This window comes from Bemisia tabaci, chromosome 2, assembly GCF_918797505.1.
Source record: "Bemisia tabaci chromosome 2, PGI_BMITA_v3".
Taxonomy (NCBI): Eukaryota; Metazoa; Arthropoda; class Insecta; order Hemiptera; family Aleyrodidae; genus Bemisia; species Bemisia tabaci.
In genome coordinates, this window is record NC_092794.1 from 7961618 (window position 1) to 8063385 (window position 101768).

The following is a 101768-nucleotide window of genomic DNA, read 5'->3' on the forward strand; positions in this document are numbered from 1 at the left end:
GACCTGTACAGCTCCGACGTACGAGTATTACGATTTTTTAAACATTATGGCAACGTGCGAACGGCTATGGATTAATGAAAACGCGAATTTAAGTTCAAGAGTAAGTAGCAATGAGTAAGATTTCTTTTTCTTGCTAGTTGTTCACCGAAAAAATAGGGATGTAACGTATATCAGGAGTTAGGATTCAATGAGTGTCAAATCTTTATGATTAATTTTGGTTATTAAAATATTCAGTGATTTATAATCCTGCAATGAATGTAGGTTTAGCTTTAAAAGTAAAAAATAGAACGCTTAATACCTAAAAAAAGTCCAATTCGTCAAAGAGTTTTTTTTCTTTTGACTAAAAACAAACTTTTTCTCGTTTGTAGAAGCGTAACTTGACTCTTTCTCTTCTGTACAAAAGCAATTAACTTTGACATGTTTTCCACGTCTTCGTTGACCCAAAATGTGACGAAAGTCTCTAATTTTCCTACTAGAAGGACATTTTGCATAGTAAACTGAGTATAGTAAACCCCAGATGACTTTTGATTTAAGTATATTAGAAATAAAGGCTACAATACCCAAATACCACAAAATACCCAATGCGCTGCAGTATCAGTTAACGCAATGATAACAAAGCTAACCATTACAAGAATATCGTTGGAAATATTTTTCTCTCTCTCATTTTTTTAAGACAGACTTATTTTCAATACCCTCCTTTCTTTACCCCAAAATATAAATAGTTACAAAAACCGGATACACATTTTAAATGTCAATTTTCCAAAACACATATGGAAAATATCGAGAATAATTAAACAAATTTGATATCATTTTGTTATTTTTACTCCCCCCTTGAAATGTCGATTCAAGAGAGACAATGGAAGATGAAGACGATGGAGGAATACGCCCTATGATTTTAATGTGTGTACTGCGCTAAAACCGCAACTGGCCTGCTTCCACGGCGACTTATAACGCGTATTATCCAGGTAAGTCATTTAATCAATTAAATGATCTCGAGCGGTTTCTGTCGTGGCGCTGACCACCAATTTATATCCCAATTACGGTCGAGAAGTACAGGCCCTCAAGGATACTCAATACACAATGTAGCTGTCACTCATTTCAATATGAATTTATTGAGATGCACAGCTTGTAGCAACCAATATCTTGCTGTGATTAGCAACAGTCGCGAGGCGTGAATCATCGATTATCGATGTTCCCCCATTTGAAGCTATGGTAAAGAATCGATTATTAAGGTGTTCGTTGCGAACACCCTGTTTATCGATCCTTTTCCATAGGTTTAAATGGCAGATTAATCGATATATCGCAAAGCACGCTACGCCACTGATTAGCAAGAACCGCGCATAGACGCTGTTAGTGATAACGGTACTGTAAGGATTCTTCGCTCTTCGTTTCGAGTTGGATCCAAACAATGACAATGACATAATCTTTTCCAATGATATCAATTAATATGAATCGATATACATACAAATTTTCCGTGGCGTAACTATAATGCACGAGGAAAAATCTATGGCTTATAAACCAATTAGTGGCTCATATGGAACACTGAATCGGTTTCTGTTATACGGGCGTAAGTCCAAAAATTTCAAAATCGTTTTTTTTGCATTTTCAGCCTCCTTTAGGGTACATACACATTTTCTGAAAAGATGGCGGAAGTCCTATGTATAGAAGCCTGTGGAATAGGGGGGGGGGGGCGGAATTTCCAATTTCTTGCATAAGGGCAGATGTCCAGGACTCCTGCCCTTTTACCAGAAATATATTTGGCAGCAAAAATAAATGCGCCATTAAAATGGTTGGACTTGTGACTCTTTCCAAGAAAAAGTGAAAGAGCAGCACCGGCGCGGTGTTGAAAACTGGCAACATGAGTTCAGTAAACAAAACAGTCATCAATCTCCACCAAAGACATAAAGACGGAGCACTAAAAGCAAAAAGTGAAGCTTCTAGAGCTTCTTTTCAATCACCTCTACTATTGGCTAGAGGATTGGCGGCGAAATCGGGACAAGTTTGAATTCAAATGTAGGGCGGGAACTAATAAATAAAATTGCGGAAACAAAGTATTTTAGGCTGATTTTTGCCCAAATTCAGGTACACACTCATATTTTTTTAACTTTAGGTTAGTTTCAGTCCGTCGTCGACCGATTAATTTCATTTGGGAGTAACGTTGATCTAGAACTGTAACGGCCTGTTTGAACCTGCAGAACCACCATGAGCAGAAGAAAAAGTAACTTTATCTGAGATTACTGCCTGTTACCGAGCAAAAGTAGGTGTATTATATTAGGACGCAGACCGAACTTTCTTAGTATATTCGTTTTAGGAATTTAAAATACGTTTCAAAGAAGAAATGTGCAAAAATCAAGAGGACAAGTTCAAATCAAATTTCCGTTTGCCGCCATGGATTCCCGCGCTCATTTACACACTCACACAAGCGCGCAGCGCCGAACCTAGCTTCACTTTTTCCCCGTGCTTTTAGATACGAGTAAAGTCCCTTTATACCCAGAGTTAAGACAACTCGATTATCAGCTGACTGGCAGCCGGCCTTGGCTGGCCATGGAGGCCGAAACGAGTGCACCCAAACGAACGATATTGAGGGATAAGGATCAGGAATCCTGCGATGTCTGTCACACAAAAACAACAACATCAACAAATTGATCAATTAAAACGAAAATTAGATTGGTTTGTGAATAATTTCTTAATCTATTTTCATTTTAGACCGATGGAAATAAAAATTTACTCTTGATAAACCACAATCAGGTAATATTTTCATTATTCTTGTTCACATTCGAGGTACCGCCATCTTGGTGCACTCGTTTCGGCCTCCATGAGCGAGAACCAATCAGAATTGGATTTTTTTTTAGGCCACTTTCAGCCCAACCAAAAGTGAGTTGTCTTAACTCTGGGTATAAAGGGACTCTAGATACGAGCGCTCCGTCTTTATGTCTTTGATCTCCACGCAAAACATCAACATAACCTAAAATCAGCGCGAAGTTTATCTTCTGTTATTTCGTGTTAACTTCTCGTTTTTTCAAATTGTTTGTGGAAAGCAATAAAAATGAGTGATACGGATATAAGTCTTCCTCCTACACCTGTAAAGAAGAACAATCCTGAGAAGTACAAAAGAAATATTGTGAAAAAAGCAAGATTGGAAGGCACAGCACACGTGAATGCGAAGGGCAAATTGAAATTGATAACAAAAATACATGATTGAAATTTGAAAACTTGGTTTCAACACTTTTTTAAATGAAAATATCCCATGTCACCTTCATTAATTTTGGAAAAATAGGAGTAATTCTAGAAAATTTAGGCCTTTAAATAAATTTAAAAACATATAATAACTCCCTATGCTATATAAAAGAAAAAAACCATGTGCTACATTTTTCAAACTTACTTTAATATTAGTTTTTTGGCTTGAAACTGTCTCAGTCATCCTTCGTTTTCTGGTATAAGGGCGTAAGTCCGAAACTTAAAATTAGCCTAAAAGGGTACTAACATTTTTCTGAGCCAAAAAAACATTTCAGAACTTTTAAACGGGTGTTTATACAACCTTTGAACCCTTTTTTGAAATTTAGTGGTGTCCTGCATAACGAGAAAATCAGTTTTTTGCCTCTCCTGAAAAATTTGGATTTGTGGACTTACGCCCGTTTAACAGAAACCGATTCTACTAATAGTAGTGAAAGCAACATACACATAATAATAGTACATTTATACTTTAGTTATGGTATATACCATACTATGGTAAGAGCTACCCCAGTATGGTTCACAGACTGATAATCATTAGTTCATATACAACTATTAATGGTGTTCCATATGAAACAATAATTGGTTTGTAAGCCATAACTTTTTCTCAGTGAAAGTGTCTACGTATTATAGGGCTTGCATCAGTGGCAATTTTGAAAGTTGGCAACACTGTTTTTCCTCCATTTTAATTCGTGAAAAATATCGATTTTAGGTGAGGTGGAAAAGATTCAGCCCGAAAACATCCACAAACTACCGCTTTCTCAGTGTTATAGTAAAAATCCTAAATGTTGACCTCTTTTTTTTCTATCCTATCGTTAAAGTCTCTGAGGATATATTTGAGTTGAGCGATAGCTACCAGCAAAAAACTTTTTTAATGGCGCTAAGTGGCGCAATCTGGATAGGAGGCCTGCAGTGAAGGTAGGAAACAAAATGAAACCCAAATTAGTTTCAGTTGACGACTCACATGTTGATTTTGCATTTGTTTGCGAGTAGGTACTTTGAATGAACATAAATTTCACTAATTTTAATGCCGACAATGAGCTTTAATCTCTCATTTACGATTCGATTTTGGTACATTTTGATTTGTCCAGCATATTATGAACACATTTTGATGTAGGAAAATATACTATAATGCCTCCAGTCGCGAGGCGTGAATGATCGATTATCGCTTCCCCACTTGAAGCCTTGATAAAGAATCGATTATTAAGGTGTTCGTTACGAACACCCTGTTTACTGTTTTCCCTCTATTTAAATCCATTTAAAATATCGATGTTAGGTGAGGCAAGCTGCCTCACCAAGAGATTTTTTATGCATTTAATTGGAGGATAAACAGTGTTGCCAACTTTTAAGAATTGCCACTGCTCAAAGTTGTCTTTTAGTTGTTCTGTTTTTATACATGGTGCGTTAAAATAAAACTCTGCGTAAGCGAGAACGGTAAAGTAAATGAAAAAACCTATCGAGAGGGTTCTGCAATTTGAAGATTTTCCCAAGTTGCGACATGTACGAGAATTCTTCCATTCTAACGCATGTGAGAGAATCGATATCTATCGAAACTGGTTGCCGCGCCTAGAATCGATTCTTTTTAATGGATTTAAATGGAAGAGAAAGAATGTCGCCAATTTACGAGGATCGCCACTGGTTCCGAGATAAGCAGAGCTTGCTACTCGTAGATAGTTAGGACGTATTTCTGCCAAACGGAACTATGTGCATTAAGACATCAGCCCTGAGACCCATAAGAATACATGCATAACAGGGCTCATGTCGTAATGTATATAGTTCCGTTTGGCAGAAATACGTCCATCAGCCAGATTGGCTAAAAACAACGGCTCACTCAGCGGGAGTTCAGTAACAACGCTTCGCTGGGTCAAATCTGCCGTGCTTTCCAAATAACTTCTTTTTTGTTATTTGCAGTGGCGTGGCGTGCTTTGCGATATATCGATCGATCTGCCGTATAAACCTATGGAAAAGAATCGATAAATAGGGTGTTCGTAACGAACACCTTAATAATCGATTATTTACCATAGCTTCAATTGGGGAAAATATCGATAATCGATTGTTCACGCCACGCCACTGGTTATTTGAGTTATGCGTTTTTTGCTCAGCACGACAAAAATACTGAGAGGAGGTAAGTGGCTTCTAATAAAGAGTGCCGCCACCGCGTGTTATATGGGTGCGCAGAAACATGTTAGGACTGGAGGTTGAAGCTACTAAAATGTGAAAAAATGTCATACAAACATTCGAAAGTTGCTAAACCTCTGCGGAAAAAAATTAACAATCTTGAAAAAGTTATGGTTGTTTTTCTTTGAAAAAGAGACATTACATTAAATTGCACATGCAAATATGTAGGATGCACAGAAATTGTCCGGATGATTATGTTTTTATCAGCAGAAATTTAGCAACGTCCAAATTACACCACGGTGTTCCTCATGAGCTCAGCATAATAGATGCTACGAGATACCAAACCTGTGTCACAGATAAACAGTATACAGTGGCAATCAATTTTATAACTTCATTTCAAAAATTTTATTGGCAGATTTTCCAAGAAGTATTTCTAAGCGTTATCCAAATTTTTTCGGGAACCACATAAGTATTTTTAATGATGACTTTGAACGTTTCGAAGAAAGGAGGCCGCAACAAAAATCTGGACTGCGTCAATTGTTTAAATGTCATTGTAATTGCCGCTCATCTTCTTTTTCAGCGCCAAAATCAGAGCAGGCGGATCCAGCAATTTGGCAACCCCTGGATTTTCCCAATTTAATCCTATGTTAAATAATCGATTCTTGTCGGAGCACTTAGCTCCTACAAGAACCGATACATTTCCATAGATTTAAATTGGGAAAAAGCAATGTTGCCTATTTGCTGAATCCGCCAATGGCCAACATCTGATTTTTAGCTGCAATTTTCGTAATGCGGATACTGCAGTTTGAAATTAATAAGCCACTGGCGGCGATTTTTCTTATATAAGAAACGACTCATACTTACGCAGAATTTCACTGCCTTAACCCAATTAACAGGCTTGGAGGACAGGCCGCATAAGTGCAGTTTTTGCTATTCCGAAAATACGTGTTTAAAATTCCAAAATTATATTGAGCCTTATGACGGAAAGGAAGTTTAAACTCACTTCTTGATGCTTTAAAGTTGGATTTTAGTTGTGAATTTATCACTGAATATACTTTCAAACTAGTTTTAGTTGAGTTCATGAATATCTCAATTTTTTCAAAAAGTGCAGTTACGCGTCTTCTCCTCGAAGCCCCTCAATTATGTTATTGATTTAGCGATATGGGATCCCTCCACACTGGAAAAAAAATACATTGGATCTAGAGCCTAGACTCTTGAAAACATTGACAAGAAAAAGGAATCTTGATTCAATCAGATTTAGGCTTAAATCAAAGGAAATTCGCTCAAATTAAGAGGCTTGGTTCTTGATTTAAGCTTAAATCTAATTGAATCAAGAGTGTTTTTTCTTGTCAATGTTTTCAAGAGTCTGGACTGTAGATCCAATGTGTTTTTTTCCAATGTTTCTGCGTGTCCAATAAACTGACACACACAATCGGCCCGCAGACCTGATCTTGGCCTCCCTTCCAGAAACGTCTCTGATCTCATCTTGTAAACGGTGACTTATTCTCCTCTGCTAATCCTAACTTCCCGGAAATGTCTCAACTGGGATCCACTTGTGGCGGCAAGAAGATCAACAGTGCGCAGGATAAGGAGACTCGAGTCCGGCTGCAGACCGGAGACTTCGCGACTGTCGAAAGTTCTATTTGCAGATCTGCACGTTTGGTTGTCTCTTCGGCCAGTGCAGAGAATCACACAGGAAATGATGCACAGAGGTGTATATACTTGCGGAAACCACGTATCTCCATGTCTGTGTTACTGTGTTTCAAAATTTCCTCTTCTGGTCTATTATTTCGAAGGGAAACGAGACAAATTTTTTGCTCAAACTGCCGATTATTTTCCCTTATACAAACCGGAGAGAAACATCTGAAAGTCTTTCAATATTTATCGACGGAGTAAGTCTTCAACCACGCATCCATTTGCTGTGTTTGAAAATATCCGCCACTATTTTATCGATTTAAAGCAGAACGAATCGACATCATTCCTTGAAGTTTTTGCAGAATTTTCTTCGCATAGAGAGGAATAATCACGGCTGTTTTTAGGAATTGCCGTTGAGAAGTCTTCCGTTTAAAAAAGAAAGTATGACAGGAAGTCTGCGATGTCGCAAACCGAGTAAGGTATGTGATTGCCGACTTTCGATATGTTGCCTTCAATTATGGTAAGAACTGGAACAGAAGGTCATGAATGATGACACGCAGTCCTACAGCATCCCTACAGTTTTGTAGGCACTAGTATGCGTTTCACGCCGGCTGAACGACTGCACTGCGTTTGGCGCAATGCGAGAAGTATTCATGCAGTCTTGTAGGCGCTGATATGGGCTGTACGCCGACCGCGCTGTTTGGCGCAATGCGCGAAGTATTCCTAAAGTCTTGCAGGCGCTAAAATACGTTTAACGCCGGCCGCACTGTGTTTGGCGCGATTATTCGAACTCGTGATAGAACAATCGCGGCATCGAATAATAGAGTTTAAAAGGCCTATTGCCGTTGAATAGTTTTCCATTTAAAAAAATGAAGTATGGCAGGAAGTCTGCGACGTTGCAAACCGAGATACGTGATTGCGGACTTACACCGTCGATTTACCAAGTAGATTAGTTTTTCAGCTAAAATATGAATCATGGTGAAGAAGTCTGCGACGCACAGTGGATTGAATCAGTGGGAGAGAGCGGACAAAATTGGGAGACTTAAAAGGCTTATAACCCGTTTATACAAAATGTTGAGGTTTCAAAAGTGGCTCCGCTGGTTTCCTCGTGAAAAAATCGTTTGAGGCACCCCTTATAATTTAAATGCGGCGAATTAAACATCAAAATTTGCAGTTTTCGTTAAAAATGTCTTGTCCGACCTCTCTGATTGACTCGGTCCACTCTGTGACGCCTCAGTCTCAATCCAAGGTAATTTTCACGTTTGGGCCATCAGTGAGCATAACTCTACCATCCTAAGTTGTCATTTCTATGGTGAAAGAGCTTGCGCGGTGCCTTTCTTGCGATCAGATATTGAATTTATGTCACAGAATCTGATGATCTATTGCAATAAAAATTAATGGAAAGATGCAGAAGCTTTCATATCACAAAAGGCACTTAAATATATTATCTAAAGTAATTATCTAAATTAACTACATGAAGGGATAGAAGATCCGTATAAATAGATAGATGCAGCAAACGGGGCCAACGGAGCAACGGGGCCGTTCTTAAATTACTTCACGCTGAAATTCGGAATTTCAGGCCTTCATTCTGATCACGAATCAACGGAGGCCTTAAACTCTCCTACCATTAATAATAAGGCTCTATCTTAGCTCAAATGGACGTATTTCTGCCAAATGGAACTATGTGCATTAATACATGAGCCGTGAGGCCCATAAGAATACATGCGTAACAGGGTTCACGTCATAATGCACATAGTTTCGTTTGGCAGAAATACGTCCAAATAAGCAGAACTTTTCCCGGAAATTTCAAAATTCCTGAGATTGTCAGCTATTTCTGGACCTCGGGGTTTTTTGTCAGTTTGATCGTTATCGGGTCCATTTTTTTTTTTTTTTTTTTTTTTTAATCAAATTTATCCAAGCGTATTTTGGAATTTTTCCCCGGAACTTTTGAAAAAATCAGAATTTGTCTCAGAACCTAGGGTACTCGGAATAATGTCGGAAACCTCGGAATCTTTGATAAAATAAAATGGTAGCACTACAAAAGTCTGTAACAGACCCAAAGCCGTAAAAAAATGCTCCACGGGAGCGTTCTAGAATCGCTCGGACATACGATCGCGCATCTCGAGCCAAATTGCACGTGCGATTTCAAAGCTTTTTCCATCAGGTGGAAACGTTACTTTTGAGGAAAACGACGAAGGTGCAGGCGCAGGCGTCGCGACGCGACGCACGGTGGATCGAATCAATTAGAGAGGTCGGACATAAAATTTTTCGGACAAAAACTGCGAATTTGGATGTTCGTTTCGTCTTAATTTAAGGTTCAAGGGGTGCAACTGGAAGAAAATTTCACGAGGAAACCAATGGAACCACTTTTCGAACCTCAAAATCGTGTATAAACGGAGTTAGAAGCTTTTAAATACTCCAAATTCTGCCCGACCTCTCCTATCGACTCGATCCACTGTGCGGCGCCAAGGCTCGGCGAGAAATCCCGCATGGCTCTAATGTCCTCTAATAACAAAGTCCGCTCGGCGCATCAGTAACACGTTTTTAAAATGAAGCCTTCGCAGGAGCGCCCATTATTAGGAAATGAACTCATCAGTAAAATCAAGATGTTAAGCATCGTCCTGCTGCACCCGGCGAGAACCGCGCACCTCTCGCCGGCTAACCCTATGCAGATGCGCTGTTTTTGCTCTGAACGCCAGCGTGGAAGTGTTAACTGCACCGCTCCCGGCGTACTCTGATTTATCTGCCGTTTCAAGGATATGCTCGCCCGAGATTACACCGTGGCTCTGACGTGACAGTGAGATGATTCTCTTAGGTGTCGTTAGATTGTTTTCCTGAAAAGGAGGGGCAGCGAGAGAGCTACCATAGCACCGGGTAGTTCATGTTAGTTCTGCTGGCTGAATATTGAAATTAAGAGACGAAATTATATCAGTGGCGTGGCGTGAATTGCGATATATCGATTGTTATGCCATTTAAATCTATGTTAAAGAATCGATTATTAAGGTGTTCGCTGCAGACACCCTGTTTATCGATCCTTTTCCATAGGTTTAAAAGGCATAACGATCGATATATCGCAAAGCACGCCACGCCACCGATCTATATAGATAAATAGCAATATAGACGGTGGCGACATTGCAACAAAACTATGGTGTCTAGTTTTTTAAACACCGGGAAAAACTGGGATTCATCAGGGAATGAAAATTTACCGGGAAATCAGGGAAAAACCAGGGAATCTGTTCCAGAAACCGGGAAAAATGTAGAAGCTTCCATTGACCAGATAATATCAACACGAGGAACATTTCTTGAATTAAAATTTTGAACGTTCGCCAAAGAAATGGCTGTAAGATTAATTAAAATCGATATTCATATCTGGAACTCTGGAAAACTATATTCTTTTCCCCAAGAAAATCCCGGGAAAGCGGGAGAAAACTTCCGTTTCCCACCAGGGAATAAGCTCCTGAAAATCAGGGAAAATCAGGGAATGAGCTTTGCCAAGAAAACTAGACACCATGAACAAAACCTTTAGGAGGGGGGAGGGGCATCTACCTTTTTTCTACTTGTGAGTATAACATAATACCAAAAACCTCTAATACTCCGATCAAAATGTCTTTCTCTTACGCTTGCGCGACAACGGGAGCTTATCTCGCGCTATGATTCAAACCTTTGGATGAAAGATTTTAAAAAATTAAGTTTTTGGCACGTTTGATCCATTTTCAATAATTATGATCTAGGCACTCTGAAACGCAAGGGGAGCTGTCTCCCCTCTTCCCCAAATGACACCGGTAAAAATGGAACCCTATTGGTGGAAGCGGGTGGTTTAAATGAGCAAACGAGGTGAGTAAGATAAGTAAACAAGGTGTATGACAACCACAACCTTTAACCAATAGGATCGCCCCATTTTCCTTTTGTCTTCTTTGTTTATCAATTTCAATGATGTAGGATAAAATTCATGCTTTTGGTGATGATTTTTGACCTGTTCATCGATTCACATGTAAAATTCGACTAAAAATTGAATCATTTTTGATCGGAAATAAATTAAATTAAAAATATCGATGAAGAAAACCTGAGACCTATATGATGGCCGAGATCCGAGAAAAAAAGACCCCGAAAAAAAAAATAATATTATTTTTAAATTTTCAATTTAATTTCCGACTGAAAATGACTCAGTTTTGAGTCGGAACGTCTCGAGTTTATTATTAGTGTATTTCAGCCTTGTTTCCCGTTTTTCCCGCTGGTTCTTCTTCATTCTTTAAATTTCCCTTTCTTTTATGAGCGATACCTTATTTCGGTGACCGAACTAACTTCTACACGTGTTTCTACAATTCGCAAGATTAGTAAGCACGCCTCTATTGCATAAAACCCCTCAAGTGTCACCCATTCCAATTAATTCGAGTTCCAGCGAGAGGTTCTGGCTCGGCTCCTCTACGTGAGCGAACAAGTTGCGCAGCAGTATGTCATCCTATCAACCTCTTCCTCCACCTCTACTCCACGGCTCATTAATGTTCTATGTCTTCTTGCCTACTAAGAATGTCGCCAAATTTCCGTTAGCCCACGCGCCAAAAGTTCATATCATTATAGCGTAGGGTTACTCACAATTTTTTGAAGATAAAAAGTGGCATATGCGCAGCACAGTACGAGGACTTAATTAAATATGGCCACTCCATCATAGACTCAACGAAGACATTATTTGTGCGGGGTAAAAGCCACGCAATAAATAACAAGGACAGTGCAAATTTTGATTCAAATCCTGATGTAAAATAAGGGAACCCTCCTAGCCTGGCCGCTACGCAGTCCAACCCTTAATGAAAGTTTCTTACGGAGGGACCCCCGCCAATAAGAAAGCTTGTTTACAATTCATAAAGAACGCGGCAGGCTCAATTAGAGACCATCACATCTAGAAAATAATGAGGAAAAAATGTTCGATAGCTCTCTGAATGTATCTTTGGCAAAAAATCCATATTTTGTGCCAGAAATTTTGAAGTAAAATCATGTACCAAAGAAGAAGAAATACTATTTTGGGAGAGACAACTGGCTTGCATTAAGTGCAAAGGAATCAAAGCATATCGGATGTTGCCAAATTTCATGGTATGATTAATTTTCTTACAGGAGAATAGTTGTGCGGATTCTCTTGAATACTCTAGGGGATTCGCTGTGACGCACAAAAAATATCCCCCGAAAAGTTGAAAATAGTCCATACCATCGTTCTCCCGCCGAAAATAAGTCCAGTAAAAGTTATCCTGTCAAGCGTGCGACGACTTCCGTCGGTCCTGCAAGCGATGAGATCCCTTCAGATCTTCCCCGTGCTATCCAGCGTTTATTGCTTCATCATGCAGGAATAACTTTTCAGGAAGATGACAAAATTCATTTCAATAGAAATTTTTGAAAATTCAAAATTATTGATACGACGGGCTTTCTTAACTCGAACAAATGGCAACTCGGGCTTTTTCAATTCGAACAAATGAAATCGTAAACATCAATAATATCCTATTTCAGAGTAACGTGTCGAAAAAGGTACAGACTCCTCCTCCCGTGAGGCGAAGACCGATCCAGCAATTTGGCAACACCAGATCAACTCCATTTAAACCTATGTTAAGTTAAATAATCGATTCTTGTCGGAGCACCTGGCCGCACCGTGTTGTACGCGCAATGCTTGAAGTATTCCCACAGTCTTGTAGGTGCTAATATGCGCTTCTTACTACCTGACTATCTGCTCTGCGTTAGACGCAATGCGAGAAGTATTAATGATGTCTTGTGGGCGCTAACATCCGTTTGGGAGTTGCCAAATTGGTTCTTAAGTGGCCGAATTGGTTCTCATTTCCGATGACGGTCATTTCCGTATTGGTTCCCACTTCCGAAGATCGTATGGGTTCCCGTCATCCCGTCAATGTTGTGAAAATGAACATAAGAGTAATCCAAGAAGGAATTTAAAAAAATTTAGCAAGCATCTAAAATCAATTTTTTTTAGAAAACCTAAACGATCGTGATTTTGAATATATTCCTTGACCGCAGTTCCCTCAACCACACGCCTTGCGCAGTCGCCGCTTCTTGCAAAAAACCAACTCACTCGAAGGAGCCAATTCGGACTTGTAAAATTTTGAATCGGGAACCAGTGCGAACCAGGTTTTTGTTTCATCCGGAAACCAGTTCGACTAAGGGTAACAGCCACGGGAACCAATTCGGGTTCACCCATGCGTTTTACGCCGACAACACTGTTTAGCGCAATGCGTGAGGTATTCTCACAGACTTGCAGGCGCTAATATCCGTTTATCCGTGGGTAGGCTTGCCGTTACTCAGTGTTGTCTTTACGATAAGCTATAGGCGGATGCAGAAAGTTTTTCCTATTTTTCAAATTGGCCTTCCCCTTTTAAAGACCCCCAGAAATATTCCTCAGAAATTTCTTGAAGATATTTTTGTACAGCTCTGAAAATAAAAATTGCCGTTACTTCGCGAAAGACACGAGATTTTCACCGCGACTAATTATTAATTAAATATTAATTAAAACGCGAATTTGCCAGCTTTCCATTCTTTAAACACCGTTTTCGGGGCCTTTCTATTTTCGCACGCGATCAATCGCGACCCGTCTGGTCACGTGGTCGAGAAGTTTTTCCGCCCCTGAAAGCTGGATATATTTTTTCTTCCAAGCACTCTAGGGAAGTTGATCGATTTACGTTGAAAGAAAGAATGTTACATGAAAATCTCATTAGTTCAAGTTTGGTGGTAAATAATTGCGCGGAAGTTTCTCCCTCACTGTTTCTGTCATTGCTCCCATCAAGTGATAAAATGTAAGTTCACGGGAAAGAAGTTTTATTAGAGAGTAAATAGTGCATTGTAACGTTTGAAACCCATGCCTTGGTTTCAGTTTTGTACAGGTAGAGGGCCCCCTTCCAGCCTAGACCGCAGCTTGGACCCGCCTTTTTGTCCTCATTAAAAATGAGGATCTTTGATAAGTTGCTGCTTCATCGTTGTTGTTTGGATAAATTGTATCCACGAACAGCCACGCGTAATCTGCCGAGTTGCCACTTGTGCAAGTTAACCGTGAATTCATATTTTCCGCTGTGCGTTACTAGAGAGTCCCTGTATCGTTCAGAGTCAAGGCATGTAGAATCTGATGGCCTGGTCAACATGCAGGGTGTTAATGAGCCAGACTTCAGGGGTCGATGTTTTGGGTCAAAATAAGACTTTCTTGCCCTAAGAGATTTCTTCTGAAAATTCTCTTTATCGACGCTAGTTTCGTAAAGCGGCAAATTTTTTATTTAAAAAGGTAAGCAGTGTGTTTTACCGTCTAACTATGAAATTGTAGGCATTTGAAACCACACAAAATGAAAAGTACCCCTAAAGTTACCTCTAGAAGGCAATTTTTATTGGCATTTGACGTTTGGTGACTGAGTTATGGGCAAATTCAGGGCGTGAATCCTCAATTTTGATGGTCTGTACCGTCGAAAAAAGAAGAAAAAAATTTATAGGACAAAAAAAATCTTATGTTGACCCAAAAAATTGATCCCTGCTGTCTGGCGCATTAATCCTGGGACAACTTGTATTTGAGACTCCCATCGTGGTGTTAAAATTAAACGATGCAAAATATTACAATTTTCGATAAACGTAGCATTTATCCACTTGAGTAGACGTTTTGCGTCACATCACTGCTGCGACACTGCGACAGTATAGCATCTTCAGTACGGTCAAAAGTTCGCCTCCTATTTCACATATGTTCACGTACTTGACGTCCTCAGCGCAATCAAATTTTTGCCTTCACGGTGCATACATAGGCAATTTCTCGACATAGAAGCACGTCGATTTGTATCTTGTTTCGAAGTATTTTTTCCCATAATTCTCTTAATCTTTGATCTTCATTGCCATGTCTCCTTGCTCTTTAACTTTAAAGTACGGTTCTATTATCTCACAACACGACGGAGCAAAACTTAAAATGCCGTTATTGGAAATCTCATAGCTTAAATACTAGATGGACCCCTAGACAAAGTGCTACTTTAAGCCATATGTTATTTCGACCGCGTTTCGCAGGAAGGAACCAAGCCATATCAACGATTGCCAAATTTAACGGGGCATTTTAATTTCTTACAAGAGAGCCTTCTGTGCGGGTTCCTTTGAAAATTTTAAGGAATTTGCTTCGTGCTATGCAGAAAATTCACTGATATTTGTACGAAAATCCGCACAACCGCTTTCATGTAAAGAAATAAATTGCGTGATTGCATCTGGCAATATCTGACGTGGCTTGGTTCCTTTCTGCTTAATGCAATCCACTTGGGCTCAACTTAAATTTCACGTAGAGCACGATTCGCGCTATGAAAACAAATCTTTTTGAATTTTTTGGTGGACGGAAACTACTAAATATACTTACAATGCCATAAAAGACTCTAAATTTTTAAAAATGTCCGTGCGGAACCCTGAGTCTGAGTCCTCCGTAGGTTTGTTTTTAAACTCGGGGTGTCCCTCAAACCTCCCCTCAAGGGGCGGCGAAACTGGTCTTGCACCCGGCTAGGAAATTCATAAATCCGTCACTCATACATTATACGTCCATTCCATTACTTCGCCGTCTGGTTAATACAACAGGAATGTTTTCCTGGTAGGAAGTGGATGGCGTGGCACGCGCGGCGCGCGGTCATTATGACCCTAAATATTCTGAAATACGGTTTGTATGCGCGGCGAGGGTGAGTGGTCGGGTGAACAGACGAAGCACTCGTCGTCGTACGTACATATGAGGCTCTGTATGAGAGGGGGTGAAGGGGGAAGGGGGCATAGTAGAAGAGAGCAATGCAATTGCTGATGTCTATTCGATCTAGCGCCAACGTATAACGTAACGTAGCCCGAAAGTGATGTGTACTGTGCCGACTACGCTTTTCACCATCTCGATGAAGGAAAATGCTTTATGAATGTTTGGATAGTGTCAAATTTTTTCTAAAAAAATTTACAGTACTTTTTGGTATCTATACGACACGTAACCGCCAATGTGGGACCAGATCCCTTCGAGAATCGAGCACCTTGACATTTCTGTCTCGATCCCATGTCTCCACCTTCTCGTTGGGCACCCTTCGCGACTGCTCCCACGATGGACCCAATCTAGATCCTTCCTCGGAAAACTGTCTCCCACCATTCTCTGAATATGACCATACGTAGTTATGCCATTTCCCGGAATCAATTCCAAATCTCGAAACTTTTTCCGGAATCTTCGAAGTTCCTGGTTCGGAATTTTTACGGAAGTTCGGGGTTTTTCGTCAGTTTGACTGATTTTTGTATCCAATTTGACGATCTCCGGAACTGAATCCGGGCGTATTTCGACAATTTCCCCCCGAACTTTTGAAAAAAATCGGACTTTTTCTCGGAACTTTAAGAAATCGGAAATAATTCCGGGCACCCCGGGATCTTTGGTGAAATAAAACGACAGCACTGACCACAGCACATAAGGTGTTTGGAAGTTGTGTAAGTTGCAAAAAGATCCCCGCTGTTTAACGACGTCCGCATGATTCAACTTCGCGCTCAGCTCCAGCGCCGCCGCTTCGGAACCCGCTGTTAATTATCGAAGGTGGCGGTCGGATCGGTGTGAACAGGAGGAAGGGAAGGCCGGCAAGAAAATTTTGATTTGCAAGTTTGCAAATTATTGGGCGCGAGGCGTCATCTAGATGTGGGAAGAGGGAATTCCCAGGACATTGGGCATGGAGCGTTCGGTTGGCGGCGCCTGACCTTGGCTTATATTCAAATCGAGCGACCTCGCGGACCTTGTCTCCAGAGTCGCACGCTAGCGCGAAGACGAGGTCAGTGCGGCGGCCCGCGGTTCGGCCACTGTGCGTGGTGTTTATGTCGACCGGCCATTGACCGCGCTGCGTTGGGCGTTGGGTCCCGCGTAGTCCCGTAACAGTGGGTCGATTTTTGAAAGTTTATAGCAGCACGATAAGACAGCGAAATGCGATATATTGAGTGGTTAACATAGGGTATTATCTGGACGGTCGCCTAAGAGACGGACACAAAGCTGGCTCTCTTATCCTTCGGGCTGATTGTCGAAATTGAGAGATAAAGCTATAGACAAAGGAGACATATCGACGGTGAAACTACCAAACCACGTATCTCGTTTGCGGTGTTTAAAAATCTACGCTCACATTTTATTTTTTTGAAGTAGACCAAATCAATATCATTCCTTGAAATTTTCACGGAATTTTCTCCGCACAAAGAGGAAAAATCACAGAAATTTTCAAGACTGGATGTTAAGTAGTTTTTCATTTAAAAAATAAAGTATGACAGGAAGTCTGCGACGTCGCAAACCGAGATACGTGGTTTGGTAGTTTCACCGTCGATATGGAGTATGAAGCTATCCTATTTGTTGAAATGAGTGGTTCTTATAGACTAAGGGGGTAAATGATGGACTTACTATCAGGTCCCTCTTGGGTTGCCATTAGTCAGTCTATTACCTACGTCCTTTGTCTATTGCAACCACCCGCTTTCACCTATAGGATCCCACCATATCATTTTGGTCTTATTTGTCTATCTCTTTGTCTATCAATTTCAACAATCAGCCCGCTGCGGATGATTGAAGATTTTATTGCTGTTTTTATTGATTTGACGAGTCCTTTATTTTTGATGAATTATAGATTTTTAATATTTGTATAATTTATTGTGCTCGGTACTAGATGGCTTGACAAACAGGGCTATGCCCTAGTCGTTCGTGGAAAAAAAGAAGAAGATAGGATATATGCTTTCATGCTGAGGAGAATCATCGTATGAACCTTCAGACGTTGCAAAATTTCCTTTGGTGAATCGTGAATTTTCGGGGAAATTTGTTAATATTTTTCTTCCAATTTTTCCAATAATTTTTTTCGCAATTTCACCTAAAGTTCCTGAAAATTTTAAAGAAAAATATTCCTAGCTTTCCTCAAAAATAAAAATTTTACCGGAGGAAATTTGGCAACTCTCGAATATTCATACGGCGTTCTTTGACACGACGGTGTGGCTTGTCTTATCGTATCGACATAGATTCAATAATCGGGCCGCGCAGTTCGAGTTCAGAGCGCTTAATGGCGCTGCCCATGCAGGCCGATCAAAATCTGCGAAAGGCCGAAGGAACCGACCCACGTTACCTTAATCTTGCGTTAGAGGATTAGAATACAGAATAGAATCCGAAATACGAAATCCGATCTATTGAACTGTGCAGTAAGATGATTATTGAAATTGATAGACAAAGCAATTGACGAAGAAGACAGAAGAAATATGGAGCGATCCTGTTGGTGGGAGCGGATGGTAATGGGCAAAGGTGGTAAGTATTAGACTAACTAACGGCAATCCAAAGAAGACCCTGTAGTTTGTTCATCATTTTCCCGGTTAGTCTAGGACAACCACCCAGTTCAACCCATAGGATTACTCCATTTTCCCCTCGTCTTCTTTGTCTATCACTATGTCTATATCGATTTCTAAAATCAGCCCACACAGATGGACTCTCATTGCAAGTTGTAATATTTAACCTACTATTGAGTTGGGCACAATTCAATTGGTAACTCTACTGTAAATTGTTCACGCGGAGCCCTAACAAAACACGGTTCTTCTGCAGATCAGTTATAATTTTATTATTCCTCTTAAAGTTCCTTATTTTGGAAAGATTTAAGTAGCCATTATTTTTTTGCGAATAAAAAATTTGGTGCGTTCATTCGGAATGGTTCATGGTTGTTTGCTCATCGCTCAACTGAGAATTTTCTCATTTTATGCTCGGTGACTTTAACGAAAGGATAGAAAAAACAAGGTCAAAATTTAGGATGTTCATTTAACACCGGGAAAGCAGTAGTTTGTAGAAATAACTGTCCTATCTTTCGAGGTAAACCTTTTGTACCCGAGGTAAACTAATGTTGTTTTACGTTAAAACAATTTTGAAACTAGAAATAACTGTTCTGTCTCGCCTACTCACATTATTACTTGGAGAGGTAACATAGGAATATTATATTAAACTTTGGTCGCGCAGGCCCCTTTTATTGGCAGGCCGCACCTGTAGTTAGTGACCGAAGTCTAGGCTAAAGATCGAAAAACAAGGGTCGATATCAAACATGTCTGTTCCTAAAGTATCGAAGTAACTGAATCCTCCGTTCGTGGAACGCAACTTTCGATTCACAGAATAGAAATTCAGTCCTACCAACCGAAGAGGATGGTTCTTTCGACCAAGGGTCCAGCTCTCTGAACTCCTGCACAAAACTGAAGTTGTGCGTAATGCAGTCCATCGCGCATTATTTCCGGAGCGCATCCACCGACGCCTATATCCAACATTGCCAAACTGTACAGTAAAAAATACATACTTAACATTGATTTATATGAGGAAACAATGCTGATATTCCGCACAATCTGCCGGCTGTGTCTACATTGACAAAGCCGGCAACCAAGATAATACAGTCGATGGAAATCTCGTCAGCGGACTTTTGCAAACAATTGCCGCTTTAAGTGAGCAAATTAAAACGATGACAGAGCGAATGAGCGGGCTGGGAGCAGAACTTACCTCGATGACTAACTCCGGCCCGTGTTAAATCGCAAATGGTCTTACTTCTGTCATCAATTTGGTGGCATAGAAATCTGGAGGCCTGACTAGGGACGGATAGATTGAGTTCCGCTTTACTATGAAGGATTGTCCCCACCAGCACCGGCACTACTGATGTCACAGAGCCTGGACGAGATTGATGCATTGAATTGGTTTTAATTTGAACGTTTGATGGAAGGTGCAGTTGATTCTGCTGCGGTGAGTAATATCGCAATAGCAACCCTAGTAGCGATGGCCTTCGAAACATTCTTCAGCAACTCTTAAGAAAACAGTTAAAATTATCGTATTAGGAAACCCTTTTTGGCTATTTTATAAGTCAAATTTAAGAAAAATATGGAAAAAAGTTTTTAACAAACTATTAAAATATCATTGTGGTTTTTTAAAATAAATTTCAAACATTCTAGGTGTTGACAAACTATAATTGATATTGTAAGAGTTTTTTTAAACAATTTTTTACTGAAATTTTACCGCTCGTAAATTTTACTTTAAAAAAATAGCAAAAAAGGGTTTTCAAATACAAATGTTTCACAGTTTTTTTTTAAAGAGTTGTCTTTTTAAATAGTAGAAAAGAGAATTCTAGATTTTCTTAAAAGTTGTTTAAAAGTCGTTGCTACTAAAGAAAGATACTAAGATGTAAAAAATTAAAGAAAATAAACATAAAAGATTCAAGAAAAATGGAGCCATCCTATTGGTTGAAACGGGTGGTTGTATAGACTACAGGGGTAAATGCAGGGATGATCATAAGGTCCCTCGAGGGTTGCCGTTAGAGGAACTCTAATACTTGCCTTTCTTTGTCCATTGCAATAATCAGCCCGATGCCACTAGAAAGAATTTTTCTGCAAAAAAAATATGAAAATAAAAAAATTCCAATTTGGCTGAGTTGATTCGTTCTCAAGCGCAACAATATAATTACGCTTTCCTCAAATTTCGCCCCCGTCTTCAAAGTCTGTTTCTAATCAGCGGAATGAGCACGGATTAAAACTGTGTGGACAGTGACAGTGACAGATCTATTGACAGGAGATCAGCAAATACTGCTCAGAAGCCTGTCTATCATTGGGGTCTTAAATCGCGGTCCGGTGGGTAGAGTGTGGATGGAGGAAGAAACCTCGACATCATTTACGACCCTGGGCTCCTGGCATTGATCCGATCAGATATTTTTGGCCGAACTAAGATGTATGAAGAAATAAATACTTAAATGCAGGGCCCACCGATAAATAATTTACGCTAATTTTATGGTTTTTGACACTCGCCTACTCGTATCCCCTGTACCACTTGGTTGAACGACTATTAAAATTATTTAATTTTAAATAAAATTCAAGGTCCAAAAGCATCACGTCATGATTACCAAATTTTTCCTGAAAGTAAAAGATTATTTCTAAAACTTTTAATTGTTTCTCATTGGAATTTGCATACCCGTTAACAGAGGTGGTGATAAACTGGTCATTGAGGGGGCTTACTCCTAAAAACCAGACTTTTTCACTTTTCTGCACCTTTGGCTGACTTTTATCGGACCGCACATAAAAGTTTTTAAGCAAAAAAATTGTTTTTGCAGCGGGAGTTTCAAAAAACCATGTCTCTATCAAAGTATTTTATAAAATTAAACGTTGCTCTTCAAAACCCACCTTGTGTTTAGATTCACCCGTTCTTGCTTAATAACGACGATACTCCCTCCTGTTTAGGTAAACCTCACCGCTAGTTGGACCGTTTAAGCAGAAAGGAACCGAGGCACATCAGCTATTGCCAACTTTAATGCGGCAATTTAATTTTTTACGTAAAAACAATTTTGCGGATTTTTGCGAAAATTTCAGTGACTTTTCATCATAATACGGAGCAAATTCCTTAAAATTTTTAAAAAGTCCGCATCAACGTCCTTTGTTAAAAACTAAACTGCCAAGCTAAATTTAGCAATTTTTGATGTGGTTTGTTTCCTTTCTGCTAAACGTGGTCCATTTCATCATACTTTTGTCTGGGAAAGCCGCTCGAGATCCAAACGATTTTGGGAAGTTAGCTATGGTGGCTAAACTCTGCAGCAGGCCGATTATTGAAATTATAGACAAAGCTATAGACAAAGAAGGCAAATGATATGGAGGGATCCCATTGGTGGAAACGGGTGGTTGCAATTGACAAACGAGGTAGGTTATAGACTAACGAACAGCAACCCACGAGAGACCCGATAGTTAGTCCATCATTTTCTCCCTTAGTTTATAGGAACCACCCATTTCAACCAATAGGATCCCTCCATACTCCCTATGTCTTCTTTGTCTATAATTTCAATAATCAGTCCACAGAACGCTTTAGAATGATGTAAAAAATGATGCGCCGGGCTGATTCGGGCGCGGGTGGTGCGGTCTTGACCTTCCAGGTTCCCTGATGACCGGAAAAATAGAGGGATCGAGCGGCGGGCCTGCGCCCCTTGCGCCCTTTAGAAGATATGTTATCCCATTCGTCCTGCAGGAAGATGCTTGGTTTTTGGTTTTTCCGGGCGATTTTTTTTCGGTCAGTTGATGACTCAGCTGCCCAAGGTGTATGTCGTCATGGAAATCGCCGCGGGTGAGGGATTTACGGCGGAAGCGCAAAGTGCATCGTCGCACCGGCCGCGCGCCGCTTCGCGTGTAGGTTCCAGTGACGCCGTGTAACCGTATGTGAGCTAAGCATAGAGTACATAGGGTCGTAATGCAAGTGGGGGAGCTGGCGCCACTTTTAAGCATTTTCCAGGTTCCGAATTCCGAGATTCCTGTGCGGCGCCGGGTCCCTTTTTCGATACATAATCGATTGTTTGCGATACACAGGGACCCGGCCATATTCCACACAGCAAATTTGGGTCGAATATGTATCGAAAAAGTGACCCCGCACACCGGGCTCGGAACTCGTCGAGCAGAACATGGCGCCAGCTCTCCCACTTACATTACGACTCTATGTACTCTATAGAGCTAAGCCCGTGTCCAGCTCACATACAATGGCTTCTATCAATGACGTCATTCTTATATCGGATTGAACTGAACAGATGAAAGAGATACGTTGCGGTAGGTATTTCAGAATAATGGACCACTAGACAAGGTTTGACCCAGAAATGAACGTAACTTGTCTTCTCTTCAAAATTTTACCTAAAATACTATGCACGCAAAGAGAAGTTTTTTCGTTGCGCGATAGTTTTTTAGGTAAAATTTTGACCAAGGTACAATGAGAACGGTAATATCTTAACTAAAATGTTGAATTCAGTATTTTTCGTTGAGCCAATCGTGTTCTACGTGAAAATCCGGTGGAGAATCATGTATCAGAGTGCTTAAATTCGTACCTTGTTTAATGGTCCATTCTAAAAAAAAACGAACATAAATAATTTTCCTAGCTTTTCTCGGAAGAAATATTTTATCGGGAGAAACGAGGCAACGTTGGAATGCTCACGGCGTGCAAACATAACATGGGCTTTTTAAGCCCCATTACTCGATTATATTCCAACGCGAGTTCGAATAATCGCGCCAAACACAGTGCGGCCGGCGGCGGCGCGGCGCGGCGTTAAACAGATATTAGCGCCTGCAAGACTGCAGGAATACTTCACGCATTACGCTAAACAGTGCGGTCAGCATTAAACGCATGTTAGCGGCTACAAGACAGCATTAATACTTCTCGCATTGCGCCTAACGTAGAGCAGTTGGTCAGGTGGTATGAAGCGCAGGTTAGCGCCTACAAGATTGTGAGAATACTTCAAGCATTGCGCCTAAAACACAGCTCGCGCCCTTCCATCGTAGTAATGGACCACTAGACGAGGTACGAATTTCAGCATTCTGATACTTGTTTCTTAACCAAAATTTTACGTAGAACACGATGCGCACAACAAAAAATACTGCAATTAACTCCTTACGAAGATATTTAAAGATTCTTGATGCGTGAATTCAAACCACCCGCTCATGAAAACTTAATGCTCTACGTGATTCACATCGCGCGCCGAACGTTATCATGACAGTCCCTGCGATATAAAAATCTGGCAACCTCAATCTTGACGCTTTGGCTCAGTTATAGCAAATTGCTAATAGTTTGAACAATATATGTTGGAAAATGAACATTACTCGATTGAGAAGCTTGAAGGAACCGTTGTAGTGCGCGATTCGACTCGCATAGAGCTTTGAGTTTCTTGTGAGCGGGCAGTTCAAATTCCTCGTAACCAATGTGAAATAAAAACGTTAATTTCTTCGTTAGGAATTGGTTTCAGTAATTTTCGTTGCGCTAATCGTGTTCTACGTGAAATTCTGGTTAAGGATCATGTATTAGATTGCTTAAATTCGTACCTTGTCTAGTGGTCAATTTCTCAGTGTCAGATCTATCACCAGCGATGCGGTGGACACAATATCCAACCAATGTACAACGCGAGCCTGCAATCCTCAAAGGATCGTGGAGACTTTCCTACCTTCTGTTAAAGTTCCCATCATTAAATATCCCTCATTGCAATTCATCTACTGAGACGAATCAAACATCAATTGCCAGTTTTAGCTGCAAATATCGTGTCCGAATTCGTCCGTTTGAACGTTCTACTGTGCGTTGCTGTCCCTCAATATTGATGTTTTCGGTCTTGAAGAATCCGTGTGTGAAGCGCGGGCGTTCGGCAAGGCAAAGTTAATGAGAAAAAAACTGATCAAACTAAAGTATCGCGTCGAAATTTTCTTCTATTTATTTGAAACCATTTACGAAAATTCGCGGAAACCCTTTGGAAAAACTGTGTGTAGCTATTTGAAAACATTGAGTAAAAATACAGAAGTGGTGCAAAACGTTGCAATCAGATGAATACGCTTTCTGTTGCATGCACTGAATGCACCCGTTTTTGAATCCACTTATTCCTTAAATAACTTAAGCATAATTGTTCTAAAATTTAAATTCACAACCGCTTTTGAGTAAGTTGCGATCTTGTAAACGGTGACTCTTTCAGTTTCGCTTCAGAATACGATGACCGAACCAAGGGACTTAAAATACACAATCTGATCCAGCCGCCTGCGCTCTCTTCTTTCAAATAAAACGTAGAGCCCAAAAACAATCTTATTATTTTTTCAAAATAATATTCCTCGGCATTTTTCGAATATGCGGCTCGATTTAAAAACCAAAATTATGAATTTTTTGGTCAACATCATTCTACAAGGCCACTCACAATGGATACAGAAGAGCGCCTTCAAATCAATCCGTAAACTTAATGCAAAATTTTGATACCACTATTCGTGCGTCACGGCAGTCATTTTGCATACCCGGTCATTTAAAGGCGAATCACTGACTTCAAGCAACGGGGTACGATTTACAGCAATGTAATTCGATATCGATGTCCTCATCCAAAAGGCCCGACTCCCCGGGGGCCGCCCTCCTGGCCCCTAAGGAGCCAAAGCCCGGGGCCGCCCACCTGGCCCCCAAGGAGCCAAAGCCGGGGGCCGCCCATCTGGCACCTAAGAAGCCAAAGGCGGTGGTCGCCCCCCTTGCCCCTAAGGAGCCAAAAGCGGGGTTCACTCCCCTGGCACCTAAGGAGTCAAAGCCGGGGGCCGCCCACCTGGCCCCTAGGGAGCCAAAGCCGGGGGCCACCCACCTGGCACATAAGGAGCCAAAGGCCCCCCTGGCTCCTAAGAAGCCAAAGCCGGGGGGCCGTCCACCTTGGCAACTAAGGAGCCAAAGCCGGAGGCTCTTCTTCTTCGCACGGAGAGGAAAAATCACGGCAGTTTTTCAGAAGTGCCGTTAAGTAGTTTTTTATTTAAAAAATCAATTATGGCAGAAATTCTACAACATCGCAAACCGAGATGCGTTGATCGCGGACTTACACCGTCGATTTGAGGCTTTCATTTGCGAAACAAATCATTCATCCTAATTTTCCTGAAAACTGCATAGGTACGCTCGAAACAAATTTTAATATTTGACGAATACCACCGTACAGAGGTTTGTGCGGGATTTTTCAGGAGATCGTAGTGTTATCTCCTGTCTTAAACACAGTAGTGGTACAATAGCTTTTTTTCGTCAGGCTTATAATCTTTCATTGCTATTTACATCTCGAGTTAAAAAATATAAAAGTTAGTAAATTAAACCGAGAATATACCAGAAAAAGTAAGGAGATTTGAGGTAAATGATAGAGCATGACTAATAAACGGTGCGCAATGAACTATCAAATAATGCGAGCGACGATACCTCAGGACTGATTTTCACAGTTCCTCTGATAAAAATCTACCGTTATTTAAAATTGGCTTTGAACAAGGTCGGTATGGATCCATTTGTTTGAATATGAACGAAAATATGTAAAAACACACACATGCATGACCCTCCGCACTCAAATAACGGTCTATGATAACAGCCAAATAACAGTTATTTCTATGATCTCTCACACACCCAGGAAACTTGTCTTCCGCATGAAGCATAAAACAGAAGGTACACTCTATGAATTCTTTGAAAGCAAAGAAATGCATCGGTACTTACCATGATTTTAAGGTACTAAACTTTCAGTCTACGAAGAAACTTGACATTTCGTCGGAATTTAACATTTTGTTACAAAAATACATTACAAACAGTTCAACCGTCGCGGCCCGATTCATGACATGCAATTATTCAATAACATTCACTCTTTCATATGAGTAGTTGCCGTCTCTTATGATTTTGTTTGGTTCCGTCTTATTGACCTGTCGCTTCGTTGCGCGAAAATATGAATTGTTGCATCACACAAGATTGAAGGCTGTGCGAGCACGACAACTTTTCGATAAAGCGAGGTGACTTTCATCGTCGATATTAATTACTAAATCGAGAGGAATTTTGATGAATACTACGGTAAATAATTGAATTTCCTGTTGATATTCCTGGAATCCTGTTTGAAACAAACTGGAAGTCTATTGCGGAACTATTCAATGAATTTTCCTTTTCATTCAAATACATATCGTGCCTCTTTACCTTATCTACAGATGTCCATTGCCAAAGGTCATCAAAAAACGAACCATCCAGGAAATCATGTCCAAGTGTCAAGACCTACTCGATGTGGACTTTTGCCGGATCAGTTTATTCAAAATTAGCCAGATCTGGCCTTTACTGAACTCTGATGTGCGTGCATCTTTTTTAAACCAATTCAATAATTTCGTCCAGCAAATTCTCTTACATGATGAAAGGAATAATGGTAGAATATCTTCTAGTGCTGTTTGTTCTGTATGGCAACATCGCCAAGACACGATTCCATCGTATTGGATCATCCGGATACATTTCCTCTCCACTGCGAATCGTGTTCCCTTTTATTTACTTCCACGCGCCACCTTGATGGCGTATCATTACATAAATGTATGGATTCTTGCATCGCACAGGATTGAAGGCTGTCGAAGAACAATACGATTTACTCAGCTAAAGCCTGAGGCGCTGCAACGTTTTTTAATTAGCAGCGTTCATGGCACCACAAAACGATTTTTTTTGTAAGCAAACAAAATATGCTTATGCAGATGAAGCCTCAGATTGTGGAAATAATCTTAGTGCAACCAATCAGGCATTACACAAGCTAATTTTATAGTTTTTTGAGTCCTCACAAAACATCCTTAAATCTTTGACTAAGCGATGAATTTTGGAACCACGAATGACGGCTAAGTGTACTGAATGATACGGAGAAGAATCAAGTTGCATTTGGGGGAGGAAGGAGTAGGCGAGGGTATATTAGTTTCACTATTCGAGCATTTTCTCCTGTCTAAAATTCAAAGTTGGAAAACTGTAAAAAACGTTTTAAATGAATATAATGATTGATTTGTGTGCAATTTTATCTTCAACATGTCTTATGGGCGAATAAAATTTTAAATTTATTTTCGGTTCATCTTGTCGCGAACCGGTTGGTACCTACCAGTTAAACTTTGTGTAAATGGGTAAATACATTCAGATCAGTTTCTTAACTTTCTCAAGCTAATCAGCTTCGATTGGAAAACTGCAGGAGTGGGTTTCCCGATATTTGACGGTTTTGAGTTACCCGCATAAATAAGTTGTAAGAGATGCCTTTTTTCTCACATCAAAATATTCTACTCGAAAAAAATTCAGAGTTACCTGAAATGTGATTTTAATTGCCGCGTAAGTCGGCGCTGATTCCCAAAATGCTGACCTCTATGTGATTCTATTTGACTACATAGATAATCAGTGCTCAAAGCGAGATTAAACACAGTGATATGTGTCATTGTGGCACGGAAAAAAATGGATCGCTGAATCAACAATGAAATTGTTAAAAAAATACGTCCGACTTGTTTTAAATGTAAATTTTACAATAAAGGAGATCTAATTTAAAGACAGGTGTGGTTAAATTAACTCCATGAATTCACCGGGGAAAATTCTCGAAAGGGCTAAGAAAATCACACACGTAAGTTTATACTTCAAAAAAGCATAGCGTGACATAAAATTTTCAATTTGCAGCGTCTCAGATCGAGAGTCATAGTTTGGTACAACTTTAACATCAATATGTTTTTGAAGTGAATTAAACCGCCTATCAATGTACTCCAATTTGGTCATGAGTAGTTTTATTTGTATTTCTTAAAAATTAGCGAAAGTGCATCGTATTGCTGTGGATGTGACCAGATATGACCAGATATATTGAACCTTCAATGCTCCTCAAGTTTCGACTTTCCTCCTAAAAAAACATGAATATTCGTGAATGCTTTCGAATTACATATATAAAGCCTGAAAAGATATGTACATCGACTATAAAACAAAAACGATGACGTCATCTGATAGATGAATAAATGATGATAAATGATACTGATAGCGATAGTGATCATGATGAATAATGATAGAGAAATGATAGAATTATGGATGCAATAATGCATAGTTACGGAAAAATATACAGACCACCTTTTTTAGTCCGGTAGAGAAATTTTGGATCACATATCGTCTCTCCTTGGAAAATCTCCTTTTCTATGACAATGGAGCAAGGCCTTTAAAGCAATCGTATGCACGCACAATCGTGGCAAAAAGTGCGCAAGTTTTTGTGTGATAATGTGGATCATAGAAAAATGTGTGGGTTCAAGAATTGGTTAATTTAGTGCTGTGACGCCCCCTGGTGAATGTATTTTTTTCAAGAGTTGTTTATCTACGTATTTACCGAAAGTCTGAGGTAGTCAATCATCTCGGTTTGCTAACTCCATGACACTTTTATCCGCCTCGACTCAATAATTAATTCGTCGCTCGGCTGACATAAGGGCGTAACTACACATTGAGATGAGCCCGGAATAGTATTATATTGTATAGACAATGGGGTTCATTGCTGATTGTAGTTGTGCCTCTATGTCAGGCAGGCGACGAACTGCTCCTTATATCCCAGCTCGAATAGTTTTTTCCGCTAATTTGATGTGACTCGATTAATTTTTTCTGTCTCATTTTCATTCATTCAGCATTCAGACATACTCTTTCATTCATAAGACTGCTGAGATCTGCTAGAGAGTTTAGTGTCTACATTCGAAAACCGTTTTCACCCTATTACATTATGATATTTTTCGTATTCAGCCGAATAAACTCTCATCATTAATTCGCTCAGTAATTCGTTCGGTTGATTAGATGTTGTAGAGATTATTCACCACCGAGCAAAAGCTGCAGATAGGATCGGGATTGTGTTAAGGGTTAAATCTCTTGATTTACCAAAAAATATATTGTCATAGATGCTGGTAAAGGCAACGACACCGTGAGAGTTCTCGGTTATATCGGATTGGATCTAACAATAAAGATGTCTTAACAATCATGGTGCGACTTAACGTATCTCCGAAATTAAATCAACAGATTAGGTATTTTTACTAAAGCAACTTTTTTTCGTCAAAAATGGGTTAAAATATACACATACACTCCCCTTCATTGCCTTTTATACCTCACAATGTCATCTTTTATTACGTCTAGACTTTTTTTTTGTATATTTAAAATCAACAGAAATTACAAAATATTTCATAATTTAAGAGCCGAAGAAATGACACTTTCGTTGGCACCAGCACCAACAAATCAAAGGGGATGCTTTCTGAGTAAACAGCTGAGCAAATGAAAGCACACAATAATGAACTTGATCCTGGCGATAACCTGTTCAATCAACATTTAATGGCGTTACCTGAAAATCCTGGCACTTGGTGACACCAAGTGCCAGTGCAAATTTCTACAATATCACACACCAAGTTGGTGTGTGATATTGTAGAAATTGTGGAAAATAAACAAGCGGGCCCAGTTTCCCAGCGTCAAAGTACGGGCCCTAATCTCGTTCAGTATTCGCTAAAGAAGATGATGATTTTCTCTGCTACTCGAGTCACTCAAAAGTATTTTTAAATTATTTGTGTTTTGAAGAACTGTCGAGTCTTAGCTCAGTGGAAAAAGATGAAGAAGGACGGAAAGTAGTATTGTATTTTCTCTATTCATGTATTTTATTTTTCTCTATTATTGTATCAAAACTGCTGGCTTTTATTTTTTAAAAAATGAGAAAAAAAGGAAAAAATTACAAAACAAAAGTGTGTTTATGTTTAGATATTCTGTCTTCCCATTTACGGGAAACAACGCTAGATTTTTAAGACACCTTGATGCGACTATTCGTACTTATTGGCAGTGCGTGTTGCATTGAGAATAATTGAAGGAGTTTTAATTTTTCTCATGACCTCAGCAGTTAGTGCAATAGTTCTTACTGTGCTCTGCAACCTATTTTTCTGAAGAGATGGAAGGATTAGTGCAAAAAAGAATTCGATTTGTGGAACTTCCTGTCAAATCTTACTTTGGAGAAGAGAAAATTGTCAGGTGTCATTTGTGAAATTTTGCGTGATTTTCTAGTGGACTTTTTCAAATATTCCCCCAAATATGTTCTGCGAACAGATCGATTGAACTTTTATTTTGATCGAGAATGGCAATTGGTAATCTCAAAAATAATATTAAACACGATTTGAAAAATCACCAATTTTCAGGAAAATTTGTGAATATTTTTCTTCCAATTACTCAGATGATGTTGTATGTAATTTGACCTAAAATATCTGAAAATTTCAAGGGGGAATATTGATAAACTTCCCTCAAAAATGAACATTGCAACGGAGGAAATGTGGCAATTTCCGCATTTTCATACAGCGTTCTTCGCAGCACGGTAGAGCCAGTATATCAATTTGTATGAAATGATCAAACGGATCTCCTTCTTTAGGACAAAAGACGCGCCAATCCAGAAGAATGAGTATTTGTTTTCTTATTTTTCCGCCTGACAATAAAATTTATAAATTGTTCACGATTTTTTCCACGAAAGTTTAAGGTGCCTGGGAGCAATGGTCCTGCTTTACGCCGGCACGCGACGCGATACAATAAAGACGCAGCTTCTAACCGTCAACAGCATGACGCTGCTGCCACATTCCCTCTCTCTAGTGCATTCACTGTATAGCTCTCTCGAGAAGACAATTAAAGCTTGCATTTGGACAACGGGTCTCATCGAACCCCCTAATTTTAGTTGCAAGGAAGAATTTGCTTCCGATTGGCTAACTTTTCTCATCATATTTCGGGTACTAGCATCACTCGGGTACTAGCATCACTCGGGCACCAAACACTTTTAGCATTGAAACAAACATTATCAAAGTATTTTCAAGCATTACGAAATGAGGTAAGATTTCGGAGTTGTCTCCCCAAGACAAATTGCCTTCATTTCAGCTCAGAGCCCCTGAAGAACACAGAACTCCCTGACGGGTTGTGGGAGGACCGAGTACTGTGGTGATTAGGCGTCGCAGAGCGTCAGAGCGACTATTATGTATTTATGTTACAGGTCATATAATTAAGGTTCATCCTTAGAGACGGCATATTTCCCTCTACAAAATATACTGCTTCCCCAGTGTCAAACGAACGTTCTAAATTTTGAACTCATTTTTTTCTATCCAATCGTTAAAGTCTCTGAAGATATAATGAGGCAACTTTCAGTCGAGCGATGAACGTAATGCAAACAACCATTATAAACCCTATTATAAACACCCCCATTATAAACCCTATACACGTAGTCCCCTTTTAATAATCAGTCAAAAGGCGCTCTCCCAAAAAGTTACTATTCTTTTCTTTTCGTCTCTCTTCAGGATGCCTTCGTAATTGTGCACCGAAAAAAATACTCCGGCCGCGGATGTCGTACTAACGGGTAATATAGACACACCGTCCGCGCTCCGGGCTCAGAGGCCGAGAGCTCCGGGTGTGGCAGCCGGAGCAGTCATAGGTACGGCTCCAGCACCCGGAACTATCAGCCTCTGAGCCCGGAACGGACGGTACGTCTATATGTATAGTCCGTAACTTTTTTCCATTGTGCGATATGACGGAGGGTGGATACTGCGGAGCGGGACAAAGCGACAACTGCGGATGCTGGTATTGACCGTGGCCATGACCGTGGTCATCGTCGTGCTCAGCTCGCGCGCCTTTTTGAATACGCAACCGGCAGGAACTGGGGGCATCCATCGCATCGGCGGCGTCGCGGCGCGGCGGCGGTGAATCAACTGCGAATCGCTCACTGTTTACTCCTTGCTCGCTCCTCGCTACCGCATACATGCTGCCGCCCCGCCCGCGCCGCGACGCGACGCGACGGTCTGCCGAGCATGCGAAACCCGACAATAAAAAGCACCTGGCTCGCATCTTCGTCTGCATCTGTGACGATTTATATCCCCCCCCCCCCCTGTTACATGTTAAAAATGCTTGCGAGCGACCGTATTCAAAATTCCATGCTGTCCCATCGAGCGATGTTCGAGGGATTGCATAATTTCGGACCAAGAAGTGGCAAAGAGAGGGATCTCTAAGGTTTTAATCCCTTGCAGCTGATTATTTAAATTGATGGACAAAGCTATTGACAAAGAACATGAGGGGAAAATGAAGCGATCCTATTGGTGAAAGCGAAGACGGGTGTTGCAATGAACAAAGTAGGTAATAGCGCTAACGGCAACCCTAGAGAGATATCATAGTTGGTCCAGCTTTCTCCCCTCAGTCTGTTACAATCACACGTTTCCACCAATAGGGTAGCTTAATTTTCCTTCAGTCTACTTCTAGTCACTGTGTCTATCAATTTCAATAGTCAAGGGCTCTTCTTGAAAGTTTTACCCTTTAACCCTCTTATTGAAAACTTGTCTTTGTGAATAATTATTTTGGGAGCACCAACAAAAAAAAAAACAGTTCTTCCGCAGTTGGGTCCTAATTATTTCTCTAATACTTTCTTATGTTGCGAAGAACCAAGCAACTATTGTCTTGTTGCCAATAAACATTTGAGTGGACTCACTTGAAACATGTTCGATTCCAATGGTTGTTTGCATTACGCTCATCGCTCAACTGAAAGTTTTCTCATCACATCTTCGGAGACTTTAACGATAGTATAGGAAAAAATGAGGTCAAAATTCAGGATGTATATTTGACATTGGGAAAGCTGTACTTTGCAGAGTAAATTGTTCGGCCCGTGCCATAATATAGAAATTCAATAGGTTGTGCGTAAAAGTGCAGGAAAAGATTGAACACACTATAGATTGTATTCGATAGTAGTTCAATGTATCGATGTATTCGCTGTACTCAAAACAAAAGAGGATAACCCCGAACAAAAATTTCGTGATTCTTTGGGAAAAGCTGAAAATGAAAAAATTCCTAAAAATTTCATTTCTCCGTGCCATTATATACTCATAAGAATCAAAAATATATATCACAAGAAACCCGTTTCCTCAGATTACTCAATGGACTTGAGGCTATGTTTATATGTTGAACCAATCGATATCGATAAAATTTCACCTGTTTGATGTATCGGACACGATCCATTGCTAATTGAATGTCATTTTGTTTTAAATAAACCATCACTTCTGACTCATCCATAAAAACACATATCTACACAGGTAAACTAATGGCACCTATGTATATTATTTCTAAAATAAACCAGAAATAAGTTCTTCCTTCTTGTAAAATGGAGTCTAATTGCAAGTCGGGGAAAAAGTGTCAGAAATGCCACCTTGGCTGTTTCTTGGAATGCAGTTGGAAGTTAACGCAAATCTTGCTCCTTTGACGTAAGGGCGCGGTTTATCTTAATTTCCATGTGAGTCTTGTTTTCCGTATACCTCTATGATTCCCGGGGCTCATGTGAAAATAGATGTATGCCCTTTTATTAGAGAAGCGACGAAATAATTGTTTCCCAAACGCAGGAACGTAATATCATTCAAAGGTTGCAACATTGACAAAAAATTCAAATTTTTATAAGAATACTGCCGTGCTATGGAAAAACGCCGCTGAACCTTCTGGCGTTGCCAAATTTTCTTTGATAAAACACGAATTTCCTGGTAAAATTATGAATATTTTCCTTCCAATTTTTCAGGTAATTTTGTTCGCAATTTTACCTCAAGTTCCTTAAAATTTCAAGGAAAAACATACATACCTTTCCTCAAAAATAAACATTTTATCGAAGGAAATATGACAACTCTCGAATGTTCATACGGCGTTCTTCCTTAGCACGGCAGAATAAGACTGTACGATTTCTGTTCAAATGCCGATAATTTTGGCGCTTTATGGCGCACCATAAAAAAATAAAATAAAATAAATCTTCGTTAAAGTACACTTTGCGAGAGGAAATTTTGCAACGTGGAAAAGGTGGTTATGTTCTTTTATTCGGAAAAAGACGAATTTTTACATTGGTTTTGTTCTTATTGCAAAAAACTGCTGCGGACGGTTTTTAATTGCACTCCTTATCCCTAAGGTCTCAAACAGTTTAAGTGTGACCGACATGGTAATTATTTTCAGTGTGCAATGATTTGCCTCCTCGGGCAATTTATGGTCGTGCTTTCAAATAGAGTCCAGGTATTATCAGGAAGCGCGTTGACATGAGTTAAAAACTGCGAGACTTTTCCGCGCAGTTGCCATTTGGTCTTGACAAGGAAAATTGATGCTCCTTGTGAGCAAAGCTACGGAAAGCCATTCCTTAGTGTGCTGGAAGTGGCAACTGCCTGGTTGTGCCGCCGTTTCAAATACGAAGCAATGAAGGAGCGTCTATCCATCAGCTACTCGGAACTTAACTTAGGCTCGAGCTGATTCTTGGGTGATGTATAGCTAGTTTGAAAATTCAACTGACCACGTTGTTTGCAATAATTAAACGTTCGTTTGGACAAAAATGATGAAGCACAGACATGAGAAGTAGGCACAATGATTCGTGATTTATTGAATGCAAAAATTTCAAGATTAAGTCAAAAGAGGACCTTAATGAGACGTAAATAATATTTTTTTACCTAAAATTCTTGCAAAAATCACACTAGGAACTTATTTTGAATGAACCAGAAATTAGACACCCTCAGATTTGCAACCTCCCGCCAGTTCGGGAAAGGGAGCATTTTCTCAGGGAGGAATCATCCGAGAGAGACAGGTTCGCATGAGTTGAATAAAATTCTACACTGAGAAAAATTTTAACATAGAAGTTGGTTAATACGGAAAGTAAAACACAAAATAACCTCAGCCTTCGGTTGACAATTCCAAAAGAAAATGTCAGCCAGTTTTCAATGAAAAACGAGTGGTTAATACGAACTTCGCGATCGGTGGAATGTATTTTCCCTGTCTCTTCATTGTATTCTGCTCTAACTTCACCACAAACGGTACCAAAATCAACACAAAACTTGTGTTCGTTTGTGCTTCACTTCCTATATTAACCAATAGTAACACGAGAACACAACTATTTTTATGAGCGTAAAGCCGTTAAGAATAATTTGCAATTAAGAACTATCATTTCTGGCTCGCTTTAGAAACAACGTATGTGCCATTAATTTCCCAATGCCGGTAAGTGCTTTTATGAATGAGCCAGAATTAGAGGTGCTCTCTTGCAAAATGAAGTCAGATATGCTTAACTCCTTTGAATGAAAGAAAATTAAAGTTAACACATTTTTTAGCTTCGAGTTTTACAGGTGCAGTATGAGAATGAGTCTGATATTATAGTCAAACAAGATTCTTTTGATCGATCCTTCCCCCCCCCCCCCCAACTCCCCCAAAAAAGGTAAAGCTGTGTTTTCCTTCGAGACCGACCGTTGTTCCGACGTAGGAAAGGTTCTCTGTCAAGGTTACGCACACTGGATGAGTATTTAACCATGAACCGGGCAGCAGGTTTTTCAGTGGCTCTTCTGTTCTTCAATTTGATCAGTAGTTCTCCTGTTTTTTATTAGATTGTTGTTTGTGAGTATATTGCCCAATATCATTTATCTTTACAATGGCATGCACACAGAACCTAGCTCTTATACTCTCAACTAACAACACTGGAAAAAAAACACATTGTATCTTGAGTCCAGACTCTTGAAAACATTGACAAGAAAAAATACCATTGATTCAATCGGATTTTTGCTTGAATCAAAACGAAATCCGCTTAAATTAAGAGGTTTGGTTCTTGATTTAAGCAAGATTCTGATTGAATCAAGATTACTTTTTCTAGTCGATGTTTTTAAGAGTCTGGACTCCAGATCCAATTTTTTCTTTTTTCCAGTGAATGGTAATAAACTGATTACAAGACCTCCGTCAGTCACTTTCCCGCGATTTTTCTTTTTTCCAGTGAATAGTAATAAACTGATTACAAGACCTCCGTCAGTCACTTTCCCGCGATCAGCGTCGTGGCATGCTTTGCGATATATCGATTGATCTGCCGTTTAAACCTATGGGAAAGGATCGATAAACAGGGTGCTCGCTTCGAACACCTTGATAATCGATTCTTCATCATAGCTTCAAATGGGGAAATATCGATAATCGATCATTCACGCGTTGGCACTGCCCGCCATGGTAAAGATTGTGGAAAATTGATTTTTCCTAACCGTCCCGGGCTCCTCCTTTTTTATGATACGTCCCGGTAAATTTCGATTACCACCATTGGCTAGAGGTATTTTTTCATGCAACTTCAGTTGCTCTTTAACGTTGAACTTTATCGAAACAGAGGGGAATTACAAGTCCGGTTTTGTTTAACAACCGTTTGTCCAGCATTTGTGCAAAACGCGCTACGAAGCAGTTGTAGCATTACCGAAATTTCAAGTTTTCCAGCTGAAATCTTTTTTCCTTTGGGCACAAGGAGGGACATATTTTTGGAGTTAGCCATGTATTTTTTGAACAATGTACAAAAGTAGCGGACATCTCTCAATACAGCATTTACAATGCCGCATGGTTCTAGTTATTTAACACCAGAAACTTTTTTTCGTGTATATCCAGGTATTCCATTCCCTGGGCTTTTTCGCAGTAAGCGGAGTTTTATTTTTTTTTTTCTGGTTAGCCCCTTTTCGGAACCAAGAATTTAAATATATCTAGACACAATATTTGTTTTAAAAAAATGTTATAGTATTTTCCTTTGCAATTTTCAAACGCTGAGTAGGAGTAGTAAGATATCTGACGGAAGTCGTAGAGACATTTGCTCGCTTCTGATTGGTGCTGGATGGCATAATTTGGTTCGGCGCGAAACCGGGGCGTTTTAAATTTGCGGAAAAGCTGCGCTTTTTGAACTGTGCATTTCTCGATTTCTGAGTTACTTTGTCGAGTTTTAATAAGCGCATCTTGTTTTTCGCGTCTTATATCTTCAGAAAAAGTGTTCGCACATCAAAATTCGTTCACGGTTTCGTGACCCATCGTTGCGGGTTCCATACGGTGGCAAGTCATATTTCCTAAAATATTGTTTCCCACTACAAGTTTTCCTAATACTTTTTTCCTACTTGTTTTTTGTCCCATCCTAGTTAGTCCTACTAGTGAGCTGTCCTACTGGCTTTTTTCCTAGGGCCGTTTGTCCTAAATTCGGTTTAAAAAAACAACATAGGCACCTCACAAGTTAAAGTTGTGGCCGCATACCCACAAGTAGTGGAGTATCCTCTTCCTTGTATTGAGGGTATAGAAGGCTCAGACTGTGTTGTCTCCTGTTCACGCGCTTTTATTTGGCTCGCTAAGGAAATTTTACACTCTCCGAAACATTTCCCTCTGCTCTACTCATGTTCCCGTCTCAATTATTATTGAATTATGGGGACAAACACCCTTAGGAAAAAAGCCACTGGGACGTCTCACTCGTAGGACTTACTGTAATGGGACTAAAAATGAGTGGGAAAAAAGTATTAGGAAAACTTGATGTAGGAAAAAAAAAATTAAGAAAAACGACCTAGCACTGTTGCATACCGATGGTGAAACTGCCGAAACGCGCATATCAGTTTGCGGCGTTGCAGACTTCCTGTCATATTTTATTTTTCACATGAAAAACGACTAAATGTCATTTCTTGAGAACTTTGGTGATTTTTCATCTTATGTGAAGAGTATTCAGTGAAAATTTCAAGCCACGACGTTGGTTCGGTCTTATTTTAAAAAATAAAGTAGGAGATTTTTAAATACCGCAACTGATCGTGAGGTACGTATTTTTGCAGTTTCACCATCGATACGCATCCTCTGATAAATCGTCGAAATTCAATGGAACACTGAAAATAATTATGTTAACATTTATAATTAGTCTACTTGATTAAATACACAGTGATACTATTCGGTGAAAATAACCAGAATTATAGTAGTATTCACCAGAACTCTGGTGATTCTCACCATAATATGGTAAATGCAACCATTGAGTCTGGTGTTTATTACCATACTCTTATCACTGTGTCAGACTATGGTAAAATCTACCATATTTTTTTCAGTGATATTGAAATTTCGCTTTTCAGCAAAATGAAATATTATTTTGCATCCCTGGCGCCTCTTCAGCGCAGCAGTATAAAAAAGGATATCTAATCAAATGGGGATGTTGATGTATGAGACGTTGAGTTCTTTGCACGCCAAGAGATCCCGGGGCAAAGGCCGGTCACGCGTGTCCCACAGCCTGGCCCGCGTTCTTCGCTCTTCCGTGTTACGGAGAAGAGACGTAAGTGGAGTCCGGGATGAGCCTCGAGACGCATTGCAGCGTATGCTAACCAAGTCTCATACAGAGATGCACTTACGGGTTTTTTCCGTAACACGATAGCGCTGCTCGTCATCTTCAGGTGGCGTCACCATGCGCTGGCGAGCCTTTTCCGCGATGTGTCCTCGTCATTTCGAATTGTTATTAGCTTCCAGCGAGTCATACTTTGATGGCTGCATGAATCACTGTTAGTCACATCACAAGCATGTAATGAATATGAACCCAGTCGATGCGCGTTGAAAATCGATGTATCGATGGCGAAAGCACGAAAGTACGTACCTCGAGCACGGTGTTACAAAATCCCAACTGAGGGGCTTGGAGGACAAGGCGCATGAGTGCAGTTTGTGAAAAAATTGAGATATTAATGATTTAAAGTAAAACTAGCCGTAATGCATATCCTGTGAAAAATTTGCTCCCGAATTCAGATTTTTAAGTATCAAAAAGTCAGTTCTGACTTGCTCTCCGCCATGAGGATCCACGTAATTTCGAAACTTCAAACACGTATTTCTTGAAGTAACAAAAACTGCACGTATGCGCCTTGTCTTCCAAATCCCTCCATTCCTACGTCCTTTTTTCTTTTCTTTTCCAATGAAAAAGGCTTGAAATTTTAAACAAATTAAAAAAATTTTAAAAACCGAAAATCTAAAAAAAATAAGGATTCCTGAAAAGACTAAGAAAAATCAAATTGATGGCCAAAGTGCGAGATTTATGTGCCTCCGTTTGCAACGTTGCATTTAACATTTCGACGGTGAAAGTCGGCAATCACATAACTCGGTTTGCGACGTCGCAGACCTACTGTCATACTTTATTTTTTAAATGGAAAACTACTCAACGGCAATTCTTTAAAACTGCCTTGATTTTTCTTCTCTGTGCGAAGGAAATTCTGCAAAAACTTCAAGGAATCATGTGAATTTGTTCTCTTTTAAAAAAATAACATAGAGGCGGAGATTTTCAGACATCGCAAACGAGTTATGTGTTTGCCGACTTACACCGTCGATTTGAACTCTACTTGGCTCCATAAATATCTACAACAAAACAAACAAGTTCTAACACTTAATTTTAATTTCTACAGCTGCCTTATTGTCATGTGCGCTGTTTGAATGGGTCCTTTACTCTCAAATCATTTTAGGATACTATTTCATGGAAAGCCCATAAAGATTAAAAATCTAAGTTTGAATTTTGGAAAAAGGATAAAAGCATCATCAGTTAAACTTGATAGTCCCTTGTCGAATTTTCGGATATTCTTTGCAGATTACGTACTTAGCTCCTGCAAATTCAATGACATTATAAGAAACTATTTCAGCATAATGAAGTATCACAGTGAACATAGTGAAGTATCCGTGAACATTTTGTAACCCTGTTCACACTGGTCACGAGAACATGATGTTCGTTATAACCTCCGCTGGGAACATAAACAACCAGGTTGACTCATTTCAGTCTTCACAGCCCCTGACAGTCAGTGACCTCGAATGCGTTGACGTTTATTAGATTGCCTACCGAGCTAGGCGAATCAAGGCCCCTCTGCTCGAGGTTCAGTCAGATCGGTATCGCGACGTGTCTCTGAGCTCTTGCAAGCAAGAGATACAGCTAACTGAATACACGTTCAGTTAGTAAGTTCGCTCGAAAATCACGTTAGGCACATCAAAAAAATCTGAAATCCACTCCTTAGCCTGCAATCTACGCAGTTTATAACACGCTTTTTCAAATTGATCGTGTATGCTTGCAGTTTTCTCGGTAACCGGCTGTCAGGATAGAGACCTTACTTACCTAAATAAATAAATAAACAATCTCGCGAACTATAATAAACTCTCCTTGCGTAATACTTAAATCGATTTAAAGCTATTTTTTGCAAAAAAAAGAGAGAGAAAAGGAAACAAACGCTTGAAATCTATGGGAATCGTACAGTAGACAAAAGTTAGTGAAGTCGTTGGTTCACTCAGGTTAGTTTCTTTTACTCCTCCGCCCGTACAAACTTGATTGGCGGTGACTGAGAAAAACTGCCCGCAAACGCGGGAAACTTGGAAAAGCGTGTCATAAAATACGTAGATGGCGCTCTAAGGAGTGAATTTTAGACTTTTTTGATCGTGTCTAACCTGATTTTTGTGCGAATTCACCCGTAAAGTGTATAATTGGGCGTATTTCTATCAAACGAAACCATGTGCATTAAGACATGAGCCCTGAGACCCATAAGAATATGTTGTGCATAACAGGACTCACGTCATAAGGCACATAGTTCCGTTTGATAGAAATACGTTCAATTATTTGGCTGTGCCCTTACGTGCAACAGACCCTTTTTGGCCTAACTGTACGTCAAATCAGATTACTGACAATTTTTGGCCGCGAAACTCCCAGCCAAATTCAATTGACCCCTTGACCCTCCTGAGTGTCGCGCTAATATCACAGCAGGTCTCTCTGCTTTTCGTTTTGTCGTCCGATCAGTCCTGCCTACTACAGTTTTCACATTGAGCGTGGTCAACATTCAAAACGTGTTCGAAACATACTCACTCATAATTAACATTTAAATATGAATGCAGTCTACATGAAATATCACTTGGTATGTCTTTACAAAAAATCCCGAAGTTGCTGGTGCTAAAATATTGAGGAGAACGACCTCTGCCTCGCTTAGACCACGTTGCGGTTATTGTCCTGCCTTTCAAACCAACGCGACCCAACGATTGAAACGTGTCGTTTTTTTCTTTTTCTCTTTCTTTTTTTTACAAAGAAAGCTCCCCCTCCTTCCATATTCCTCCAGCCGTAAAGCCGATGATAATTCCCTAAATGATTTTCCCCAATGGAGGGGATGGTTGATCAAATCGAATTTTATTTCGAGAGGCGAGCTTCCTCACTGTTTCCAGTCACTTGATTCTGTCACTGGGAGTCAAAAAATTGAAAAAAATGGGTGAAGTTATATTTACGGACGGCCCCTTGGTGCATACTTCAGTACATAACGGGTTATCCTGTAAATGGAAGAGTGAATTTTTAGAGCAGGTTTCTAAAATTATAGCTATAATCTCATGATGTGAGTGGTTGTCTAAGCATGCCTGATTTAATTAATTTCCCGAGCCTCATAGATGAACTTCCCACTAAAGTGCATTAGTGAGTTGTATGGCGTAATGTGTCCTTAAATGGAGCCCATCCTTAGATCAGGAACACAAATTGTTGATCAAAAATCTAACTGACAACTAGTTCAACTTGACTTGGATCGAATTCTACCTGGAGGAACCATCCCACATTGAATCAGCTCTAAATTATATAAGGTCAAAGTTAAAAGCACTGCGTCTCAACGCTTTTCAGAAGGTCAGCTTTTCGTCCTAGTCAAATAAATGCACTCAGGTACAACTTTTGGCGGGAAAAATTCTTTAGGTATTTCAGAAGAGTAACTCTGCAGACATGAATATGCTTTTCGGTAAATTCCTTCTGATTAAAACCTAAATGAAAGTCACAAACACGAATCAAACCCATTTTTTTTCCTTTCTTGTTGGAATATCGCACCAAACCGTCTCGTTTCTTCTCCCTTCTTTTTCTGGAGAAATCTGTGTGTAACGCTATTGCCTTTATGACACTTTTTAAAAGCTCATGAATACGGAATACAGGTACACCATCAAACGTAGTGAAAATTGTGGAAATGTTCCAGTTATTAGACGAGAATCCAGAGGCTGAAGATGAACAATCCTTTTCGCATGGCAAAGAAAACAATATAAAGAAAAAAATCCCCAAAAAGTTGAATGAGGAGGAGTTTTGTGGGATTCTTTGCAGTGCGTATCACCATGTACAATCTTAGCAGTACCTGATGACGCTTCAGATGTTTTGAATTCCATCGCTCCACTTGTTACTTCTTCGTTTTTAAACTTCTCTTCGTTGGAACGTAACTCTACTCCAAGGTTACAAAATTGACTCAAACAATTCAGTTTCTCACAAAAACACGACTATGCACCTCAAGTCCAAAATTTTGCTGACATTAGCGTATAATCCGAAGAAAAATCGGAGGAAATTTTCGTCAGAAACTCCCAATAGTTGTCCGGTATAAGTAAAATTTGCGGATGAAAATTTTGCATCGTTGAAATTCAGTTACGTTCTTTCGTCTAGGAAATGACGTTTTGTGGAGTCTTGGGTCTTGGGTGGCCGTGACCGCGACCTGCAGCGCCTGCAGCGGCGACATCGACGATGCACGAGCGGTGAGAACCGCCCCGCTCCGCAAGAAGCGCGTAAGTCCCATGGAAACCCCGCGAAGATAGGTGGTTTTTACTCGGCACCAGCGACACGCACCTCCGCGTTCGCTTAGACGTGACACTGCGCTCAAAGCGGCCTTCGAATTCTGTTAGCCATTCAAAATATCTCACTTAGGGCGATGGAGTGTCCAAACAAGGCAGAACTAATCTCTGTCAAAATAAGTTCGGATGCCCGGTTCCCTGACAGCGAACAGCATAATTGCACGCTTTTACACGGCCGAGAATCGCTGGAACCCACATCGCGACAATTCAGTTCCCACTTGCGCCGAGGAATTTTGATCTACCCGTAAGATCCTTCGGGAGGGAAAAATGCATCCAAGGGAGTCCTCTCAACCCTTATATTAGTTGAAAATTTGATTGCTTGACAGGTAGGAGTCTCGGCGTAGCAAATTTTAAATGTTTTATCGGCACATGAACACTTTCACTTATCGAATTTTGAAGTTGTATTGTGTGACGAGGCTAAAATTCGGTGTTCACCAAGGGAACATGTATTGCGGTTTGACTAAGCAAACAAAATTGCCTTTGTATATATCAGTAAGTGCACTTGAAAGCAAGTTATTATCAATCGCCCCATTGGGCTACGTGATTCAATGGATGCCGAATCACCTCAACCATTTGTATAAATCGATTATTTAGAGTCAAATACGTCTAAATTTGAGGGTTTTCGCGTGCAGTATACTGCAGCACATGAGGAGCAAAAAATATAAAAGGAAAAATTAAAGTGCTTTGGAAATCATTAAATTGACACGGAAGCACCTTAATATTTACGAAACACACTTTATATTTTTCTTCAATTTATATTTTACTTTCTCCATCAATTTAAATGAGAATAATCCATGCAGAAAGTGCAAAAATTTGAAAATCATGAGTTGAAGAACGCTGACTCCACAAGCTTAAATATTAGAGCCTAACACAGAGCGGAGCCAGCGCGATTCGTGCACTGGCGCCTGCAAACCTAACGGGGATACTTCACGCATTGCGCAATGCGTGAAGTATCCCTGTTAGGTTTGAAGGCGCCAATACGCTAGTCGCACTCGCCAGCCGCGGCGCTTCAAGCAGCTATTTCACAACAGAGGCGTTGCACAGTATCATACATAATTGAGGCGCTCCAACATATTAAGAATGACAGGCCTCCTTTAAGATTATGAAGCTCCTCGCAAAAAAAAATTTTTTTGGAGGTGCCGGTTTCTTTTTTATCCATTAAATTTTGCGCTAGGGAAAAGGGGTTGTAAGTTTTTTTTTTTTTTTTTTTTTTTTTTTTTTTTTTTTTTTTTGATCTAGTTATCCACATTGCGATGTTCCATTCAGCTGTGGGCCCAAATGAACCTTCGGAGAAGCTAATTGGAGTCCTGTTAAACTCTATTTCAAGTCATTATTCAGTCAAAATCGGCCAAATATGGGTTTGAAACAGTAATGATCAAACCACGTATCTGGCACTTTAGTGTTGGCCCTTCTAGGAACAAGTAGTTTGGTTTTTTGGCCATTTCTCGTGACACACGGAAATATCATTCGAAATGATGTTAAAGTCTTAAAAAGTATCTTATTCTTGCTATATTCGATAGTGATGGCCCCCCTACCTTCTAAGATGAGGAATGCGGACAATTTTCTTGCTTCTCTAAAAAATCGGATTTTCCGAGTTAAGTTTCTGCAGACATTCACCGTCGATGTATGCAGAAGTGGATCTAGCAATTTGGCAACACCAGATTTCCTCCTTTTAAACCTAGGTCATATAATCGATTCTTGTCGGAGCAACTGGCCCCTCTAAGAATCGATCCATTCCCGTAGGTTTAAATGGAGAAATAACAATGTTGCCAATTTGCTGAAACAATGGATGTATGCACTAATGCCGTAACAAGACGCACATCTGTAATTTTGTAACGGTACAGTCAATAGTAATACTTATCTGAAATAAATAGTCCACTCTCGATATTAGGTCAAAGAGGAGCATAGAGGATAGGATATGAGACGGGAAATCCGGTCGTCCTATCTATCTCTGATGGCATGAGAACCAGTTGCGAGGCATGAATGATCGATAATCGATATTTCTCCACTTGAAACTACGGTAAAATATCGAATATTAAGGTGATTTTTGGAAACACCCTGTTTATCGATCCTTTTCCATAAATTTAAATGGCAGATCAATCGATAATTCGCCAAGCTCGCCACTGATGAGAACTCGCGCTGAATCAAAAAGATCCAACTATCATTCGTCAGGTACCTCTGATTCTAGAAGGGGTCTGCCGCGAAGAAAAAAAAAATAGGTGGTGATACTACGAAATCACTTTTTCTGGTTTGCGATGTTGCATATTGTCTGCATCCATTCACACCACTGTCTGATAATGTATTGTACTTTTTTAAGCGATACTTACCTACCAGATTATATTTAATGCAGGAAATCTGTGTGATTTTTCATTGCCCTCTTAAGAATATCCTCTGAAAGTTGTGTGTTAAATTTTAAGGTTGCATGATATTGTCATCAAAAATAAAGTTAAAATATTATGATGACAACGCAGTCAACTGTCTACATACGTGTTATTTGTAATTCACTCACCGTCGGGTTCGTTGGGAAAATAATTTTTAACATTATTAAATTTTCTATGGATCCGTTATACACTTGTGGCAGAACCGTGTTTTCACGGTTGCAGATCATGAAGTAGAAACAATAAGAAGTCTAACTTAAGTCTAAATACCAATTTTTTCATTGTTTGTTAAAAACATTGAAGAAATTTTCTCCTCACAGAAATTACATATATTCTCAAAAATTCAAATAACTTGTACTTCTCAATGATGAAAAAAGGAAAAAGAAAAGCAGATAAAACCTTCTTAATTGCGGTACTTCTATACTAATATCCTCTCTTACTTTGTTTGTTTTCCTTTATAATTATAAAAAATGAATCAAAACAAATGTTTTTTTCAAAATATCAATATTATACTCACACGGAGAGAGAAAACCACGTAAATTTTGGCGAAATAAGGATGCTCACTTTCTTATTTACATTCTTTCTATCTTGATAAAGCGATGACAGGGATTTGCAGTACAGGATCCAGATGAGAGTGTGATGTGATCTCACCATCGGCTGTTGAAACCGTATTTAACCGCAACCTTCATCTCAATTCCTCTATTACTCCCAAAACTTCTTTCGAAACTGTGCTGTATGCTGCCGTGCTAAGGAAGAACGCCGTATGAACCTTCAGGCGTTGCCAAATTTCCTCTGATAAAATACAAATTTATTGGGGAAATTTTAAATATTTTTCTTCCCATTTTTCAGACTATTGTGTTCGCGATTTAATCTAAAACGTCCTAAAATTTCGAGGGAAAATATGCTTAAATTTCGTCAAAAATACATGTTTTATCCGGGGAAAGTTGACAACTCTCGAATGTTCATACGGCGTTCTTCCTTAGCAAGGCAGTATTATGCCCTCTGCCAGATTTCTTAGGGCGTGGGGGAGCACTGAAGAGTTTTTGGAGGTCTTCGCAGGGAGGGGGGTTAGGAGGCCCGCTAGCTTGCCCCTCAACAATATTCAGAGACAAGGCGACAATCAGACAAATGGACGTATTTATGCTAAAAGGAACTATATCCTACGCAACTCCTATGCACATAGTTCCTTTTAGCTTAAATACGTCCAAATGACCCGCTCAATCGGCGGTCTGAGATTCTTAATGTTGCGATGCCCCTGGACAAGAGCACATTCGCGTTTCGCGGCGACTACTCCTTCCAAAACGGGATAATTTCTTCTCATCTCTCGAGTGATGTGTAATTCTACCGTGCTGAAGACAAACGCCGTGTAAACATTCTTACGTTGCAAAATTTCTTCCGGTGAAACGGGAATTTCTCGGAAATATTATTCATTGCCCCCTTGAATTTTTCAAAGGAGTTTCCTCGGAATTTAATCTTGCGAATTTCTGAAAAGAGCTGCTGCGAACAGGGTTTCAGCCGACTGATTCGGCTGTGTGGCGCTAGGATTGTGCGATAATTCCATTGAGCAAATCATAAATGCCTACGATACACTCCAGAACTCACAATTTGCACATAGTTCGTGTCACACTTTTTAAAATATATTTATTATTTATTTATTTCAAATCAAATTTTTAAATTCGTGGGAATTTTTCATCACGGTCATCAATCTTTCTCACGTGTGATTTTGATTGTTTTGAAGCATTGTTTTTGCTTCTGTGTTCTGAACTAGGGGGTATGCCCTCTGATCGCTGCACGATCCAGCCCCCCGGGAGCGCTTCGAACCTCAGGCGTTATGCGTTACGCGTCACTCTTATGATTTCATACCATAAAAATAGTGTGATATACCAAAAACATTATTTTAAAAGCTTAAAACCGTACATTCGAAAAACTGGTAACAGTAATCGAGATTTTTTGTTCGTTCGAGTTGAGTCCTCCTAAATCTCTCTTTGGGCTAACCTGATTGCCGCCGACTCAGAAATGGACGTATTTATGCTAAAAGGAACTATGTGGAAGTGGAAAGTTGGGGTGTGCTCGTGGTGAGCTGGATAAGAAACAATGTAAAAGTGGATGTAGTTCCTTTTGAGAAAATGAAAAAGCGGATTTGACATTGAATCAAAGGAACTGAGCGCTAACTGGTGAGCCATGGGCATGTGGCAAGAGCGTTTTGGACAGGGCTCATGAGTTAAAGAGTCCCGCCAACGTTCTCCCCGTCGTGTCCAGTCTCGTTAGTTGCCGCTGACGTCACTGGCGCTTTTACATTCCCATTCATTCTTATGGCCCTCAACTAACGAGCACACCCCCATCTTCCGCTTGCACATAGTTCCATTTAGCATAAATACATCCAAATAAGCGCTCTCTTCGGCGGTAAATTTAAAAATCACGATCCCAACGGAGCGCACTGTGTGTTATGGCGTGTGTTTTAAACATTTTCAATGTATTCAGCGTGATATTTAAACGATATCAGCCATTTAAAGTCAACTCACTTGGCTGTGCGTCTTTTCGGGAACGAACCCACCTCGGAGGTACCTTTTTTAAAAAAGTCAGTATTTCATTCGATGAAATGTGGCAACATTGGGATGCTCATACGGCGTTTTTCCCGACGACGGCAACGTATTTTCACGTCGATCAGCTTACGCGCGGACCGCAACGGAGACAAAGTAAGATCTAGCGAGTGAGCAGCACTCAGAATTTCACTCTGCGTCTGCGGTCGCGTCCGGGCCTAATGCCCCTTCGCCACCCCCCCCCCCCCCCGAGCTAACATTGCCCCCTCCCCCGTTCGGAGCCCACCCCCCTCTCAGTTCCTCGATGCTCTCGCTGGTCTCAATGACCGAAAGCACTCAAGCAACACAAGAAGCTAGTGGAGAGAGAGAAAAATCCATCGCGCTGAGTTTGAGTTTCACGGAAACTGGCGCGAGACGACAAAATGAGTGTCCACGGCCGTAGCTCTGGGTGTTTACAGACGACGAGGTAAGCTCTAGTTCATATTCGATCCATGGCACTTGACATTCCACTAATTTTCGCGCCAGTGCGGTGGCGGGTTCAAGAGGGTACGTGCCCCCGTAATAAAAATAGGTGAAGGGAAGCAGATAAGAGGGATGGAGGGTAGCATAGTGAGAAGGAGGAAAAAGCCAGTACCTAATTTAACTAATTAGGATGGTGATTATTTTGTTCTCTCTATTTTTTTTTAAACTTTTGTGCGTGTCAGTGTGTGTGAGGGCGAAGGTGTGTGTGTAGGGGGGGGGGGGATTAAAGGCGTAGGGTTCTGTTTCACAGGAAGCAAGGTAAGCTACGTACTCAACTACTCAATTCATGACACTTATGGAATTGCATTGATTTTCTCGCCGATATGATGGCGGGCACGAGAAAGCGGGCTCTCCTCTTCTAAGAGAGAAAAAAAAATAAGAAAAGAAAAGCGGAAAGAGAGAAAGGGGACGGAAAGTGGCATACTGCGGAGAAGGAAAAACGGGTGAAAATTTTCAAAAAAATCATTCCTTAAGTAAAAAACACTAAAAATGTGGCTCGAACTGTAAGTAACAATGTTGTAGAATAGGTAGTGATGATTTGGAATTTTTAGCCTTGCTTTCTCCTCAAAATAGTGTAGACCGACCCAAAACTATTCTAACACCAGAATTCCTCAATTTCCCAACATGGACGGTCACGTATTTTTCTATATGTTATGCAATTTCATTAGTTATTTTCATGAACTCTCAATCCATAGCAGCACTCGGAATTCTAATAATTTTTTCGGTAGTACAATGGCAGAGATAAGGGAGCGCCTCTTGAAACAGGAAAAGGCAACGATAGCGGTAAAAGGCGTGGGTTATAGCGTAAGAGGGCGAAAGAAAAGCTGTTATTCCTGAGAAAATCAAGGATTACGACAATAATGCTTTAATTTACAAACTGAGGTCGTCAATATTTTGTTATTCTTATGTGATTCAATAGTTTGTTTCGCGAAACAAGAGGCAAGAGAAGCTGTTTTATAAACAGCATGAAACGCCAGTAATCAATCTCTTGTACCTAGCTTTTCGTTAAATGCGCCTCCCTTCTTTAACCAATATTTGTGAGCCTCCTGGTGTTCACAAATACTAGTTAAAAAACCCTGCTAAAAATTGGCAGTAGAATTTGGGTTCCAAAATACCACAGACCTACAGCCGGCTGTAAGATTTCCAATAGCTTCTACAGCCGTCTACACAATTTCTTATAGCCTTTTATAGCCGATGGCGACTAAGCAACAGCCAGGCGATAAAGTGTATGCTAAACGTTACTAATTACGAATGCTAGGACTTAGTGAGTTTTTGGAATACTGCTCTCTTTTTGGGCCGTAGTATCTTGATTTATTTTGCGAGGAAAGCTCCGTACTTTTGATGGATGCCTGCCATTCCTAATATATTAGAGCGCCTTCAGTTTCGTATGATACTGTGCAATACCTCTGGTGTGAAATAGTCGCTTCAAGCGCCGTGGCGCGCGGGCAGCCAGCGCGCAACACGCATTGGCGCCTACAAACCTAACAGGGATACTTCACGCGTTGCGCAATGCGTGAAGTATCCCTGTTAGGTTTGTAGGCGCCAGTGCGTCGCCGCTCCGCTTTGTGTTAGGCTCTAATATTTAATCTGGCGGAGTCAGCGTTATTCAACTCATGATTTTGAAATGTTTGTACATCCTGTATGGATTATTCTCATTTTAATTGATGAAAAAAAATATGCATTAAAGGAAAATATAATGAGTGTTTTGTAAATATTAAGGTGGTTCCGTATCAGACTTAATGATTTCCAAAGCACACGAATTTCTACACAATTTCTTGTAGCCTTTTATAATCGATGGCGAAAAAGCAACAGCCAGGCGATAAAGTGTAAAGCCCGGCGATAGGAACTATAGCCCGGCTCCATAATTTTTTATCGCTTCGTATAGCCCGGACGTATGATTTTCTCCGCATTCTACAGCCAGCTATATGATTTTCTGTAGCCTTCTTTAGCCGGCTATAAGAATTCCTATGGTATTTTGAAACGCAGCTCTTATCGCCAATTTTTACCATGGAAAGGAGAGTATGACAGAGTGGAAGGGTGTATGATAGCGAGAGGGGAAAAAAGGGAAAGTGGTTTGATTTAAAAAATTTTGCAAAGAATGGTGATTTTTTATCCAAAAATTAGATCAGTCACTTTTGTATTACTTTTTACCATTATATTCGGTTTTTTTTTTTTTTTTTTTTTACTGACGGTGGGAGAGGCTCTTCTTATTTCTCTTTTGTTCACCATCCTGTTTGTACGAAAAATATGAGTTGCAAATTATTTCATACGTATGGATAATGCAGTAATATATCTTTTAATTCCTTTACGAAATCGGAAGTGATTGTCAAAAAATTTTCTGGACATGGAGGTCCGTTACAGACTATTTTCTTCTAACCAAGGAGGAGAACGCATGTTTATTACTGTTTTCGCGTTAAAATATCAGGATAAATTCAACCCTCTCAGATTATAGGGCATCTGGATCGCAATTTGCAATCAGGAATTACAATTTCAGGCTCAGTTTAGAAATAACGCATGTACCATTAGTTTCCCTACACATGTAAGTGCTTTAGGGCTGAAAGGAGCCAAAGGAGCGTGAGTGCATACCGATTTTAGAGATCGGGAAAAGCGAGAAAAAAATTGCCGAATTGTTATTTTCTCCGCAAAAAAATTCCGTCTAAGTATAAGTATGTTGAATTGTTAAAGTTTTGTACTAACCTAGCACAATTTTTGGAGTATTTCTTTATTTCCTCATCCGCAAATTAAATTTAAATAAATGAACAGTGAGGTCAATTTGCCCACTCAATTATTACTCTCATAGGGTTTAACGCATTCTTCGAACCTAATTTTTAGAAAATTCCTAAATGATTAGATTTTAATCAAACCACAATTGCTGCAAAAATCGCTCGCATCGGGACATCTAATCGACGAGTTTAGAGAATCATTCTTGTCTAGCTATAATTAGCGGCAAGCCTCCTTCAGGCACTAATTTAAATCCAAGTTATGCTGAGAATGTTCCTAAAGAGTGGAACATGAATGGTGCGAGTGAGCTCTAAATCAACAGTTTAGGCGAATCCAGCGATTTGGCAACACTGGATTTTCCCAATTTAAACATGCGTTGAATAATCGATCCTTGTTGAAGGACCTAGCCCCGCCGAGAATCGATACATTTCCATAGGTTTAATGGAGCAAAAACAATGTTGCCAGTTTGCTGGATCCGCTAATGAACGAGCATCGAGTTTAATCACTGATCTCCTTCCCCCCCCCCCCCTCACTGGTTACTAACTGACTACCACCAGAGCTTTATCTTCACGTGTCTTCTCTGAGGAGAGAACGCTTTAGTGGTTTATTAAAGTTTGTTTCCATATTGGGTTTAGTACCAGCAGCTGAACGGATGTGACATCGATATCTGCAAATTTTATGTCGGCGGGAATCTTTTGAACTCTCTGGCATAGCCCGCGGCGAATCTGCTCTGATAAAACGCTTGAACCGAAAGAAATTAGTAGTAAAAACAGGCATCCATGACCACATAAAATCGTTTTAACTAGGTCGTTGTATCTCCTGGGAGGTAAAATCGCAAAATTTACCGTCTGTTGACAAAATAGGGATAATCAAAGGGGTCGAATTTTTTATGGGAGCGGGGAGGCATTAAAGTCGAGTCGGGTAAAAATTCTCATACTTTCAAATTTCAACATGTAATCATCCAGCAGCCCCGATAGATTGTTGGACCGGTTTCTAGCTCACTTCGTACCGATAGGAATTATAAATTTAATTACATGCCGACGAAAATTGATCTATTTTAAAACTATTCTTCTTGGGCTGCAAACTTCAAACGATCTCAATGCCGATTTAACTTGACTTATTGGCGCTAAAATTTGGCCCAATGCCCCTCTAAATAGAGCTATAAACTTCTCGATTTTAAGTATTTCCCTACGGAGGTCCTTTTTCCTTTGGATCATCCCAATCCTTGAATAAATTGACATTTTTTTTTATCATTCAGATGACTGAAAGGTGTTGTCTTTGATAATCGGTCTTGCGCTGAAAAATGTTTGAAGGAAAGTAATATTGCGTTTCGTTTAAGCAAAAAGAATAAAACATGAAGCCCCCTCGATACGTGCGCATCAGCGGTTCTCGAGAGTTGGCGATATCAATTTTTTTCATCATAATGATGCTAACCGAAAGTTAGCGATAGCTGTGTTAATCCATCATAATGATGATAATCGAAAATTGGCGATATCAATGTTTTTACATCATAACGATCATTTACCTCTATTGTAAAAAGCCAACAGTAGGTGAGACAATCCGTTTTGATTTATACATTGATTGTTTTAAGTAAGATTAAACGGGTGAGGCCAACTGCTGTCATCTTACGAAAAGTACGGCGCGCCGCGCCATTGCACATTTACGAAGTTTTATAGTAGCGTTTGATTGCAACTATTCATGCTCACTGGATGAGCGTATTGCATACAAAATAATTGAAGGCGCGAATGCTTTTCTCATTCCTACAAGGTTGCAACTCTCTAAATTTTGTGTTTTTCGATATTAAGACTTCTTTCTTTATAAACAGTCATAAATATTGATTATTCGTTTCTGAATCGTTGCTTCATAACGTTACCAAAACTTTTCTACTTGTACGAGCAAACGATTATAAGGTAGAGGAAATCATGCCTCGTTACTGAGTTGATAAATAAAAGTAACGTTTTTCGCCATCATATCCATATTGTTTAACATTAAATAACTTATTTCACTTTTTTTTACCGTTTCAATTGAATAATTCCTTAAATTTTTAATTATGTTGCAGAAATAGTCAGTTTGGAGAATAAAGGAGAGTCAAGAAGCTCTTAATCACATTTCAGGTATGTAATGCTTCATATGTTTATAGGTTGTCCTTTTTTAAGTTGTTTGTATTAGTTTTTTTAAAAGAAGTCTTGATCATGTGCTGTTAGATTGATCGGAAATAAGCCAGTTACTAAGTTCACATACACGCCGCGGTTTACCTTGCTTTATTATTATTATTATTATTTTTTTTTTTTTTTTCAATTTACGGAAATCGATGGGTCTAGGGCCTGCTCTATTGCGAGTTACTCTTTTTATCGATGAGACAAAATAACTTTACTTCTCCTGTGAAAAAAAAAACACTAAAAAGTGGCCCAAACTGTAAGTAACAAGGTGGAGAAATGGTGCTGGGTCCACACCATTTCGCGGGGAGACAAAGCTAAGAAATTCCAAAAATTAAAATTAGAGTCAAAAGAGGGTTATTCATATAGGCGAAAAATGTACCCAGCCCGGAATGTACGAAACTTTGTGAGCTGATAGTACTAGTTGAGAGAGGCTTATCCCTAGCTCCGTTTTTGCAGGAACCCCAGGGAAACAGCGTTGCCATTTTTTAAAGTCGTAACCTTCAAACACCCATAACTTTCGCAGAAATGCAGTTACAGAGCTCGTATTTATACCAAAAGATGCAAAAAATTACGTTCTATCGACCAATGCCAAAGAAATTTTAATTTGACTCCATTGTTGCCACGTTTTGGCCATTTTTTTAATTTTCGTAATTATTTAAAATCACGTTACCGCCTAAAAAAGTGTTTGCGGTTGGTGGGGATTGAATAAAAACCTGTCGGAATTATTGTTCGTTCGATTCCGCATCCATCGATATATTATACTTTTCTGAGAGACTTAGGGAACACGAGTTATAGCGATTTGAAAATTCGGCAACACGCCCTATACCCCGATATTGACGCTCGTTTAGGTACGTTTCGCAACTCCGTGTTAAAGCAAAACGCCTAGAACAAACAAAATTCGAAAAGTCAGTTCATGTTTTGCGCTTTTTTGAAACTTTCACATGATTTTTAGGAATTCAAGGAGCGGCGGTGTTGCCGGTTTTCAATGAAAACCACCGCTGCCATCACAATTTAAAGTAGTACTCATTTAATCTTATCCAGCTACATTTGCTAACCTAAACTGACCATTTGCGACATGGTGTTGACAACATTGCCTAATTTCCGTCGGAATTCGCGTAGAGGCGGGGTTGCCAGTTTTCATGGAAACCGCCACCGCAATCACAAAAAAAAATGTATTACTTATTTAATCACGTTCAGCCTTATTCTGTAGTTGGAATTGTTTATTTATCGGATCGATGGTTTCTTCTATCCCTCTGCAACGGCAGTGGTGACCGACAGTAACGAGATATCGAAATTTAAAGCTACCGAATCACTCAAGCGGTCCGATGAGTAGTTTTGGCGAGGGGCCTAGATCCATTGCTCTTGATCTCTATACAATATCGATATCTCGGTACTGTCAGGCACCACTGCCGTTGCAGAGAGATAGATGAAACCATCGATCCGATAAATAAACAATTCCAACTACAGAATAAGGCTGAACGTGATTAAATAAGTAATACATTTTTTTTTGTGATTGCGGTGGCGGTTTCCATGAAAACTGGCAACCCCGCCTCTACGCGAATTCCGACGGAAATTAGGCAATGTTGTCAACACCATGTCGCAAATGGTCAGTTTAGGTTAGCAAATGTAGCTGGATAAGATTAAATGAGTACTACTTTAAATTGTGATGGCAGCGGTGGTTTTCATTGAAAACCGGCAACACCGCCGCTCCTTGAATTCCTAAAAATCATGTGAAAGTTTCAAAAAAGCGCAAAACATGAACTGACTTTTCGAATTTTGTTTGTTCTAGGCGTTTTGCTTTAACACGGAGTTGCGAAACGTACCTAAACGAGCGTCAATATCGGGGTATAGGGCGTGTTGCCGAATTTTCAAATCGCTATAACTCGTGTTCCCTAAGTCTCTCAGAAAAGTATAATATATCGATGGATGCGGAATCGAACGAACAATAATTCCGACAGGTTTTTATTCAATCCCCACCAACCGCAAACACTTTTTTAGGCGGTAACGTGATTTTAAATAATTACGAAAATTAAAAAAATGGCCAAAACGTGGCAACAATGGAGTCAAATTAAAATTTCTTTGGCATTGGTCGATAGAACGTAATTTTTTGCATCTTTTGGTATAAATACGAGCTCTGTAACTGCATTTCTGCGAAAGTTATGGGTGTTTGAAGGTTACGACTTTAAAAAATGGCAACGCTGTTTCCCTGGGGTTCCTGCAAAAACGGAGCTAGGGATAAGCCTCTCTCAACTAGTACTATCAGCTCACAAAGTTTCGTACATTCCGGGCTGGGTACATTTTTCGCCTATATGAATAACCCTCTTTCTGGAATTTCTTTTTGGAATTTCTTGGCTTTGTTTCCCCGCGAAATGGTGTGGACCCAGCACCATTTCTCCACCTTGTTCTTCTTCTGTAAGGAATATTCAATGAAAGTTCCTCATGTCCATGGAATGTCCAAGCATAGGAAGCGAATTTCAAGGAATAATATTCGTTCGTTTTCTATTCAACATATAAAATATTAGTAAAAATTGTAAAACCTAAGATACAAGAATGAGTGTTTACGGAGTCTGAGTCCAGCCATCGACCTATGTCTCACTCACCTTGCATGGTCGTGGCCGAGCGGGTGAACTATGGGTGTAGCCTATTGAGTCTCCAGGATCTCGAGGTCGCGGGCGAGGAATCCGCCCGGAAATATGATCTTTTACATATTTTTAGCCTCTTCCCGATTATGGAAATGCGCATGTTACTGCTCTGAGTGCGAAGACAAGGTGTAATTTCTCACCTCCACCTGGCGCGGCGCGACGGTCCAAGTTCCTTTATCCGTGATTCGACTTTGCTCGGTATCCATGGGTCACTATGGCGAGTTTTAGTCAATGGACTGATTTTGGAAGTTGATAGACAAAGCGATAGGCAAAGAAGACGAGAGAAAATGTAGGGATCCTGTCGGTGGAAGAGGGTGGTTACAATGGACGAAAGAAGTAAGTAATAAACTAAAGGGACGTATTTCTATCAAACGGAAACTAAGCGCCAATTTGAGTTCCTTTTGAGGAATTTAGAATCCCGGATAGCGCGTTCTGTCAAACGGACCTAAGCGCCATGGAAAAGCATTGCGAGTATAGGACGGAATAAGCCGGACGCCCGATTCCGTCGCCAATCCAAGCCCCCCTCTACCTTCCTCACCCTATGGCGCTTAGGTTCGTTTAATAGAAATACGTCCAAATAACGACAGTCCGCAAGGGATCCTATGGTTAGTCAGTCATTTTCCCCTTAGTCTATAGGAATCACCCATTAAAACCAGTAGGATTGCTCCATTTTCTCTTTGTCTCTTTTGTCTACAGCTTTGGTTATCAATTTTAATGATCAGCCCGCGGGGGCGCTGGCGTTTTCTGACTGGACATTAAGAAGAAGTAGACACGAAGAGGGTGTGGAGGTCAGAGACACTGCCATTTGGACAAAGTTTCTTGAGAGAGAACCAAGCAACATCTAATTTTGCCAAATTGTCGTGTGCAATTTGTTTTTTTACGAAAGGATACCGATTCCTTTGAAAATTTCAGTAGATTTCTTCTGTGGTAATTGGCAAATTCCATGTAATTTAAAAATAATTAGCACAACTCGGTTCTCTTGGAATAAAATAAATCTGCAGAGACAAGGGACTTTCACTTGAGGGGCTTGAAGATCAAGGCGCATAAGTGCAGTTTTTGATATTTCGAGAAACACGTGTTTGAAGTTTTGAAATCACATGGATCCTTATGGCGGAAAAAAGTTCAAACTGACTTTTTCATGCTTATACTTTTGAATTAGGTAGCGAATTTTTCTCAAAAAATGCATTAAGACTAGTTTTAATTAAAATCATTAATATCTTAATTTTTTCAAAAACTGCACTTATGAGGCTTGTCCTCCAAGCCCCTCACTTGGTCCTAGTTCTTGAAAAAAAGATACTGTTCATTACGCCTTCAGTTTTCAAGGTATCGTAGAATACATCCTCCAGGAATCGACCATTTTCAATCATAATCTTGAAATTTTTCCTGTTTCAGACTAAAAGTAGTGCCAAACGAGCAGACGAAATTAAATCAGCATCATGAACTGGCTTGCAATCGTTGTCGCTTTGTGGCTTTCGTTGGTAACAGTGATGTCAGCGCCAGCTCCCACCTGGTGGGACGAGCTCTTCAACCCATCTCGGGGCTACGGAGGCAACGGAGGTTACGGTGGTTACGGAGGCTACGGGGGCTACGGAGGTTACGGTTCCAGGTCTGGTGGCGAATTCAATCAGTACCCTGCCCGGCAAGGCAGATCAGGCAAAGAGAAGTACAACGCGCTCTGCAAAGTTCTGAACCCGGACCCTTACGCCTTTCCCGGTAAAATTCCGTACCCAGCAGCTCCCTTCTGCCCTTGATTCGTATCTCCGGGTCAGCAAGCGATCACGATTATGGAATCTTGGATTCATTGCGAATCCCAAATTTTGCAGGCTCTCGTTTGATATCTGTTTCTTACTTAAAACTTGAAACGGTTAGAACTCTAGGAATCTCATTTTGACAGTATGGAAAGCTAGTGGGATCAGAGGTAGTGCAATTTCCGTGCAATTTCAACTGATTCTGTGGGCATTTATTTATTTATTCCTTCTTAAGTATCTGTTCAGCCATCGCGTGTCCTATCATTGAATTGTTCAGATTCGCCCGTTAATGGTTGTGGTCATGACTTGGAAATACTTTTTTCCTTCCATTTAAAGTCATAATAAATAATTGGACGTATTTCTGCCAAACGGAACTATGGGCATTATGACGTGAGCCCTGTTATGCATTTACTCTTATGGATCTCAGGGTTCATGTCTAACTGCACATAGTTCCGTTTGGCAGAGATACGTCCAATTGATTTGAAGAGGGGCACTAGTCACCCGCACATAGAATACATATCGATGATTTTAAACACATTTAAGTAGACTAAACCCAGTGTCACTAACTTGAAGATTCGTCAATGACCAATTTTAAATATCATCAAGGTCTCGAAGTAAGTTTAAAAATCCATTTAATGTTTTTGGGGACTTTTACGTTCCTTTACCAAAAATTATTCATGGAGAGCGGTATACAGTTGATTCAAAAATAAATCTTGAGTAATTTTTGATGAATAATTACTTGATGATACAAAAATAAAGAAAAAGAAAAAAAATATTGAAATACTGCTCAATTTAAGTCATTTTTACTGAAAAATTGCTTGTAATGGAACAGTTTTTTCTTTCAATAAAACCGCTCAAATTTAGGGATTTAAGGATTTTTTTTAGAGAACCTTTGGGAGAATCTTTATGACCATTATTTTCGACAAAACATGAAGAAATTCCTTTATGAGCAAAAAATGAGGAATATTTTAAATAAAATGACCACGGAAAGCTCAGAATTGTGCAATTTACAGGTAGTTCATTGCCTCTGATCCTAGCAGCTGCTTTATCTGCATCATCAGCAAGTACATTAAATACTTACATATGCCCAGGTTCCTATATTAGGAATTTATTATTTTTCATTTCTATGAGAGTAAAAGAATCTTGTTGAGAGAGGCAATGTAATATTGTCATAATAGTGGTCAATGCCATAGTAGTTGGCGATAGAAAGGCAGATTCGAATGATCGTTTTGAAAAGAGCACTTGAATGAACGTCCCAATAATTTAGGAATTATCGTCTAAATAAAAATGGAACTTGTTATTTTCCAATTACATAAATTGTCGCGAATTAAAGGTAAGCCGAGTTCGTTTTGATTCCTTGTTATTTGCACCGAATTAAAAATGTACATTCCATCCAAAAGAGTAAGTATACCTTTTTAGAGTGTTCTTTTTGAATTTTTTAAAGTTACAATATTACGTTGATTGGAAGATAACACGTTCCGTTGATGACGCAATACAACCGCGTAAAATCAGCCTATCAAATAAGCAAGGAATGGCAGGATTGGCAGGAAGACATTTTTCCAGCCCACGGCTTGAGCTATTAATGGCTCGATTGCGCCGACGGATTTAGATTGAAAAAGTTCCTTAAAAAGCACTGTGATATAAATGCTATTGAGTGCAATTAGTTTTAAATTATAAATATGTAGTTTTAAGTATTTATGAAGTAGAATATGTTATCAACTAGATAAAAGTTTGCGGTTCATTTTTACACACGCACCGTCAAATAAAAAATGTTTACGGTATGAAGTAAAGTAACACCGTTTAAATAGTATTGTACCATAATTCGGCCCGATAGTTTTCGGCGACATGAGTGCGTTGTAAAAAAGGCAGCTGCATATTTATGTAAAAACACTAAATTTTAAGATAGGCATCTAAAAATCTACCTCATCTTAAACATAATATTCTTGCAGCAACCATTGAGAAGAGATGCGGAACACAAAATTCCTTGGATTTTTATGACCCAAAGTCATACTTTCTATGATACTGCAGAAAAAAATCAAAAGATTTAGGATTATGGTTCTCTCCAAAAGAATCCAATGATGATATTTTTAAAGCGTTCATAAAAAACCAACACAAAAAAAAAAAAAACCCCAACAACACATCACTTTCAGAGACATATCGACTAATTTTTTTGTCAAAATGTTGGAGAAAAGATTATAAAATATCAAAATATTAAAGATTGAGTTTAAATATTGTTTGACCTCTCCTTTAGACATTACCTATACTCACGTGGTGGATTATTTTTTTTAACAAGTACCCACGTAAACTCCATGGGGAGAGTTGGCACCTATCATTTAACTTGCAGGTTGATATTTTTGCCAATTTTTCAACAATATATTCGATTTCTAGTCATCTCAAGTAGTTTAACCACTCCTTCAAAATCATAACGATAACTTATAGCGTGATACCTTTATATTCTCAACCGAACAATGTTTCGGTGAAAAATTCACGAATTCAGTCCACAGTTGATCTACCACTGGTAGTAACTTTCTCGATTTACTACAACGCTCATCATAAACCTCTCTATTGTAAAAAGATCAAAAATGTCAAATCTTTACGCTTTGTAAATTTTGCGAGTCATAGCTGTAAGTTTCATAATTAAATATGTGATGTTACAATGGATTTGTGGAGGATGACATCATTTGTACTTTCATTGTAATACACGTGAATAATAATTGAATGAATCGATGTTGGTTTCATATACTTTTCTCACTTCTAAGTGTCTCTGTCTGATAGCTATAATCAGGTAAGAAGTTCTTTTCTCGAGGCAATCGCTAAAAGAGTGTAGTTATCTCATGTTATCTTTTTTTGAAGAAGAAGAAGAAAAATAGGAAAAAGGGAAACCTATCCAGACCACTACACTAACCAACAGTTTTGCTTTTTTTTCAAAGAGAAATTTGTATTATTATTTTTTAAAAAATAAGCACAATTGGACATTATTAACCAATATAATACTTATATCGACAGTGTAGGTCGGCTATCACATAACTCGGTTTGCGACGTCGCAGACTTCCTGTCATACTTTTTTTTTTTTTTTTTTTTTTTTTTTATAAACGGAAAACTTCTCAACGGCAATTCTTTAAAACTGCCGTGAATTTTCTTCTCTGTGCGAAGAAACTTCTGCAAAAACTTCAAGGAATGATGTCAATTTGTTCTCCTTAAGAAAATAACACAGAGGCGGAAAAGACACCGCAAACGAGATCTGTGATTACGGACTTACGCGCCGTCAACATGGCCCTTAGATAATGTCAAATGCGACGAACACTATTCAAATTTCATTTTAAATCCTGGATGCACCTATTAAGGCTCCGTGGATGTCCGTGTTGCATACGCACGGAAGAGAAGGCGTTTTGACTATCCAGGCACTCACCACTTCACTTGTGGCACGAGGCGCAGCGTCGCGTCGCACTATGGTCCAGAACTCAAAAATAGAAAGAAAAAAGTCGGATAATGAATAAAAGATCAAGAAAGTTTCGTGAGTACTGTTTTTGAGTCGCTAATTTCGAATTTGATGTCAAATTGCCTACATTTTAACAGTCCGTTTAAGGCACGCTGCGGCGCGGCGTGCTGTCAGCTCGAAACGCGCACTGACGCCTACAAACCTAAGGGGATACTTCAAGCATTGCGCAATGCTTGAAGTATCCCCTTAGGTTTGTAGGCGTCAGTGCACGCTGAACGGCACGCCGCGCCGTCGCTGGTGAGGCGGTTAGTGTCTGAAGTCAAAACGCCTTCACATCTGTGCGTATGCAACAAAGACATCCGTGCAGCCCCAATAGTTGCATCCAGGCGTTCTACTGAAATTCGTTCAGTATCTGTCGCATGCGACACTAACTGAAGTTTTGATTGTTTTTTTATACCTTAACTTATAGTTCCAGCTTTGACGATTGTGCCGATGAAGTAAATCATTACTGATCTTTGTCGCAACATTGCCAATTTTCCGAGAAATGCACAATTTAAATGAATTACAAAGTTGCTGATCATCGAAAACAAAAAAAAAAAAAAAAAAAACAAGAAAAAACCAAAAAAAAATTATCGAAGCATGATACGCAGAGTTTCCTTTAAGATACTTTACTGAGTCGTCCTTTGTTTTGATTTTTTTTTTTAAATTATTTTTTTCCTTTTGGAAGACTAAAGGGATACATTTTTGAAGAACAATCCTGGTGAATCGCACGGAATTCGGAGGAAAAGCGATGATCATTCAGTGCCAATTTTGCAAGTTTGCAACACTGTTTTTCCTCCATTTATATTTTTTTTAAAATATCGATTTTAGGTGAGACAAACTGCCTCACCAAGAATCGATCGTTTTACATACATTTAAATGGAGAAAAAACATTGTTGCCAACTTTGAAGAATCGTGACTGTGACCATTGATCTTTCGACAAAATGAAATGTGACAGGAAATCTTCAACGTCACAAGCTAAATACACGTACATGATTTCCTGAGTGCAATGATGCAATGGCGAACTATAGCACAATGAAGTCTGGTGAATATACTGGCGCAAATTATATTTTGTTCCACTCTTTCCTTCCTGAAATAGAGCTGTCGCTAGTTTTTGAAGCGTTGTTTTATTACTGTGCATACGGACCGTGCCTCTGATTTGCTTTCATTGCACGCATTGAAAACGAAATAAAGTTAGTCAAGAATTCAATTTTGATTTTTTAACTTCAAATATAATGGCATAATCGTATACAGAGAGGAATTAAAAAATATATATTCACTTAACTACTGTACTTTGTACCAACATCAGGTGGATATACTTAACTTAGGCAGACTTATTTATAATAAAAAAAGCTTAACAAGGACTAGTTGATGCATGAAAATTGAACACTTCCAAAGAATACAGTCGAATATCCAAAAATCATGATGCAGCTAAAATGACTGTGAGCTATTCTCCATGAAGAGCAGGAGAAGCAAAGGTTTTCATCTCATTACGACGAAGGTAGAAATTCAATTTTTGGAGCAAATTTAAGATTTTTCACTGTGAGTCAAAGGAGAGTCTACGCCAAATAAGTTTATACGGACCCTTTGATTGTAACAGAAAATCACCTTTTTTCAGGTTAGCATTAAAAAAAAATAAAAGAACGTCAGATCTTCTGTCGCACTCTACAAAAGCGTAAATGTGGCGTGGACTCTACCCAAGGCAAGTAAATTGAATGACTCCAAAGACTGAGAGAAAAGTAAAGACGAGTCTCAATTGGACTACATTTTGCAATTCGGAACTACAAAATGTGGCTCATCCGTTAATAAAACACATACATATACGGGGAAACTAATGGTACATGCGTTGTTTCTCAACTGAGCCAAAAATTATAGTTCCGAATTGCTAAATGCAGTCCAATTGAACTACATTTTCCAATCTGGAACTAAAATTTCTGGCTCATTCGTAAAAACACGTATGTGCACAGGAAAATTAATGGTGCACACTTTGTTTCTAATCTGAGCCAGAAACTGTGGTTCCTAATTGCAAACTGTAGTCCAATTTCCTCTCGTTGCTTCACAACAACGTACAACGCGAGATACGATAAGATTTTTCATTTTCTGATAAGGTGAATAACTAGACTTTAAAAAAAAATTGACTAGATGCTTATGAAACGAATCGGGTTCAATGATTGCAATTTGATTATTTATCGGTTCTATGAATCTCATATTAAGGACACAAATACTAATTAGTGTAGAAAAATATGAATAGTTTCATCTTTACACTCTATAATTTCACGGGGCAAAAACTATAAACAGTACAGTAAAAAGTTCGAAAATCATCTCCCAAGGGAGATAATAAAATGAGGTATTCACAGGAAAAAAAATAAAATTGACTTTGCTTAACCGTGCCTCTTTTCTATGGTGTGGCAAAGAAAAATGCGCGCCTTTCGTGTTTAGTTTTGACATTTTTCTGTAGGGTTGATTTTGAAACATTTCATTGAGCATACTTTTTCTAATTTCAATTCACACTAATTTAAATACTAAACTCTTATACACACAAATTAAAGTATGATTATAAATGCCACACTTACAAGTAGCTTAAAATATGTAACGTTCCATACTATATCTATGTAAAAAAAAAAAAAAAAAAAAAAAAAAAAAAAAAAAAACTTGGGTAAAAAAGACCTAAGTGAGCACAGTCATGAAGTTATATTTGGAGGTCATTAATCCTTCTTTACATACTCGGTGGTATTTTTCAGCTTGAACAGTCACATCCCCAAAACAAAATCTTATCGAAGGTAAATTATTAATACTTCTCTTCACCGGAAAAAGATAAGACCATTTTCCGCACGAATTTAACGCCCGGGGAAAGAAATCGAACGATTTTAGTGCCTATCTCGTAGTATTATATTCGTCGGAGACTTAGGCGCAAGCAGGAACTCGAACTGTAGATCCAACTCCTCGTCGAAATCAATATGGAACTTCCTTACTGTCTGTAAAAGAAAAATAAATTTATCATCATTTAAATCGGGGAAACCCGCAGAAAAAACTCCGTAGGTATTGTGGGGGACAAGTGTCTCGACAATTGGCGACTGCGGGAAATTAAAAATCTTCTAATAGTCTGCCGAAACGGATTGCAAGCCACGCATGTTGCGTTACTCTCTTTTTCAGGCGGATTATAGTTTATGGATATAGGTGACCCAATTCAAGAAAATCCTTTTTTCTCTGTCATCTGTAAGCGGTGATTCAAAATTATTGTACACTTGGCGCACTCGCTGTTTTCTTTCAAGAGAAACCCTGATTTTCTTGCATTGAAAGTTAATAAAGCACTTCAGACAAAGCAACAGAGAAAGAAAATATGAGGGGCAAAGACAAAAATAATGCAATTCATGACTTCATCGTCAGGTGCCATGTCATGACGACAAAGGGTACAAGATAATTGTACATCATATTTTTGTCAAATTTGTGTTGCGTGACAGCATTCTGATCATTCAGAAAGCAAATTGGGTCTCGGTCGATCAGAGAAATAAATAAAGAGCTATGCAAAGTTACCACCTGAGATGAGAACATACCTGAGCTAAGACAACTTGAAGCTCTAATTCGACGAAGCGTTTACCGGGACACATCCTCTTTCCCACTCCAAAAGGACAAACCAAGAAGGGGTATCTCACTGCGGAGTTATCCAGCCATCTTTCAGGCTTGAAACTTTTGGCGTCGACGAAATTACACTCTTCTTGACTTGCCAGCCAAGTGTGGCATAATACCACGCTCTGTAAAGGAAAGTAAACGACGGCAAAGATAAAACCAGTTTAAAAATGAAATCAAAGTTAGTTAATGAATTGATAAAATTAGTCCAAAAAAATCTTTCAGCCACGAAAAGATTTATCTTAAACTCATCGATCGGTACTTTTCAACTCAGCATGAATAAAAACTTGGATTTCTACGTTTTGTACCAGTTCGTCTACTGATCGTTTTTGCAGGTTAAACTTATCGTGAAGAGGAAAAATAAACTCCCCTCCCAAGTAACACAGATTGCAATAAGTAGCAATTACTTGTACAATATTGCAAGTCCACTGAGTGTTGTGTATGTTGCCTAGCTCCTATTTGAAGGGGCCCCGTTTATTGAAACTTATTGCAATATAATAATTGAAATAAGTTGCAATTTTTCAATGCATTGCATATTGCCTATCTTTCTGGCACATGGAGGTCATTTTGTTGATTGTTTAAAATCTGCGTAAAGCGCCTAAATGATGTAAAACTATTGCAATTAAATGGTAAAAAAATTACAATCGTATTGAAATCAAATTGCAATTTAATTTCAATATGTTAGTTGCACTGTGCTACTTAGGTAGTACCTCTGCTCGCAAAACAACTCCTCAAGTGACAATTTTTAACGGAAAAATTGGATTTTTTAAAAATTAAGTTGCCATTTTTTTATGATTTTTTGTCGATAAAATCGCTAGGATCATCAACATCTGAGCGATTATCCTTAATCTTGTCGCGATTTTATATCTCTCTGAAATCGCGTTCAATGAAAATAAAATTTTCAACTCAATTTACCACGATTTTTTGTTCGATAAACTGCAATAAAGTGCCGTTGATAAAAATGTATTACGTTTTATTGAAATTGTATGCGATGAAATCGCAATTTAACGCATTTTTTTATCCGACAATATTGTATTATATCGACGTCGATGAAATCGCAATACATTCTCCGATCAGATCGCAACTTATCGCGATCACTACTACTTGGGTCGTCAAAGAATTAAAACGGGTAATTCTTTAAAGTTGTGCGTAAAAAGCTCGTATAAAGATCGTAACAAATCAGATTTAAAGACTTTTATGCAAAAGTATTCGTAAATGAAGAAATCAAAAAAAAAAAAAAAAAAAAAAAAAAAACAAAGAAGAATGGATGAGGTAATACCTACCCCTGCCGGGAGCAAGTAGCTACTGAGCTCAGTCTCTGACTCTAATATCCTTGCGACACAAGGGGCAGTCGGAAGGACCCTGAGAAAAAAAAAACATTAATTATTAGATCAATGTTCATCATAGACATTCATCATCATCACATATCACATATCATTTCATTCGATGACTAAAATGGCTTGGAATGAGCTGACATTTAAAGTAACATTTCGTAGCAAGTTGCAATTAGTAATCGATGATCCTATCTATACCTTACAGCCGATTAAAATAAATGACACGCTGCGGTTGAGTGAGCAGAAATACTCAAAAATTTGCCGGGAACATTACTTGTATTACATGCTCTTATTGATGTAATGCTCCCATATTTCAAAAGTCGACAATTCTGCCGTGATAGCGAATGATGGCAGTAGGTGCCAAATTTTCGAAATCGAGTTTCCTTCAAAATTCGTCTAATCTCTTTTAGATGAAATCACTGAAATAGCTAAAACAGCAAATTCATCTTAATTGTATGACAGCGAGACATATGAAAGTGCCGCCCTCTTCTGACAATTTTTAACCTTAAAATGTGTTTGTTTTTTGTCAAAAACGCAACCACGAAAGCATGCAGAGGATATCACTTACGGCTGCTTTGTAAATGCGAATTTTCCTTTGATATTCATCCGCTTTTTTGTATATTTTTCCAATAAATCGGTGTTGATCGGTTCATGATTTTATTTATCGTTTTATTCATGTCGATCAAATGCATAACCTCTCGTTACATGCAGTCTACCTATCATACTTTTTTTTTTAAACTGAACAATTCGCCTTCTACTGCGTCTGCAGCAATTGTTGTTACGAATATGTTGTGCGTACTGATTTTACCTCATTACATACTTGACTCTCTGAAGGCGTTTTATGTGCGAGAGTAGAGCACCCTGTTGGAGAATAAGAGAAGTCAGATGGAATGAATCTCTCAATCCCTACTTCAATGGTTCTCCGACAGACTGCGCCACTTTACCACATAAAACGCCCTCAAGGAGTCGAGTATGTAATCAGCAGAAATCAGCTCGCACAACATATTTGTAACAACAATTGCTGCAGACGCAGCAGAAGGCGAAATGTTCGGTTAAAAAAAGAGAATGAAAGGAAAAAGGAGGAGAGGAATTCCTAAGCACAAACTAGTCGCCCAGGAGTGCAAAACTTTCTCTCCTTTGCACCGACTAGTTGCCAAGGTGAGAAAAAATTTCTCTCCTCTTCATGGAGTAGTTGTTTTCGAGAGAAATGTTTTTTCTCCCGAGCAACTAATTTGTTCTTAGGAGAGGAATGTATCCGTTCCTAAGCAATAACTAGTTGCTCAGGAGAAAAAACATTTCTGTCCTATGTACCGACTAGTTGCCCAGGAAAGAAAAAATTTCTCTCCTCTTCATAGTTGTTTTCGAGAGGATTTTTTTTTCTCCTAAGCTACTAGTTTGTGCGGCGATACCTCGATATTAGGATCAGCCAAGATTTTGATTCTTCACGATTTTAAGTTCACACGTACCACAGCCTCACTCCCTGCAAACCGTTTTTGGCACATTTTTGTAGCTGTTTTTTTGCTTCAAGACCACTGTGTTACCTATGTAATTGAATTAAAATCGATCGATTTTTAATCATCCAAACGATTTCTACGAGTCTTTCCTATGATAAGTGGCAGTTTGAGAGAGAACGGAGGCTTCTTTCAATAAAATTTTCCGGTCAGACGCTTCTGAGCTCATTTTCTCATAACTTCATTTTTGCACTTCCTGCTCTCTTCGCTATCACGGCAGAATAGCCATGCTAGTTGTATTGTCCATCATCAATGCAGACACCCTGGTAAAAATTGGCGATAGGACCTGCGTTTCAAAATACCATAGGAGTTCTTATAGCCGACTGAAGAAGGCGATAGAAAAGCATATAGTTGGCTGTAGAAAGTGGAAAAAATCATACGGCCGGGCTGCACGAAGCGATAAAAAATTACACAGCCGGGCTATAGTTCCTATCGCCGGGCTTTACACTTTATCGCCTGGCATGTTGCTTTTTCGCCATCGGCTCTAAAAGACTATGAGGAATTGTGTAGACATTCGTGTGCTTTGTAAATCCTTAAGTTTGTACGGAATCACTTTAATATTTATAAAACGCACATGATTTTTTTTCATCAATTAAAATGGGAATAATCCATACAGAGTGTGCAAACATTTCAAAGTCATGAGTTGAAAAACGCTGACTCCACGAGATTAAATATTAGAGCCTAACACAAAGCGGAGCGGCGGCGCACTGGCGCCTACAAACCTAACAGGGATACTTCACGCATTGCGCAATGCGTGAGGTATCCTGTTAGGTTTGTAGGCGCCAATGCGCTAGTCGCTCTCGCCAGCCGCGGCGCGGCGTGCCACGGCGCTTGAAGCAACTATTTCACACCAGAGGTATTGCACAGTATCATACGAAACTGAAGGCGCTCCATCATATTAGCAATGGCAGGCATCCTTCAAAAGTGCGGAGCTTTCCTCGCAAAATAAATCAAGATACTACGGCCCAAAAAGAGAGTGGTAGTCCAAAAACTCACTAAGTCCTAGCATCCGTATTTAGTAACGTTTAGCATACACTTTATCGCCAGGCTGTTGCTTAGTCGCCATCGGCTATAAAAAGCGATAAGAAATTGTGTTGCCGGGTATAGAAGCTTTTGGAAATCTTACAGCCGGCTGTAGGTCTATGGTATTTTGGAACACAGATTCTACTGCCAATTTTTACCAGGGCAGACTATTGCGAAAAAAAGTTTGTAAGCATTTGGTTAACAGCTGAAAGAATATTGCAATTCTACAGCGAAATTTTCTTGATAATATTCTGTAAGCAAGATTATGTCACCTCATTGCAACGGCGCCTGTAAAAATACTACAAAGCGTCTCGACATGGGTAAAATGAAATACCTGAAAGCTTCTGCAATGCACGCCTTCAAGTAAGTTGCATGCCTCAGAGTACTCGTTGATAACGGGCATCCATCTGTTACAAGCCCTTCTAGTTCTTCATAAATCTTCTCTTGAACTTCCGGATGTTTTGCCACTAAATAAAGGAGAAACACAAGAGTGTTTCCTAACTGAAAAAGTTGAACAGATAATAATTATTAACAGTGCAGAAGATAAAATTTTCTACACACCGTTTACAAAATACGTCTACATACGCATGGGTGCATACCATAGAGTACATAGAGTCGTAATGTAAATGGGAGAGCTGGCGCCATGTTCTGCTCGACGAATTTCGAGCCCGGTGTGCGCCGAGTTCGGGTCGCTTTTTCGATACATTTTCGATCCAAAATGGCGGTGTGGAATACGTGGTAATTCCTATCTCCTTTGTTTGTTGTTGTTGTTGTTGTTGTCATCGGATGTCCGGGTACCCGTGTATCGCAAACAATCGATTATGTATCGAAAAAGTGGCCCGGCGTCACACAGGAGTCTCGGAATTCGGGACATGGAAAATGCTTAAAAGTGGCGCCAGCTCTCCCACTTACATTACGACTCTATGTACTCTATGGTGCATACAGGGTATAGAGAAGGGTGTGTCACCGAAATGATGGACACATTTTTGGCCGTCATTTCGGCTACGCATCCCTCCGTTTACCTTTTGATTCTAAAAATTAGTTGGTTCTGAAATGATTAAAATTCATGACTTTTTTTTTTATAGGCAGTGCCTTTGAGGGAAGAATAATTTTAGTGCATGAAATCAAGTAGAAAAGTGGTGAGTTAAAAAGGGAAGTTTTTCGCCGAAATTACGAAAAGCCCACATTATCGCACCAAAATCCGTCTGAAATAACCAACACTGGAAAATAAACACATTGGATCTAGAGTCCAGACTCTTGAAAACATTGACAAGAAAAAATACTCTCGATTCAATCAGATTTAAGCTTAAATTAAAAGAAAATCCGCTCAAATTAAGAGGCTTGGTTCTTGATTTAAGCAAAAATCCGATTGAATCAAAAGTATTTTTTCTTGTCGATGTTTTTAAGAATCTGGACTCTAGATCCAATGTGTTTTTTTTTTTTTTTTTCAGTGAATGTAAATTTTGAAAATAGCTCGCTAAGCGCGTGTATCAGTATTGAACTCAACGAGGTTTTTCCGTTGAGAAGATGTTGTGGCCAACCTTGTTAGTGGACCCTCGCAGAAAAAAGTAAATAAATATGATAAAATGTAAAAAGTGGCAACAAAACTTTTGTCCCTTTAGCTGAAAACCCGTATATTACCGTCTGGCCGTTTACAGAAAAAGGCACCTCAGCATTGAAAAACTTGGAAAGTTAGTTATAGACGTCACTGATCAAAGGGGAGTCCTAAAAATATGTTGTCAAAAGAAACGGTCATGCGTGATTTCTCACTTTAAAGTCATTAAAGTGGATGGTAAAAATGGAATAATTTACGAGTTTGCTCCGCTCGAGTGAATTATATTCTAAGGATGACACTCCGGTCCGGACTTCAGAACTTGGGCCTTTCCGTTTGAATTCACTCGCCAAGATTAGCCTTCATTTAAGTGTGATACTACACCTCGTAGAAGTTCGAATAGGTGCATCTCACTTCCGAAGCTAGACATCTTTTGCTGGTTATTTTTACATTCGTACTGCATATTTTTATTGAAATCGGACTTACTGTTTTTATTCCAGCAGCGATAAAGTCAATGATCGCCGCCTTTTTGTCACATAACTCCATTCCTTCCGCTTGTAATATAGACATAAAAACACTTTGCACCGGGTCAACGGCACACTTGTTTGTTTCCGCTTTTAAAGTTTTATCTACCATTTCTGATATGATTCTGTAAAAAGAAAAACAAAAAACTAAAATTACGAATTAGTGCTATAGATTATATGTCCTCGTTGATTGATAAGGCGTTGAATACTACGCGTATCACTGATAAGCACATTAAGGTTTGTTCCTAATACCAAGAAAATGGAATACGTCATCTCTTGAAAAGTTCGTTTCAAAAGTTATAGGCGCTTATTCGGTAAATTCCGATTTTCAAAGGTCCATTAAATGTGTCCCACGCAGGAGAAAGTTAAGCAATATTCAATGCAAAAAAATTGCAATTTTTTTCAATTTTTTTGCGATACATTTTAGTGAAAGATGCCCCTTCAATCAGTGAATAGGCAACATACGCAACACTTCGGTATAGTAACAATGGATCGTATTCGATAGTGGTTCGATGTATCGTTTGGTTCAAAACAATAGAGTTTACCCTCAAGAACAAATTTAGGATTTAAGTTGGAAAAGCTAAAAATGAGGAAACTCCTCACAATTTCACTTTTCATTGCCACTCTGTACTCATAAGAAGGACAAATTTATCGCAAAGAACCCGCTAAATGTTTCCATATTTTATTGAAACAATGTTCTATTACCAAAAAAATCAACGATCATTTGAGGGGCTTGGAGGACAATGCGCATAAGTGCAGTTTTTGCTGTTTCAAGAATTACGCGTTTAAAGTTTCAAAATTACATGGATCAGTAAGGCGCGAAGGAAGTTTAAACTCACTTTTTGATGCTTTGAATTACATTTTAGTTGTGAATTTTTCATAGAATATACTTTCAAACTAGTTATAGTTGAGTTCCTGAATACCTCAATTTTTACAAAATCTGCACTTATGCGCCATGTCCTCCAAACCTCTCATTCATCCTTCATAAATCTAAATTAACTGTAGCATGTCATTAAGGATTTAGATTTACAAAATAAAGCATCATAGTGATCAGGTTTTCTCGTAATAACAGTAAGCGTGAAATAAAAATGCAAAGTCTTGATTGGAGTTACGGCGTCCTGTGGACGGCAGCATATTGAACTAATCGATATCGATACAATCTCACCTTTTGACGTATCATATACGGTCCATATTTTACCTTGTAAATGGGTCAGTTGCGCTGGTCACAGAATCGTGTTTTGATGCTTGATTCTTGCAGATGAGCTAAAAATAATAAGATCCGTCCAGACAGCACTTTCTACGCTGAATATTAACCGAGATATCGCTCCCTGAAAAACTCGATTTATGACGTCATCCACCGCGGTATCACATACCACGTTACGCACGACCTCGGTGGATGACGTCAAAACCCCGACTTTTCAAAGGACGAGATCTCGGTTAATATTCAACGTAGAAAGTTGCTGTTTGGACAGATCTTCTTATTTTTAGATAATCGACGAGAATCAAGGTTCAAAACACAATTATGTTACCAGCGCAACTGGCTCATTATGATTGCAATCTTTCCTTCTTGGGACGTCCCCATGGACGCTTTCGGAAATGTTTCTCCACGTTGAGATGACCGTGCTCTTTCAACGCGCACTGGAAAAAAAATCACACCGGATCTAGAGTCCAGACTCTTAAAAACACCGACAAGAAAAAGTACTCTTGACTCAATCAGAATCTAGCTTAAATCAAGAACCAAGCCTCTTAATTTAAGCGGATTTTATTTTGATCCAAGCAAAAATCCGATTGAATCAAGAGTATTTTTTCTTGTCAATGTTTTCAAGAGTCTGGACTCTAGATCCAATGTGGTTTTTTTCCCCCAGTGCGACTGCATTCACGCATTCGCACTGCCTGCGGAGTGTACCGTGTCCGGGCGGCGGTCACCTATCAACCAACTAAGTAATTAAGGCAAGTGGCTCAACTCCGTTGACTGTCAAGGTCCGGAACGACTTCATCATCGTGTTATACACGTTTGTGTGTAAAAGATTCAAGTGCTTACTCGTAAATTGTGTCTTCACTTTCGACAAGTCGTTTATATGCCGGAGTGGGGAGAATCTTCCAGAACGGCAAGCCGTAAAATGTGTCTCTTGACGCGATGAACTGACCCTTGACTGCGTCTGCGAGTCGGCTCGCTACCGGGCTTATGTTTTGCTCCAAGAACCCTAGCCGTTCTCCCAGGATTAATGTGCATGTGCCTACGGAAAACAAGAAAGCTACATGTTAAAAGGACTGAGGGAACCAGGATCTAATGCGAGGATGGCGATATTTGAGGGAGTTTCTAGCAGCGTCGGATTTGGGATGGCGATAGGGGCCATCGTCCCCCGCCCCAACAATAAAATTGTTTTTTTTTTTTCTATGATGAAAACTGCAGAAAGGGTAACCCACACAGATTATAATGTTTCTTGCATCTAATTTTCAAGTTCCATGAGGGACCCAGGCTGAAAACTGGCATTAAGACGCACAAACTTCACAAAATTTGCGTTGCGCTGAGATTAAAATGGACTGCGTTCAGCAGAATGGAACCAAGCCACACCGGCTATTGCCAAATTTAACCGGACAATATAGTCTTTTACAAGAGAACTTTTTCGCGGATTCTTTTGAGCATTTTGAGGAATTTGCTTCGTACTATGCAGAAAATTCACTGGCATTTGCTCAAAAATCTACACAGCCGATTCATGTAAAAAATTGAATGCGTAATGAAATTTGGCAAAAGCTGGTGTGGCTTAATTCTTTTTTGCTAAACTACATCAAGAGGAAGTATGGTAAACACGCTAATTCTATGCGCATGGCTCTTTAAGGGTTACGCTTTTTCATAAAAAATATAATTAAAAAATTGCAAAATGAATTTCAGAAATTTATGGAATACATTGAAGAATATTTTTCGAAATTATACCCTGGTAAAAATTGGCGATAAGAGCTGCGTTTCAAAATACCATAGGAATTCTTATAGCCGGCTAAAGAAGGCTGCAGAAAATCATATAGCTGGCTGTAGAATGCGGAGAAAATCATACGGCCGGGCTATACGAAGCGATAAAAAATTATGCAGCCGGGCTATAGTTCCTATCGCCGGGCTTTACACTTTATCGCCTGGCTGTTGCTTTTTCGCCATCGATTACAAAAGGCTACAAGAAATTGTGTAGAAATTCGTGTGCTTTGGAAATCATTAAGTTTGATACGGAACCACCTCAATATTTACAAAACACACATTATATTTTCCTTTAATACATATTTCTTTTCATCAATTAAAATGAGAATAATCCATACAGGATGTGCAAACATTTCAAAATCATGAGTTGAATAACGCTGACTCCACCAGATTAAATATTAGAGCCTAACACAAAGCGGAGCGGCGACGCACTGGCGCCTACAAACCTAACAGGGATACTTCACGCATTGCGCAACGCGTGAAGTATCCCTGTTAGGTTTGTAGGCGCCAATGCGCGTTTCGCGCTGGCTGCCCGCCTGCCTGCCGCACCGCAGCGTGCCACGGCGCTTGAAGCAACTATTTCACACCAGACGCATTGCACAGTATCATACGAAACTGAAGGCGCTCTAATATATTAGTAGTGGCAGGCATCCATCAAAAGTACGGAGCTTTCCTCGCAAAATAAATCAAGATACTACGGCCCAAAAAGAGAGCAGTAGTCCAAAAACTCACTAAGTCCTAGCATCCGTAATTAGTAACGTTTAGCATACACTTTATCGCCTGGCTGTTGCTTAGTCGCCATCGGCTATAAAAGGCTATAAGAAATTGTGTAGCCGGCTATAGAAGCTATTGTAAATCTTACAGCCGGCTGTAGGTCTATGGTATTTTGGAACACAGATTCTACTGCCAATTTTTACCAGGGTATGAGGAAAATTATGCTTTTTTTTTGTGTGTTATTTTGTGCGTATTGCATATCGATGGCTAGAGTGCGAAATCACGTATCTTCTTCAGCGGTGTTGCAGACTTCTTGTCATACACTATTTTTTAAATGGGAAACTAGTCAACGAAATTTTTTTTAAAACTTCCTTCATGTTTTCTCTCTGTTGGGAGAATACTCTGTATTTTCAAATTATGAAGTTGACTTGTTTTTCTTCGAAAAATATAATAGGAACATAAATTTTGAGGCGCCGTATTAGAAAACCGCATTCTCGTACTTCGGTAATCGATTTCTAGCCTTTGAAAGTATGTTTCATAAATTTCACAGTTTCTTAAATTCCATGAGACATTTCACTAAAATCATTCCACATGTGCAACCCTGGTTTCTTTTGATTGCATTCATTTGTACATACACAGTTCCCAGTTCCTTTCAGCATAAATACGTCAAAATGTCATAAGTGGTGATAGATCAGACCTTAGGCGAGCACAGGGCGGACTTACTCTCAAGGCCCATGCGATTAGCATACTCCTCGAAGTTGTGGACGACACCGTTTTCGTCGCGGGAGTTTGTGATAAGGGTATTGAAGTCATCGGCCACTTGGTTCAGCTCAGGTAAGAACTGTGTCATAGTCTTCGAGCTAGTTAAAGCCGGAGTCAGTTTCGTCCGCAGGTCATGCCACGTTTGACCTTGCCTGCAAAACATAATCAGCTTTAAAAAATAATGTGTGATTTCCGCGAGAAAAAATACCATAGAGGCGAAAATATCCAAAGCGTATAAATATAAGTACCAAGATGCTCGGAGGAGGTAGGGGAAAATGCCCTCAAATCGTCACTTCTCCGACGCAAAAGCCTGTGTCACACTATCAAAGCTAACCATCAAAATATCAAGGTCAGGTGTTGTATTTGGCTTCTTCGATGACTTGGACCAATCACAGCACTTGACTTCGACATTTTGATGGAGTATTTTGATAGTGGGACACAGGCGTATCTCAATTCCATGTGAGCCCTGTTTTACATATAAACCTATACTCTCTGGAACTCATGCGGAAATTGAGATACGCCCTCACGACAGAGGAGCTACGAAATGTAAGGTCAAGGACAGGTTTTATTATCCTAGGTTTTCTAGGGGTAAGTACCCCTGTCAAATTGAATTGAAATCAAATCTGTGCCCTCTAAAAAAAATCTCAGAACTTACTCAAGTCGCTGAGGAAGCCCACAGTGCATATGAGAACGCATTAGCGCCTTCAATTACTCTTGACTGCAACATGCCCAGCACATCCATTAAGCACGAGTATGACTGCGGCTGTTATAAATGACACATTAAGTGACTTTTTTTTCCCTGCGGAGACCTTACTTTCAGGCTGAAGGCCTCCTGTTCTTTTTCTTCTTTTTAAATGAGGGGAATTCTAATGAACAAAAGGACAGTTAATCCTTGTCTTCACCAATATAAGATTCATTGAAATTCGTCTAAGGGACAACTCTAAATGCCGTACAGTTGTTTGAGGACGAGAGAAATTATAAGATTTTCTAAATAAATGTTACGTTTCAAGAACTAAATGCTGCAAAATTCAAAAAAGAGATAGTTTTTTCATTATGTAGCTGCGTTTCTTTGCAAAAACGTTGACTTAAACGAGAGTAAAATTAAATAAATAAAAAAGAATACAAATAAAAATTATTATCAAATCGCGAAGTAATGAGTTCGGACTTTACAATTCAAAACATGTTGTTCAAGCACACATCTATTCACAGTTCCAATGGCTTACCTTTATGTGGCCATTGATGGATCATTATAATTAGACCGGGTGAGGAAGTAAGTCATTTTCCCGTAGACGGTCTCCAATGTACAAAAACAACTCTTAAAATGATCGATGACACGTGTGCTTGACACCGAAGTTATGAAACTACCTGCTTATTCCCCCTTAACAAGTCTAATTTCAACCGTGCGGCGCTGATACGGCAGTTTTTTTCTGTGAGTAGGGATAGTTGAACAGTTTTTCTTACTCGGGAATCATAAACTAACGCAAAATTTTATGCCAAACAGATTTTTTCAGGGCCTTCATAAATACCTTCTCCGTTAGTTAGAAGTATTGGTACGAGAGAAGTCCATTTATATGTATATTGGAAGACTGCATGACAGGAGAACTTGCTTCCATTAAGTTAAGAACCTAAATCTTCGTATTTGCACCCACAACATTAGATTTTGGGATAAAATTTTGAAAGTAGGTTCAGGACTAATTTTAATTTTAATTGATTAACTAACTAACTAACTAACTCGTCTCAGTAGATGAGGTGCAATGAGGGAAATTTTAGTATGGGAAAGTTAACAGAAGGTAGGAAAATCTCCACGATCCTTTGAGGATTGCAGGCTCGCGTTGAACATTGGTTGGATATTGTGTATATCGCACCGCTGGTGGTAGATCTGGAAGGGCGCGGCGCACCGTGTTGTACGCGTAATGCTTGAAGTATTCCCACAGTCTTGTAGGCGCTAATATTCGCTTCATACCACCTGCCTGACCAACTGCTCGGCATTAGACGCAATGCGAGAAGTATTCATGCTGTCTTGCAGGCGCTAAAATGCGTTTAACGCCAACCTACCGACCGAATGCGTTTAACGGCGGGTGGTTTCTGCGCGTTCTTTGATCCACTTGTCACTCGGTAGATCTCCCTGTCATCCTTCAGTTTTGTATGCGGCTCTTTCTAACATGTTAGCAGTCCTAAACTATCCCACTTATCGATTATGAAACTGCAAAAGTGGATACCTCGTTTGCGGGTTTTTTTTTTTTTTTTATTTTTTTTATTTTTTTTTAAAGAAGAACGAACCAACAATATGGCTTGAAATTCTTACAGAAAAGAAAAATCACGGAAGTCAAGAAATGGCGTTTAGCAGTTTTCCATGTAGTAATTATGACAGAAAGTCAGCAACGCCGCAAACCGAGGTATGAGTTTCTGCAGTTTTACCAGACATATTTTTGACCAAAGTGTGACACCGCGTATCTCCGTTAGTGACGTTGCAAACTTCTTGTTATACTTAATTTCTAGGAAAACAAGTGATCGTAATTTCTTGAAAACTCCCTTGATTTTTCTGTTGAGTTAGCAGAATATTCAATACAAATTTTAAGGTATAAGGTTGGCTTCTTTCTCCTCTAAAAAGTAAAAAAATAGGAGCGGAAATTTTGAAACACCGCAATGGAGATACGTGGTTTCGTACTTTGGCCATCAATTTATTTTCTCGCATTTCCCAATTCAGGTAGACTTCCTACGTTCAAATGAGAGTCCAATGGCAAATTACGGGTGTCCGAAATTTTGTAAATTTTATGCTTAAAATGAAACTGCTATGAAAATTGTGCGCGAGGATATCCTTGGTTTCTAAAATGAACAATTATTATCAAAGAAAATATGACAAAATAACCGAATCTGCTTCGATACATGTGTTGAAATCAGGAGGACAAGGCGTATAAGTGCACTTTTTGCTAATGTATTTAAGAAATATTTGTTCGAATTTTCGAAAGTACATGGATCCTTATGGCGGAGAGAAAATTCAAACTGACTTTTTATGCTTAAAAATCGGAATTTGGGAGCGAATTTTTCACAGAATATGCATTCAGACTTACTTTACTATGAAAAAAACTGCGAACTCAGCTCATTGAGCACTCTGGGATGAAGGAATACAATTGAATCAGGACGTGCGAGAACCGCTAATGTCCATTTTTCCAGTCTTCAGATTTTTTGAATTGATAATACTTTTAAAGAGTTGATGCAACCATAAAAGTTATGAAAGGACTCATCTGGGATTGAGGTAAACCGAAGATGAGTATTGAAGCCACTTACGTGTTTGCATCCAACGCCAAAAAGTATTATCAACTCAAAAAATCTGAAGACTGGAAAAATGGACATTAGCTGTTTTCGCACGTCCTGATTCTATTACACTGAACAAAAATTCTCGGCGTTTTTACCAAGGTCCGCTGGTACCTTTACCATCTCACTTTTTTTACCAATTATTGGTAATTTTACCAAGACAGACTGGTGAGCTTACCTAAAAACCAGTATTTTTACTGTTTTTTTCAGGTAAGAATACCACTTTTATTGGTAATAAATTTCCGGTAACTTTGCCATTTTATCTCGGTAATTTTACCACAGTCGATACAAAATGGTGGCGTTTTTACCAAGGTCCAGTAAAATTACCTAGAAAGTTAATAATTTTTACCGAGATTTCTCGGTAAAATTACCAATTCCATAAATGGTAATTTTACCAAGAAAAAACTGGGATCAAATAGAACCCTGAATTCTTGGTAATTTTATCCTTTTCTTAGTAAAATACACCGAGATTTTTTTTTTCAGTGTATTTTGTACAAATTCTCCATTCTGCCTCCTGGAAAATTTCAGTCAGAAGACGCCACTGCGCAAGTATGAGAAGAGGGATCGATGTGCGGAAGATTTCGTCGAGTGCGTCCCTCACGACGCGTGAGTTTGAAGAGGAAACGTGTCATGAAATGCATCAATTTAAAGCTCGTCCATTGGCCCATCGCATCGTTTCATTTAAAGTGACAAAATGATTACTCACTCGTTGACCAGTCCTAGGTTTGTATATTTATCGGGCCTAGTTCTACGGTAGTAGGAAGTCACTTCGTTCGGCGGGCGGATGGGGAACTTGCTCGACTGTTTCAGCACTCTTTCGATGTCATCGCGGTTCCTGATGTTGATCACTGGGAAGTTCCACAACGCCTCCTCTCGGACGGTCTCCCCGTATTTTCTGAAAAGGTCTGGGGGAAAAAAGGCTGAGTTAGTAGGGCTTGACCAAGTAGCATTTTTCCACGGAAAAATCGCTATATAGTGCGATTTTATTGGCGGTAAAATCGCAAGGATCTTCAAAATCTAAGCGATTATCCTCGACCTTATCGAGGATATTGATGAAATATATTCTGAATAAGAAAACACATTTTAGAGAAAATATTAAGAAAAACTGTTGGTTAATTTTTAAAAAAAATTGACATTACCGAAGATATCCAAATCAAAAACTTCAAGCACTTCGAGTCTTCGACGTAAGCTGTAGAGATTTTTCCACAAAATATCTGAGATATCTGTCAGGAATCCATTTTTGTCTAAAAAAACTGGACCTTTCATCTATCTATACTATAAGCTCCAAGGCCTCCTGATTTTGCATAACTGGTAACGCTAAGTTCCAGCGTTCTGCCTGGCCGATTTTCATGATTTTTGCGCATATCGACGGGCAAGTGTCTCTAGATGAGCCCGTTCTCTTCAAATTTTCAAAATATGACCCAGGTTTTTTTATATTACATGGTAAAGTTGCGAATTTTCCCATTTAAACAATGTAAATTTATTTCGTTTGAGCGTTCCATGATTTTTGAGGTAATCGATAGGCGATAGGCCCTAGATGATCCCGCTCTAATCAGAATTTGAAAATAGGACCCAGGATTTTTTTATATTGGAGAAGACCAAAAAGCTTAGAAAGGGGGGCAAAATTTTGAAATTCCAACCAATGAAAAATGGCGGGAATTTCAAATTTAGCGGAAAATTAAAATAAGCGGGAAATGCAGAATCTTGGTCTGTTAGTAGGGTAAGGTAGGTGAATAGAAGGTATGCTCCTTTAGCACAGACTATCCAACAGCGATGGAACGCTTTGTTCCGTTTCGTTTCAGTCTTTGCGGGAAGTTTGAAATAAATGCCGATTTTTTTATTCGATTCTTATTGGTTCAATCGCTCCTGGCCAGAGGGAGATCGGACAAATGAGAGTCGAGTATGAAAATCTTTTCATTTTTTGGTCGTTCTTTTTTTAAAGCGGGCCTATGAGCGCGAAGCGCCCTGTGGGGGTTGGGCCGCGTAGCGGCCAGAGGGCATAGCCCCCTAGTTCCTGGTAAAATAACTGGAATTTTCATCTGAAACAACCGGAATTCTTCTGCTCAAAGTTGAAGAATGGAAGTTGCTTTTATCGGTACAAACGTTTTCCCCCCTTTTTTCAATCCAACTTTCAGCGATATGTAATTATAAATGAGCTGTTCCCACCGTGGCTCCGCACACGCTCTCAGGGAGTCCGAACTGGCAAACTGGCTCAACACTGTGAGTGACGGATCCATCTCGCCATACCGTTAAATACTAACGGTGAACCTTGCGGAATAGCATGCAGTCCATTAACGCAGTGCGTGGTCGAGAATTTAAAATATGATTGATTGATTTCACACAATACCTCGAAAGTCTCAAAAGGACGTATTTATGCGAAACGGAATTATAGACGAGTGGGAAAGGTGGGGTGTGCTCTATAGAAAGCTGGATAAACAACAATGCAATAGTAGGCCTGACTCCATTTGGGAAAATGGAAAAGCGGGATTTCACATTACATTAAACAGAACTAACAATAAGCGCCAACTGTATGCTAACTCATGAGTCGTGGGCATATAACAAGAGCATTGTAGACAGGGCTCATGAGTAAAAGGGAGCTCGAAGTCGTCGCCGCTGACGTCACTGGCGCTTTATAATTCCCATTTATTCTCACGGCCCAAGCACTCCGTCTCTTTCCCACCTGTCTCTGGTTCCGTTTGGAATCAGTACGTCCAAATATGAGTGGATAATTTTGGAAGCATTGCACTATAAATTGAACGTATTTCTGCCAAACGGAACTATGTGCATTATGACGTGAGCCCTGTTACACATATATTCTTATGGGTCTCAGGGCTCATGTCTTGATGCACTCAGTTCACAATACGTCCAATTATTCTACGATTAGGCTTTAATGATAGTAACTACTGAATGGGATATTCAGACACCTCACCAACCTCACCTGCATACAGCTCGTGAATTTTGTTCATTTTATATCCTCCCACGGAATACAACCATCGAGTGCCGAAAACTGGGAGAGCGACGGGTCCTGGAACATCCTTTATAGTTTTCGGCTCCTTCAGAACTTTTGTTCCTTTACCTACGAGTTAAATGAAAAGAAAGAAATCGGTGCTTGGGTGAGAAATATCAGAAATGTAAAAAGACCGTACAAAAAAACCATGAAAAATACTAGTTTTAACTAGGTCTGTAAGTAGAATCCTGAAGCTTGTCATTCTGGGGTTTTACGGACAATTTCATTTAAAACTAGTGTTGACGACAGGTCACCAGTGAAAAATCGGAAATGTTAGTTCCATCGGGTTTTTCAGTCGAAACTAGTTTCGGAAACGAGGCATTAGTTAAAACCTAAAAACTTCATTTCTACCGGAATTTCACCGGTTAAAGCTATGGGACGTGGGGGCTCTTTCAGCCCCTAAGTGATCCAATTTTAATGGGGGCATATTATCGTCATACAAATTGAATCTTAAAAGGAACACAAATCTTCATATACCAATCATAGACGGGTAAGCTCTCCATTCCCATGCTTCATTTCCAACTTACCTTCAAAACAATGGCGTGGCGTGCTTTGCGATATATCGATTTATCTGCCATTTAAACTGATGAAAAAGATCGATAGACAGAGTGTTCGCAGCGAACACCTTAATAATCGATTCTTTACCATAGTTTTAAATGGCATAACAATCGATACATCGCAATTCACGCCACACTACTGCATCAAAACTAGTTTTTAGTAACGTTCCGGTAAAATTGCAGTATACTCTCGTGTTAAGGAAAAACGCCGTATAAACCTTCAGGCGTTACCAAATTTTCTTTCATAAAACGCGAATTTCCTGGTAAACTTATGCAAATTTTTCTCCCAATTTTCAGGTAATTTTGTTCGCAATTTTACCTAAAGATTCTGAAAATTTAAAGGAAAAATATGCATGACTTTCCTCAAAAATAAACATTTTATCGGAGGAAATTTTGCAACTCTCAAATGTTCATACGCCGTTCTTCCTTAGCACGGCAGTATACGAGGAAAGTGTTCGGGTTTTAAACGATGCTTCATTGATGAAACGAGCATTGATTCAAATTCAAAATTTCTAAAATCCAGCCTTACGTATTTATTAATGATCCCCACCAGGTTTCCAGCCATTTTTTTTCAGCGCGACTTTCAAATTCGCTCGCGTAAGAAATAAAATTCGTTCATTCTTTATTCTATATCTTCAAGCGAACCCGTTTGACCCACCGTGCGCTTTGCCACACGCCGACTGCCTTTCGATACAGCCTAAAAAAATAACGATTAGAAAAAAAGAGAAAAAAACGAGAAGTGTAATCGCCACCGTTTCAAGCTACGGCTCCACAGAAGGCGAGTGGCGCAAAGTTGTCCGTGCGTGAAATCAACCGTGCGGATTTTTAGCGACTCCAAGCGCAATGATTCCCGGTTTATTCGCATCGTCTTGTAGCAATAACCTTCAAAGATATTTTTAAAAAAAATTTTAAGAGAACGGTTAGAATTTTTGTTTTAAGAAACGCCCTGTGATTATTTTTTCAATTTCAGTAAAATTAACTCTTCGTGAAATTTACTTAAAAAGTCCCTGCAAAAAATAAATATTTGTCTAAGAATTTTTGACACTTTTTTCAAACGTTTTCATGTTTTCCCCGTTTCTCCTACCAATCCATGTACAGTTCATATTTTGAGGTTTTTAAACACGCGTTCTTACTTAAATTTTACTTATAAAATGTCGAAAAAAGGCTTCTGAAACAAACATTTTTAATCGTTTTTTATGAGTTGTCTTTTTAAAAACGACGAGTTTTTTTCAAAAGTTATTTCAACATTCGTTGCTACCGGTGGTCGATGCTTTATTTTGATGGATCAAAAAGATGTCATAGTATGTCTACAATTATGTCACCAAAGATTTCCACAAATTGAAACGCACGGATTCACAAGTAGTCATTCGCGAATCCAGCAAGTCGGCAACATTGTTTTTTCCCCCATTTAAACCTGTGGAAATGTATCGATTCTTGAAGGGGCAAGAATCGATAATTTGACATAAGTTTAAATGGAGGAAATCCGGTGTTGCCAAATTTCAGTAAAAGTACCTCACGAGTTTTAACAAAACGTATTGGTGAAGTGCGAGCACGGCTCAATGGAGCATGTAGACTTCAAACACACGTCGAATGCAGAATAATTCCACTTTTATGAAACAATAATTTTAAAAGCAAGTGTCACCGAGTTCACGATAACAGTCACTCATTCAAGTATCCCACTGCTCGCGCAGGAACAAATCACTACCCGGTGTGGAGATTCGTTGAGACTGATAGAAAAATTTCACCTACCGCACAGCGGATTGAGTCAATAGGAGAGGTCAGACGAAATTAGGGAATTTTAAAGGCTTATAACTACGTTCATACACACTTTAGGGTTCCAAAATCGGTTCCATTGGTTTTCTTGTAAAATTTTCTCCCAGAAACATCCCTTAAAACTTGAAAGGTGACGAAATAAACATCAAAATTTGCGGTTTTAGTCAGAAATTTCATGCCAGACTTCTTTGATTGACTCAATCCACTGTGCACCGTGATATGATTACACTTGGGGGTTCGCTTGGAAGGGGTCGCATTCAAGGGACAAACAATATTCGGAAACAAAAATTACGTGCGCAATAATTTCTCACAAGCACCTTTAGAAGGATGATCGACATTCATTTTCCGATAAAGTATTGAGAGTAGGAATGTGGGATGGAGTTACTATGGTGCCGTGCTAAGGAAAAACGCCGCATGAGCCTCCAGATGTCGCCAGCTTTCCTTCAAGAAGAGTGAAAACCGGGAAAATTGCCAATATTCTTTTTTAAAAATTTTAGGCAATTTTGTACGCGATTTAATCTAAAATATCTGGAAATTTCAAGGGAAACTATACAAAACTTTCCTCACTGTGGTACTTGCGGAGGCGAGAGGTTTTCTACTTCAGGTTGTATTTCACTAGTGCAAGCAAAATAATAATCTTCGTTGATTGTCAAAGTTAATCTGCCCTGATAGCGAGGACAGCAGTAAGTGCAAAAAAGAAGCGATGCGACGTGTAAATGAATGTAGGAGCCCCTTCAATTAGTGGATAGGCAACATACGCAACACTCTTTAACCCAATATCCGATGCAACTGCAAAAATTTCACCATGTAATTTCAATTTACCGCAAACTGCGCTACTTGGGAATTTCTCTATCCGCATGCAAGCATTCAAGATTAGGAGGCTGGTCCTGCTTACAACTACGATTAGAGGATTATCTGTAAAAAAAATCCCTAGGATCCCTAAATCATGTCATCAGCGTCTGCGACAACGAGCAGATTTTAACGCCTCGCACGCAATCGCGTAAATCTACCGCGCGGCTCAATTCAGGCACTATCTATGGAACTGTGCTGCCGCGAGCTAAGGAAAAACGCAGCATGAGCCTTCGGACGTTGACAAATTCCCTCTGTTTTAATACAAATTTTCAGAGAGATCCGTGGATATTTGAGGGGCTTGGAAGTCAAGTGCGGTTTTTCATAATTCGAAAAATAATATCTGAAGTTTCGAAATTGTATGGATCCTTATGGTGGAAAGAAAGTTCAAACTGACTTTATGATGCTTTAAAATTGGAATTTGGAAGCGAATTTTTCACAGATATGCATTAGGAAAAGTTTTACTTAAAATCAATTATATTTCATTTTTTTTTTTCAAAAACTGCACTCATACGTCCCGTGGTAAAAATTGGCGATAAGAGCTGCGTTTCAAAATACCATAGGAATTCTTTTAGCCGGCTAAAGAAGGCTACAGAAAATCATATAGCTGGCTGTAGAATGCGGAGAAAATCATACGGCCGGGCTATACGAAGCGATAAAAAATTATGCAGCCGGGCTATAGTTCCTATCGCCGGGCTTCACGCTTTATCGCCTGGCTGTTGCTTTTTCGCCATCGATTATAAAAGGCTATAAGAAATTGTGTAGAAATTCGTGTGCTTTGGAAATCATTGAGTTTGATACGGAACCACCTTAATATTTACAAAACACACGTTATATTTTCCTTTAATACATATTTTTTTCATCAATTAAAACGAGAATAATCCATACAGGATGTGCAAACATTTAAAAATCATGAGTTGACTAACGCTGACTCCGCCAGATTAAATATTACCTAGAGCCTAACACAAAACGGAGCGGCGACGCACTGGCGCCTACAAACCTAACAGGGATACTTCACGCTTTGCGCAATGCGTGAAGTATCCCTGTTAGGTTTGTAGGCGCCAATGCGCGTTTCGCGCTGACTGCCCGCCTGCCACACCGCAGCGTGCCACGGCGCTTGAAGCAACTACTTCACACCAGAGGTATTGCACAGTATCATACGAAACTGAAGGCGCTCTAATTTATTAGGAATGGCATGCATCCATCAAAAGTACGGAGCTTTCCTCGCAAAATAAATCAAGATACTACGGCCCAAAAAGAGAGCAGTGGTCCAAAAACTCACTAAGTCTTAGCATCCGTAATTAGTGACGTTTAGTATACACATTATCGCCTGGCTGTTGCTTAATCGCCATCGGCTATAAAAGGCTATAAGAAATTGTGTAGCCTCCTGTAGAAGCTATTGGAAATCTTACAGCCGGCCGTAGGTCTATGGTATTTTGGAACACAGATTCTACTGCCAATTTTTACCAGGGTCTTGTCCTCCAAGCCCCTCATTTTGTCCTCCAATTTATCAGAGAGTTTCTTCGCAATCAGGTCTAAATTGTTCGACCATTTCAAGAGAAAATTGTCATTATTCTCCAAATAAACTATACATTGAAGGAAATTTGGCAACTCTCGACTGTTCATACGGCGTTTTTCCTTAGCACGGCAATACAGTCTCTTGACACCTCGACTCATTTCCCTTGAGCCTCGTTCAGTGCGGCGCACAGTGGATCAAGTCGATGGGAGAGGTCGGACAAAATTTAGAAACTAAACGCTTATAGATCCGTTTGTACAAAAATTTGAGGTTTTAAAAGTGGTTTCATCGGTTTTCTCGTGAAAGTCTCTTTCAGAGGCACCCTTTAAAATTTAAAATGTGACGAAATAAGCATCAAAATTTTCAGTTTTGGTAAAACATTTCTTGTCCGACCTCTCTAATTGACTCGATCTACTGTGCGGCACGTTCATGATGTGAACGGAGCTTGAAACTTACCTAATATCCGGTAAATGTTGATAAAAGACCAATGGCTTGACCAGGATTTGTACTCGGCGATAATGAGAATGACTGCTACGAGCAGGACCAGAGATAAGTCAGTCAGGGTCCAACCCATCCTCTCTCCCGGCAGCAACATTCTAAAAGAACAGAAACAGATAAAATTTGATTAAAAACTATTCCTAATTCATTTATTTTGGAGCATTTTTTAATCTTCCCACCCTCAGTCGAGACAGCCGGAAGATAGCCTGGACTCGAAGAAATAAATTGGGGACAGAGATTTTGAAACACCTCAGATGAGACACGCGTTTTTGCAGTAATACCATCGATTTGTAACTTAACTGTCTCTGAGATGTATCGAAACCGCGGTGGCATTGAAAATATGTCAGTAGAAAAGTTGTGAAAAAATCTCCTTGTTTCCCGGTGCTAAAACCCACATAGCATTTTTCAACGAAAAATCGTGATTTTTAGAAATTATGTTACGATTTTTTGACGATAAAATCGCTAGGATCTATAAAATTGAAATTGTAACCCAATTTTTCACATAACTGGACTGCATTTTGCCAAAGGGAACCAAGAGCATTGCAATGTTGCTAAGACTAGTGCAAATCCATCCTTCGCAATAAAAGTACTGAAATTACCTGTGCAAAAATATGAAATTTAGTGGCGATTTTTTTCTTTAATTTGCAGTTTTTAGGGTGTAAAATAAAAACTGTTTATAGATGATCAGACTTTTCTTCCAGGACAAAAGAAGTTGCACAATCTTAGCAACATTGCAATCCTCTTGGTTCCTTTTTGCAAAACGCAATCCAATTGTTTGTTTGATAATATTGTGATGAATCGCCGGCGATAAAATCGCGATTTTACAGCAAATTTATGCGATGAAATCGCAATTTTTTATCCGATAGTATTGCAATAAATCGACGTCGATAAAATCGCAATTCATTATCCGATCAAATCGCAACTTATCGCGATCAGTACTCTTGGGTAGGGTCGCAAAATTGAAATGGATCGGGAAAACTGCAATGCCGCAAACCGGCATGCATTTTTCGTAGTTTTGCTGCCGAAGTAAGACTTTTGAATTTATTCCTCCTCAAATGCTACAATGGCGTCTTAAAATCTGAAGGAAGAAGATTATTATCTCTACAGGATGCAGGTAATTATCAGTGCATCAAGCTAATTTGACTTTCTGTGACTTTTCTGTGACTGTGACTTTCTCATACCAAAAGGTTTTATGACTGGAGGACGAACTTTAATTACCGACTGATGATTTTAGCGAATATATGCTGGTGACTCTTTCATAATAATTATAAATTCAAAATTATAATATGGCATATGCCATGTGCCATATCATGCCATAATCATGGTTATGGCAAATATTCGACTGTGAAACTCCCAAATCGCGTATCTCGGTTTGCGACAGTGCAGACTTACTGTCATACTTTATTTTTTAAAAGAAAAACTACTCAGCGTTCAGACTTTAAAATTTCTGCGATTTTTCTGGTATAAGCGAAGAAAATTCTGTGAAAAATTCCCAAAATAATGTTGATTCGCTTTCAGAAAAAAAAGAAAAATGGGAACGGAGATTTTTAAACAGCGCAAACGACATACGTGGTTTGGAAGTTTCACCGTCGATTATATGGTCGTATTTATGCTGAAAGGAACTACATGCATAGGGTTTGCGTGAGACCAGTGGCGTGGCGCGCTTTGCGATATATCGATTGATCTGCCATTTAAACCTATGGAAAAGGATCGATAAATAGGGCGTTCGCAACCAACACCTAAATAATCGATATGCTACTAAAGCTTAAAATGGGGAAATATCGATTATCGATCATTCACGCCTCGACACCGCGTGAGACATAGTTCCTCTTGGCATAAATACGTTCACATTGAATTTGCAGTCATGGTTAATACACATTAGCATCGTCTTGTGATAAAAATGACGCCGTTCAGTAGGTAATTTAAATTCACTCTTAGATATATAATTTAAAATTATAAAAAGGTGTCATCAGTAGATCGAATAATGTCAATGGCTCCACCTTGAATGGGTGTTTATCGCGTACGATAAAACACGCTCTTCAAATCGATAAATACGAATTGAAGGTTGCCCGCTGGGAGCAAAAACAAGCAGGAGGCAGTGGCGTGGCGTGCTTCGATATTTATCGATATTTCCTCATTTGAAGCTATGGTGAAGAATCGATTATTAAAGTGTTCGTTGCGAACACCCTGATAATCGATCCTTTTCCACAGGTTTAAATGGCAGATCAATCGATATATCGCAAAGCACGCCACGCCACTGGCAGGAGGAGTTGATTGACTTATTCTCGCTCTCAGCGGGTCGCCTTATATGCGTTGACATGTGTCAGATTGCCTACGCAGCAAGGCGGATCAAGGATTGAGGGCAGGATAGTTATCAAAATTTGAGATCAAATGTGACTTCACAGAAAAACTGACCCTAGTTGCCGAAGGCATATTTCTCGAAAGGACAACATTATTTACCAAATTAGGTCGAAAAATCCTTGCTTCAAGTTTCCGCAAAAAACACCTTCCACGCTGATGATAAAAAGAAGAAGAAAAAAAAAACTTCTGTCTCATGAATGGACTGTAATGTATGATGCAATGAATGAACGTAACGTAATAAGTTTGTAATGTTTAAGGAGAGCTCAACCGGCGCAGTGGGTGGCGATCAATGTTGCCAGGTTTTGCGATAAAACATATGTCGGAGGCAAATAGTCAAATCGGGCATTTTACCAAATGCCTAGGCAGATACTCAAATTTTCAATGTTTACGCGGTTTTTTATGTAATCACAAATACCTCTCAAATTTTCAATATTTTGAGACTAAAAGTCCGTCAAAGTACATTTTATTTCCCGTTCAGAAATGCTCCTCATAATTTTTCAACGCCCAAATTTTGAAAACTTTTTTTTTTTACGAAATGCTGATGTTTTGAGATAAATTTGATTCAAGGATTTGAAAAAAACGTATTTATAATCGTATGGAACAAGTTTTTAAAGGGAATTCATTTCCACATGATCAGAGCATTCTTTTGTCTACAGTCAGCAAAATAATTAGAATTTCAGCCGAAGTAAGAATATTTAACTATATTTGCCGAGGCATTTAACAAAATGCCTGATTTGACTATTTGCCTTCGACACATACATTCAACGGTGAAACTACGAGACCACGTTCCTCGTTTTGCGACGTTGTAGACTTCCTGTCATACTTTACTTTTTAAATGGAAAACTACTCAACGTCAATTTTTGAAAACTTTCATGTTTTTTCTTGTTTGTATGAGGAAAACTCTTCAAAAATTTCAAGCAATGATACTGATTTGTTCTTCCTCAAAAAAATAAAATGGGAGACGATATTTTTAAACACCGCAAACGAGATACGTGGTCTGAATGTTCCACCGTCGATATTCTACACAGGTTTTAAAAGAGAAAAGTGCATATTTTTCAGCACTTTCTGACAACAATGCTTAGGGAAGGAGTGAAAACGGACCTAAATTTCAAACTTTAAAGTGTCATAATTTATGAACGGTCCTATAACTTCGCCCCTGTCAAATCCGCCAATGAGAAGAGCCTTCCAGAGAGATCTGACATGAAATGTTAAGTGAATGTTTTCTTTTTTATACAAGTGTATGGGGTGCTCCTTGAGGTAATTTTACGAGAAAAATCAATGAAACCACTAAAAAAAAAGCTTCTACGTTCCGTATTAACAACAACACGAGCTTTCAATGTTTCCACATACTCCTCATATTTTCCAACTCCTCTAATCGACTCGCTTCACTGAGCGCCGCTGCTGAGGCGATCGGTGTCTGAAGTCAAAACGCCTTCATTTTTGTGCGTATGCAACACGGACATCCATGGAGCTCGAATAGTTGCATCCACGCGTTATGTTGAAATTCGTTTAGTATCCGTCCGTCACATGGGACACTTACTAAAGTTTTGATTGCTTCTCTCACACCTTAAGTTGATTCCAGCATTGCCTATTTTGCCGAAGTAAAACATTATTGATTATTATCATAACATTGTCGATTCTCCGGGAGATATATAATTTAAATGAATTACAACGTTGCCGGCCCTCGAAATCGCAAAAAATTAAGTATCCACGCACGATACGTAGAGATTCCTTAAATCCACTTTAATTAGTCGTCCTTCCCTTAAATTTTTTTGTTTCGTTTTTCTTTTTGGAAAGCTAATTAAGATGTTTAAGTGCGACATTTTTAAAGAGCAATTCTGATGAATGGCACGGAATTTGAGGCAAAAACGATGACTAATTTATATGGAAACAACTTAAACTTCTAAAAAATAAGTCCTACCTACAAGAGAGATTAAACTCAGTTATAATGACTAAATAAAATTAATAATTTTTTATTAGAAAAAAAAATAAAAATACAGAAATTTCAATAAAATTAATTATTAAATTTATTATTAATAATTTATTTATAGTTTTTATTTAAATCTTAATTTTTTAAATTTTTAACCAAAGAAAAATTAAAACCTCTTAAAAAATGGAAAAAAACGGAATGCGACAGGAAATCTGTATCATCACGAGCCTAAATACAAAAAAAGGGTATAATTTCATGGGTGCAATGAAGAATCATAGGTGAAGCTATGGCACACTAAAGTCTGGTAAATATATTGGTAAGAATTATATAATGTTCTGTCATTCCCCTCCTGAAATGTAGACTGCGTCTAGTTTCCGTATTAAAATGAAATCTCACGCGTGCTATTACATTAGAGACGAACTATACCACTTTTTGGGATACTATAATCCCGATACTATAATCCCGTTCTTCGTCGAAAACTCTAAGTCCGATTTATCGACACGACTTGACACAGAGTAACTCCCTAGAAAAATATGTTTATCGGTTAGGATACCCTTCCCCGTGAACGGTCACGTTTTCTGACGAATAATTGGACTGCATTTTGCAATTTGGAACTATAAAGTCTGGCCCGGTTTAAAAACAACGTATGTGCCATTAGTTTCCCCATGCACATAAGTGTTTCTTCAGATGAGCCAGAATTTATAGTTCCAAATTGCAAAATGCAGTCCAATTGAACCGCTTTAGGCAGAAAGGAACCAGGCCTCATCAGCTATTGCCAAATTTAAATGAGCAATTTCTTATTTTACAATAGAATGTTTGTGCGGATTCCTTCGAAAATTTTAAGGAAGTTGCTTCGTACTGAGCAGAAAATTCACTGAAATTGGCACAAAAATCCGTATAACCGCACTGGAAAAAAAACATTGGATCTAGAGTCCAGACTCTTAAAAATATCGAGAAGAAAAAGTACTCTTGATTCAATCAGAATCTAGCTGAAATCAAGAACTAAGCCTCTTAATTTAAGCGGATTTCGTTTTGATTCAAGCAAAAATCCGATTGAATCAAGAGTATTTTTTCTTGTCAATGTTTTCAAGAGTCTGGAATCTAGATCCAATGTGTTTTTTTTTTTTTTTTTTCCAGTGCGTTCTCATGTAAAAAATTGAATTGCCGAATGAAATGTGGCAATAGCTGATGTGGCTTGGTTCCTTTCTGCATAACGCTTCCATTATGCAATGCACGACGAGAAATATCACTATATTAATTCTAGTCTCGACGATTTAGGAAAAAAAAAGCATTAATCTTCTTTTCTTCACCCCGAGTCGGGTGGAATTTGGGGATCCGACTTCCCTACAGATGGACACAGTCACCCACGACCTCTGACATCCCACTCCCCTCCCTTGAGGCCCTTTCTCTTGTTATCTGCCCGACGGAGTGAGATGTGACGTTGGTTATCTCCCATATTTTTACATTTTTCATCGATACAAACAACCTCTATAAAAAATGTATCGAGCTTGCTCAGAAAATAACCGCTCTTTGTCAAAAACTACAGTCATCTACGATGCCGTTCTAAAGAAAAACGCCGTATAAACCTTTAAGCGTTGCCAAATTTCCGTTGATAATACACAAATTTCCTGGTCAACTTAGGAATATTTTTCTTCCAATTTTCAGATAATTTTGTTCCAAATTCAACCGAAAAGTCCTGAAAATTTTGAGGGAAATTATTCATGAGTTTCCTCGGAAATGGAGATTTTATCGAAGGAAATTTAGCAACATTCGAATGTTCATACGGCGTTCTTCCTTAGCACGGCAGTATGGACAGAGGGTGTTTCGATTTTTTAGGTTCTGAAGCCCTTCTCCAGGAGATTTTTAAAACGTATTCCTTTATATTTCAGCACACATTTCCTACAGTGGCAAGGCGTGAGTGATCGATTATCGATATTTCCCCATTTGCAGCTATGATAAAGAATCGATTGTTAAACTGTTCGTTGCAAACACCTTTTTCATCGATCCTTACATCGATCTATCAATCTATATATCGCATAGCACACCACACCACTGATTTTAGAGCACGTTGTCTCAATTCGTCGCTCTCCTGTCATGAGGGCGTAACTATATTTTGCGATAAGCCTTGTCGCCCATACAACTCCGGCCGCATCAAAACATCTAATAAGCCAGTGTCTCAACGGTTTTTACCTTTAATTTTCAAAGAAATACTGCATAACAGGATGACGGAAGGAAGGCTGCCGAAGAAGTGAAGTCACTTCTTCGGATTGGATTCCTCCTGGGAGGAGACGAAGAGGAGGCTGCGAGAAGTGAGTCACTCTTCGATGATCCTGGAGGACGAGAGGGAAGGCTGCCGAAGAAGTGAAGTCACTTCTTCGGATTGGATTCCTCCTGGGAGGAGACGAAGAGGACGTCCAGTGAAAGGGTGGCGCCGAGGGGTTTGAAGGAAGGAAAACTACCTGAGAGGCTATGAGAGAATAGGGGACTTTGGCAGCTGGGTGTCGCAGAGCGCCAAAAAGCGCTACGAAAGCGGCTTTTATGTATGTGCTCTGCATAGCAACATTTTCTGGCAACATCAGAGCTATGGCTGCTTGGGTGCATCAAGTCTCCACAACCCTAACGAGAAAAGTATTATTTCTGGTATCGTCCCCCGAAACAGCGTTTTACACATTTTGTCTGTCTTGTCGCGCTCCTTGTCATATTCTGTGCCCGAGGGGAGGGGGTATTCATCCCTCCTTCGATTCTACCATTGTATGACCGGTAATATTACAGCTTTACCGCCAATTTCACTGCTGCTGTAAAACAGGGGCATCAATTGATAACGCCTGAGGGGGAGGGGGTTAAATGCCCCCTCCGTTTTTCAGCCCCCTCCTCCGCATTTCAAATTTGAGCCTGCATCGAGCAATTTTAGTAAATTTGCCACCCTCAATCAAATTTTGCCTCTCTCCAATGACTTCAGTCCCCCTGCGTTTCGACTGAGAAAGTACCCTTGCTGAAATATTGACACATTCGTGCCAGCCATGCAATCTATCGTATCATATTGGCAATGAATTACTTATATAGATAGAATTAAAACCGGGACTCACTTGAATATTGACGTAACATTTAACACCAGGGTTCCGTCGAGGCTTGACTGTCGAGTATCGTGGGTGGCGACACATAAACATCACATCGTAGTACCGTTCGATCTAATCGCAACCACGAGAGAAGCACTTTGAAACTTGCACTGATTATCAATCGAGAGGCAAACGAAAACACGGTAAAATCAACGCACAACAAGCGAATTCAGGGACTCGTGAGTGTGTAGAGAAGACAACGTAAGATCTACGCACAACAAACAAAAATCGAAACTTGCGAATGTGCGCAGAGAAGCAAAAACACCGTAAAATCTACTTGCGAGCGAGCAAAAACGATTCGATTCGATTTTGCAAAAAACGACAACAGAGACTCGCGCGTGGTGCGGAGTGGAGAAAATAGCGCAGTATCCTCGTACAACAAGTGAAAAGCGACTGGCAAGCGTGTGCGGAGCAGAGCGAACAACGTAAAATCTACGTACGTACAACAGGAACGAAAACAAGCGGGCGTGGAGTTGCGCGTGTCGAGCGTCGAGTCAAAGCACTGAGCGTTCCGCGTTCGACAGCCGAATTCGAGGGGGTCGCGGCGCGGGGGGTGGGGGAGGGGGGGCTGCGTCACTGCGACGACGACGACGACCTGGGAGATGAGGCGACCGTAAGCGCTGCCCAGATACTTGAACTGATCGAACGATCTTCTATCGAGGATCAGCGGCATCGGGCGAGGGCAGCTACGTGATGACACGCCGCGTCGAGTCGTAGCAGCTCGTCGCGGCGCCGCATACCGAGGCAGGTAAAAGACTTTTATAACAGTTTCTCCGTCACCGTCGCGTCGCCGTCGTGCGTCGCGGCGTCCCCACCGCTCGGCGAAGGAAGAGCTCCACGGATGAGACGGAAGGTACCTGCCGGCGATGCCGGTGGACGGCACGTGCGCTTCGCGCCGCACCAGGGTCCAGGGCCGGATTCACCTAGATGCCGCCCATGGGCCGCCTATATTTTGCCGCTCCCTTCTCATTCGTTTTGAAACTCAATAAAAACCATCAAATGAACGTGCCAGCGGGAAAGGGGTGCATAAGACGCATTTACTCGTGTTGAACACATTTTTTGGGAAAGCCCTGTTGACACTACTAGCAAAAGTTCACGAATCTTTGCGCGAAAGTTAAGTTCCGTAAACCTATCTCTGTGTGGACAAGGCCTTCCATTCATAAGAAATGAACGAAAATATTATGAAAGAACAAACATAAATGTGGTTCAATGATTTTAGCTTCCGCCGCCGCGCCGCGCAGACCGCACCGTGTTGGACGCAATGCGTGAAGTATTCACGCAGTCTTGTAGGCGCTATGCGTTTCACGCTGACTGCACTGTCTTTGGCGCAATGCGTGAAGTATTCATGCATTCTTGTAGGCGCTATCCGTTTCATGCTGACCGCAATGACCGCACTGTGTTTGATGCAATGCGTGAAGTATTCGTGCAGTCTTGTAGGCGCTAATATTTGTCACATGCCGATCGCCGCGCTGAGGGCCTCTCCTTTTCATCTCAAGTCCTCGTCGTAATTTCTCTCTCAGTCGCGCCATAAGAGACGACAAACTTAGAAATTACCATACTCTCAGGAAATGAGAGATTTTGTCGCCTTTTCTCGTTTTTAATTTTGTTTTCATAAATCCGATTTTTTTTTATACCTACACTTTAAAAAATTGCAAGTTTTTGCCGTCCCTTAGATTTGCCGCCATAGGCCGCGGCCCATGTGGCCACCCCCTTAATCCGGCCCTGCCATGGTCTACCTAGAGCTCCAGTCCGACAAAAGTCAAGGAGGGGTTGGGGTTCTCATAAGGGCCAAAATCCTGGAAACCTAGAGGACCCTCATGGGGCCGTTCAAGTAATACGAAACGCATTTAGGGGAGGAGGGGGTTGCCCACCCTCCGTTCCGGTGCATTACACCGGGGGTTACGGTGGGGGTAGAGGGGGGGGGGAGTCAAGTCCAGCGTCAAGTATCAAATCTGAGCCGAGAGAAAAAAACTTTGAAAAGAACGTGCAAAAAATGGACAATCCCGCCCTTCCCGGATGAATCTCTCCGGCGCGTGACCCAGCCGACTCACAAGGGATCGAGTCAATTAGAGAGGTCGAACATGAAATTTTTGACTAAAACTGAAAATGTCGATGTTTATTTCGTCACATTTTAAATTTTATGGGGTGCCTCGTGAAGAAAATGTCACTAGAAAACCACTGGAGCCACTTTTAGAACCTCAAAATTATTTATGGACGGAGTTATAAGCTTTGAAAGTTTTCAAATTTTGTCCAACCTCTCCTATTGACTCGATTCACCGTGCGACGCAACGCGTGTCGCATTTACACTTACACACCCCCTCTACTTGATTTTTTGAAATTCGGGGGTAGGGGGTCAGGCCAGCGTTACTTAATTCAAATAGAAGGGTGTAGGGTTGCGTTACGGGTGCGTTACGAGGGGGAGGGGGGGTTAAAATTTGGAAAAAGTGCGTTACGTAATACTTGAACGGCTCCTTCTGCACTATCCCGGCGGCAAGGAACACACCTTAATTGGACGTATTTCTGTCAAACGGAACTAAGAGCCAATTACAGTTCTTTTTGAGGAAATTAGAATGCCAGATAGCGCGTTCTGTCAAACGGAACTAAGCGCCATGGAAAAGCATTGCGAGTAGGTATAGGACGGAATGAGCCCGACGCCAGATTCCGCCGCCAATCCAAGCCCCCCTCTCCCTTCCTCCCCCGATGACGCTTAGTTCCGTTTGACAGAAATACGTCCAATTGAGGGACTTAGAGGACAAGGCGTGCAAGTGCAGTTATTGCTACTTCGAGAAATACATGTTTGAAGTTTTGGAATTACATGGATCTTTATGGCGGAAAAAAGTTAAAACTGATTTTTCGATGCTTGAAAATTGGAATTTGGGTGCGAATTTTTCACAGAACATGCATTAAGACCATCTTTACTTGGTATTATTAGTATTTCAATTTTTGCGAAAACTGCGCTTATGCGCCTTGTCCTCCAAGCCCGTCAATTCTTCTGCAATCACGTGACTGAGAGTATTCGCCTTCAATAAATGTGATGGAAATATATACAGCTTGGGTGCACGAATAGTTGCGCGCGGCAGTTTTACCACTTATCTGCAAGCCCCAGCAAGGAACACGTAGAAAATTTCATGCTATTTTCACTCTCACTGCATCCCCCATGATGTGCTGCGACGTCACCGAATTTCCAAAAATCATTAAACGTTCGCCAGATACTTTCCCCATAATTTTTTCTTGCTGATGTGAACTTCTACGACGGATAAATGGACTAAATTTTGCAATTCGAGACTACAATTTCTGGCTCATCTGTAAAACACTTATGTACATAGGAATGCTAATGGTTCATGCGTTGTTTTTAAAATGAGCCAGAATTTGTAGTTTCTGATTGAAAAATATAGTCCAAATGCTCTTAGTTTCCGGTTTACTACAACTGTGACAAAAGTTTTTCAAAAATTAATTTCCTAAATGAAAGATAAATATGCAAAACGCAAAATAGGAACATTCATTGCCCGTCTATGCATTGTCTATAAATTTCAAAGAAAGATATGTTTAACTTTTCTTAAAAATAAGTATTTGCTAGGCAAAATTTGACAACTTCCAAACGTCCGTCCTGCGTCTTCTCATAGCATGGCAGCGGAAGCGGTTGGAAGGGTGTGTAGGTAGTATCATATGAATTGATAAAAACAAGTCAACAAGTAAAAAATAAACGTGTCTCGGCCGCAGTATTTCCACATTTTATTTTTAACACCAAGATACAGAGCACGATATTTTTCCATGAAGTATTCAGTGCATACTTTTCAAAGGACAACATGATTTTCGATAAATTCAATCGTACCTACTCGTGGCATTGTATGAAAGACAGCATTTTTTTTTTTTTAAAAAAAAAAAAAATCTCTGAGTACTTATCTTTATATTTGTCTTGCAATAGAAAGTTGCACTATCGAAGAAAATACGAATGAAACTAACATATAATGGTAGTCCCTGCAAAAACATCCATCAAAGTTTGTTATTATAAGAACTCATTTCAAAAGTTAAAAATTAGAAATTCGAAAATCCGTATTTACCATATCTGGGATTCCGTCGCAATCTTTTTCGTTTACCATGATCCAAAACTGAGAGCGAAGGGGCTATCATGAAAGCCTGAGATGTGTTGACCAATCAGAAAGCAGAACTTTTTTTTGTATTATAAGCATTCAGACGACAATACTTTCCCTACATACCTCGATACTTTGTCATCCGGGATCTGCGACTGACAACTTCGAGCATTGCTGAAAATAGCGAGAGTGCCTTCAATTTTTGAATATGCAGCACGCATATCCGCGAAACACGAATAGTTGTATCAACGTTCAAGGCGCCGCAACCAACTCAATGTAAACTTGTGAAGCGGGAGCGTCTTCAATTTTTGAATACGCTACATGCACTTTCAAGATAGGTACTAACAATAAAGTCAAATGAACCCCTCAAAAATTAGACTTATTTTAGGCAGTCGATTATGCCATCAAACCAAAGTTTAAATGGATGCGTGTGCTGGCAGTAAACTCAGGAAAAAAATCGAGTTGAAGAGTAAGAATTATTCCTTCCAACTTTTGCAATACATTCTGTACAGACTTTGATGGATATTGGGCAAGGATCTCCATCCAGGCCAGCCACAAGGGGGGGGGGGGGGGGATACTGGGTCCCTGGTACCAGGGCCCCGGCCCCGGAGGGGGCCCGTGTTACCCGTGAAAAACCACTACGAATTCACATGCAACCCTTGTTTCGTAAGAAAAAGTGAAAAATTTACCCTAAAAATTTCGCAAAAGGTGAATAGAATTTCAGAAACACGCTGGGGCACTGTAGAATTCTCCTTAATATTTCAAAGAAGTATACTTCTTGGAAAATTTCTATCTATTTTCAAGATTTTCAGTACAGAGGGATATTTTTAGTAACTGCGTTTCATTTTCTTCCGTCGTCAGATACTAAGAGTTTCCAATCTGGGCATCCTCGACTTCAATGGCTCATGGCTCAACTCCCTTGCCATAGACAAACGAAGGGGGAGTCCAGGGGGGCCTGGCCCTCATAGAACTGAAAAAAGTATCATATGCCCCCCCCCCCAAAAAAAAAAAAAAAAAAATCCAGTTGTTTTGAATGCAACAATTCGCAAGTATTTTGTGCTGAAAGTAGAAAAAAAACATAATTATTCCGCAGAAACTGATGGAAAAATTCATTATGGAAGCTTCAAAATGCGTCCGATTAGTCGTATGAATTCTAAAATTTCTCGGGGGATGCCCCTCGGACCCCCCCCCCCCTCCGTGCTTGGGGCCCGGACCTTAAAACTGGTACCAGGGCCCGAGATGGGATGTACCAAGCCTGCATGAAGGCTATTTCCATTTAAATCTTCCGCCACATTCATACGGCGCAATGATATAACTATTTGAACCACAATTTGAAAAACCACCCATTTGTAAATACAATTCTAGCTGAAGCGCACTTCAGCTATGCATTCACCACTGCAAAAATGTCAAAGGAAATCGACACGCCTAGCGTGCATGGAGGCTATTTCCATTTAAATCTTCCGTCACATTCTTACGGCGCAATGACACAACTATTTGAACTCTCCGGAATGCGTGAGGTATCACGCCGCAATTGAAGGCGTTTTCAAAACAGCCAAGTTCCGTTATCTTAAAAATCGTTTTGCATAGTTCATATTATTTTGTTTCCATTTCTAACCACTTATTTAATTATAATCATCCTATAAAAACCACCCAGTTGCTAAATACAAAAAAAAAAAAATAAAAAGCAAGGACGACTGATTATCCTTTGAATATGAAAGGAGCACACACAGAGAAGTCCTATCTGTAAGTATGCACTTGTCGTAAGATGCCACTGATGAAGTTACGTAGCCCTTTCTCCACTTGTCGAAATGGAAGATCAAAATGGCTCGAAGTCGGGATTTGATCGGCCCGTTGAATCTAATGACCAATCAAGTCCCTACTTTGAGCCACTTTGATCTTCCATTTTGACGAGCGGAGAAAGCGCTATTCTAATGATTCCTGTTGATATACAATAGTCTCCGTCTTTTCCTACTGCCCGCGCCGATTTCCCGCCGCGCCGCTCGTAAGTGCAACGGCCAATCAGCGTTGGGCGCGGGAAAGTACGCGATTGATGGCCTCTCGTTGACTGGAAGGCGGGAAATATTCGAATTTTATGAAATATCTCGCTAGGTTTATGAGATACGGAGCTACGTTGATGAAAACTATGAACAATTCATTTCAGAAGCGGTAACACAACTCGCGTCCATGAGTACGGAAAAATCCTGCATCAATTTTCACCAAGAGCGCAGCTTTCCCGCCAAGCGCCGCTCGTTAAGTGCAATGGCCAATGAGCGTTGAGCGCGGGAAAGTATGCGATTGGTGGCACTCTCGTTGACCGAAAGGCGGGAAGTATTCGAATTTCATTAAATATTTCACAAGTTCTCTCGAGGTCCCAGCGACCATTGTACATGAACGATAGCCGATCTTGGATTCTTCGACCCTGTATCTTTACAAAAAATATTAGGATTTGTCAATTCTTGCTTTTTTGTACGAATCGGCGACATGAAATTAAAAAAAAAAAAAAAAAAAAAAAAAGAAAACTACTCATATCAAGCTGAAATTAGGCATCATAATTCCTCAAGATTCAGATAAGTGTCTTTTAAGTGACTGCTGTTTATACCTAGTTATTAAATGAGATATGACCCTTTAAGATCATAACAATAAATCAATTTTGCTGTTTTTATGACATTAATATCCGTCCACCTTTGGCAGAAAAACTACGCACAAGCTCAAGCTGAAATTCGTTGTGGTGATTCCCTATGATTTGGGAAAGTGCCTCTTTGGTGGTGGGCGTTTTTGAATTGATTACCAAGAGAGACACAACGTTTTAATAACATACAAATTATGGTTTTTGCGGCTTATTATGTTTGCACACACTCGGCAGAAAATCTTTTCATGGGTGGCACGGGGATTCATATTACGATGACTCCTCTAGTTGGCAGGAGTCGCCTTTGTAGTGGCAAATTTTTGGGATAAATTTCTTTTTTCTTTTTTTTTCTAGTTATTAATGTAATTTTCAAAAATGCCGATGATGTACCTAAGTCCGGAACCACGTATCTCGTTTGCGGTGTTTAAAAGTCTTAATAGCTCTTATTTTACCTCTTTAAAAGAAAACAAAACGACATCATTCCTTGACGTTTTCACAGAATTTTCTTGGTTCAGGGAAGAGAAAAATCAGGGCAGTTTCTAGGAATTGCCATTGAGTAGTTTTCTATTTAAAAAATGAAGTATGACAGGAGGTCTGCCACGTGGCAAACCGAGATACGTGGTTGCGGACTTATCGATATGGAATTATATACATTGTTTCTAACATAATTAACAAGGAAAGGCAAACAACCGGGTAGTTTGACAGGTTCCTGAGAAACTTAGGATCCATCATTAAGAGAGGTTTGCCCACCTTCAGCGAAGGAAGTTCATGATGGATTAATTAATCAAACATTTTGTCTAATAATACTTCAAATTTTAGGAATTGAGAGATTCGTTTGAGGATTATGCCTTCGTATTAAGAGATGTTTATTTAATTTGTCATTAACAGAGCTTTGACGTATTAAAACTATCAAAGTATTTTTGTTCCTGATTTTATTAGGCGAGTCAACCTGCTGTAAAAAAATTACTTGAAGATTACACTAAAAAAAAAAAAAAAAAAAAAAAAAAAAAAAAAAAAAAAAAAATGACCACACTTTCGGTGTTATGAAAGTGATTTTAAGAGGCAGAAGTCTCATAATAAATCATCTACAGTGATATGATACTTTAGAGGCATAAAAATTTAAAATGTTTTCTATTTCCCATGGCTTTAAAATTCTTCTATACCTGAGGTGAAAAAATGATGCTAAGGCTGTTAATTCAAAGGGGGAAGAAGGGTGTGAAACCACTCCAATAATGGACCACTAGATAAGGTACGAATTTCAGCATTCTGATACATGTTTCTTGAACAAAATTTTACGTAAAACACGATGCACACAACGAAAATTACCG

The 101768-nt window shown here is 39.6% G+C and overlaps 2 protein-coding genes across 4 annotated transcripts; one reads left to right on the forward strand and one right to left on the reverse strand.

The window, feature by feature from the left end:
• Positions 1–35538: 35538 nt before the first annotated feature.
• On the forward strand, positions 35539–60035 carry LOC109032889 (uncharacterized). Of its 2 annotated transcripts, none has more exons than XM_072296645.1 (3): positions 35539–35605; positions 52819–52873; positions 56953–60035. In XM_072296645.1, exon 3 carries the CDS (start codon positions 56997–56999, stop codon positions 57309–57311), a length of 315 nt encoding a protein of 104 aa, XP_072152746.1. In that variant the 5' UTR covers positions 35539–35605; positions 52819–52873; positions 56953–56996; the 3' UTR covers positions 57312–60035. The 2 variants fall into 2 exon arrangements, with proteins under 2 accessions (XP_072152746.1, XP_072152745.1); XM_072296644.1 differs by lacking the exon at positions 35539–35605 and adding an exon at positions 47828–47982.
• Positions 60036–61991: 1956 nt separating this feature from the next.
• Positions 61992–94242, reverse strand: shd (cytochrome P450 family 24 subfamily A member shade). Of its 2 annotated transcripts, none has more exons than XM_072296643.1 (11): positions 93694–94242; positions 86275–86414; positions 81046–81192; positions 78823–79021; positions 74763–74953; positions 72399–72594; positions 70320–70482; positions 68616–68782; positions 65697–65775; positions 64341–64538; positions 61992–63761 (listed from the first exon to the last, which is right to left on the reverse strand). In XM_072296643.1, exons 2-11 carry the CDS (start codon positions 86411–86413, stop codon positions 63654–63656), a joined length of 1587 nt encoding a protein of 528 aa, XP_072152744.1. In that variant the 5' UTR covers position 86414; positions 93694–94242; the 3' UTR covers positions 61992–63653. The 2 variants fall into 2 exon arrangements, with proteins under 2 accessions (XP_072152744.1, XP_018900763.2); XM_019045218.2 differs by having other exon boundaries at positions 81055–81192; positions 93694–94241.
• Positions 94243–101768: the final 7526 nt, after the last annotated feature.

Excerpts from the sequence above, each read along its gene's own strand:
- LOC109032889 (XM_072296645.1), top strand. The coding sequence starts at position 56,997 with ATGAACTGGCTTGCAATCGTTGTCGCTTTGTGGCTTTCGTTGGTAACA.
- shd (XM_072296643.1), bottom strand. The coding sequence starts at position 86,413 with ATGTTGCTGCCGGGAGAGAGGATGGGTTGGACCCTGACTGACTTATCT. Across the intron at positions 74,954-78,822 it reads AACCTAGGACTGGTCAACGA|GCAAGGTCAAACGTGGCATG; the intron begins GTGAGTAATCAT and ends TATGTTTTGCAG. Across the intron at positions 72,595-74,762 it reads TAATCGCATGGGCCTTGAGA|GCACATGCACATTAATCCTG; the intron begins GTAAGTCCGCCC and ends TGTTTTCCGTAG.